The sequence below is a fragment of the Schistocerca nitens genome, chromosome 1, assembly GCF_023898315.1.
Source record: "Schistocerca nitens isolate TAMUIC-IGC-003100 chromosome 1, iqSchNite1.1, whole genome shotgun sequence".
Classification (NCBI taxonomy): Eukaryota; Metazoa; Arthropoda; class Insecta; order Orthoptera; family Acrididae; genus Schistocerca; species Schistocerca nitens.
Genome location: NC_064614.1, coordinates 35,825,754 through 35,969,932, shown reverse-complemented (window position 1 = coordinate 35,969,932; position 144,179 = coordinate 35,825,754). Strand labels below are relative to the sequence as shown.

Sequence of the window (144,179 nt, the reverse complement as noted above, 5' to 3'; positions counted from 1 at the left end):
GTCAGAAGATTAAAAGAATTGCAAAACGATTTAGAAAAGATTCCAGAAAGGTGCGAAAATAGGCAGTTGACCCTAAATAACGAAAAGTGTGAGGTCACCCACGCTAAAAGGAATTCGTTAAACTTCGGTTACACAATAAATCAGTCTAATGTAAAAACTGTAAATTCAACTAAATACCTAGGTATTACAATTACGAAATATTTAAAGTGGATGGAACACATAGAAAATGTTGTGAGGAAGGCTAACCAAAGACTGCGTTTTATTGGCAGGACATTTAGAAAATGTAACAGACCAACTAAGGAGACTGCCTACACTAAGCTTGTCCGTCCTCTTTTGGAATACTGCTGGGCCGTGTGGGATCCTTACCAGATAGGACTGACGCACTACATCGAAAAAGTTCAAAGAACGGCAGCCCGTTTGTATTATCGCGAAATATGGGAGAGAGTGTCACAGAAATGATACAGGATTTGGGCTGGACATCATTAAAAGAAAGGCTTTTTCGTTGCGACGGAATCTTCTCAAGAAATTCCAGTCACCAACTTTCTCCTTCGAATGCGAAACTATTTTGTTGACACCGACCTACATAGGGAGAAACGATCACCACGATAAAATAAGGGAAATCAGAGCCCGTACGGAAAAATATAGTTGTTCGTTCTTTCCGCGCGCTATCCGAGATTGGAGTAATAGGGAATTGTGAAGGCACTTAAATGTGATTTGCAAAGTATCCATGTAGATGTAGCTGTAGATGTAGATGTAATAGCTCCAGAGCTACAGAGACGTTCTATACCATAAAAGCGTACGTTAAAAGAATGTTAATTTTTGAACGGAAAATTTCGCAGAAGATTTCTTCTTTTTTTTATGGTCGAGTTCGAGATACGGAGGGCTGGAGAAATAGAGAAACATATGAAACGATGCAGCGGACAACCATTGTGCAGAAAATGAAGCCTAGAAGTTTCCGTGGGCTGGACATTGGGCCTGTGTGCCAGAAAACCGTTGAGGAAAAGCAGTATTGTTGCGAAGACTCGTAGGAAAACACCCGCCTGCAGTCTCAGGGAGCGATGCAAGCGCGGAGACATGAAAGATCTGCGACAGCCGGGCTGTGATTCAAACTTCATGGAAAGAGCTCAAGAGCGCAGGCACTGGAGGCAGATAGTGAGGTTGGCATATGATCTTCAAGGTCGAGAAACTTCCGGCAAGCAAGTTACAATTCGTGTAAGCGCAACCCTCGTCGACGGTTACGAATTACAAGGCAAATGCGAGCGCCCAACCACCGTTTCGCAGCTGAAAGGGTGCAGTCTGTGTTACGCCGTCTATTGTTTTAACGTGTATTATAGTTCCAGTATACTCGTAAGTTAATTGATGCCACTCAACTGCACATGGATTTCGATTCGTCGTGAATAACACACCTCAAATCATAACCTTTCGGGGCAATGAGTTACCTAAAGCATCATCCCGCTTCTCATACTGCGTAAATTTCTCTTTCAACTGAATTGCCTTTTGAACCAGTCATTATTGCAGAAACTTCAAGAATTTCGCAATTCCATAGCACTTCTGTATTCCACTTTCTTGAGCACTGATTCTTCTTCATCCTACTTTTCCTCACTACTCTTCAACACTACACTTCAAAACACCGCTCCTGCGTAATCCTTACAATCAGTTATATGATTACGGAATCTCTGCATGACCAAGATGCGATCTATCTGGAATCTTCACGTATCTCCCACCTTTCCGAGGTGTATCTCCTACTTTTATGATTTTTGAGCATCCGCTATTACAGACTGATATTTGTTGCGGAGCTCAATTCGTCTTTCTCCTCTCTCATTTCTGCCACCAAGCCCGTGTTCTTTCATGACCCTTTCTTCCTTTCCCTACACTACAACGGTATACCAGTTCCCCATGACTATTAGGTTTTCAGCACCCTTTACGAACTGAATCACCAGTTTAGTATCGTCATATACTTCTCTATCTTTTCATCTCTGCTTGCAGTGTCGCCATCTATATCAATTGTTTAAACGTTGGATTGCTGTCCATTGTGATGGGAAAAACCCTATCACCAGAACAGTTCACAGGACGTTATTCTAAGTCCTACCTTCCTAGTCATAGCGAATCATATTCCCGCTATATCAGTTTCGTCTGCGGCTGCTATTACCCTATACTCGTCTGACCATAAATCATTGTCTTCTAAGCAAAGAGTGGAAGGAATATACAGAGAGCCTTTGCGAGGGAAACGAACGTAATGACAAAGAAGAGAAGGAGAAGAGGAAGTAGATGAAGATGAGACAGGATATTTGATACTGCGAGGAGAATATCGCAGAGCACTGAAAGACCTAAGTCGATCAAGGCGCCTGGAGTAGAAATGTACTTCAGGGACCTATTTGTTCAGAGACCCACCGACGACAAAACGTTTCGACCTGCTATGCAAGATAATTAAGACAAACGTAATATTTCAACTTCCAAAGAACATAGGTGGTAACTGATCAGGGTAATTAGCCATGGCTTCGAATTCTTTATATCAGAGTGAGAAAAATAGTAGATATTATGATATTATGAAAAAGTTTCTCAGCAGCTAGAGAAATAAGAATACAACGGTTAGATAAACAATACTCTGAAATTGCGACTTAGACACAAGATTGATAACAAACGTAACAGATTTGAAAATTCGGGCTTTCAAAATACATTGCGATGGAAGTGATAAACTTTATATTTTATTTATTTATTTATTTATTTATTTACACGTCCAGTTTCTTAAGACCAAATTGAGGAGCAAATCTATAATGTCATGGAACGTGTCAGTACATGGAATTACAATATTGGACAGATAGATAGAAATTTTAATATTACGTTCATACGCATCCGCAGGACAAAACAGCTTTTGGACTGCAACACATTAATCACAAGGATATTGTAAGCACCATAAATAACAACATACAAGTTGTACACAATGAGCCGAAATGCCATCTATTGGACCTTCTACATGAAACATAGATCTACAGGTACAAGAAACGCCACCACACTGAATTTCTAAATGAACAGAACGATATGAAACCGACCGCATATATCGCGCTGTATGAGACTGCTGTTTTTCTCGTCCTGTTTTAATATTCTTGGCCCTAACCCATACCGCAAATATCCCACTCATAAGTGTGCACTTCCTTCCTCTTTCAGATTTTTCGCGTCTTCTTGGCTCTGTTTTCGCGAATTCGTTGTGCTTGTTGCTTCTTTCGGGTCTCTGTACTCTGCTTTCAATTAAGTACTTGATATAATATGTACGTCGTGAAACCTTACTTGAGAACTGGCATTTGTTACTGTGGACCGAATTTTATGCTTCAAATCTTTTTTAATTAGGTTTTTAACTCATCCCATTTTGGCTTATGTAGAATATTGTATGTCCTATTTCTGGCTTTGTAACACATGAAACTTCCTGGCAGATTAAAACTGTGTGCCGGACCGAGACTCGAACTCCGGACCTTTGCCTTTCGCGGGCAAGTGCTCTACCAACTGAGCTACCCAAGCTCAAATCTTTTTTAATTAGGTTTTTAACTCATCCCATTTTGGCTTATGTAGAATATTGTATGTCCTATTTCTGGCTTTGTAACACATGAAACTTCCTGGCAGATAAAAACTGTGTGCCGGACCGAGACTCGAACTCCGGACCTTTGCCTTTCGCGGGCAAGTGCTCTACCAACTGAGCTACCCAAGCACGACTCACGCCCCGTCCTGATAGCTTTACTTCCGCCAGTATCTCGTCTCCTAACTTCCAAACTTTACAGAAGCTCTTCTGCGAACCATGCAGTTTTGTAACACATTATTGTAAACCGTCATTGCAGCCGTAAGGGCTGAGTGCTAATGGCGGCCCTACGTCCTGAGAGTGCCCTGAGTGTTCATCACAGTATTACTATGGTTTTTAATCTCATCGTCATGAGATTAAAAACCATGGAAATATTGTAACGAACACCTATGGTAGTCTCAGGATGTAAATTATAACAATTTTATTTGCTTCTTTTACTAGAAGGGGACCACATATCGATTGGATTTCTGTATTGATGGTAGTGAAGATCACAATTAAAATATCAGTCACCAAAAGCAGTTTCATGAAACTCTCAAAAATTGTGGGGAAAATAGGCTTGGAAGTTTTCCGACCGTCTTTAATATACAAAAGCATAGTCGTGATTTCTCGGCAGGGCGTTTGGTTGCGTTGTAGAATACTCGCCCACTGCGTATGTGGTGAGGGTTCAGTTACCAGTGGCGGCAAAATTGTAAATGAACATTTCCCTGAGGCGATAGATAAAAAAATATAATTTGTAATTTTTTTACATTTGAATAAAAAATAAATAATTCAGAATTTATATTCGCAATAAAATCTGAACTTTTGTGCAATATGTAATTGGAAGGAATAAGACGTGTATTTTTCATGAAAATAGCTTTTAGACGACTGCTCTAATTATCTTATATACGAATGCGTGGTGGCTGGTCTTTCAAACTTGTCAGAAAGAACAGATACCACGTGAAATCGCCAATTGTGATACACACTGTGTGTAGAGAAAGTGGAGGGGGGAGAGTGAGAAAAGAGAGAAAATGGAAGGAACTATGATGTCAAATGCATCTGGACGTATACGGAATCAGCGGCGACGAGTGAAAATTTGTGCCGGTCCGGGAATCGAACCCGAGATGTCCTTCTTAATTGCTTAGTAGGCAGTTGTGTTAACTATTTTTCTTTTCGCTGTTGTTCTCTGCAGTTAGCCGGGCGGACGTCATATGATACCTGTTATAGCTGATGGTTGAATATTTCTCTCAGTTTTTTTTATTTATTTTAATTTCTGAGGGCATTCAGCCATCTGACTGAACACTCCGAGCTCTCGACCCTGATCCACTGACGGATCCGGACACAGGGTTTATCGCAATTGCGTGGGTTGTTTCGCCGCGCCTTCCGACCTACGCGCATTCTCACCTAGCGCCACATGTCCCCAGTCCCCGTCTATGTTCTCCATCCTCTCTACTTTGAGATTTCCGCAGGAATTCGAACGTAATTGTGCATCCACAGTGAATGCGATGGATTAATTACCCACCGAGGAGAGTCAATTATGTGAATGCGTGGTGTCTGCGCTATTCGGACATTGGGTTGTGCCAACTCATTTGAGGCTTATACTGGGATAGTTCTCACTAATAACCAATGAACAGATGTCCCTCTTCGCTTGCATGCTACTAGCATTTTTAAAATATTTCTCCTGTACATACTCATTGTGCGGCGACGCGGTTCTTTCCGTCCCTTTACGACAAACCGGCACCTACCTGTGAACATTGTCTCAGCAGATCACCAGTAGGAAAGCCGAGTGAAACCTACTGTACTTCGACGTGAACCAGTCTGCAATTAAAGTCGCTAATCTACGTTTCGGGGGAAACAAGAAATGAAATGTTGGAAATTTTGTCCTCAATTAATATATTCTGAAACTTAGGTGAACAAGTATCACTGCCATGGCCATGCTAGTCTTAACACAGTCACTCACAATCCCTTTCACTCACGTTAGCAAGTTTACGGTGTTGCATTTCCCGAAAACGTAATAGCTACAAAAATACTGATTGTTTTTCATTGACAATGCTCGCCAAATATTAAGTCTGTCAATACCAAATGCAGTCACAGTTTTTAGCCACCGATCTGCTCAATACGCCACGCGGAATATATGTCTTTTCTCGTCACAAAATTTACTTAAAAATTCCAAAATTTCTACACACACGTCGGAATAATTATGCCGTCAATTTTCAACACTTTTTATGTATGAAACACTGCTAGATCCGGCAACTTATCATTTCCATCGGAACTACTACTGCACACGTCCGATCTCTTTCATGGCTAGGCTTCGACTCGTCTCTAGAATACTCTAAGTCTTCTCTACCAGCAGAGAAAGGCGCACGTAGAATATTGCTTTACTATTGGTCAGTTTACTCAACAGCCAATAGCAAAACAACAATCACCCGCGTCAGTCCGCGCTTTTCATCCATAACCAATCGCAAAATAGTGAACGTCACGATTGCACTTTTTACCGACGTAATTATCTAATATGCTGAAGTTTTGTTTATGCATAAAGTTATTTACTATTGTTATTTATACCTGAATTAACTTTCCTTTTACCATAAACTTACTTTACAAATCTTTTCTACAAAAATCCCCTTTGTCCAGATCCATACTTCTTCGAAATATTCCCACACTAAATCCTACTACATAACTCGTTAAACAATTATCTTCATATTAACATTAAGCCACACTCACGCATCATTCATTCTGCTAAAACACATTTATAACATTTTACATACATAAAAAGACGTAATAACACTTTATGAAAATACTAGAACAATTTATGAAAAACATTCTATTACTTTAGTACACTCTAGTGGGCAGAATAGAAACTAAAATGACAGTCCCCCTATCCAATATTGTCCTCCATCGGCTGATACATAAACTACGTGCGCGTCCAGTCTCGCGTCACCATCTGTCACTATCCAGCTCTGAGACACATCTACCACATAACCGCCTCCAAGGCAGGATCGTTAGACGGCGCTACGCTTCGATTGTTACTAATATTATTACTGTTATCACTCTTATTTTAATCTGTGTATCCTTGTTGAATGTCTTACTCGTAAGATTTCCTTAAACGTCTTAGGAAGTTATCACGTTTCCCACCAGCTTGTGATTGTCAAAGAAAATAATTGAGTGATAACTAATAATTAAAAAAAAACAGTTAAATGAAGTAACCCAAGTGGAAGTTGCATCGGAGTAAACGGTCGTAAAACAATGATTAATGCGACGTCGCGACGTGTCTTTTTGAGAAAATGGGAGCTATTCCACCGTCTCGAAATCCCCAGTCTCGTAACGGTATTCCCTCAAGTCTAAAGCAGCTGAGGTACTGGTGGCGTGTAGGAGCCGAGAAGCCACCGTCATTTCTGGTGGTGTTTGTTCTGCCGGCGCCGCTGGCGGGATTTAATCAGGAGAGAGAGCGAGCAGGTCGCGCTCGGAGGGTTACTCCGGCGGCGGACGTTTCTCATCTGCGGCGGAGCTGCGGCGGCGGCCATCAGCAAATGAGCGCCTCCTACCTACTCGGCGTGGCCCGCCTTGCTTTTCGGTGGCTCTGCGACTTTTGAAGTCGCGCCGAAATAAGGGGCAGGTGTCGGTGTCTCCCGGGACGCACGGGCTGTGATTACAGGCGGGCGTCTGTCGTAAGGGAAGGAGGCGAGCGAAAAACAGCCAGAGACGAACGCTCGATTCTGGACTGGACTCGACAGCAAGTTCTTAAGGAGCGTGTGCCTGGTCTGAAATGTAAACCGAGAGTAGGCTGACACAACTGAAAATAGGTAAAGTTACGGTGCAACTGATAACGACTTTAACAACCTGATCCTTTGTGTTAGTGCTATATTGAGCTGTGCTATTATATTCGAATACAGTATAACTATTGTGACGTTTGACGAAGTCACGTTGATTAAATATCTAGGGCTAACGTTGCAAAGTGACAAGAAATACTACTGGCACTTAAGGTCTGTAGTAGGAAAGACGAATGATCCACAAAGGTTTGTTGGGATAATTCTAGTAAAAAGGAGCTAATCGTTAACTGAGACAGCTTACAGAACATTTTTAGCACCCATTCTTTTGCACTGCTAGAGTATTTGAGATCACTAACAGGTCAGATTAAAGGAAAAATTTCAGAAGCGTGCTGCTAGATTTGCTACTGGTAGGTTCGATCAACAAGCGAGTGTTAGGGAAACGCTCGGCGAACTCAAATGGGAAGCCACGTACGTACACAGCGTTCTTTTCGCGAAACGCTGTTGTGAAAGTTTAGAGGACTGCTACTGGCCACAGACTGCAGTACTATCCCAATACACCAATATACATTTTGCACAATACCTCGAACGCACAATAACAGAAATCAAGGCTCGTACTGAAGCATATAAACTTTGTGTTCTGCCTTGCGGCAGGTCGTATCATGGGGGAAACCTCGTCAGAGAGGTCAACCGCATGATAGTCTAGCGAAGTGATTCCAGTGGTGGTTTCCCGTTGTCTTCGATTGGTGATGATGAAATGAGAATGAGGAGAACACAACACCCAGTCCCTGACCGGAGAAAATCTCCGGTCTCCGACCCAGACGGGAATCGAACCCTTGGCGTGACATTCCGCCGTGCTGACCACTCAGCTATCGGGCAGACGGAGGCATATAGAAACTCGTTTTTCCGTCGGGCATTACAAGTTGTACAGGAAAGGGCACCATTAGTGGTACAAATGACCCTTCATTACGTACAGTATGGTGGCTCTTGCAGTATATACATAGATGTAGACGTTTCAGCCTACTTCACGTGATTTCACCATATATGACAATTGCCGTTGGTGGGGAGGCTTGCGTGCCTCAGCGATACAGATGGCCGTACCGTAGGTGCAACCAAAACGGAGGGGTATCTGTTGAGAGGCCAGACAAACGTGTGGTTCCTGAAGAGGGGCAGCAGCCTTTTCAGTAGTTGCAGGGGCAACAGTCTGGATGATTGACTGATCTGGCCTTGCAACACTGACCAAAACGGCCTTGCTGTGCTGGTACTGCGAACGGCTGAAAGCAAGGGCAAACTACAGCTGCAATTTTTGCCGAGGGCATGCAGATTTACTGTATGGTTAAATGATGATGGCGTCCTCTTGGGTAAAATATTCTGGAGGTAAAATAGTCCCCCATTCGGATCTCCGGGCGGGGACTATTCAAGAGGACGTCGTTATCAGGAGAAAAAAAACTGGCCTTCTACGGATCGGAGCGAGGAGTGTCAGATCCCTTAATCGGGCAGGTAGGTTAGAAAATTTAAAAAGGGAAATGGATAGGTTGAAGTTAGATATAGTGGGAATTAGCTAAGTTCGATAGCAGGAGGAACAAGACTTTTGGTCATGTGAATACATGTTTATAAATACAAAATCAAATAGGGGTAATGCAGGAGTAGGTTTAATAACGAATTAAAAAATAGGAGTGTGGGTAAGCTACTACCAACAGCATAGTGAAAGCATTATTGTGGCCAAGATAGACACGAAGCCCATGCCTACTACAGTAGTACAAGTTTATATGCCAACTAACTCTGCAGATGATGAAGAAATTGATGAAATGTATGATGAGATAAAAAAAATTATTCAGGTAGTGCAGGGAGACGAAAATTTAATAGTCATGGGTGACTGGAATTCGAGAGTAGGAAAAGGGAGAGAAGTAAACATAGTGGGTGAATATGGATTGGGGGAGAGAAATAAAAGAGGAAACCGTCTGGCAGAATTTTGCACAGAGCATAAGTTAATCATAGCTAACACTTGGTTCAATAATCATAAAAGAAGGTTGTATATATGGAAGAATCCTGGAGATACTAGAAGATATCAGATAGATTATATAATGGTAAGACAGAGATTTAGGAATCAGGTTTTAAATTGTAAGACATTTCCAGGGGCAGATGTGGACTCTGACCACAATCTATTGGTTATGAACTGTAAATTAAAACTGAAGAAGCTCCAAAAAGGTGGGAATTGAAGGAGATGGGACCTGGATAAACTGACTAAACCAGAGCTTGTACAGAGTTTCAGGGAGAGCGTAAGGGAACAAATGGCAGGAATGGGGGAAAGAAATACAGTAGAAAAAGAATGGGTAGCTCTGAGGGATGAAGTAGTGAAGGCAGCAGAGGATCAAGTAGGTAAGAAGACGAGGGCTAATAGAAATCCTTGGGTAACAGCAGAAATATTGTATTTAATTGATGAAAGGAGAAAATATAAAAACGCAGTAAATGAATCAGGCAAAAGGGAATACAATCGTCTCAAAAATGAGATCGACAGGAAGTGCAAAATGGCTAAGCAGGGATGGCTAGAGGATAAATGTAAGGATGTCGAGGCTTATCTCACTAAGGGTAAGGTAGATACTGCCTACAGGAAAATTAAAGAGACCTTTGGAGAGGAGAGAGCCACTTGTGTGAATATCAAGAGCTCAGATGGAAACCCAGTTCTAAGCAAAGAAGGGAAAGCAAAAAGGTGGAAGGAGTATATAGAGGGTCTATACAAATGCGATGTACTTGAGGACAACATTATGGAAATGGAAGAGGATGTAGATTAAGATGAAATGGGAGATATGATACTGCGTGAAGAGTTTGACAGGGCACTGAAAAACCTGAATCGAAACAAGGCCCCGGGAATAGACAACATTCCATTAGAACTGCTGACGGCCTTGGGAGAGCCAGTCCTGATAAAACTCTATCATCTGGTGAGCACGATGTATGAGACAGGCGAAATACCCTCAGACTTCAAGAAGAATATAATAATTCCAATCCCAAAGAAAGCAGATGTTGACAGAGGTGAAAATTACCGAACTATCAGTTTAATAAGTCACAGCTGCAAAATACTAACGCGAATTCTTTACAGACGAATGGAAAAACTGGTAGAAGCTGACCTCAGCGAAGATCAGTTTGGGTCCGCAGAAATATTGGAACACGTGAGGCAATACTGACCCTACGACTTATCTTAGAAAATAGATTAAGGAATGGCAAACCTACATTTCTATCATTTGTAGACTTAGAGAAAGCGTTTGACAATGTTGACTGGAATACTCTCTTTCAAATTCTAAAGGTGGCAGGGGTAAAATACATGGAGCGAAAGGCTATTTTTAATTTGTACAGAAAGCAGATGGCAGTTATAAGAGTCGAGGGGCATGAAAGGGAAGCAGCGGTTGAGACGGGGTTGTTACAGGGTTGTAACCTGTCCCGTAGTTATTCAATCTGTATATTGAGCAAGCAGTAAAGGAAACAAAAGAAACATTTGTAGTAGGTATTAAAGTCCATGGAGAAGAAATAAAAACTTTGAGGTTCGCCGATGACACAGTAATTCTGTCAGAGACGGCAAAGGACTTGGAAGAGCATTTAAACGGAATGGACAGTGTCTTGAAAGGAGGATGTAAGATGAACATCAACAAAAGCAAAACGAGGATAATGGTATGTAGTCGTATTAAGTCGGGTGATGCTGAGGGAATTAGATTAGGAAATGAGACACTTAAAGTAGTAAAGGAGTTTTGCTATTTGGGGAGCTAAATAACTGATGATGGTCTGAGTAGAGAGGATATAAAATGTACCTGTAGACTGGCAATGGCAAGGATAGCGTTTCTGAAGAAGAGAAATTTGTTAACATCGAGTATAGATTTAAGTGTCAGGAAGTCGTTTCTGAAAGTATTTGTATGCAGTGTAGCCGTGTATGGAAGTGAAACATGGACGATAAATAGTGGTGGTACAGAAGAATGCTGAAGATTAGATGGGTAGATCACATAACTAATGATGAAGTATTGAATAGAATTGGGGAGAAGAGGAGTATGTGGCACAACTTGACAAAAAGAAGGGACCGGTTAGTAGGACATGTTCTGAGGCATCAAGGGATCACAAATTTAGCATTGGAGGGCAGCGTGGAGGGAAAAAAATCGTAGAGTGAGACCAAGAGATGAATACACTAAGCAGATTCAGAAGGATGTGGGTTGCAGTAAGTACTGGGAGATGAAGAAGCTTGCACAAGATAGAGTAGCATGGAGAGCTGCATCAAACCAGTCTCAGGACTAAAGACAACAACAACAAACAATGACAATTGAAACTTGGATTTTTTTATATTTTAAACATGATACATAGTTTTTATTTTGAATAGAATCATTCGGGTTTAAGAGAATATGTGTTTTAAATGATCACACATATGATATACTTTTTATAGTTACGTTTAAGATTGAAGTTTTCAACTATCTTTCACAAAAGTTCAGTGGTCCCTGCACTACATGCTTGAGAAACATCAACTTGACTTTCAAATCCATCCCACAACTGAGGGAGCAGGTTTGGAGTTACTGCATTCAGTTCAGTATGTGCAGCACCGAAATTATTAGGAAAAATACACAATCTTTCACAAACCCTACGAAAGTATCAAATTGCATGAGAAAAAGCCATCATTAAGGTCAATTGTGCAACACGAAATATGATCCTTTCTTACGCCAGACGCATCACGGCAAGACAAAATTTTCGAGCTTTTTTTTTGTTATTCTGGAAGAAGATAAATGAACATATCCTGCTTTGTGATTGCAGTGACACTGTTTTGCAGAAAAGTGTAGATCAGTAGAACAATCTCTATCTGTCAACTTGTCACGTGCCCGCCGAACTCTTCGTGCCACTAAAGAAGAGTGCTACTGTCCTAAACATTACAGCAATAAGGAAACCTCTTCTCCGGATCGGGTTGTGGTTGCTGTCTTCTCTGACCACTGGGTAAGGACGCGTCTGCCCTCTGCCCTACAGGTAGTCGAGCGTCACATTAACTTGGCCACACCATGTACAGGCCCTCTCATCGGCACACCACATTCCAGTTGACCTTCCATCTTAATGGCTGGTCACGAATCAACCCTTCTGCTCCAACTGCGGCGCGCGCTGAAAACTTGGGACCACTGTGCCGCAAGCAAAAAAAGTCCAGACAGTACCTTTTAGCAAGACCAACGCACCACTTGAATCGACCGCCCCTAGCCACTGTGGCTTCCGGCACTGGCTGAAGTGCTAGTCACGACAGCTCCTCATGACGCTGACTGACACATTCACGCCCGGCCCGACGTTACGGACAACGTCGACCTCCACACCCATCCTCGGCCACCACGACACGCCGCATCTTTGTTCGCTGCTTTCACCGCAGCAGCGGCGCTGCCTTCCAGAAGGTATTGTCATCACTAGACCACGGATTTTTAGGTCGTAAGAAGTGTGTTTTAGGCACCTAAAATAGGTTCCTTCAGTAGTTCATTTCGGCTATATAAAACCTAAAATATGTTCTAACAAAAATGCAGAGAAAATAAAAATAAATTAAAATACACAGTGTTGACAGCATGAACATCTTATTAGTCATTAAAACAGGGAGAATGCATATTTACACAGTTACAGAGCACAGCAATCTACAACATTAATGTTGAACATAGCTCCAAATATTTTTGAGTTCCTGCAAAATAAATACCTCCGTAAAAAAGATGCGGCAATGGTTTAATTAATACATTCGTAGTTTCACATATTCTGACCATAGTTGGCTTCACAATACATAACCAAAATCTTTTTTAGGTTTTCTAGTGAAAAAGTCTGGCGCTTGTCAGTCAGAATCAATTTATACGCTGAAAAAGAACGTTCTACATCAACAGATGTGACAGGGACGTATTTCATTTTCGGCACATGTTGGACAGGAATGCTGCAGTCAGGAGTGCTGGATTTTCCACTAAGTATGTCGGCAGCTGCACACAACTCCTTCAGGCCAATGTTCTTCTCCAAAACCGTTTGCATTTTTGCCCGTACTTTTTCCCCTACTTCACCTGGCGCTTCATTAATTTTCATTTTGACTTCTTCAAGCAAAGAAATATTGTCGTAGATAGGTCTCCCTGAGCCTTCTAATTGTGAAATTATTCTTGCCATAAATGTGTAGTGGCCCCTAACGTAAGATAAGTCCCTTTTTAAAGAAGAATCTTTGAGTAACTCCATTGCTGCAGTTACGGATGCAGCATCCTCCGGTATAATTTCAACCACCTTCTGGACAGCTGAGAGATGTGTACTATAGTATTCTGCTGCTATCAGCCACGTGCTCCAGCGGGTGACAACAGGCTCTGGCGGCAGTGGGACATCTGGAAGCTGTTCTTTGAATACCTGTATTCTTGATGGCGCCTTAACAAAAATTTTCTTCACCATAGATATTACTTTATTTACTTTAGGAAATTGTAGCCTTACTTGCTCTGTTATGCGGTTGATCCCATGCACTACACAAGTTACGTGCAGCATCAGTGGGTAGAATACTTTTAATAGTTGAAACGCTGATATCAATATGCAGCAACATCAGTGACGGCCAGAAGCACCAGTAATTTAGCTATAGAGGGCGTCTACGATTAACATTGTGATTTTTTAATCCGTGCTCAGCTTAAGGCCTATGAAACCGTTTCTTTGCGAAAATACACGGCTGGTCAGAATCCTACAAACGAAATATTTTCAAATATAAGGTTTAGTACTCCCACGTTCGATTCTAACGAGTAACTCAAATCTTTGACCGGTTCCCATTCGCTCACCAAAGTTAAGCACTGTCGCGCTCGGCGCGTACTTGAATGGATGACCATTCAACCGTGCCGAGTGCTGTTGCTAGTAAGGCAAGCAAAGGAATTATAAACAGTCTCTAACGACCTTCTCTTTCGACGAGACGTAAAGCCCTAAGTTTACTTCCTGTTTCTAATCTATGAAAACACAAGAACTCTATGCCAGATAAACGAAATATGCACTTTTTAGGATTTTGATACCGAAATAGGCAACATTAGGCGTCAACGTCGAAATACGCAATTTTAGGACCTATAGAACTAATGGTATTCAGTTTAGTTGGTCATGAAACGCATAAGTACCAACTTATAAGCAAACTGGAGCTTAGGAAAAAAATAGGTTTTAACCTAAAGATCCGTGATCTATTTTTTACATATGAATAATAAAACACCTATAAAGAGTATTTGGTATTAATAGGGCTAGCGATATAAAAAAATAAAAAAAGACCGAAGTGTTAGGCAAATACGAAGCATGAGCGCATATCAACTAGCCACCTTGCTGCACACTGGTCAGAAAATATTTTTTTCCATCTGTCGTATAGTGCGGAACAACTTGGAGCCACTGTCTTATATGACGAAATAGGCACTTCTTAGGATATTAAAGCCGAAATAGGCAAAAATAGGCACTAACGTTGAAATAGGCTTTTTTAGGTCCTATAGAATTAACACTATGAAGTGTAAATAGTCATGAAACGCATAAGTAGAAATTTTTATGCAAATAGGAACTCAGGAACAAAATAGGTTTTTACCTAAAATCCGCGGTCTAGTCATCACCATTCAGTGCAAATGACTCCTCACTCCAACGCCTTCAGGCCCAGTCCGACGTTGAAGAGACCTTGGTCGCCACGCCAATCCTTTCCCGGGCAACGTCATATGCTGGTCCGCCTCTTACGCCACGGCGACGGCACTGGCCTTCAGAAGATGTTAGTTTCAGTTGTTGCAGCTGACCCACCTCTTCCGTGTCACACTGGGCCAGCTAGACCCGGAGTAACGCTGCTGCGGTTTAAAAATGTTTCTGGGAGACGCTGCAAAACATCTGAAACTTTGGACAGTGTCTCTCACTATGCCACTTAAATGTAAATTATCCTCATCAATATATTTTCCCTTTCCATACCCAGGTATATTCTCAAAACACCTTACACGGTTGTTAATCGCCTTCATGGCTGGCTTGCAGCAACTGCATATGGCTTTAAACAGAAATGTCGGTGCAAAACACACCAGGCTAACACGTGAGAACGAGATAACTCTCGGACAGCACATTTAGTACTGTGGAGTACGTGAAAAAGTCAGTTCAATACGTTCTGAGCCTGCATAAGCTCACGGCGGCGACCTGTGTGTTTCGCCGTATATTAGATTAGATTAGATTACATCAGTTTTTCGTTCCATAGATCCGTGATGAGGAGATCCTCGTAGATGTGGAACATGTCAAATTATTTATTTATTTTTTTAAGCTCAAATAACAATACTAATAGTATGTGTATATACAATACATCATTTTTAAGCTGAAATAACAATACTAATAGTATGAGTATTTACAATACATCATTTGTTTCTATTAAAAAATTCGTCAGTGGAGTAGAAGGAGTTGGCCACTAGTAAGTCTTTCAGGCTCCGTTTTAACTGATCTTTATTTGCAACTAAATTTTTTATGTTTGCTGGCAAATTATTGAAGATGAGTGTTCCTGAGTAGTGGACCCCGTTTTGAACTAAAGTAAGTGCTTTTAAGTCCTTGTGCAGATCATTTTTGTTCCTGGTATTGTATATATGAACTGAGCTGTTTGTTGAAAAAAGAGATATATTATTTAGGACAAATTTCATTAAGGAGTAAATATGCTGAGAGGCAGTAGTTAGTATACCCAGTTCTTTGAAGAGGTTTCTACAGGACGTCCGTGAATTTACTTCACAAATAATACGTATTACACGGTTTTGAACTCTGAAAACTTTTGTTTGACTTGAAGAGTTGCCCCAAAATATTATACCATATTACATTGTGGAATGAAAGTAGGCAAAGTCTGCAAGCTTATTCATTTTTATGACGCCTATGTCTGCTAACACTCGAATTGCAAATACACATTTGTTAAGGCGTATCAGACACAGCAAAGAACCTGGAAGAACAGTTGAACGGAATGGACAATGTCTTGAAAGGAGGATATAACATGAACATAAACAAAAGCAAAACGAGGGTAATGGAATGTAGTCGAATTAAATCGGGTGACGCTGACGGAATTAGATTAGGAAATGAGACACTTAGAGTAGTAAAGGAGTTTTGCTATTTGGGGAGAAAAATAACTGATGATGGTCGAAGTAGAGAGGATATAAAATGTAGACTGGCAATGGCAAGGAAAACGTTTCTGAAGAAGAGAAATTTGTTAACATCTAGTTTAGATTTAAACGTCAGGAAGTCGTTTCTGAACGTATTTGTATGGAGTGTGGCCATGTATGGGAGTGAAACGTGGACGATAACTGGTTGGTAGACAAGAAGTGAATAGAAGTCTTCGAAATCTGGTGCTACAGAAGAATGCTGAAGATTAGATGGGTAGATCACATAACTAATGAGGAGGTATTGAATAGAATTGGAGAGAAGAGAAATTTGTGGCACAACTTGACAAGAAGAAGCGATCGGTTGGTATGGCATATTCTGAGGCATCAAGGGATCACCAATTTTGTATTGGAGGGCAGCGTGGAGGGTAAATATCGTAGATGGAGACCAAGAGATGAATAGATTGAAAAGGAGTACACTAAACAGATTCAGAAGGATGTAGGTTGCAGTAGGTACTGGGAGATGAAGAAGCTTGCACAGGATAGAGTAGCATGGAGAGCTGCATCAAACCAGACTCTGGACTGAAGACCACGACAACAACAACAAGGCGTATTGCATAAACTACTGGTTCCATCGTCGAATGCTTTGAGTTCTAACTGGGACAATGCCGTACTATGAACGAAAATCACGGTACGTAGTTGTGACTGAATTACATTCGGTGAAACGGAGAACACGAAACGCCGTTTGTTCATGTTGCTGCGCTGTGCCATCTCGACTTGACACGCACTGGGTAATCAACACGGCAGCGAATTGCCTGCAGCAGAAAGACGCTTGCCGGCTGCCACATCTTCTACTCTACAAGTCACGTTGCGGTGTGCAGCGGAGGGTACTTCGTGTATCACTGTCACCGGCCCTCCCTTCTATTCTAGTCACGAATAGTTCGGGGGAATAGCGATTGTCGGTAAGCATCTATGTGAGCTCGAATTTCACTTATTTTCTTCGTGGTCTTTTCGCGAGATGTACATAGGAGGTAGTAATTAGTTTGTTGAGTCTTCCAGGGACGTACGCTCTCGGAACTTTAACAGTAAACCACACCGTATTGCAGAACGCCTCTCCTGCAGCGCCCTGCAATGGAGTTGGTTAACCACTTCCGTGACGCTTTCGTGTCTGCTGAATGCTCTTGTAACGGAAAGCGCTGCCCTTCTTTGGATCTTCTGTGTTTTCTCTATCAGTCGTATCTCTTACGGATGCCGTACCGACGAGCAATAACCAGGTATTGGCAGAACAAGGTATTGTGAACTGCGTCCTTTGTTGACGGACTACATTTCCTGCGAATTCTTCCAATGAACTTCAGTCTGGCAGCTGCCTCTTCTGCCGTTAGTTTCATATAGTCGTCAACTTCAAACTGCTCAGTACGCATATCCCTGCACATTTTCTGGAAGTAACCTTTTCCAGTGATTATTCTGCAGTCGGGTAATCATAAAACAACGGGTCTTTCTGGCTATATTTACGCAATACGTTACATTTCTTTACGCTGAGGGTCAGTTATCACTCCTTGCTCCAAGCGTCAATTCTCTGCAGGGCTCGCTGCATTTCGCGACAATTTGCTAGCGTTAGTATTCTGTGTTCAACATCATTATTGTATTTTACGACTTTGTCTACATATATTATGAAATGTAATGGATCTGTACCACTTCCGTATGAAGACCTCTCCACTGAGAACGGCAAGCTGTGTGCTGTTTTCTGCTTGCTAGGACCACTTCAGTTAAATGACACGGGTAGTCTGATATTCCGTAAACTCTGGTTTAGTTCATTAGGTAGCGGTGCCTTACGGAAGTCAAGGAACAAGGTATCTTCCTGGGTGCCGGTACTACAGCCATCTGGGTCTGGTGTACGAAGAGCGCCACCTGGGTGTCACACGATCATTGTTTACGGAACCCATGTTGATTTCTACAGAGATTTTAGGTCCACAAAAATGTCATAGTACGCGAGCATAAAATTTTCCAAAATACTACAGCTGAACGACGTCAGAGATGAAGTCCATAATTTTGTATGTTTGCGATTGTTCTTGAAAACGGGAATGACATGTGGTTTTTTAAAATCATCACGAATATTTCGTTTCTCAAGAGGCCCGCGATACATTGTTGGTAGAACACGGAAAAGTTCTTTCGCACAACCACATGATTCGCAAACTTGCAACTGCCGCAAAGACAAACTTTAATTTTGGATGCCTACCTTAAAATTCAGCCCATTTCTTTGTTTTGCAGTGAACACATGGTGTGTCGTTGGGCGATCACTCTGTTTTTAAAATAATTGAAAACCCACGATCGCTTCAATATCGTTTATTAGATGACCGTTTTCGGCACATTGAAGGTTCCATCATCAGATCTGAAACGTGGATTAACATTTATAAAACCATATGGACATCAAGGCATATTTTTTTATTATTTTTTACTGGTTATGACAATGATTTTAACAGATGGTCTGCCTCATATGCCATGGTGTCCATACGGTTTATAGATGTTAATCCGCGTTTCAGATCTGATGAAGGCACCTTCAGAGTGCTGAAACCGGTCATCTAGTAAACGATATTGAAACGATCGTGGCTTTTCAACCATTTTTCTGTGTTGATTCATGCAGGAGATACTGTCTTCTGTGACAGCATGGTTGTTTTTATTCCCTGATATCGGATAAATCTTTCTCAATTGCCGTTTAACAATAAACGTGAAACCTACGTTTATTTTTTTGACTTTAAATCGTTTTAAAGCATTTGAATGATGAAACCAGCTTTATAGTTGAGGACAGCTTTTACCATCCATTTAACCTTGTGTAATAATTCTGTTTTTCAGAAGATCTCCGCCAGATGTCTAACGCTAGCTGCAAGTTACCGTGTGCCACGTTCGTGAACATGTGGAACCTGGCACCAGTTCATCGAAATAGGGAGAACGTGGCCACACCACGCTCGTTTATTTATTTTTAAAGCGAAATATTTGGACAACAAATATACTTACATTACACCTTTTTTTGCTGCTCACTTGTTTGTTGCCGTTCATTCACATAAATGTACCCTATTTAATATCGGAGCTGTGTTTGTATGTAAGCTAGATCTATTTTTCAGAACGTGTATTACGGCACCGCACCCTCATAATAACACTGACTTGGTTCATTAACTGCAAACGGTACGTTAGCGTAATGAACTAATAATGACGGCGCAACGATGTAGCCGTTAATTATGTATCCATATTAAATTAATTATCGCTAGCATTTGTTTATATTTGTATTCGGAGTCTCACATACGAATTTCTCCGCTCTCCTCATTACTTCCACATTTACCCCGAAAGCGTTTGCGTTTCGCTGTCCACTATCAATTATCGTTTGCCAAATGCGTGCATTTCGTTGACTTAGATAACGTAGAGTTTTTGCGTTTTTGTGTAGCGTCGTGGATAATTATATACGTAAAGAAGTTTTCTTAATATCTGACGGTCTCACGACCTTCCAAACGACTGAAAGCGTGTGGTCGACTGACAGTCCAGCCATTACTTCATGATAACTCAATGTGCGGCTGGAAGCTCCGTGCTGCGGGAGCTTAGGACTCTCCAACCTCCAGACAATCCCTTCTGCACTACCAAGTATTTATTTTATTAATTTAACCTTATATAATTAGGGCCATTAGGCTTTCTCGTACATGAGCCCAGGGTTTCGCATATACATTATGATATTTAAATGACAGTTATCGAATAAATAGCAATTTTAATATGTGAAATAGTACTAAAATATCACTATCTAATGTAAGTAATGTAAGTAAATAATACCGGCAGTGAACTAGTAAAGTTAATACTGGCAGTGAACTAATAAAGTTAATACTGGCAGTACTTTTACTATTGATTTTGCAGCCTCTGACAGCAGTAATAGCAATAATAACAATTTTTTATTTTTTTTTTTTATTTATGAATTTGGCTAGCACTTCTTCATTTTCTCGCCAACTGCTCGTCTCTTCTCATCTGTCCACACTCTCTTGGATCGAGGTTTTGGCCCATCTTCTTCATAGTTTGCGTTTTCTATCAGTAGCCTGAAGTGATTCCTGTCACGTATTAGTTGTTCTGTAACATCTATTTTGTTGGCGTCTTTCTTTACTGCTTCTATCCATCCCACAGTTTTTTTCAGCTTACTAACATAATTAAAAATGTTCTTTGTAATCTGTGTTTATTCCATTCTTTTTAAATGTCCATAAAATTTTAGTCGTCTCTTCCTCATTGTATCAGTGAAAGTTTCTGTATATTTATATAAGTCTTCATTTCTCCTTTTAATCCACCTATTTTCCTTGTTTTTCTCAGGACCTAGATTTTTCTTAGTATTTTTCTCTCTATTTCTTCTAGTTCTCTTAATTCGCCTTTCTTATTCAATGTTAGGCACTGTGATCCGTACGTTGCTTGTGTCCTAATAACTGAATTATAATGTTTAATCTTCGCTTGTATGGATATTGATTCTTTATTGTAGTAGTTTTGTGTTAATTTACATGCAAATTCTAACTTTTTTACTCTTTTTTTATTTGTTGTGCTATCCAGTCCATTGGCTTGGATCAACTCCCCCAGATATTTGAATCTATCAACTCTTTTAATTTTTCCATACTTTGTTTTCGTAAACTTTTCTGTATTATGTTTGTTTTCTGTATACTCGGTTTTTTCATAGGATATTTTTAGCCCAGTCTTTTCAGCAATCTCATGTAACGGATCAAGCATAACTGTTGCGTCTGTTCGGTTTTCAGTTATCAATGCCATATCATACGCAAAGGCTAAACATTTCACTTCAGATTTGTTCTTTCCTTGGCCCGTTCTTATATCCTCTGTTTTTTAATGTGCTTTCCCATGTTTTTACTATTTTATCTAAAACCAAGTTAAAGAGAATTTGGGACAGTCCGTCTCCTTGTCGAACTCCTGTTTTGATTTTGAATGGGTCAGAAATTTCGCCTTGAAATTTAATTCTTGATGTTGTATCTGTGAGCGTTTGTTCAACATGTCTTCTGGTGATTTCATCTATCCCTGATTCATAAAGTATCTTGAATAGTGTTTGTCTGTCAACTGAGTCGTAGGCCTTCTTGAAGTCTACGAAAGTAACTGCTGTATTCTTATTTTGTGTAGCTCTCACTCTCAAAATTGTTCTTAAATTAAGAATCTGTTCTGCACATGATCTACCTTTTGTAAATCCTGCTTGGTAATATCCTATATTAGATCTTACTTGTTCCCCTATTGTATTTAAAAGTGCCTTAGAAAGTATTTTGTACGTCACTGGTAACAAGGGTATGCCCCTGTAGTTGTTGGTGTCTGTTTTATTTCCTTTTTTATGGAGAGGATGGATCAATGCTTGTTTCCAGTCACTGTGTATGATTCCTTTTGTCCAAATGTCTTTAATTACTTTGTGAATTTGCTGCCAGGAGGATAAGCCCCCTAGTTTCCACATTTCTGCTACTATCCCATCCTCACCTGGTGCTTTGTTATTCTTCAATGGTTTGATAATCTTTTCTATTGCTTCTACTGTAGGTGCTTCCGATGGTGAATTTTCATGTTGTGGTTTCTAAAATTGTAATCTGTCATTAGGCTCTTCACAATTTAATAGATTTTCAAATTATTCGGCTAAAATTTGGCAGTTCTCTTTAATGCTTAAAACCATTTTTTCGGTTTTTATCTTTAAAATGGAAACTTGGTGACTGGAATCCTGTTAAAACTTCTCTGAAAGTCGTAGAAGTCTCTAGTGTTGTTCCTTTTACAGTCGGAATCCATTTCTTCCACTCTGTCTTTGTTATATTTTATTTTCACTGATCTGATGATTTTTGTTTTCTTTTTCCTTTCTTCTTTAAACTCTTCCCAGTATTCATGTTTCTTATTACTGTTCCATTTTTTCCATGCCTTTAGTCGATTGTCAATTGCTTCATCACACAGCTCGTTCCACCATCTGTGTTTGGTATTCCTCGTGGTTGTCCCATTTCTTTAACTGATTCTAGCGTTGTTTCTTTAATTTCTTCCCAATCATCCATTTTTCTTGTGTTTAGTATATCACAGAATTTGTCCTGATTTTGCATGAGAAATTTAGTGTTTACTCTTGGAAATCTTCTTGGTTTTGGTTTAGGTTTGTTTGGTTGGAACATGGTCTATATTTCAGTCATATAATGGTCTGAGTCTATGTTTAGGCCCTTTCTCACTCTGACATCCAAGATTTCCTTGTAGTGGTGAGTCGTTACTGCCACACCTTCCAACTGATATTCACCTTGATTTGGATTGGGTGATACCCGAGTTTTCTCTTTCTTTCTTGCAAGTTTCCTGAAATATGTTGACATTAGTTTTAGATTAAATTGTTTACAACAATGTATGAGTCTTTCCCCATTTCTGTTGGTTCTTGCATGTGTTACATAATCTCCAACTACTGAATTAAATTTTAGTTCTTTGCCAACTTGTGCATTAAAGTCACCCCCTAAAATTTGTATATGTTCTTTTGGTAATATGGATGCTTCGTGTTCTAGCATTTCCCAAAAATCTTCGACTTTGTCAACATTTGTTCTGTTATGTTGCTTGATGGGTGCATGTGAACTTATAGTGTAACGTTTATTGCCTGGCTTGAACGTCAGAAATGAAATTCGTTTTGATGGGAAGATTAAATTGGTTATTGATTCCGTAAGTTGCTGTTTGACCATAAATGCGGTCCCTAATACAGTATTATTGGAATTTTTAATGGGTGGATTTCCTTTGTAGATCCTGTATTCACCTGACTCAAATGCATCTTCATCCAGATACCTTGTTTCTTGAAGTGCTAATACAAGTATGTTGCGTTGATTGAGATAATAACAGCAATAATAATAATAATAATAATAATCTATATAAATAAAAATTTGAATGTTCGTTTGTTCAAAATTGTTAATTTACGAAAGTTCTTCATCAACTGCTTTGAAATTTTGACACAACGTTCTCTTCTAATACTGGTGTGTTTTTAAGTACTTATTTCGCTAATATATATAGGCTTAAACTTTTCTGATTTACTTCAAATTTTTCTCCGCTACTGTAATAAGTGTTTACATACATATCGACCATTACTTTTGCACAGGGTGAACATTAATAAAACCGAAAAACTGCAGGCACGGATTCCTGACTGTTAAATGAGGAAAATAGTCCTGTGGACATGTATCAGGAAATGTATATTTGTCACGGTAGATGGCGCTGGCGAATGAAAGTTCCTGTGACCACGTGCCGTGTGTCCTTGTGTGCCGGCCAGACTGGCCGAGCGGTTCTAGGCGCTACAGTCTGGAACCGCGCGACCGCTAGGGGACAGATGACCACAGAAATTAAGTCCCATAGTGCTCAGAGCCATTTGAACCATTTGTCCTTGTGTGTTACAGGCTGTGTGATTATCGCAGCATTCTGTAAGCAGCACAATGGTCCGGTGTTCATGTCAGGAAAAATACGAGATGGTGTTTGTATACGACTGACCAGGTGGGAACGCTCGAGAGGCAGCATGACCATACCAAAACAAGTACCCACACAGACACCAGCCACATCACACAACAAGCGGTCATCCACTGCAGTAGCAGCCCTTGGGCGGCCTGAGCGAGGCATGCCATCGACACTTCCTGTCTCTGTATCTCCTCCATGTCCGAACAACATCGCTTTGGTTCTCTCCGAGACGCCTTGACACTTCCCTTGTTGAGAGCTCTTCCTGGCACAAAGTAACAATGCGGACACCATCGAACCGCGCTGTTGGCCGTTTAGGCATGGTTGAACTACAGACAACACGAGACGTGTACCTCCTTCCTGGTGGAATGACTGGAACTGATCGGCTGTCTGACCCCTCTCCGTCTAATAGGCGCTGCTCATGCATGGTTGTTTGCATCTTTGGGCGGAGTTAGTGACATCTCTGACCACTAAAAGGGACTGTATCTGTGATACAATACCCACAGTTAACGTCTGTCTTCAGGATTTCTGGGAGACTGGGTGATGAAACACTTTTTTTGATGTGTGTATATTACGGTCGCCGACGCTAGGGTAGCGCGAGTCTTGTTCTTGGCGTGATATTGCAGTCTCTTTTCATTTCTAATCTCTGCGAGGAGTCACTGCGACGTCATATGGGTGCAAGAAAATGGTTAATGTGAGTGGTCCTTGTACAATCACGTGAAAGCAGAGGGTACATGCTTTCTTCTGTTCTGAGTTGCCTAGAAAAACTGCACGGACCGTTTGCACAATGGTCTGTTTACTGTAGGCTGCATTGGTTTCGGCGTGTTTCTCAACAAATACGCATGAGCAGTGCGAAGTCGTGAGACTTCAGTTGCGTGTAACAAACTAAAGGTTGCCTAGGTTCTTGATAAAACAGAATACCCGCAAGTGCAGTGACAGGTTTAACATGATATTGTGCAACGCAAAGTGTATTCACGTCTGGATATTCCTAACTTTTGAAGTATTTTTGTACAAACAGGTATTTAACCGCGTGAACTGTGTACCACAAACATATCTTTGCCCCTTACAATTTCAATCTTCATTTCTGAACTTACTTAATTTTAAAATGTATGTATTCACATTGCAATATAGTGCACCTTCCGTGTACATTTTATTTGTGACCTGGTTACTCTTGCTATTTAAGTATGCAATCAGTTGATGTTTGCTTACCATGATAATTCTAGTTAGAGAATAACTTTCCCTACAGACGTACTATTCAGGACATAATGAAATTTGTTAATGAGAACGACTAAAGTTTTCTGGTCTAAAGTTTATTAATTTATTTTTAAACAAAAACCTGTATAAAGCAAGTTAGAAACGTATTATACGCTCCATTCTAATTAGTAGATAATTGAATAATTTCATATAAATATTTTACTTTTGTGTTTATTACATGAAGCAAATAACAATATTTGTTACAGATCTACACCGTGAGGTGACGCAGTGCTTAGTACACTGGACTCGCACTCGTGAGGACGACGGTTCAAACCCGCTTCCGGGCATCCTGATTCAGGTTTTCCGTGATATGCCTAAATCGCTTCACATAAATGCTGGGGTGTTTCCTTTGAAAGGGCCCCCTTCCCTAATCCGATAGGACTGATGACCTCTCTGTTTGGTCCTAACCCCCAACCATTCAACCAACCAACCAAACAACCTGATACGTCTAGTTATCCATTTTTTTATGAACAGGCAGTTAATGGTTTCCACACCAAAACGTGCGTATTTTTAATACTTTCACATTAATTTCTACACATCAATATGGCAGATAAATTCTGCACTGGTGTTTGAAATTGTATTCTCACGTAGCTGCACTTGTGTGTACATAATTTATGTGTATATCAACTTATCAGTGGGTTAACTCATTTTGTCTTTCCTATCTGCTGGGGCCCTTCGTTCTTGGTTAATTTCACACTGAAACATTATATCGCCATACAAGTGAATGTGAATTTTAATTTTGAAAGTCCAGGAATGCATGGGGATCCTATATGTTCCCATGTCTAAATATGGCTTCTACGGATGAAACTATAGCTGGTTTACCCATGCCTAGTATTTTAGAGTGATGTCTGCTAACTGATAATGACTTTGCAATTTCAACTGTTGTCGTTTTGTGCACGTGCTTGGCGTAGCACAACAGTACTTTGTGTCATCATTTGTCTTTTTTCAGCCACGCTCGCTTGAGAAGTGCGTGTGCGGAAGTAATGGATGCAGCCGAACTATCCGTGCCGTCTTTTTGTGGTCTCAAAGTTTCAGTGTGAAGTGGTTAATGTGGTATTGTGGAGTCGTTGAACTGGTTTGAAACGAGCAATAATTGCAGTACTAAATCGTAGAATTTGTCATCCGCCATTAATTGTCGTCAATAGAACCTTTCACTCTCCGCTTCCTCAAAGTTAGCAACAGAAAGCATATACCGAGACATTTGGAGGTGAAGAGGAGTAAATAAGCATTGGCAATTATCCACACCACTGATCCCGTCACGTTGTAAGATCATTACTGATCAAAGCAGCGACCTGAAGGCAGTCTCAAGAATATGGAGCCTGTAAAAGGCTAGACGAAAAATATAATAATATTACTCCACATAAAAGCCTTAACATTATCCAAAGCATTTTCTTTTACAGTGAGTTAACGTTTCAGTGCGACAAAGAGTCAGAGAAAATTGGTTATGTCGTGGCATTCCTTTTATATGGCATATACATAGGGGCACAGGAAAACCAAATTGACACAAGAGTCTTCGTCTCTTTTGAAGGACACGTTTCGCTGGGAAAAGTAAAAGTTGTAGTATATAAATGGGACATTAAGCCTTACTTCCCACCACCCATCAGATGGTTCCGATACTTCCATTTTCGTGACATATCATCTCTCTACATATCAGAACCATCTGCGCAAATTTCTCATAACAATAGCCCCTATGAATAACCACCTGTGTGACCAAACTGTCCGAACACACAAATCCCCAACCACACGTTTTCACACTTTTAAATAAACAGCATGACAGAAGAGTATCAAAAATTCATCACCTGTCACTCTTCAAAGACCAAATAATTTACGAATGGCTTCAAAGAGTTGATATGATCACAGATTTGCCAAAGGTTCCTGGTAGCACCTTCTCTGTTTAAAGCTCCGAGCTCCTTACTAAATCCCTAATCTGTTCGAGGGAGACCTTGCCACTCACCTTGAACAGCACATACACCCTGTCAATTGTACCCTCTGCCGATGCAGCCAAAGAACCTTCTTCCTTCTTTGTCATCACTGGAAACATGGACACCCCTAGGATTTCACCCTTCCTTATATAAAGTGATAAACAAAGAACAATCATCCAGAAAAAGTTGTAAGTGCATCAGTCAATAAAAAATGGTCCAGTTGTCCTCTTTCCCAGATCTGCAAGCTCGAAACATCTCGCAAGAACTGAAATCTAAAAAAATAGAAGAAGACAAAGAGAAAGCTATAACCAAAGACCATGGAAGCATCAACTTAACCCAGTGAGAATCAGCACTTGAGATTAGAAGCTCCTATCTCCAATGTGAGCAGATATATGTGTTAGAAAGTGGTTTCAATTGCTGACATATTACAGTGAAATGAACACCCTTAGCTGCTTACTACGAATGTAGTGCGGGACAATACGTTGAGAATGTGGGTTTTGCGGGAGGCGTGCCAGAGATCAATCCCTGCAGTCGCGCTACCCTCTGTATCCTCGCTGACTCGGATAGAGCATCTGCCATGTAAGCAGGAGATCCCGGGTTCGAGTCCCGGTCGTGGCACACATTTTCATCTGTCCCCGTTGACGTATGTCAACGCCTGTAAGCAGCTAAGGGTGTTCATTTCATTGTAATTTAATTCTAACGAGCTGCATGGTCACGGATGGTATCTGTTCTTTCGAACATGTCCGAAAGAACAGATACCATCTCAATATATATATATATGCTGACATATTGGCTGCCCTGCGTGACAGGCCAGTTGTGTGGGTAGTTGGCATGCCTTGCCAGGTCTACACTTACAGATGGGCACAGATGACCAGAGAGAGAGAGCTAGAGGGAGAGTGAAGAGGATGGCGGACAGGGAGAGGCTCAGGTAGAGATGGACAGAGAGAGGACGAGTAGTGGTTGGATAGATACAGATGGACAAAGAGAGGGGAGGAGGATGAGGATAGAGGGAAGGAGGTGATAGGTATTTCCAGAAAGGGGGTAGAGGAGATGGGCAGAGAGCGGGGGGATGCGGAGCTGGAGAACTGGAGAAAGTGTGGAAGTGGAGATTGGCAGATGGAGATAGGAGGATGAGGTGGACAGAGTCGATGGAAAGGAAGAGGTCGACATACTGAGGGGGTGGGGGGGCAGAAATGTGTGCAGTATAGCAGTATAGGTGGTAAATGCATATAAGAGTGAAGCCACAGGATAAAGGCTAGTACCCATATAAATGTAGCTACTTTAGAATGTTTGTACTATGAAGGCAACTTGTGAAGTAGCATTCTCGTGCTGTGCAAGAGTGGGCGACATGCGGTTGACCAAAACATCAATGTAATCACAAAGTTCAGCCATCTGTAGATGGACACAATAGCCTGAAAAAGTTGTGGCCTTTAGAAATATGTGTGGCTGGTTGAGGTATTCACCAACATAACCTCACGCTTTGTTTCCATTGTACCATTATCATGTGTTCTAATATCCAATAACCAAAACGCACTTTAGCCAATCTCCAAATTATTCTTCTTGGAATATCTGGTTACCTTCTTGCGAGTTATTGAACTTGCATCCTTAAGACCGTGGGAAAGTTGTCGAACAGTTTATCAGACTGTACTCCATGACTGGCCTGCAGGCTATTTCAGTTTTCTAAGTGATAGCATAAAATCGTATCCGCGGTATCACAGAGTTGAAGACTTATAATACTAAAAAATGGTGGAAAATAGAAAAGAAAATACACTGAAGTATTCGTACAAACGAACAACAAAAAAGCAGTAAACATGAAAATGAAGTAATTGGTCTAAGTATCTTAGAAACCGCGGTACATATACAGAGTCGCGAATGATGTACTACATAAAAACACATATTAACGCAACTGCAACTACAGTACATGTTCAACACAACTCGAAGTATACGTCTGTCTGCAGACTGTCAAATGCTCAGATTAACGTGCATCCACAGTATTGTATTCCACAAAGAAGGATTATCACTTTTTGTCCAGTGGACGAAACGCCAATGCAAGAACGGCTGTGCTCATAGCCACAAGCAAACGTTTTTCAGTTGTTCGTATGTGTTTTCAGAAACTTAATTTAGTGTACTTGTTGTTCTTGTTTCGGTGAGTACTACTACCACTCAAAATATTCACCTCCCTTCTTTTAACACCCTCTTGTTGTTGTTGTTGTGGTCTTCAGTTCTGAGACTGGTGATGCAGCTCTCCATGCTACTCTATCCTGCGATAGCTTCTTCATCTCCCAGTACCTGCTGCAACCTACATCCTTCTGAATCTGCTTGGTGTATTCATCTCTTGGTCTCCCTCTACGATTTTTACCCTCTACGCTGCCCTCCAATACTAAATTGGTGATCCCCTGATGCCTCAGAACATGTCCTACTAACCGATCCCTTCTTCTTGTCTAGTTGTGCCACAAACTTCTCTTCTCCCCAATCCTAATCAACACCTCCTAATTCATTATGTGATCTACCCATCTAATCTTCAGCATTCTTCTGTAGCACCACATTTCGAAAGCTTCTATTCTCTTCTTGTCTAAACTATTTATCGTCCATGTTTCACTTCCATACATGGCTACACTCCATACAAATACTTTCAGAAATGACCTCCTGACGCTTAAATCTATACTCGATGTTAACAAATTTCTCTTCTTCAGAAACGCTTTCCTTGCCATTGCCAGTCTACATTTTATATCCTCTCTACTTCGACCGTCATCAGTTATTTTGCTCCCCAAATAGCAAAACTCCTTTACTACTTTAAGTGTCTCATTTCCTAATCTAATTCCATCAGCATCACCCGACTTAATTCGACTACATTCCATTATCCACGTTTTGCTTTTATTAATGTTCATCTTATACCCTCCTTTCAAAACACAGTCCATTCCGTTTGACTGCTCTTCCAAGTCCTTTGCTGTCTCTGACAGAATTACAATGCCATCGGCGAACCTCAAAGTTTTTATTTCTTCTTCATGGATTTTAATACCTACTCGGAATTTTTCTTTTGTTTCATTCACTGCTTGCTCAATATACAGATTGAATAACATCGGGGAGAGGCTACAACTCTGTCTCACTCCCTTCCCAACCACTGCTTCCCTTTCATGGCCCTCAACTCTTATAACTACCATTTGGTTTCTATACAAATTGCAAATAGCCTTTCGCTATTTTACCCGTGCCACCTTCAGAATTTGAAAGAGAGTATTCCAGTAAACATTGTCAAAAGCTTTCTGTAAGTCTACAAATGCTAGAAACGTCGGTTTGCCTTCCCTTAATCTAGCTTCCAAGATAAGCCTAGGGTCAGTATTGCCTCACGTGTTCCAATATTTCTACGGAATCCAAACTGATCTTTCCCAAGGTCGGCTTCTACTAGTTTTTCCATTCGTCTGTAAAGAATTCGCGTTAGTATTTTGCGGCTGTGACTTATTAAACTAATAGTTCGGTAATTTTCACATCTGTCAACACCTGCTTTCTTTGGGATTGGAATTATTATATTCTTCTTGAAGTCTTAGGGTACTTCACCTGTCTCATACATCTTGGTCACCAGATGGTAGAGTTTTGTCAGGACTGGCTCTCCCAAGGCCGTCAGTAGTTCTAATGGAATGTTGTCTACTCCCGGGGCCTTGTTTGGACACAGGTCTTTCAGTGCTCTATCAAACTCTTCACGCAGTATCACATCTCCCATTTCATCTTCATCTACATCGTCTTCCATTTCCATAATATTGTCCTCACGTACATCGCCCTTGTATAGACCCTCTATATACTCCTTCCACCTTTCTGCTTTCCCTTCTTTGCTTAGAAGTGGGTTTCCATCTGAGCTCTTGATATTCATACAAGTGGTTCTCTTTTCTTCAAAGGTCTCTTTTATTTTCCTGTAGGCAGTATCTATCTTACCCCTAGTGAGATAAACCTCTACATCCTTACATTTATCCTCTAGCCATCCCTGGTTAGCCATTTTGCACTTCCAGTCGATCTCATTTTTGAGACGTTTGTATTCCTTTTTGCCTGCTTCATTTACTGCATTTTTATCTTTTCTCCTTTCATCAATTAAATACAATATTTCTGCTGTTACCCAAGGTAATCTACTAGCCCTCGTATTTTTAACTACTTGATCTACTGCTACCTTCACTACTTCATCCCTCAGAGCTACCCATTCTTCTTCTACTGTATTTCTTTCCCCCATTCCTGCCATTTGTTCCCTTACGCTCTCCCTGAAACTCTGTACAACCTCTGGTTTAGTCAGTTTATCCAGGTCCCATCTCCTTAAATTCCCACCTTTTTAGAGCTTCTTCAGTTTTAATTTACAGTTCATAGCCAATAGATTGTGGTCAGAGTCCACATCTGCCCCTGGAAATGTCTTACAATTTAAAACCTGGTTCCTAAATCTCTGTCTTACCATTATATAATCTATCTGAAATCTGTCAGTATCTCCAGACTTCTTCCATGTATACAACCTTCTTTTGTGATTCTTGAACCAAGTGTAAGCTATGATTAAGTTGTGCTCTGTGCAAAATTCTACCAGGCGGCTTCCTCTTTCATTTCTTAGCCCCAATCCATATTCACCTACTACGTTTCCTTCTCTCCCTTTTCCTACTACCGAATTCCAGTCACCCACGACTATTAAATTTTCGTCTCCCTTCACTATCTGAATAATTTCTTTTATTTCATCATACATTTCTTCAATTTCTTCTTCATCTGCAGAGCTAGTTGGCATATAAACGTGTACTACTGTAGTAGGCGTGGGTCGTGTGTCTATCTTGGCCACAATAATGCGTTCCTATTTTTTATTCATTATTAAACCTACTCCTGCATTACCCCTATTTGACTTTGTATTTATAACCCTGTATTCCCCTGACCAAAAGTCTTGTTCCTCCTGCCACCGAACGTCACTAATTCCCACTATATCTAACTTTAATCTATCCAATTCCCTTTTTAAGTTTTCTAACCTACCTGCTCGATTAAGGGATCTGACATTCCACGCTCCGATCCGTAGAACGCCAGTTTTCTTTCTCCTGATAACGACGTCCTCTTTAGTAGTCCCCGCCCGGAGATCCGAATGGGGGACTATTTTACCTCCGGAATATTTTACCCAAGAGGACGCCATCATCATTAACCATACAGTAAAGCTGCATGCCCTCGGGAAAAATTACGGCTTTAGTTTCCCCTTGCTTTCAACCGTACGCAGTACCAGCAAGGCCGTTTTGGTTAGTATTACAAGGCCAACAGATACCTCTCCGTTGTGGTTGTACCTACGGTACGTCTACTGTATCGCTGAAGCACGCAAGCCTGCCCTCCAACGGCAAGGTCCATGGTTCATGGGGGGGGGGGAGAGGGGGGGGGAGATTTAACACCCTATGTATTTGATATTTTTACACAATATCTCCTATTCTATTCTGTAAGATTCGCGTAGGACTCATATTTACGCTGTTGTTTAAGAGAATTTCAGTCCCTGCCCCAGACATGATGTTAAATACTGCATTTTCGAACTTGCTGTATCATCCTCATCTTTGTATGTACCGTATGAAAATGCTGGAGAAATTATTGCCTCACTAACGGATTTAACAAACTTCACTGTTTTCCTGTTTCTTAGGATTACCTGGAGAAATATTACATACTCCAGTTTGTCTCCCATGTAGCTGTTCATACACTTGTTGCAGCCAATAGTCTTGCTACTGGGTCCCCAACACTCACGTTCTATTATCTGGGCTATTAATTTACGTGTGTTCAATTTTCTACAGCTCTTGGTATTCCAATGCATATTTGCTTTTCTCTGTTTCATCAGATAAAGTTTACTTGAAATCGCTTGTGCTTTTGCCATCAAATTTGGTGCCCTTTACTCACAAATACTGTCTACCTATTTAATTTGCAATAACCTTCTCGTGGCGTGTATTCCCTCATAAGTAAAACGTTATTCTTTGGACGAGGACGTCGTCCTCTGCACCTTGCCTCTGAAGGCTGTCTGTGTGTCATAAGATGATGTGTTAGACAAAGAATGTAGCCAAGTTTATGGCAAAGATTTAATATTCCAAGAGGTTTCATAACGGCGCACGCTACTCTGCCATGTGGAGCTTCATTTTAAGCCCTCTAGCAGTTTGTGTGAAAATATGTTCGATGTCTCAACGTTTCTTAAAATTCTACCAAGTCATACACGCAGAACTATTAAGGGACTAAATAATTGTTGCAAATAATATTAATCTTCTTAAAATTTTTGTTCTAATTTATGTTTTTATTCGTGTTCTTAGCGTGTAACAAGCGATCGTTAAATTACTTTCTTTGCTGTTGTAGAGTTGCGAGGCTACTTTAGTGACTTGAAACGACGGACTCACCATTGCCGATTTTTGATTCATATTCAAGGTAACGTGAAGAACTTGTAGAACTTCATATAATTAATACGGATTGAAGAGAAGAGTCTGATAATTTTGCATGAAATATGAGCTTCCTGGTACGATTTTTGGTCCGTAAGAAGTTTTAATTTGTCAGGAGGCATTATATCAGTTAACATTCAGTTGCACAATGAGAGATAGTTCTGGAATATTGAAACTGATGTAATTAAAATTAATATAAATGTCGAATAAAGAGAAATCCCATCCTTCACCAATAAAGAAATAAGTATTCCAGAATTCGAATCAAGAACAGCTGCCTGCATTACTAAAATGGCAGTAGATATCATAGGAGTAGTGAAGCAACTTAAATCATTAACAACAGCAAGTCTTCCAGTTCAGACTGTATACCAGTTATGTTGCTTTCAGAGTATGCTGATGCATTAGCTCCATACTCAACAATTACATAAGACCGTTCGTTCGAAGAAAGATCCGTACCCAAAGACTGGAAACTTGCAGAGGTCACACGAATGTTCAAGAAAGGTAGTAGGAGTAATCCACTAAAATTGCAGGCCCATATTATTAACGTCGATATGCAGCAGGATTTTGGAGCATATATTGTGTTCGAACATAACGAATTACCTCGAAGAAGACTGTCTATTAACACCCAGAAACAGAATTAGCTCATTACAGACAAGAAGTGTTGAGAGCAATTGACAAGGGATTTTGCATTGATTCTCTATTCATAGATTTCCATAAAGCTTTTGACACTATACCAACAAGCGAATGGTAGTGAAATCGCGTGCTTATAGAATATCGTCTCAGTATGTGACTGGATTCGTGATGTGTCTGAGAGGTCACAGTTCGTAGTAACTGACGGAAAGTCTTCGAGTAAAATAGAAGCGATTTTTAGCGGTCTTAAGGTGATGTTATAGGCCATCTGGTGTTCTTTATCTGTATAAACGATTTAGCAGACAATCCGAGCAGCCGTCTTAGGTTGTTTGCAGATGATGCTGTCGATTACCAACTAGTAAAGCCATCAGAAGATCAAAAGAAATTGCAAAACGATTTAGAAAAGATATCTGTATGGTGCAAAAATCGGCAATTGACTCTAAGTAACGTAAATTGTGACGTCATCCACATGAGTGCTAAAAGGAATCCCTTAAACTTCGTTTATACGATAAATCAGTCAAATCAAAATGCCGTAAATTCAGCCAAATGTCCAAGAGTTAAAATTACGAACAACTTAAATTGGAAAGAATAAATAGAAAGTATTGTGGGAAAGGCAAACCAGAGACTGCGTTTCAGTGGCAGGACACTTAGAAAATGTAAAAGATCTACAGAGACGGCCTACACTACGCTTATCCGTCCTCTTTTAGAATACTGCTGCGCTGTGTTGGATTCTTACCAGATAGAATTGACGGAGTACATCGAGAAAGTTCAAAGAAGGGCAGCACGTTTTGTGTTATCGCAAAATATGGGAAAGAGTGTCACTGAAATGAAGGATATGGGGTGGACATTATTAAAACGAAGACGGTTTTCGTTGCGGCGGAATCTTCTCACGAAATTCCGATCACCAACTTTCTCCTCCGAATGCGAAAATATTTTTTTGAAGCCGACCTACATAGGGAGAAAAGGTCATCATAATAAAATAAGGGAAATCAGAGCTCGCACGGAAAGATACAGGTGTTAGTTTTCTACCCCGCTGTTCCAGATTGGAATAATAGAGAATTACTGCGAAGGTGATTCCATGAACCCACTGCCAGGCTCTGAAATGTAATTTGTAGAATATCCATGTAGATGTAAATATAGGTGTATATTAGGTTTAACCCTTTCAGAACCTCTGACTACAATTGTGTACATTAACTTTTACTCTGTGCTAGGTGCAACAGAAGTACTTTTCCCTAACGCAACCCTGAGGTACACATTTGTGAAAGTTCAACCTTATTATTATGCGCAATTGCTGCCTGCTGATGTACATCAGTACGAAAACATCAACAAGCCTATGTCGCCGTGCGCAGCACCTCGTGACCTCCAGAATGCACCGATGTTGTTCAAGTGGTTCAAATGGCTCTGAGCACTATGGACTTAACTTCTTAGGTCATCAGTCCCCTAGAACTTAGAACTAATTAAACCCAACTAACCCAAGGACATCACACACATCCATGCCCGAGGCAGGAATCGAACCTGCGACCGTAACGGTCGCGTGGTTCCAGACCGTAGCTCCTAGAACCGCTCGTCCACACCGGCCGGCCACCGATGTGGTTCGTCCGCTGTATTCTGTTGTATAATTCCCTAGTGTTATTGTTATTTTGCATGGTAATTATTGAATGATTATTTTATTTCCTACAATAGAGAATTTTCCGATATTAGTTATCGTAGCCTATAAAAGGAAGCCAAGTGCCCAAAGTACATTTTGGAAACAGGTACATATTTTTGTATAGACCTTGCATCTTAATTGTTTAAAATTCACCTAATAGCCTTAGCGCATAAAGAAAAATGTTCCTTCATCGAGAAAATAGTTCAGGTCTGAAAGGGTTATACAAAATCAGTACCCATTACCCTCTCACATTTAATTCTGTTTCTCAAGACTTCTGCATTGCAGAACTGACAATTGTAACTATATAGGTAATTGGGTGTTTCATTGTCCAATTTGCTTTATACTCAGCCATCTAACTTCCACCGCAGGATATAAGTCGCCTCCATGTTTCTCCATGCATTTGATTCTCTGCTGTATGTATCCAAGACTCGCCTATGTGTTCCTTAATAGCATGTACCAACACTGCGTTACGTTTTCGTTCGTTCTTTTATTATGTCGTGAAATATTTTTTCATATGCTGTCTATTTGCCTCTTATACACTCCTGGAAATTTAAATAAGAACACCGTGAATTCATTGTCCCAGGAAGGGGAAACTTTATTGACACATTCCTGGGGTCAGATACATCACATGATCACACTGACAGAACCACAGGCACATAGACACAGGCAACAGAGCATGCACAATGTCGGCACTAGTACAGTGTATATCCACCTTTCGCAGCAATGCAGGCTGCTATTCTCCCATGGAGACGATCGTAGAGATGCTGGATGTAGTCCTGTGGAACGGCTTGCCATGCCATTTCCACCTGGCACCTCAGTTGGACCAGCGTTCGTGCTGGACGTGCAGACCGCGTGAGACAACGCTTCATCCAGTCCCAAACATGCTCAATGGGGGACAGATCCGGAGATCTTGCTGGCCAGGGTAGTTGACTTACACCTTCTACAGCACGTTGGGTGGCACGGGATACATGCGGACGTGTATTGTCCTGTTGGAACAGCAAGTTCCCTTGCCGGTCTAGGAATGGTAGAACGATGGGTTCGATGACGGTTTGGATGTACCGTGCACTATTCAGTGTCCCCTCGACGATCACCAGTGGTGTACGGCCAGTGTAGGAGATCGCTCCCCACACCTTGATGCCGGGTGTTGGCCCTGTGTGCCTCGGTCGTATGCAGTCCTGATTGTGGCGCTCACCTGCACGGCGCCAAACACGCATACGACCATCATTGGCACCAAGGCAGAAGCGACTCTCATCGCTGAAGACGACACGTCTCCATTCGTCCCTCCATTCACGCCTGTCGCGACACCACTGGAGGCGGGCTGCACGATGTTGGGGCGTGAGCGGAAGACGGCCTAACGGTGTGCGGGACCGTAGCCCAGCTTCATGGAGACGGTTGCGAATGGTCCTCGCCGATACCCCAGGAGCAACAGTGTCCCTAATTTGCTGGGAAGTGGCGGTGCGGTCCCCTACGGCACTGCGTAGGATCCTACGGTCTTGGCGTGCATCCGTGCGTCGCTGCGGTCCGGTCCCAGGTCGACGGGCACGTGCACCTTCCGCCGACCACTGGCGACAACATCGATGTACTGTGGAGACCTCACGCCCCACGTGTTGAGCAATTCGGTGGTACGTCCACCCGGCCTCCCGCATGCCCACTATACGCCCTCGCTCAAAGTCCGTCAACTGCACATACGGTTCACGTCCACGCTGTCGCGGCATGCTACCAGTGTTAAAGACTGCGCCGGCCGAAGTGGCCGTGCGGTTAAAGGCGCTGCAGTCTGGAACCGCAAGACCGCTACGGTCGCAGGTTCGAATCCTGCCTCGGGCATGGATGTTTGTGATGTCTTTAGGTTAGTTAGGTTTAACTAGTTCTAAGTTCTAGGGGACTAATGACCTCAGCAGTTGAGTCCCATAGTGCTCAGAGCCATTTGAACCATTTGTTAAAGACTGCGATGGAGCTCCGTATGCCACGGCAAACTGGCTGACACTGACGGCGGCGGTGCACAAATGCTGCGCAGCTAGCGCCATTCGACGGCCAACACCGCGGTTCCTGGTGTGTCCGCTGTGCCGTGCGTGTGATCATTGCTTGTACAGCCCTCTCGCAGTGTCCGGAGCAAGTATGGTGGGTCTGACACACCGGTGTCAATGTGTTCTTTTTTCCATTTCCAGGAGTGTATGTCCTGTCCTTCTCCGTTTCGTGGTAATTGTTGGAAAGAATACTACGTCTAGCACTCCAGTTCGATAACTGATACATTTATTCGCTTTGCAGTACCCTCCAATAAATGTCAACAAGCATCCCTCGCTGATTAGCTCTTTGTTTTTTGCATAATGTTCGTATTTAACGTCCAGTTTTCAGTACAATAAGCCTAAACTGCTATTAACACCGATGTCAAACTTCATTGTTCATACGTACTGCGAGGTTTGCTTTTAAAACTATATTTAGTTCACTTAAATTGCCCTAGGCAATCCTTTCGCTGTCCATGTAGTCTGTATTTTCTACTGCGATTAATACAAACACTCATTAACAGGTTTAATGGCCTCAATATTTGTGTATAGGTTGATTAAACTTTGTTTTGGTTTTCCTATAACTGAGTTGCACATCTGCTTTCAAACTTTTTCTATAATGTTATTCTGCTCAGTGTTTGGAATCAGTCTGCGCTAACTGCAAACGGTATAGTGACGTAGGAAGACCGAAGGGAGTTCCAATACATTATTGTACTGACACAAATTTTCAGGGACGTCAAAAATTTTTCTAGGGCTTCTGAGAATAGTTTTCATGATGAGAAATCTGTTGTCCTACTCTCCTTTTCGTTCCGAATTCTCCTCTTTATTGATTAACTCAGGGTAGCTGCAACTTAGACGTAAAACTTACTCAGTATAACAACATAGATTGTAGAAATGCATTCTTAGTACAGAATTAATTTAAAATGTGCAGAAATTTTTCGTCAGAATCTATGAATTACAGTCAAAGTGGAATTCCATACCCATAGCTCCATTGTATCATTGCAGTTACTATTCACACCTCGGCTATTATGCTGTGTCCGTTACTACAACCAGCTGGTGCTTTTGCCTGATTAAAATTTAATGGCTGATGTGCTCGCTGGATGATAATTGTAGTGAACATCTGCACTGCAGAGATGTCTATATATTCTTTCCTTGGGAAGTTGTACACTATTGATATTTACACAACTTTGAAGATTCGTGGGCATTCTGAAAGTAGTATATCGTACAGTATTCCCACTTTAATCTTTTTTGAGTTTTTTGCTCCAGTACTTTTTCTCTGTGTTTCTTCTCAGTATTCTCAAGACTTCGTCTTCTAATTGACAGCGTCATTTCTTTAGTTCCAAAAAGTTTCCCGCAGGTGACTGACGTAACTGAATTAACGATCGTAGTGTAAGTGGTATGAGGGGGACAGTATCTACCTGCCCAAAGCAGGCATCAAACTGATTTAGTAGCTCTCCGAGTTTGGGAGCTTTGCCTTGCTCGCCTTCGTCCACTCCTGTTTATCCCGGCATGTCGCTGAGGTCTGATTGTGAAGCACGACAGCAAATCACGTTAAGGACTTCCCTCTAAAGCAAACAGCGGTTCATTACGGAGGACCCAGATCCAGACGAGTGGCTGGCCTCGTAATGACAGCCGCCACCCAAGTGGCCGTCTTAGCTCGGGGCCGGCGGAATTAATCAATACAGCGGAATACAATGGGCGTCAAACAAAGCCTGCTCTTGGATGATCCAGGCCGCCACACTGCTGGAAACTGAAAACGATGGTAACCCTTGCATAAAACGGTGATGTACTCTTACGAGTAGAATGTCCACAAAATTATTTCATATTTAATTTATTTCGGCTACAGTGTTTGATGTCCTTGTCCTAAAGTACAATATGTGGTATAATAAAAGTACAGGCGTGACACGAAAGTTTTCGTATACTGTCATAATAAACGCACTCCTGGTACGCAAGCAAGTTATGTATTTTATTTCAAGACGCATATGGACCTAGCTTTATAGGATGATGTAATTCCAAACCTTAGCTATGCTAACTTTGCACTAAAACATCATACTCGTAGAGCACAGGCTTCGATTGAAGTGTTTCTAGTTAGAGCTACAAGGATGACCAAAGTCCTCACTCGGTTGTTGGATATACTTCAATCTCTTTTTTGCCCTATGGTTTTACTCTCTAGAACACCCTCAACTACAATTGAAGTTGTTTTCTGATGTCGTACAAGATGTCCTATCAGCCTGTGCCTTATTCTTGTCAGTATTCTCCTCTACAAAAGAAATCTCCTAGTATAAAATATTCTCGTTGATCTCAGGAAGAAGTATCTCCCAATATACCTCTGAAGCGTGGTATTTAATGGAATTGAATTCTGGACGGTGGGGAAAATGGAAAAGAAGAAAATATAAGAGTTTGAAATGTAGTGCTATAGAAGGCTGAAAATTAGGTAGGCTGAAAAGACAAGATATCTGAAGGTTCTACGCAGAATCGCTATTTCCCTGCCCTCAGGGATTACCTCCTATACCATTACGTATTCTAGCTCAGTTCCGTTTTAACTGGGCCTAATACATGCTGAGGTCGATAGAATTACCACTGGTTCCCCAACACTTATAATGCTAACGTTTATGCTATTAATCTTCCTTTCTGTTTCCCAAAATACACCAACTGACCAATATTAAGCACCTTGAACAACTGGTCTCATGCCTGCTCTAGTCTGATTCTTATATCCTATTTGCCTTGTCCGCCAGGCGTACTTTAGCTTCCGAGGTAGCTGAATTCCTTCACTTCATTTTCAGTTTCAACGCTAAATATTCGTTATTGTCAATTTCCGTATTCGTTATTACTTACTTATCACTGATATCACAATCTTAAAAACTTAATATAGTTAATAGTTTGTTGAATGTTTTTCAGTTTAGGTGACACAGGGAATTTCAGGACTGCTCAGATTCTCGCGATACCTGCTCTCGCGCACTACTGCTTCTGTATTAGCTTTACGGTTGGAAGAAGTGCGGTGTCACCGCCAGACACCACACTTGCTGGGTGGTAGCCTTTAAATCGGCCGCGGTCCGTTAGTATACGTCGGACCCGCGTGTCGCCACTATCAGTGATTGCAGACCGAGCGCCGCCACAAGGCAGGTCTACTTTAGAGAGACTCCCTAGCACTCGTCCAGTTGTACAGCCGACTTTGCTAGCGATGGTTCACTGTCTACACACGCTCTCATTTGCACAGACGACAGTTTAGCATCGTCTTCAGCTACGTCATTTGCTACGACCTAGCAAGGCGCCATATTCAGTAATTAGAATGAATTCTGAACAGGCAATATTGTGAATCATGTACCGTCAAGAGCGACGTTCATCATTAATGGATTAAAGTTAAGTATCAAACTAATTACGTCCGCTTTCTGAATTCTAATTCCTTGTCATGTTCCAGACCTCACGTCAGTATAGTCCTTCCCTCCTCACACCAGCCTGCGTGAGCTAAAACATGTGCATTTCGGCCTCCTCTAGTAGCACGGTGTTGGCTCTTCTGCCAACACAACAAGAAGCACTGGTTATTTCTTGATCGATGACATGTTCAGATCACTGCCGGCTCATGTATGTTTGTATATTCTGTGATTTTCTCAAAGCAGTTTAATTAAATGCTGAGATGGTTGCTTGTTCAAGTTCGAGAAGGCTGATTTCTTCGTTCATTCTAAAGATGAATTTTGCTTAATCTTTTGTAATGTCAAACTCGTCGAGACGCTAAAATATAATTTTTCTTCCTTCCTTTCTGTCTTCTTGCTAAAACGAAAGTGGTTGGGGGTCTTAGCTGTGGTGACGTACTGTTGAGATAAAGCCTTTTTCTTTTCTTTTGTTGAATCGCGAATTGCGTTCTCTCTATTTATCGTGTGGTTGCCGATGCATATCACACTGTCAGTAACAAAAAATACCTGTTAATGGAATTTAATACGAAGCAAGCAATACACTAGTGCGTGAAGCTTAAGGACGAAAGTAACTTTCCGATGATGCGTCACTGCCAAGTGATCTTGATGAAACTTAGACCATACATAGGAATAACATAGGAATAACTTGGCTCAAATGGCTCTAAGCACTATGGGACTCAACATCTTAGGTCATAAGTCCCCTAGAACTTAGAACTACTTAAACCTAACCAACCTAAGGACATCACACACACCCATGCCCGAGGCAGGATTCGAACCTGCGACCGTAGCAGTCCTGCGGTTCCGGACTGCAGCGCCAGAACCGCACGGCCACCGCGGCCGGCATAGGAATAACTACTAGTGAAGAGTTATGAAGGTGGGAAATACGCAATGAGATTGGTGGAAATGATACTTCTATTCAATACAATGACGCTGAAGTCACTGTGACTGATGATGTCCCTCTGCTCGTTACAAAAGGCGAGAATGTGATCACCACGGACGGGAGTGCAGTCCACCGCTGGCCACGTTCCATTCCTCCACGTACACGGTTGACAACGGCTGGCTAGTCTTCAGTGCATGTGTACCTGTGCTGTAATGCATCTTCCTAGCGCATCCCACACGTGCTCGGTAGGATTTACACTGAGGTGAAAAAAGTCTCCGGATACCTTCTAAAATTGAGTCGGACCTCCATTTGCCTCGCGTATTGCAGCAACTCGACGTGGCGTGGATGCAACAAGTCGTTGGAATTCCCCTAAAGAAATACTGAGCCAGACCACCTCTACAGCTGCCCACAATTGCGCGAGTGTTGCCACTGCAGAACTTTGTTCAGGGACTGGCCTTTTGAGTATGTCCCAAAAATGTTAGATGTGATTCGTTTCGGGACATTTGGGTGGCCCAATCATTCGGTCGAATTGTCCAGAAAGTTGTAAAAACCAATCGCGAACAGTTTTACTGGAGATAGTCTCGACGTAGCCGAACATAACCATTTCCAGTGAATGTTAGGTTCAGTTGATCCAGAGGACCCAAACCATTCCATGTGAACATAGACCACACCGTTATGGGGCCATCAGCCCCTTCTAACAGCCGTGTACCGCAAGTCTCTAGAGGAACGGAAGGTTCCAAATGATTGGAAAAGACCACAGGTAGTCGCAGTCTTCAAGAAGGGTCGTCGAGCAGATGCGCAAAACTATAGACCTATATCTCTGACGTCGATCTGTTGTAGAATTTTAGAACATGTTTTTTTGCTCGAGTATCATGTCGTTTTTGGAAACCCAGAATCTACTATGTAGGAATCAACATGGATTCCGGAAACAGCGATCGTGTGAGACCCAACTCGCTTTATTTGTTCATGAGACCCAGAAAATATTAGATACAGGCTCCCAGGTAGATGCTATTTTTCTTGACTTCCGGAAGGCGTTCGATACAGTTCCGCACTGTCGCCTGATAAACAAAGTAAGAGCCTACGGAATATCAGACCAGCTGTGTGGCTGGATTGAAGAGTTTTTAGCAAACAGAACACAGCATGTTGTTATCAATGGAGAGACGTCTACAGACGTTAAAGTAACCTCTGGCGTGCCACAGGGGAGTGTTATGGGACCATTGCTTTTCCCAATATATATAAATGACCTAGTAGATAGTGTCGGAAGTTCCATGCGTCTTTTCGCGGATGATGCTGTAGTATAGAGAGAAGTTGCAGCATTAGAAAATTGTAGCGAAATGCAGGAAGATCTGCAGCGGATAGGCACTTGGTGCAGGGAGTGGCAACTGTCCCTTAACATAGACAAATGTAATGTATTGCGAATACATAGAAAGAAGGATCCTTTATTGTATGATTATATGATAGCGGAACAAACACTGGTAGCAGTTACTTCTGTAAAATATCTGGGAGTATGCGTGCGGAACGATTTGAAGTGGAATGATCATATAAAATTAATTGTTGGTAAGGCGGGTACCAGATTGAGATTCATTGGGAGAGTGCTTAGAAAATGTAGTCCATCAACAAAGGAGGTGGCTTACAAAACACACGTTCGACCTATACTTGAGTATTGCTCATCAGTGTGGGATCCGTACCAGATCGGGTTGACGGAGGAGATAGAGAAGATCCAAAGAAGAGCGGCGCGTTTCGTCACAGGGTTATTTGGTAACCGTGATAGCGTTACGGAGATGTTTAATAAACTCAAGTGGCAGACTCTGCAAGAGAGGCGCTCTGCATCGCGGTGTAGCTTGCTCGCCAGGTTTCGAGAGGGTGCGTTTCTGGATGAGGTATCGAATATATTGCTTCCCCCCTACTTATACCTCCCGAGGAGATGACGAATGTAAAATTAGAGAGATTAGAGCGCGCACGGAGGCTTTCAGACAGTCGTTCTTCCCGCGAACCATACGCGATTGGAACAGGAAAGGGAGGTAATGACAGTGGCACGTAAAGTGCCCTCCGCCACACACCGTTGGGTGGCTTGCGGAGTATAAATGTAGGTGTAGAATGTAGATGTAGATGTAGCTTGCACAGTGCCTTGTTGACAACTTGGATCCGTGACTTCGTGGGGTCCGCGCCACACTCGGACCGTAAATCAGCTCTCACCAACTGAAATCGGGACTCGTCTGATCATCCTACTATTTTCCAGGCGTCTAGTCTAGGGTCCTACAGACACGGCCCCGAGCCCATGAGAGGCACTGCAGGCGATGTCGTGGTGTTGGCAAAAGCAGTCGTGCTGGTCGTCTACTTCCATGTCTCACTAACGTCAAATTACACCACACTGTCCAAAGGCATACGTTCGACGTTCATTGATATTTCTGCTGTTATTTCACGCAGTGTTGCTTGCTTGTTAGCACTGACAGTTTGAAGATTCTTAATTAAAAAATTTTACGTAAACTGGTGAATGCTTACTCAATGTTCTTAAACTCCTGAGTGAAACTGAACGTACTGAACCTATTGTCTCTTTGCTTATTCTTTATCATTTCAACACTGACCTACAGAATTTGCCCTGACAAGCAGAACTCAAACTTTTCCTATTCACTGATTACAGACAATATTCAAGGACAACGCAATCTGACTGCTCAAAAATGATAACCTGACTTTAAATAACTAAGACAAAAGAATGGCCAAGAATAAGAAGATATCCTGACAATAACCTATACATTTAATATGTCACTTACTGTTGTGGCGTAACAAGCTAGTCACGCCACACTGAGGAGGAAGCCGAAAGGCACGCGTACACACACGCCGACTGGCGTCAAGTCTGAAACAGGATAAGTTATGACTGCTATAAAGAAAATACGTAGCTTTGGAATATACTTAACTTTTAATCAATCCTTGTGATACATCTCTCTTGACTATACAAATGAGACATCTGGAGATTGTGGCGATACAAGTGAGACTCGTAAGATACATGCACTGTGACAATTGGCGCCTTGCTAAGTCGTAGCCATTAACTTAGCTGAAGGCTATTCTAACTGTCTCTCGGCAAATGAGAGCAAAGGCTTCGTCTGTATAGTCGCTAGCAACGTCATCGTACAACTGGGCCGAGTTCTCGTACGTCTCTCGAGACCTGCCGTGTGGTGGCGCTCGGTCTGCGATCACACAGTGGCGACACGCGGGTCCGACATGTACTAATGGACCGCGGCCGATTTAAGCTACCACCTAGCAAGTGTGGTGTCTGGCAGTGACACCACACTTACCTCACAAAAATCTTCATTACCCGAAGTACAGCAATGCCGCAAGCACCAATACTGCCAGCTAAATAAAAGATTCTAACTACTGTAGGCTCTAACTACTAATAGGTATGTGGTTAGCAAAGGAAAGATTTTGTTGCAGAGCAATGTATTTACCTTAATAATGTGACAACCAGTTCCAAAAATATATATTCGTCCACGACATCCTGTTCCAAAATTGTATAATCATCAACAATATTACATTTCCATGACAGATACACGTCCAGATCCTCAGCTTGCTCTGACACTTTAGACCTCCAACCTCCATCAGTGCTAACTACTCACTTGCAACCTCCATCAGTGCTGGCTGGTCGCCTCCAACAGCTAGTCCGACCAGCCACAGAGTCTCTAACAGACTGCGCACAGCGCAGTCAGAGATTTAATACAGAGCGCTACATATCGCTACCAACATAGAAACACGGAAGTAGCCTACTTACAAGTCCTACGTAACCAAAGATGCTGTTACATGAAGGCCGTCATCCACTGCGTTGTCGGTGGTGAGAAATGCCTGAAATATGATATTCTCGGCACACTCTTGACGCTGTGCATCTCAGAACACTGAATTCGCTCACGGTTTCCGAAATGGAGCGTCCCATGCATCTAGCTCCAACTACCATCCAGGTGTGTTCATTCCAGTCGTGCAACCATGATCACGTCGAAAACCCTTTAATATGAATCACCTGAGTACAAATGAGAACTCCGTCTCCCCACTGCCATTTTATATCTCGTTAACGCGAAGCTACCGCCATCTGTTATCGCTATCCACTGACTTTTGCCATGTCAGTCTAAGTCTGCGAAACGGGCACGCCAGGCTATTCGCCAAGCATCCTCTCATTCCCAGAGCTTCCCCAACCACCCTGCTCAGTCCTGACGCGCAGTGACACGCAGGAAAATGACGCCAGTTCCAAATTCAAGCCGGAAAAGGAGCACAATGGGAAGGTGTGCAGTTTCACAACAACACTGACCAGTGTTCAGAGATCTGGAAGTAAGTACGCCCTTGCAACATTATCCCTCCCGCACACCTGGATAACCAAACCGATCATGTTCCAAAATGTTGCACTCACGCTCATTTGGCGACAGGTGGGAAAATATAATGCACCCAAGAACATTCTCGAATCCAGTCTGCAAATAATTTCGCAAATTTCCTTTCTATAACTTTTCCTTCAGCTTTACTAGTTCCTATTGAATCAGTATAACTGGCTGGCGCATCCCTTTGCTTCATACCTCGAGTGGATGTATGTATCTAATGCCTCTCAGAGAAAGTAATTCTTTTCAGTATTATATCTCGATGCCTCATTCACGTAGTCAGTTATATAAACGTTCACAAAAGTCGAGGCACTTTCTTTTAATTTCCTATGCATAGTTAATTATCGCTTCAGCAACCATTTTAACGTCAAAACAATATATTTTCGAGACTTTTCGGGTGTCCAACCAGGTCACCTAACAAGTGCTCCACGATATATCGGTAAACACTCTCGTTACCATCTTTAGGTGGTTTCTTATCATTGTCGTCAAAGATGGCAACGTTTCAAATTGGTTCAAATGGCTCTGAGCACTATGGGACTTAACTGCTGAGGTCATCAGTCCCCTAGAACTTAGAACTACTTAAACCTAACTAACCTAAGGACATCACACACATCCATGCCCGAGGTACGATTAGAACCTGCGAACGTAGCAGTGGCGCGGTTCCAGACTGTAGCGCCTAGAACCGCTCGGCCACTTCGGCGGCGACAACGTTTCTTCTTACTGAAATCTCGAGGAGAACTTACGACACGACCCAGGAAGATAACCGAGAATTTTACAAGTCAGACATACATGGAGAGAGAATCATTTCGTTTATTAAAGCGATATAGTTTCTGTAAATACAAGGTTCAGTCAGTTTAATGTGACCACCATCTCTGTTCGAAGTCAAAGTCGACGTACAATAGCCACTCACAGACTGTAGGTGGAAGCACTAGCAGGGTATAGGAGGGTATATAAAGCATGTCGGGGGGACGTGCAAAAGAGTACCGTCATTTTTGTAATGTAGAAATGGAGCGATTTATCTGACGTCTGGAAGGACATGATCATTGCCGTTTGCGAGCAAGGGTGGAAGCATTACTGAAACCCGTAAGTCTGTAAACTGTTCACATGCCCCTGTGGTTGAAGCATATCGTACATGACAAAATGGTGCAATGCAAAACTGGCTCCGAGGCAACTGCGGTTCACCGCGGGCCGTAGATCAAAGGGGTGAAAGACGGCTGGGCGAATTGACGTGATACTGTCTAACCGTCACAGTTCTCGTCAGGCGATGTCCCTAACAGTGTCGCAGTCAGAAAATGATACCTAGCCCGTGCTTGGAGCAAGACGGTAAAGATCACAGTTGCACCAATACGATCGCAGTCTATATTGTCATCCGCATAACATCCCCATCTCTGTTCGGCATAAAAATGCACGTAGACCAGTATTTCAAAATGTTCCACCGAGTTTGTAAAAACTGGTTTTAGCTCTGAATATATTGTACTGTATACAATGATTTTAATTTTGACAGGCCAATGCATCTTGCTTCAAGAGCTAATTAAGATATGCAGTGCACTTATAGCTCAAATTCGACAAATGTAATAACTTGCGCTGAGATCAAATGATGGTAACTCCGTTTACCGAAGCCGGCCATCGAAAATGAAGTTTTACAAATGCGATCTTGGCCGAGATGCTTTCTCTGTTCTAGCTGAATGTTTACAGATCACTCATTATCATTCTGCATGAGCAAGTTGACTAATACGATACGACTTGAAGACACATCTGGCAATGATTCAAGGAACTCAATCGACACAGTGTCATGCCACGCAAATCCTATGTCTTCATGCTTTATCCCTCATCAGAAAATATGCTAGTATCACCTCTCAACAGAACAAACCTCGTCAGTACACTGACTGTGTTCTGACTACAAGATGTTGAGTTATTTCAATAGACAAAAATACGCTCCCATACGTTCTCGATACAATACTTTTGGGACCAGTTCGACATAAACTCCGCCATCTCAGTGTCTATACACTTTAAATCGCCAGCCAGTTGCAGCAATTAAGGGTCAAGTTGCCAATGAAGTGGAAGTAGCTACTCGTGTGACTCGCTTTGCAACTGAATCGTTGCCTTCATCTAGGCTGAAAAGGGCAACGTTCAATTGACTAGGGATCAGTAATGTTTTTATACAGCCGCCTATACTGTTGTTCCGCGTAAACTTGCAACTACTAAAATAATAGCAAGGAATGTCTCAACACGTGAAGTTACATTTTATTACGTCTTCTTCTTTTAGGTACTAATGTTTTCTGTCACTCTGTTTCTGTATGTCCTGATACATACATTTTCTACTATTCTCGACTGATCAGCTGCCGTATTACTATAAAACTTCATTCTGAGAACAGCATTGTAGAGCATTCCAAATAATAAGTATTTCTTTACAAAGTTCACAAAACCGAGAAACGCAAAAATACAAATGAATTTTTGACTTCAGTGACTTTGTTCACTGCAAGAGACGGAAAAATACTTTTATTATATATTAACAGCTTCAAAGAAATGAAAAATAATGGTGTCGGTGACAGAGTTGTACGCTTGCGCCAAAAGGACTGGAGTGTTTCAGTATTAACAATGTTAGATTTTTTGCGATAATTCGTAATGTTTACTGTACTTTAAGGACAGTTTAATAATAAATGATAAACTATTAGTTTCTTACAAAAAATAACGTTAACCGTAACCGGTTAAGGAACAGAAGTGCAGTACGATTGAAGAGGAAGAAACGAAACTGAAATCATGTAATTGATTATGGATTACAGCATGTTTTAATAATTGTGTTTTAAAAATTAATCCTAACCTGAAAGTACCGTGTTTTAAAATAACACATTTCGCATTAACATTTGGAATACATACTGTATCCATAAACTTTTACTCCGTTAAAATTGTTAAAATGAATAATCCGTCATTACCGTCTAATGACACGTATGATTGTAATTACTCGCTCGAACAGTTTGACTAGTAAACCGTTCAGTTTTGCTGCAGCGTGAATTTGAATTCAACTCAACCAATAATTTATGCAACATCGCAGTTCGAAACTAATTTGCGCAAATGTAATTCTTAGCAAGAAATTAAAATAACAAAATGACATAGGACAATATGATTCCTGTAAGAAACTGTATATCTTACAATATGTAATAACTTTTACGTTGAGAATGGAAATGGAAAACTATAACAAGGATTTAGAACAAAGGGAACATTGACAGCCTGGAACTGGAATACGGCTGGCTGGCTGCGATGTAATTTCTGCACTAATATTTCGGCCGTGATTCTAATTAACAGCCGAGTACTTTATAACAGTCCCACGTTTTTACTGCTACTACGTTAGTAACATAAAAATATTGGTTTGAAGTGTAATACTATGATAATCTATTTTAATCTTATTTGCGTATATGTATCTGACATTTAGCAAATGTAGATAAGCATCTTTTATGTGTAAGAGCCTGAATGAAATTTAAAATTTTGGAAAATGTAATTATGCTTTAGTAAAAATGTGACAGAATTACCCTAATCTGTGTTTATACTACACTAGTGAAACCGGTAATGCTTCGCAATTGCGTAATATGTATTTGCATTGTATATACGTCCTGATCTTAATCTCCCTTCCTCTGTCTACTCTTGACCCTCACTTTGTTCATCTCCTCCTCTTCTTCCATCTCTTTTTCCACCTCTTTCTATTCCCTCGTCTCACTGTTTATCTTCTCCTCTTCCTCCATCTCTTTTCCATCTCCTTCTCCTCTCCATCTCCTTCTACACCCTCCAATCTCTCTTCATTTTCTGCTTCATTCCTCTCTCTATCCGTCATCTCCTTCCGTCTCTCTCTGTCCATTTTCTTCCTATTCCTCTCTCTCTGTCCATCTCCTCCACCTCTCTCTAACTGACCTAGATCCTTGTTTATTGTTACTGCAAACGAAAACTCGACTAGGTTGTGGTTTTGAAATTCGAACTTCTTAAAAATTATTTTAACACTTTTCTGAGCATTTTGAAAGTGTGAATACAACATTCCCAACTGAACTTACAATCAGTTATTACATGTTTCATAAATTAAGTGAAACATTGCTTCTCAGTTTATAATTTGTTTCAAAATGAAACTACAGTAAGGTGAACAAACATAAATTTGAACTAAAACATACTGACTGACGAAAACATCCCAAATGTTCATCGCACTGGTGCCTACAGTGGAGTACCATCCACGAAGCAGCCATGATTCCACGTACTCTGAAGGGTCAAAACGACTCAATGGTAGACCACTCACCTCCGGAAAAAAATACTGAAAAAACAGTTATTGTTAACAGAGAGGCACAGCCATCAGTGATGATCAGATTAATTTGGGGAAACTCTCTCTTTCACATTCTGTGCATGACACTGGAATTCTCTTGCTGGTAATTGTCAAGGGAAGCAAATTTGTGGAATATTTCTTTTCTTTCCACAATTTACACCAAAGTTCTCACACTTGGCCAAAACATTCACCCGAAGTCCTTTAATCGTATCTTACCTGTCCTACTGACAGTGAACTGCAGGGGGCTCAATCTCTTTGGCCCCAGAAGTATTGTCTTTAATATCTTTGGGCCAAGTGCTTGTTTCAACTATATGGGCTGAATTAGCTATAGCTGCAACTTCCACACTCAGCATTCACTTTTCAAAATCTTGTGAAAGATGGTCATGAAAGTCAACAGGATTAATTGGCAGTTCTTCAGGTTTTCGTACAGTCTGATTCCCATAAATCTTTTGTTGTTGGCAGATGTCTCAGCCTGTTCATAAAAATTCCTATACTACCTTTCCGAGCAATAAGTGTGCTAACCAACATCTGATTTTTTTATTAGCCAGATATAAGTCTACATCTCGGTATTGCAATTCCTCACTAACTTCAGAATGTTCTTTAAGTTCATCAGACATCAACGCCAAATCTGAAACAAAGCACGTCACGTTAGTTTCCTGAGTAGGCCCTCATACTTGCGTCTGTCCGAAACATCATATTTTGCATCTCGTTTAGCTGCTACAAAATGGTTTAAAAGATCCTCGCATTTCTCCCAAACTGCTGAAACTTTACGAAAACTGGGTGAAAACCATATTTTGTGTAAAACGCTTGCAGTTGTCACCAGTTGAACACACGTTAGTATGCAAACAAAGGCAACCCTCTGCTGTTCTTTGGTAAGGCATGGTATTTAACATAAATTATTTTAATGAAGCCTTTGAATCGACTTGTCATTTTCTTTACTACATTAGTTACACAAAGTTCAGGTCTACGAGGTGTGGCTAGAAAAAAACCGGACTAGTACTGGTGAAACAATAAAACGAATGCAATAAGGCTGAAAGTCGCGTGGCCTGTCACGTGATTCTCGCTCCGCCTACTGCTCGAGTTTCATCTGCCTCCTGCACTCAGTCTGCCCGTGGCGTCTGTTTTAAGTAGTTGACGTTTTGTCTGTGCGTCGGAAAATGTTGAGTGTACAGAAAGAACAGCGTGTTAACATCAAATTTTGTTACAAACTAGGAAAATCTGCAAGTGAAACGTTTGTAATGTTACAACAAGTGTACGGCGATGATTGTTTATCGCGAACACAAGTGTTTGAGTGGTTTAAACGATTTAAAGATGGCCGCGAAGACACCAGTGATGACACTCGCACTGGCAGACCATTGTCAGCAAAAACTGATGCAAACATTGAAAAAATCGGTAAACTTGTTCGACACTTTCCTTGTCAACTCCTGTTAACTCAGACACTGCTCTGATTGTTAAACGGCGATCTTGTCGAACAAGTTTACCGATTTTTTCAATGTTTGCATCAGTTTTTGGCTGACAATGGTCTGCCAGTGCGAGTGTCATCACTGGTGTCTTCGCGGCCATCTTTAAATCGTTTAAACCACTCAAACACTTGTGTTCGCGATAAACAATCATCACCGTACACTTGTTGTAACATTACAAACGTTTCACTTGCAGATTTTCCTAGTTTGAAACAAAATTTGATGTTAACACGCTGTTCTTTCTGTACACTCAACATTTTCCGACGCACAGACAAAACGTCAACTACTTAAAACAGACGCCACGGGCAGACTGAGTGCAGGAGGCAGATGAAACTCGAGCAGTAGGCGGAGCGAGAGTCACGTGACAGGCCACGCGCCTTTCAACCTTATTGCATTCGTTTTATTGTTTCACCAGTACTAGTCCGGTTTTTTTCTAGCCACACCTCGTATGAATACAACAATGCCATACAATGATAGACGGAAAATGGCCTTTGCAAAGAGCCTCAACTCCAGATTTTCGTCCAATCATCAATGCAGGTACCACATACGACAGGAATTAGTCTACTCTTCAAAGTTTCTTCATCTTAGTTTTAGCTTCAAGATATTGCAACACAGAAGGAAACTACCAAGAGGCATCAAACTTTCAATTACACCAAAAAATAAATTTACAGAGAACTTCATATTCAGTTCTGTTACGCAAAATCTAAAGTACAAAATTTATTTTTTGCTTAAAGTGGCTAATTCATCAATGATTATTGCAAATTTATCGTCCTATTTCCTCTACAATATGTTTTCTCATTTCTCCTCTATCGCCGGCCGAAGTGGCCGTGCGGTTAAAGGCGCTGCAGTCTGGAACCGCAAGACCGCTACGGTCGCAGGTTCGAATCCTGCCTCGGGCATGGATGTTTGTGATGTCCTTAGGTTAGTTAGGTTTAACTAGTTCTAAGTTCTAGGGGACTAATGACCTCAGCAGTTGAGTCCCATAGTGCTCAGAGCCATTTGAACCATTTTTTTCTCCTCTATCATGGTTGATATTGACATACGGCTAATTCGACTGTAGAATTCGGCCCATATTTGATCCACTGAGCACTTGAACATCGATTTCTGGTTCATAGTTGTTGGAAGTTTTGTTTTCTTTTGCAACCTTATAGGCAACGTTAAATATTCTTGCTGTGAATCCCTTATTTTTCGGTACGGTTGCCAGTCAAACGTTTTCCGGTGGTTCTTTCTGGCCGGCCGCGGTGGTCTCGCGGTTCTAGGCGCGCAGTCTGGAACCGTGCGACTGCTACGGTCACAGGTTCGAATCCTGCCTCGGGCATGGATGTGTGTGATGTCCTTAGGTTGGTTAGGTTTAAGTAGTTCTAAGTTCTAGGGGACTAATGACCACAGCAGTTGAGTCCCATAGTGCTCAGAGCCATTTGAACCATTTGGTTCTTTCTGTGATTCTCCTGGAAAAGTTACAGCTGCTCCGTGAGCAGCACTGTCTTTGTGATCAAATATCTTTTTTATCAACGTTGGTTTTTCCAGAATTACTAGTAACCTCACATCCAGTCCATTGCTTAGATATTTTCATAACAGCGATTTTTCTTCCTTTTTTTCCTTCCCTTTTGTTTTATTTTATTTCTGTTTTTCAACGACGAGAGACAAATTTTCGGCAAACATAACTGTTCAATATTTGGTTACGTATTTCTACAAAAGTCACTAATCTGTTCGTAAGTCCAACAGTCTGGTCATTGTTTATCACGCTATCTGACGTCCTCAATAGAAGACCGTGAAGTGACACTGGATGCATCAGCCAACTGATACTCCGTTTGAACTGTTTCGTTTGGTGGGAATTTTTCAGCTTCTTCGTCTAGTTTTTGGGTTTTAGATTTTTTACTGAAATAACTATTAATTTTATTCGTTGTACACGACGAACAAAAACGTAATACAGTTTGATTTTAGGACATTACCCGAGAAAGCTGAGCAAACACAGCAGAACAGTGATAGATAGAGAGGGCACACGCCACACCAAACCGAGTCGAATCGAATAAACTAACAGAATCGATATTAGTGCAGTACAGGGGAGCTCTTGTGGAGTGGTGGACCAGACAGGGAGGGCGTCGAAGGGTCAGCTGACCATGACCATCTCCCACTGCCTCAACTGCGTACGTCTGGATAAACTACAGTATAGTCTCGCACAAAGTAGGTGTAGTTCTACACAGCTTCAATCGCTGGAAAAGTTCTGTCATACAACGTCTCAAAATCTCAGGTTCCGATTTCTTTTTCCCGCCAGAAGTGCCGATACGGCGTATCAGAGCGCTGTACCGTCACAAGTGAAGCACTGGATGCTTGAATGTTTATTAGAGTATTGTGTAAAAATTTGAAGTAAATCAGTAAAGAAATTTTGACTAATTTTACGGGGAAGATTGTCAATATACAACTGTTCCAAGTGTCATCATCGTCGACTGGATGGAGCACTATCTGCTTACGTCTACTACGTGCTAAAGGCCGAAACCAGTAATGAACGACTACTGTACAATCAAGACTGTTTTTACTAGTTTTACTTGACTGATAGAACGCTGTTAGGTCCCAATAATGTTACCTAACTTTATGGATTATTGTATGGTGCCGAAGGGCACCGGGCGCAACAAACATGGCGGCCATAAAGCGCGAATCATGTGATGCAAAACTCTCGCGTTCCATAGCAGCCACAGAGGGTTTTCAAGTATGCCCTCAGACCGCCAGGAAGCACACCGAAAGCTACAGATCACCATGTGCCCCACCAAACAACAGGAAGGGGTCGCTGGCAGCATTGCAAGACCACATCTACATCCGGTCACGAGTTACTAGTGGGAATAATATCTCTTTCTGGACGACAGCTATTTAAGGAAACCCAGAGATCAGGACGGACCCACCCCTTCCTTCCACCTCCATGATTTTCATGTCACCGTTTATGGCTGTCCTATTCACCTCATCCCCCACCCTCAAGTACCTTGATGTCACCCTTGACCGTCGCCTTTCGTGGATCCCCCATCTCCGGACGATCCAAGCCAAGGCACATTCCCGACTCCGCCTCCTCAAACTCCTCTCTGGCCGCACGTGGGGTCTGGACCCCTCCACCATCCTCCACACTTATAAATCCCTCATCTGCCTCATCCTCTGCTATGCCCATCCTGCCTGGATCTCCGCCCCTCCCACCTACTATAATTCCCTCCAAATCCTTGAACTCCATGGGCCTCGCCTTTCCTATCACATCCGTCTCCCATCCCCCACGCACATCCTATACAACTTGATTTCCATCGCACAGCTTCCGTTTTCCTCAAACGGATATGGATCTTTTACACCTCTTGCAAGCTCGATCCCCCACACCCACTTGTCTCTCCCATCCTCGCCCATGTCAGCCCACTACTGTGCCTGTATTCTTGCATCCCACCTGCTCTCCATCTTCACACCCTCCATACCATTTCCGAAGGTGGATTCCGCCAACTCCCTCTCCCTGATGATGTCCTTTCCCATCCATCTACCCCTCCTACCAGCTCTGACTCTGCCCCCCCCCCTTTCCTCCAGGGCTCCCTCCCTCCTTGCTCCCCTCTCTCCTTCTCACTGCTCTCCCTTCTTTCTCCCACTGGCTCCACCCCCTCCTTCCCACCCTCCTACCTCTCCCTTTGCCCTGGAGGCACCCCCCCCCCCCCGACTCTATCGTGCATCAGTGTCTCTTCTCCGTTTGTGTACAGTCTTTTCATCAGTGTTTTCTACTACATTAGCATCTCCACCTGGATGTCTTCATCTGTTCAAGTGGTGCCACCCTTCATGTACAGTGCCTTCCGTCGAACGACTTCTAATTTATAGTACAGTGTTCATAATATGTTTACCATGCTTTTTATGTTTTCTCTGTCTTCCGTGTCTATATGTTGTATCTCTTGGCCGAAGAGCGGCGTATGTAGGCCGCTGCCGGCCCGCCTCAGCTGAGGCATGAAATAACAATAAAGGAAAAAAAAACTGACAGTTCCCTCTGAAGAGAGCTGGCCGACTCATGAGCCTACTGCTAGCAGTCCCTCAGTTAAGCTCTCATGGACGTCACATCTGTGACGACAGCGGAACGCCGAAAAATAGACTTTGTGTTGGAAAAGAGCTTTCTTCGGTTGTTTGTCATTTCAGTGTTTTGTTCCAACTCCAGGGAGTTACGTGAAGCTAAATTCACAGAACTGTATTTTGTTTGGAACCACAGAAGCGGCGGAGTTAATTTGTAATTATAATTTTTTACGAACAGATATTTGGTTTTTAGAATGAGAGTGAAGAAGCTACTGCATTTTTACTGGGACTCTCTTTCAATGTCTCAAGTATTGATTGTTTCTTTGCTTTATAATATGTAGTGCGACTTTTTCCTTATTCATTTGATGAAGGACCTCATCATTTGATGTAATCAGTAACCTGATTATATGCATGATGCGTCGGTACATTTCTCAGGGACCTCAATTCGTTTTTGAGAACTTGTATGCAATGTCCCTACATTCATGAAGGAGAATAGTAACGTTCTCGTGTCCAGTTGCTGACTGACCTGTTGAACAAGTTCCTCGTGTTCAATAAATGGTTCAAATGGCTCTAAGCACCATGGGAATATACGTACATCTGTCATCAGTCCCCTAGACTCTGAAGTACTTAAACCTAACTAACCTAAGGACATCACACACGTCAATGTCCTAGGCAGGATACTAACCTGCGATCGTGGCAGTCGAGCGGTTCCGGACTGAAGCGCCTAGAATCGCTCGACCACAGCGGCCGTCTCATCGTGTTGATGAATGTTTCCTCGCACACAACTTCGGAGTTTATCTCACGCTTGGGGTAATATTGGTAGCCCATAACGTCCCCCAACTATTTGAGGGAGGACATTTAGTCAACAGTTTTACTATGAAACTTGATTTCCATTTAGAGAATATCTGTCTTTGAATGATTCATAGCTCGACCTAACTCTTCACTGTGATAAACAGGTGGTTTATCATGCATTGAAGAAAAGGTAGTTCGTTTCCTATGATGATGGTGTGTTCTGCATAGTGGACATTATTAATGACTTTCTCTTTTGTTGTGAACGTTCCACTGTCTTCTTCCGTGAACGTTTTCCTACTTCTGAGAATTTCACACATTTAATTAGAAGCGGCATTAATTGGTACCCCAACTCGTAACGTAGATGTAGGTTCAGAAATCGATTACTTTTGTAGATACACGTAGTTTTTTGCCGTTAGCTGTTTAGGGTTGCAAATCTACTGTTGAATTTTTATATTTAAGATAACCTTTGAACTTTACACTTAAGAAACCAGAATTGGGTGTGACGTTTGTTTATTTGGCTTCCAAAACAAAAACAACAGTAGTTTGATGAACTAAACTATCTCGCGCCATCAGTTCTGCCTGGTTTATGCTGGGCCCGGAATTTTACAGCTCCTTCTTGAAAACTTACGCACGTCCATAGCTGTGGGTAATGTTTCAAGGCTCTCAACACAAAAACCGCACACCCATCACTGCCCAATTGCTACATTCCCCTTTCAGCTCAGGCTGCTGCTTTCATTTCATTCCATTGGCGTCACGCAAGCACCTCATCAGAATTGCGATACATGTTTTGATTCGAGTTTTATATAATTTTTATCAGTTCTGGAGGCTAATTATGTAAATACGTGAGTGCATTTAAATAACATTGCAAGTCTCTCACAAATCTGATTACACGTAAATCATATTTACAACTTACTGATTTAACTGGGTTGTAAGAGGTTGGACGGCCTAAAACCATACAAATACTACGTCACTAGAAATATATAAAAAAAAACAGACAGGATGCTTTTGTGATGTGTAGTAATCAACACTGTTCTTGAGAATGTTGCAAAACTAAAATTTAATTCTATCTGGATAAACTATAACGAAAATTGTGATACGTTATTATCGATGTTTTAATCAATGAACAGTAACTAAAACTTTGTATTTTAAGTGAAAGTAGTCGTCAGCATCGAGGTGTTTTGACTTCCTGCTTCGACTGAGGTACATCAATTGCTTCAAACTGGTATTCTAAAATAAGTCGGAAATTAAGATGAGCAGAGTTCTCATATCAAAATTTACTGGATTAGTAGACGAAAGCTATCGCACACAGGAACAAATCACGTCGTTTCAAAAAAGAGGTGGTTCTGATTTCCAGTTCATGATAGTAAAGTTGTGGATAATTTCTACAAGAGAAACCAATCGCGAAACCTTAAACCAAAAAGAGAAAGCTGATAAAGTAATTACAAGTAAAAGGATTGATATGAAAATTTGAGGCATTATCATGTAGTAGCGGAAGTGTATGTTATGTTATACCAGAACGAAATTTTCCTGTATTTGCATGGAGTGGTAGCCCAAAACTCGTAGAAATTTGAAAAATGTCGTGAAGAATTTCAGCTCCTGGTATAATCTTTATTTAAACAATAACTTTCTACAGAGATTAATTCATGTTTTTACCGTATGACGTCAATGCTATTATATTGCCTAATATGATTCTCTAAATGCCTATAAGAATTTCATGATGGTCAGTCGACCGAAACTGGTTGGATAAAGATTTTATCAGCAGTTCAAGGCGGTTATCATGATCTAATCAAGTGTTACAAAATCCAATTTAGATTATAGAAAACAAAACAGTTTCCACGGGAGACAATCGATTTGTAATACATTGGTTGTCCATAGTCGATTTCGCTTGATTTATGAAAAGCACAGTGAGTTGCAAAGTATTATACCACACGCTGACGTACATACTACAGGTGTCGAGTCTCAAGACTCCTACAGTCGGCAGGAGAGAGCTGAGTGGGATGCAGTGGTTAGGTCTTAGTTACATTCGAAATGCCAAACATTATCAGTAACAGATTTATTAGGCAGAAATACACGATTGTCTTCCAAAACACTGCGCCACAATCGGTCCAGCAGAACTGTGCCTCGTCAGCACGGGAAAGCCAATGTGTGCTCAACTCACAGCAATATGACCAGTGAGTGAAGCGTCAGGTAGGGACTGCTTCGTCTCGGGAAGGCCCTCACCCCACAGGATCCAGCTCTATAAAGGGATCACCCACATCCCCTCACCCCACAGGATCCAGCTGTATAAAGGGATCACTTACATGCCCTCACCCCTCAGGATCCAGCTCTATACAGGGACCACCTACATGCCCTCACCCCACAGGATCCAGCTCTATAAAGGGATCACTTACATGCCCTAACCCCACAGGATCCAGCTCTATGCAGGGATCACCTACATGCCCTCGGCCCACAGGATCCAGCTCTATAAAGGGATTACTTACATGCCCTCACCCCACAGGATCCAGTTCTATGCAGGGATAACCTACATGCCCTCAACCCACAGGATCCAGCTCTATAAAGGGATCACTTACATGCCCTCACCCCACAGGATCCAGCTCTATGCGGGGATCACCTACATGCCCTCAACCCACAGGGTCCAGCTCTATAAAGGGATCACTTACATGCCCTCACCCCACAGGATCCAGCTCTATACAGATTTCACCTACATGCCCTCACCCCACAGGATCCAGCTCTATAAAGGGTTCACTTACATGCCCTCACCCCACAGGATCAGCGCTATGCAGGGATCACCTACATGCCCTCACCCCACAGGATCAAGCACTATAAAGGGCTCTCTTACATGCCCTCACCCCACAGGATCCAGCTCTATACAGGGATCACCTACATGCCCTCACCCCACAGGATCCAGTTCTATAAAGAGATCACTTACGTGCCCTCGCCCCACAGAATCCAGCTCTATGCAGGGATCACCTACATGCCCTCACCCCACAGGATCCAGCTCTATGCAGGGATCACCTACATGCCCTCACCCCACAGGATCCAGCTCTATAAAGGGATCACGTACATGCCCTCACCCCACAGGATCCAGCTCTATGCAGGGATCACCTACATGCCCTAACCCCACAGGATCCAGCTCTATGCAGGGATCACCTATATGCCCTCACCCCACAGGCTCCAGCTCTATAAAGGGATAACTTACATTCCCTCACCCCACAGGATCCAGCTCTATGCAGGGATCACCTAAGTGCCCTCACCCCACAGGATCCAGCTCTATGCAGGGATCACTTACATGCCCTCACCCCAGAGGATCCAGCTCTATGCAGGGATAACTTACATGCCCTCACCCCACAGGATCCAGCTCTATACAGGGATCACATACATGCACTCACATCACAGGATCTAGCTCTATAAAGGGATCACTTACATGCCCTCACCCCGCAGGATCCAGCTCTATACAGGGATCACCTACATGCCCTCACCCCACAGGATCCAGCTCTATGCAGGGATCACCTACATGCCCTCACCCCACAGGATCCAGCTCTATGCAGTGATCACCTACATGCCCTCTCCCCACAGGATCCAGCTCTATAAAGGGATCACTTACATGCCCTCACCCCACAGGATCCAGTTCTATGCAGGGATCACCTACATGCCCTCACCCCACAGGATCCAGCTCTATGCAGGGATCACCTACATGCCCTCAACCCACAGGATCCAGCTCTATAAAGGGATCACTTACATGCTCTCACCCCACAGGATCCAGCTCTATAAACGAATCACTTACATGCCCTCTCCCCACAGGATCCAGCTCTATGCAGGGATCACCTACATGCCCTCACCCCACAGGATCCAGCTCTATAAAGGGATCACTTACATGCCCTCACCCCACATGATACAGCTCTATGCAATGATCACCTACATGCCCTCACCCCACAGGATACAGCTCTACAAAGGGATCACTTACATGCCCTCACCCCACAGGATACAGCTCTATAAAGGGAAAACTTACATGCCCTCACCCCACAGGATCCAGCTCTATGCAGGGATCACCTACATGCCCTCACTCCACAGGATCAAGCTCTATAAAGGGATCACTTACATGCCCTCACCCTACAGGATCCAGCTCTATGCAGGGATCACCTACAAGCCCTCACCCCACAGGATCCAGCTCTAAAAAGGGGTCACTTACATGCCCTCACCCCACACGATCCAGCTCTATGCAGGGATCACCCACATGCCCTCACCCCACAGGATCCAGCTCTATAAAGGGATCACTTACATGCCCTCACCCCACAGGATCCAGCTCTATGCAGGGTCCACCTACATGCCCTCACCCCACAGGATCCAGCTCTATGCAGGGATCACCTACATGCCCTCACCCCACAGGATCCAGCTCTTTAAAGGGATCACCTACATGCCCTCACCCCACAGGATCCAGCTCTATAAAGGGATCACTTACATGCCCTCACCCCACAGGATCCAGCTCTATGCGGGGATCACCTACATGCCCTCACCCCACAGGATCCAGCTCTATAAAGGGAACACTTACATGCCCTCACCCCACAGGATCCAATTCTATAAAGGAATCACTTACATGCCCTCACCCCACAGGATCCAGCTCTATGCAGGGATCACCTACATGCCCTCACCCCACAGGATCCAGCTCTATGCAGGGATCACCTACATGCCCTCTCCCCACAGGATCCAGCTCTATAAAGGGATCACTTACATGCCCTCACCCTGCAGGATCCAGCACTATGCAGGGATAACCTACATGCCCTCACCCCACAGGATCCAGCTCTATACAGAGATCACCTACATGCCCTCACCCCACAGGATCCAGCTCTATATAGGGATCACTTACATGCCCTCACCCCGCAGGATCCAGCTCTATGCAGGGATCACCTACATGCCCTCACCCCACAGGAACCAGCTCTATAAAGGGATCACCTACATGCCCTCACCCCACAGGATCCAGCTCTATGCAGGGATCACTTACATGCCCTCACCTCACAGGATTCAGCTCTTTGCAGGGATCACCTACATGCCCTCACCCCACAGGATCCAGCTCTATAAAGGCATCACTTACATGCCCTCTCCCCACAGTGTCCAGCTCTATGCAGGGATCACCTACATGCCCTCACCCCACAGGATCCAGCTCTATGCAGGGATCACCTACATGCCCTCACCCCACAGCATCCAGCTCTATAAAGGGATCACTTACATGCCCTCACCCCACAGGATCCAGCTATATACAGGGATCACCTACATGCCCTCACCCCACAGGATCCAGCTCTAAAAAGGGGTCACTTACATGCCCTCACCCCACACGATCCAGCTCTATGCAGGGATCACCCACATGCCCTCACCCCACAGGATCCAGCTCTATAAAGGGATCACTTACATGCCCTCACCCCACAGGATCCAGCTCTATGCAGGGTCCACCTACATGCCCTCACCCCACAGGATCCAGCTCTATGCAGGGATCACCTACATGCCCTCACCCCACAGGATCCAGCTCTTTAAAGGGATCACCTACATGCCCTCACCCCACAGGATCCAGCTCTATAAAGGGATCACTTACATGCCCTCACCCCACAGGATCCAGCTCTATGCGGGGATCACCTACATGCCCTCACCCCACAGGATCCAGCTCTATAAAGGGAACACTTACATGCCCTCGACCCACAGGATCCAATTCTATAAAGGAATCACTTACATGCCCTCACCCCACAGGATCCAGCTCTATGCAGGGATCACCTACATGCCCTCACCCCACAGGATCCAGCTCTATGCAGGGATCACCTACATGCCCTCTCCCCACAGGATCCAGCTCTATAAAGGGATCACTTACATGCCCTCACCCTGCAGGATCCAGCACTATGCAGGGATAACCTACATGCCCTCACCCCACAGGATCCAGCTCTATACAGAGATCACCTACATGCCCTCACCCCACAGGATCCAGCTCTATATAGGGATCACTTACATGCCCTCACCCCGCAGGATCCAGCTCTATGCAGGGATCACCTACATGCCCTCACCCCACAGGAACCAGCTCTATAAAGGGATCACCTACATGCCCTCACCCCACAGGATCCAGCTCTATGCAGGGATCACTTACATGCCCTCACCTCACAGGATTCAGCTCTTTGCAGGGATCACCTACATGCCCTCACCCCACAGGATCCAGCTCTATAAAGGCATCACTTACATGCCCTCTCCCCACAGTGTCCAGCTCTATGCAGGGATCACCTACATGCCCTCACCCCACAGGATCCAGCTCTATGCAGGGATCACCTACATGCCCTCACCCCACAGCATCCAGCTCTATAAAGGGATCACTTACATGCCCTCACCCCACAGGATCCAGCTATATACAGGGATCACCTACATGCCCTCACCCTACAGGATACAGCTCTATAAAGGGATCACTTGCATGCCCTCACCCCACAGGATCCAGCTCTATGCAGGGATCACCTACATGCCCTCACCCCACAGGATCCAGCTCTATGCAGGGATCACCTGCATGCCCTCTCCCCACAGGATCCAGCTCTATAAAGGGATCACTTACATGCCCACACCCCACAGGATGCAGCTCTATACAGGGATCACCTACATGTCCTCACCCCACAGGATCCAGCTCTATAAAGGGACCACCTACATGCCCTCACCCCACAGGATCCAGCTCTATAAAGGGATCACTTACATGCCCTCACCCCACACGATCCAGCTCAATGCAGGGATCACCCACATGCCCTCACCCCACAGGATCCAGCTCTATAAAGGGATCACTTACATGCCCTCACCCCACAGGATCCAGCTATATGCAGGGATCACCTACATGCCCTCACCCCACAGGATCCAGCTCTATAAAGGGATCACTTACATGCCCTCACCCCACAGGATCCAGCTCTATGGAGGGATCACCTACATGCCCTCACCCCACAGGATCCAGCTCTATAAAGGGATCACTTACATGCCCTCACCCCACAGGATTCAGCTCTATGCAGGGATCACCTATATTCCCTCACGCCACATGATCCAGCTCTATAAAGGGATCACCTACACGCCCTCACCCCACAGGAACCAGCTCTATGGAGGGATCATCTACATGCCCTCACCCCACAGGATCCAGCTCTATAAAGGGATCACCTACATGCCCTCACCCCACAGGATCCAGCTCTTTGCAGGGATCACCTACATGCCCTCACCCCACAGGATCCAGCTCTAGAAAGGCATCACTTACATGCCCTCACCCCACAGGATCCAGCTCTATAAAGGGATCACTTACATGCCCTCACCCCACAGGATCCAGCTCTATGGAGGGATCACATACATACCATCACCCCACAGGATCCAGCTCTATAAAGGGATCACTTACACGCCCTCACCCCACAGGATCCAGCTCTATACAGGGATCAACTACATGCCCTCACCCCACAGGATCCAGCTCTATAAAGGGATCACTTACATGCCCTCATCCCACAGGATCCAGCTCTATGCAGGGATCACCTACATGCCCTCACCCCACAGGATCCAGCTCTATAAAGGGATCACTTACATGCCCTCACCCCACAGGATCCAGCTCTATGCAGGGATCACCTACATGCCCTCACCCCACAGGATCCAGCTCTATAAAGGGATCACTTACATGCCCTCACCCCGCAGGATCCAGCTCTATGCAGGGATCACCTACATGCCCTCACCCCACAGGAACCAGCTCTATAAAGGGATTACCTACATGCCCTCACCCCACAGGATCCAGCTCTATGCAGGGATCACTTACATGCCCTCACCCCACAGGATCCAGCTCTTTGCAGGGATCACCTACATGCGCTCACCCCACAGGATCCAGATCTATAAAGGCATCACTTATATGCCCTCACCCCACAGGATCCAGCTCTATGCAGGGATCACCTACATGCCCTCACCCCACAGGATCCAGCTCTATGCAGGGATCACCTACATGCCCTCACCCCACAGGATGCAGCTCTATAAAGGGATCACTTACATGTCCTCACCCCACAGGATCCAGCTCTATACAGGGATCACCTACATGTCCTCACCCCACAGGATCCAGCTCTATAAAGGGAGCACCTACATGCCCTCACCCCACAGGATCAAGCTCTATAAAGGGATCACTTACATGCCCTCACCCCACACGATCCAGCTCTATGCAGGGATCACCCACATGCCCTCACCCCACAGGAACCAGCTCTATAAAGGGATCACTTACATGCCCTCACCCCACAGGATCCAGATCTATGCAGGGATCACCTACATGCCCTCATCCCACAGGATCCAGCTCTATAAAGGGATCACTTACATGCCCTCACCCCACAGGATCTCTATGCAGGGATCATCTACATGCCATCACCCCACAGGATCCAGCTCTATAAAGGGATCACTTACATGCCCTCACCCCACAGGATCCAGCTCTATGCAGGGATCACCTATATTCCCTCACGCCACATGATCCAGCTCTAAAAAGGGATCACCTACACGCCCTCACCCCACAGGATCCAGCTCTATACAGGGATCATCTACATGCCCTCACCCCACAGGATCCAGCTCTATAAAGGGATCACTTACATGCCCTCACCCCACAGGATCCAGCTCTATGCAGTGATCACCTACATGCCCCCACCCAACAGGAACCAGCTCTATAAAGGGATCACTTACATGCCCTCACCCCACAGGATCCAGCTCTATGCAGGGATCACCTACATGCCCTCAGCCCACAGGAACCAGCCTTATTAAGGGATCACTTACATGCACTCACCCCACAGGATCCAGCTGTATGCAGGTATCACCTACATGCCCTCACCCCCCAGGATCCAGCTCTATGCAGGGATCACCTAGATACCCTCACCCCACAGGATCCAGCTCTATAAAGGGATCACTTACACGCCCTCACCCCACACGATCCAGCTCTATACAGGGACCACCTACATGCCCTCACCCCACAGGATCCAGCTCTATGCAGGGATCACGTACATGCCCTCACCCCACAGGATCCAGCTCTATGCAGGGATCACCTACATGCCCTCACCCCACAGGATCCTGATCTATAAAGGGATCACTTACATGCCCTCACCCCACAGGATCCAGCTCTATGCAAGGATCACCTACATGCCCTCACCCGACAGGATACAGCTCTGTGCAGGGATCACCTGCATGCCCTCACCCCACAGGATCCAGCTCTATGCAGGAATCTCACCTACATGCCCTCACCCCACAGGATCCAGCTCTATAAGGGGATCACTTACATTCCCTCACCCCACAGGATCCAGCTCTATACAGGGATTACCTACATGCCCTCACCCCACAGGATCCAGCTCTATAAAGGGATCACTTACATGCCCTCACCCCACAGGATCCAGCTCTATGCAGGGATCACCTACATGCCCTCACCCCACAGGATCCAGCTCTATGCAGGGATCACCTACATGCCCTCACCCCACAGGATCCAGCTCTATGCAGGGATCACGTACATGCCCTCACCGCACAGGATCCAGCTCTATAAAGGGATCACTTACATGCCCTCACCCCACAGGATCCAGCTCTATGCAGGGATCACGTACATGCCCTCATCCCACAGGATCCAGCTGTATAAAGGGATCACTTACATGCCCTCACCCCTCAGGATCCAGCTCTATACAGGGATCACCTACATGCCCCCACCCCACAGGATCCAGCTCTATAAAGGGATCACTTACATGCCCTCACCCCACAGGATCCAGCTCTATACAGGGATCACCTACATGCCCTCACCCCACAGGATCCAGCTCTATAAAGGGATCACTTACATGCCCTCACCCCCCAGGATCCAGCTCTATACAGGGATCACCTACATGCCCTCACCCCACAGGATCCAGCTCTATGCAGGGATCACCTACATGCCCTCACCCCACAGGATCCAGCTCTATGCAGTGATCACCTACATGCCCTCTCCCCACAGGATCCAGCTCTATAAAGGGATCACTTACATGCCCTCACCCCACAGGATCCAGCTCTATGCAGGGATCACCTACATGCCCTCACCCCACAGGATCCAGCTCTATGCAGGGATCACCTACATGCCCTCAACCCACAGGATCCAGCTCTATAAAGGGATCACTTACATGCTCTCACCCCACAGGATCCAGCTCTATAAAGGGATCACTTACATGCCCTCTCCCCACAGGATCCAGCTCTATGCAGGGATCACCTACATGCCCTCACCCCACAGGATCCAGCTCTATAAAGGGATCACTGACATGCACTCACCCCACAGGATCCAGCTCTATGCAATGATCACCTACATGCCTTCACCCCACAGGATACAGGTCTATAAAGGGATCACTTACATGCCCTCACCCCACAGGATACAGCTCTATAAAGGGATCACTTACATGCCCTCACCCCACAGGATCCAGCTCTATGCAGGGATCACCTACATGCCCTCACTCCACAGGATCCAGCTCTATAAAGGGATCACTTACATGCCCTCACCCTACAGGATCCAGCTCTTTGCAGGGATCACCTACAAACCCTCACCCCACAGGATCCAGCTCTATAAAGGGATCACTTACATGCCCTCACCCCACACGATCCACCTCTATGCAGGGATCACCCACATGCCCTCACCCCACAGGATCCAGCTCTATAAAGGGATCACTTACATGCCCTCACCCCACAGGATCCAGCTCTATAAAGGAATCACTTACATGCCCTCACCCCACAGGATCCAGCTCTATGCAGGGATCACCTACATGCCCTCACCCCACAGGATCCAGCTCTATGCAGGGATCACCTACATGCCCTCTCACCACAGGATCCAGCTCCATAAAGGGATCACTTACATGCCCTCACCCCGCAGTATCCAGCTCTATGCAGGGATCACCCACATGCCCTCACCCCACAGGATCCAGCTCTATACAGGGATCACCTACATGCCCTCACCCCACAGGATCCAGCTCTATAAAGGGATCGCTTACATGCCCTCACCCCGCAGGATCCAGCTCTATGCAGGGATCACCTACATGCCCTCACCCCACAGGAACCAGCTCTATAAAGGGATCACCTACATGCCCTCACCCCACAGGATCCAGCTCTATGCAGGGATCACTTACATGCCCTCACCTCACAGGATCCAGCTCTTTGCAGGGATCACCTACATGCCCTCACCCCACAGGATCCAGCTCTATAAAGGCATCACTTACATGACCTCACCCCACAGTGTCCAGCTCTATGCAGGGATCACCTACATGCCCTCACCCCACAGGATCCAGCTCTATGCAGGGATCACCTACATGCCCTCACCCCACAGGATCCAGCTCTAAAAAGGGATCACTTACATGCCCTCACCCCACAGGATCCAGCTATATACAGGGATCACCTACATGCCCTCACCCCACAGGATCCAGCTCTATAAAGGGATCACTTGCATGCCCTCACCCCACAGGATCCAGCTCTATGCACGGATCACCTACTTGCCCTCACCCCACAGGATCCAGCTCTATGCAGGGATCACCTACATGCTCTCTCCCCACAGGATCCAGCTCTATAAAGGGGTCACTTACATGCCCTCACCCCACAGGATGCAGCTCTATACAGGGATCACCTACATGTCCTCACCCCACAGGATCCAGCTCTATAAAGGGACCACCTACATGCCCTCACCCCACAGGATCCAGCTCTATAAATGGATCACTTACATGCCATCACCCCACACGATCCAGCTCCATGCAGGGATCACCCACATGCCCTCACCCCACAGGATCCAGCTCTATAAAGGGATCACTTACATGCCCTCACCCCACAGGATCTAGCTCTATGCAGGGATCACCTACATGCCCTCACCCCACAGGATCCAACTCTATAAAGGGATCACTTACATGCCCTCACCCCACAGGATCCAGCTCTATGCAGGGATCACCTACATGCCCTCACCCCACAGGATCCAGCTCTATAAAGGGATCACTTACATGCCCTCACCCCACAGGATACAGCTCTATGCAATGATCACCTACATGCCCTCACCCCACAGGATACAGCTCTACAAAGGGATCACTTACATGCCCTCACCCCACAGGATACAGCTCTATAAAGGGATAACTTACATGCCCTCACCCCACAGGATCCAGCTCTATGCAGGGATCACCTACATGCCCTCACTCCAGAGGATCCAGCACTATAAAGGGATCACTTACATGCCCTCACCCTACAGGATCCAGCTCTATGCAGGGATCACCTACAAGCCCTCACCCCACAGGATCCAGCTCTATAAAGGGGTCACTTACATGCCCTCACCCCACACGATCCAGCTCTATGCAGGGATCACCCACATGCCCTCACCCCACAGGATCCAGCTCTATAAAGGGATCACTTACATGCCCTCACCCCACAGGATCCAGCTCTATGCAGGGTTCACCTACATGCCCTCACCCCACAGGATCCAGCTCTATGCAGGGATCACCTACATGCCCTCACCCCACAGGATCCAGCTCTTTAAAGGGATCACCTACATGCCCTCACCCCACAGGATCCAGCTCTATAAAGGGATCACTTACATGCCCTCACCCCACAGGATCCAGCTCTATGCGGGGATCACCTACATGCCCTCACCCCACAGGATCCAATTCCATAAAGGGATCACTTACATGCCCTCACCCCACAGGATCCAGCTCTATAAAGGAATCACTTACATGCCCTCACCCCACAGGATCCAGCTCTATGCAGGGATCACCTACATGCCCTCACCCCACAGGATCCAGCTCTATGCAGGGATCACCTACATGCCCTCTCCCCACAGGATCCAGCTCTATAAAGGGATCACTTACATGCCCTCACCCCGCAGGATCCAGCTCTATGCAGGGATAACCTACATGCCCTCACCCCACAGGATCCAGCTCTATACAGAGATCACCTACATGCCCTCACCCAACAGGATCCAGCTCTATATAGGAATCACTTACATGCCCTCACCCCGCAGGATCCAGCTCTATGCAGGGATCACCTACATGCCCTCACCCCACAGGAACCAGCTCTATAAAGGGATCACCTACATGCCCTCACCCCACAGGATCCAGCTCTATGCAGGGATCACTTACATGCCCTCACCTCACAGGTTCCAGCTCTTTGCAGCGATCACCTACATGCCCTCACCCCACAGGATCCAGCTCTATAAAGGCATCACTTACATGCCCTCACCCCACAGTGTCCAGCTCTATGCAGGGATCACCTACATGCCCTCACCCCACAGGATCCAACTCCATGCAGGGATCACCTACATGCCCTCACCCCACAGGATCCAGCTCTATAAAGGGATCACTTACATGCCCTCACCCCACAGGATCCAGCTATATACAGGGATCACCTACATGCCCTCACCCTACAGGATCCAGCTCTATAAAGGGATCACTTGCATGCCCTCACCCCACAGGATCCAGCTCTATGCAGGGATCACCTACATGCCCTCACCCCACAGGATCCAGCTCTATGCAGGGATCACCTGCATGCCCTCTCCCCACAGGATCCAGCTCTATAAAGGGATCACTTACATGCCCACACCCCACAGGATGCAGCTCTATACAGGGATCACCTACATGTCCTCACCCCACAGGATCCAGCTCTATAAAGGGACCACCTACATGCCCTCACCCCACAGGATCCAGCTCTATAAAGGGATCACTTACATGCCCTCACCCCACACGATCCAGCTCAATGCAGGGATCACCCACATGCCCTCACCCCACAGGATCCAGCTCTATAAAGGGATCACTTACATGCCCTCACACCACAGGATCCAGCTATATGCAGGGATCACCTACATGCCCTCACCCCACAGGATCCAGCTCTATAAAGGGACCACCTACATGCCCTCACCCCACAGGATCCAGCTCTATAAAGGGATCACTTACATGCCCTCACCCCACAGGATACAGCTCTATGCAATGATCACCTACATGCCCTCACCCCACAGGATACAGCTCTACAAAGGGATCACTTACATGCCCTCACCCCACAGGATACAGCTCTATAAAGGGATAACTTACATGCCCTCACCCCACAGGATCCAGCTCTATGCAGGGATCACCTACATGCCCTCACTCCACAGGATCCAGCTCTATAAAGGGATCACTTACATGCCCTCACCCTACAGGATCCAGCTCTATGCAGGGATCACCTACAAGCCCTCACCCCACAGGATCCAGCTCTATAAAGGGGTCACTTACATGCCCTCACCCCACACGATCCAGCTCTATGCAGGGATCACCCACATGCCCTCACCCCACAGGATCCAGCTCTATAAAGGGATCACTTACATGCACTCACCCCACAGGATCCAGCTCTATGCAGGGTTCACCTACATGCCCTCACCCCACAGGATCCAGCTCTATGCAGGGATCACCTACATGCCCTCACCCCACAGGATCCAGCTCTTTAAAGGGATCACCTACATGCCCTCACCCCACAGGATCCAGCTCTATAAAGGGATCACTTACATGCCCTCACCCCACAGGATCCAGCTCTATGCGGGGATCACCTACATGCCCTCACCCCACAGGATCCAATTCCATAAAGGGATCACTTACATGCCCTCACCCCACAGGATCCAGCTCTATAAAGGAATCACTTACATGCCCTCACCCCACAGGATCCAGCTCTATGCAGGGATCACCTACATGCCCTCACCCCACAGGATCCAGCTCTAAGCAGGGATCACCTACATGCCCTCTCCCCACAGGATCCAGCTCTATAAAGGGATCACTTACATGCCCTCACCCCGCAGGATCCAGCTCTATGCAGGGATAACCTACATGCCCTCACCCCACAGGATCCAGCTCTATACAGAGATCACCTACATGCCCTCACCCCACAGGATCCAGCTCTATATAGGAATCACTTACATGCCCTCACCCCGCAGGATCCAGCTCTATGCAGGGATCACCTACATGCCCTCACCCCACAGGAACCAGCTCTATAAAGGGATCACCTACATGCCCTCACCCCACAGGATCCAGCTCTATGCAGGGATCACTTACATGCCCTCACCTCACAGGTTCCAGCTCTTTGCAGCGATCACCTACATGCCCTCACCCCACAGGATCCAGCTCTATAAAGGCATCACTTACATGCCCTCACCCCACAGTGTCCAGCTCTATGCAGGGATCACCTACATGCCCTCACCCCACAGGATCCAGCTCTATGCAGGGATCACCTACATGCCCTGACCCCACAGGATCCAGCTCTATAAAGGGATCACTTACATGCCCTCACCCCACAGGATCCAGCTATATACAGGGATCACCTACATGCCCTCACCCTACAGGATCCAGCTCTATAAAGGGATCACTTGCATGCCCTCACCCCACAGGATCCAGCTCTATGCAGGGATCACCTACATGCCCTCACCCCACAGGATCCAGCTCTATGCAGGGATCACCTGCATGCCCTCTCCCCACAGGATCCAGCTCTATAAAGGGATCACTTACATGCCCACACCCCACAGGATGCAGCTCTATACAGGGTTCACCTACATGTCCTCACCCCACAGGATCCAGCTCTATAAAGGGACCACCTACATGCCCTCACCCCACAGGATCCAGCTCCATAAAGGGATCACTTACATGCCCTCACCCCACACGATCCAGCTCAATGCAGGGATCACCCACATGCCCTCACCCCACAGGATCCAGCTCTATAAAGGGATCACTTACATGCCCTCACCCCACAGGATCCAGCTATATGCAGGGATCACCTACATGCCCTCACCCCACAGGATCCAGCTCTATAAAGGGATCACTTACATGCCGTCACCCCACAGGATCCAGCTCTATGGAGGGATCACCTACATGCCCTCACCCCACAGGATCCAGCTCTATAAAGGGATCACTTACATGCCCTCACCCCACAGGATCCAGCTCTATGCAGGGATCACCTATATTCCCTCACGCCACATGATCCAGCTCTATAAAGGGATCACCTACACGCCCTCACCCCACAGGATCCAGCTCTATGGAGGGATCACCTACATGCCCTCACCCCACAGGATCCAGCTCTATAAACGGATCACCTACATGCCCTCACCCCACAGGATCCAGCTCTTTGCAGGGATCACCTACATGCCCTCACCCCACAGGATCCAGCTCTAGAAAGGCATCACTTACATGCCCTCACCCCACAGGATCCAGCTCTATAAAGGGATCACTTACATGCCCTCTTCCCACAGGATCCAGCTCTATGCAGGGATCACCTACATGCCCTCACCCCACAGGATCCAGCTCTATAAAGGGATCACTTACATGCCCTCACCCCACAGGATCCAGCTCTATGCAGGGATCACCTACATGCCCTCACCCCACAGGATCCAGCTCTATAAAGGGATCACTTACATGCCCTCACCCCGCAGGATCCAGCTCTATGCAGGGATCACCTACATGCCCTCACCCCACAGGAACCAGCTCTATAAAGGGATTACCTACATGCCCTCACCCCACAGGATCCAGCTCTATGCAGGGATCACTTACATGCCCTCACCCCACAGGATCCAGCTCTTTGCAGGGATCACCTACATGCGCTCACCCCACAGGATCCAGATCTATAAAGGCATCACTTAAATGCCCTCACCCCACAGGATCCAGCTCTATGCAGGGATCACCTACATGCCCTCACCCCACAGGATCCAGCTCTATGCAGGGATCACCTACATGCCCTCACCCCACAGGATGCAGCTCTATAAAGGGATCACTTACATGCCCTCACCCCACAGGATCCAGCTATATACAGGGATCACCTACATGCCCACACCCCACAGGATGCAGCTCTATAAATGGATCACTTGCATGCCCTCACCCCACAGGATACAGCTCTATGCAGGGATCACCTACATGCCCTCACCCCACAGGATCCAGCTCTTTAGAGGGATCACCTACATGCCCACACCCCACAGGATCCAGCTCTATAAAGGGATCACTTACATGTCCTCACCCCACAGGATCCAGCTCTATACAGGGATCACCTACATGTCCTCACCCCACAGGATCCAGCTCTATAAAGGGAGCACCTACATGCCCTCACCCCACAGGATCAAGCTCTATAAAGGGATCACTTACATGCCCTCACCCCACACGATCCAGCTCTATGCAGGGATTACCCACATGCCCTCACCCCACAGGAACCAGCTCTATAAAGGGATCACTTACATGCCCTCACCCCACAGGATCCAGCTCTATGCAGGGATCACCTACATGCCCTCACCCCACAGGATCCAGCTCTGTAAAGGGATCACTTACATGCCCTCACCCCACAGGATCTCTATGCAGGGATCACCTACATGCCATCACCCCACAGGATCCAGCTCTATAAAGGGATCACTTACATGCCCTCACCCCACAGGATCCAGCTCTATGCAGGGATCACCTATATTCCCTCACGCCACATGATCCAGCTCTAAAAAGGGATCACCTACACGCCCTCACCCCACAGGATCCAGCTCTATACAGGGATCATCTACATGCCCTCACCCCACAGGATCCAGCTCTATAAAGGGATCACTTACATGCCCTCACCCCACAGGATCCAGCTCTATGCAGTGATCACCTACATGCCCCCACCCAACAGGAACTAGCTCTATAAAGGGATCACTTACATGCCATCACCCCACAGGATACTGCTCTATACAGGGATCACCTACATGCCCTCACCCCACAGGATCCAGCTCTATAAAGGGATCACTTACATGCCCTCACCCCACAGGATCCAGCTCTATGCAGGGATCACCTACATGCCCTCAGCCCACATGATCCAGCTTTATTAAGGGATCACTTAAATGCACTCACCCCACAGTATCCAGCTGTATGCAGGGATCACCTACATGCCCTAACCCCCCAGGATCCAGCTCTATGCAGGGATCACCTACATGCCCTCACCCCACAGTTTCCAGCTCTATGCAGGGATCACCTACATACCCTCACCCCACAGGATCCAGCTCTATAAAGGGATCACTTACACGCCCTCACCCCACACGATCCAGCTCTATACAGGGACCACCTACATGCCCTCACCCCACAGGATCCAGCTCTATGCTGGGATCACGTACATGCCCTCACCCCACAGGATCCAGCTCTATGCAGGGATCACCTCCATGCCCTCACCCCACAGGATCCTGATCTATAAAGGGATCACTTACATGCCCTCACCCCAAAGGATCCAGCTCTATGCAAGGATCACCTACATGCCCTCACCCGACAGGATACAGCTCTGTGCAGGGATCACCTGCATGCCCTCACCCCACAGGATCCAGCTCTATGCAGGAATCACCTACATGCCCTCACCCCACAGGATCCAGCTCTATAAGGGGATCACTTACATTCCCTCACCCCACAGGATCCAGCTCTATACAGGGATTACCTACATGCCCTCACCCCACAGGATCCAGCTCTATAAAGGGATCACTTACATGCCCTCACCCCACAGGATCCAGCTCTATGCAGGGACCACCTACAAGCCCTCACCCCACAGGATCCAGCTCTATGCAGGGATCACCTACATGCCCTCACCCCACAGGATCCAGCTCTATGCAGGGATCACGTACATGCCCTCACCCAACAGGATCCAGCTCTATAAAGGGATCACTTACATGCCCTCACCCCACAGGATCCAGCTCTATGCAGGGATCACGTACATGCCCTCATCCCACAGGATCCAGCTGTATAAAGGGATCACTTACATGCCCTCACCCCTCAGGATCCAGCTCTATACAGGGATCACCTACATGCCCCCACCCCACAGGATCCAGCTCTATAAAGGGATCACTTACATGCCCTCACCCCACAGGATCCAGCTCTATACAGGGATCACCTACATGCCCTAACCCCACAGGATCCAGCTCTATAAAGGGATCACTTACATGCCCTCACCCCCCAGGATCCAGCTCTATACAGGGATCACCTACATGCCCTCACCCCACAGGATCCAGCTCTATGCAGGGATCACCTACATGCCCTCACCCCACAGGATCCAGCTCTATGCAGTGATCACCTACTTGCCCTCTTCCCACAGGATCCAGCTCTATAAAGGGATCACTTACATGCCCTCACCCCACAGGATCCAGCTCTATGCAGGGATCACCTACATGCCCTCACCCCACAGGATCCAGCTCTATGCAGGGATCACCTACATGCCCTCAACCCACAGGATCCAGCTCTATAAAGGGATCACTTACATGCTCTCACCCCACAGGATCCAGCTCTATAAAGGGATCACTTACATGCCCTCTCCCCACAGGATCCAGCTCTATGCAGGGATCACCTACATGCCCTCACCCCACAGGATCCAGCTCTATAAAGGGATCACTTACATGCACTCACCCCACAGGATCCAGCTCTATGCAATGATCACCTACATGCCCTCACCCCACAGGATACAGGTCTATAAAGGGATCACTTACATGCCCTCACCCCACAGGATACAGCTCTATAAAGGGATCACTTACATGCCCTCACCCCACAGGATCCAGCTCTATGCAGGGATCACCTACATGCCCTCACTCCACAGGATCCAGCTCTATAAAGGGATCACTTACATGCCCTCACCCTACAGGATCCAGCTCTATGCAGGGATCACCTACAAGCCCTCACCCCACAGGATCCAGCTCTATAAAGGGATCACTTACATGCCCTCACCCCACACGATCCAGCTCTATGCAGGGATCACCCACATGCCCTCACCCCACAGGATCCAGCTCTATAAAGGGATCACTTACATGCCCTCACCCCACAGGATCCAGCTCTATGCAGGGATCACCTACATGCCCTCACCCCACAGGATCCAGCTCTATGCAGGGATCACCTACATGCCCTCACCCCACAGGATCCAGCTCTTTAAAGGGATCACCTACATGCCCTCACCCCACACGATCCAGCTCTAAAAAGGGATCACTTACATGCCCTCACCCCACAGGATCCAGCTATATACACGGATCACCTACATGCCCTCACCCCACAGGATCCAGCTCTATAAAGGGATCACTTGCATGCCCTCACCCCACAGGATCCAGCTCTATGCACGGATCACCTACTTGCCCTCACCCCACAGGATCCAGCTCTATGCAGGGATCACCTACATGCCCTCTCCCCACAGGATCCAGCTCTATAAAGGGATCACTTACATGCCCTCACCCCACAGGATGCAGCTCTATACAGGGATCACCTACATGTCCTCACCCCACAGGATCCAGCTCTATAAAGGGACCACCTACATGCCCTCACCCCACAGGATCCAGCTCTATAAAGGGATCACTTACATGCCCTCACCCCTCAGGATCCAGCTCTATGCAGGGATCACCTACATGCCCTCACCCCACAGGATCCAGCTCTATAAAGGGATCACTTACATCCCCTCACCCCACAGGATCCAGCTCTATGCAGGGATCACTTATATTCCCTCACGCCACACGATCCAGCTCTATAAAGGGATCACCTACACACCCTCACCCCACAGGATCCAGCTCTATAGAGGGATCATCTACATGCCCTCACCCCACAGGATCCACTCTATAAAGGGATCACCTACATGCCCTCACCCCACAGGATCCAGCTCTTTGCAGGGATCACCTACATGCCCTCACCCCACAGGATCCAGCTCTATAAACGCATCACTTACATGCCCTCCCCCATAGGATCCAGCTCTATGCAGGGATCACCTACATGTCCTCACCCCACAGGATCCAGCTCTATGCAGGGATCACCTACATACCATCACCCCACAGGATCCAGCTCTATAAAGGGATCACTTACACGCCCTCACCCCACACGATCCAGCTCTATACAGGGATCACCTACATGCCCTCACCCCACAGGATCCAGCTCTATAAAGGGATCACTTACATGCCCTCATCCCACAGGATCCAGATCTATGCAGGGATCACCTACATGCCCTCACCCCACAGGATCCAGCTCTATAAAGGGATCACTTACATGCCCTCACCCCACAGGATCCAGTTCTATGCAGGGATCACCTACATGCCCTCACCCCACAGGATCCAGCTCTATAACGGGATCACTTACATGCCCTCACCCCGCAGGATCCAGCTCTATGCAGGGATCACCTACATGCCCTCACCCCACAGGAACCAGCTCTATAAAGGGATTACCTACATGCCCTCACCCCACAGGATCCAGCTCTATGCAGGGATCACTTACATGCCCTCTCCCCACAGTATCCAGCTCTTTGCAGGGATCACCTACATGCGCTCATCCCACAGGATCCAGATCTATAAAGGCATCACTTAAATGCCCTCACCCCACAGGATCCAGCTCTATGCAGGGATCACCTACATGCCCTCACCCCACAGGATCCGGCTCTATGCAGGGATCACCTACATGCCCTCACCCCACAGGATGCAGCTCTATAAAGGGATCACTTACATGCCCTCACCCCACAGGATCCAGCTATATACAGGGATCACCTACATGCCCACACCCCACAGGATCCAGCTCTATAAATGGATCACTTGCATGCCATCACCCCACAGGATACAGCTCTATGCAGGGATCACCTACATGCCCTCACCCCACAGGATCCAGCTCTATGCAGGGATCACCTACATGCCCTCACCCCACAGGATCCAGCTCTATAAAGGGATCACTTACATGTCCTCACCCCACAGGATCCAGCTCTATACAGGGATCACCTACATGTCCTCACCCCACAGGATCCAGCTCTATAAAGGGAGCACCTACATGCCCTCACCCCACAGGATCGAGCTCTATAAAGGGATCACTTACATGCCCTCACTCCACACGATCCAGCTCTATGCAGGGATCACCCACATGCCCTCACCCCACAGGAACCAGCTCTATAAAGGGTTCACTTACATGCCCTCACCCCACAGGATCCAGCTCTATGCAGGGATCACCTACATGCCCTCACCCCACAGGATCCAGCTCTATAAAGGGATCACTTACATGCCCTCACCCCACAGGATCTCTATGCAGGGATCACCTACATGCCATCACCCCACAGGATCCAGCTCTATAAAGGGATCACTTACATGCCCTCACCCCACAGGATCCAGCTCTATGCAGGGATCACCTATATTCCCTCACGCCACATGATCCAGCTCTAAAAAGGGATCACCTACACGCCCTCACCCCACAGGATCCAGCTCTATAAAGGGATCACGTACATGCCCTCACCCCACAGGATCCAGCTCTATGCAGTGATCACCTACATGCCCCCACTCAACAGGAACCAGCTCTATAAAGGGATCACTTACATGCCATCACCCCACAGGATACTGCTCTATACAGGGATCAACTACATGCCCTCACCCCACAGGATCCAGCTCTATAAAGGGATCACTTACATGCCCTCACCCCACAGGATCCAGCTCTATGCAGGGATCACCTACATGCCCTCAGCCCACAGGATCCAGCTTTATTAAGGGATCACTTACATGCACTCACCTCACAGGATCCAGCTGTATGCAGGGATCACCTACATGCCCTCACCCCCCAGGATCCAGCTCTATGCAGGGATCACCTACATGCCCTCACCCCACAGTTTCCAGCTCTATGCAGGGATCACCTACATACCCTCACCCCACAGGATCCAGCTCTATAAAGGGATCACTTACACGCCCTCACCCCACACGATCCAGCTCTATACAGGGACCACCTACATGCCCTCACCCCACAGGATCCAGCTCTATGCAGGGATCAAGTACATGCCCTCACCCCACAGGATCCAGCTCTATGCAGGGATCACCTACATGCCCTCACCCCACAGGATCCTGATCTATAAAGGGATCACTTACATGCCCTCACCCCACAGGATCCAGCTCTATGCATGGATCACCTACATGCCCTCACCCGACAGGATACAGCTCTGTGCAGGGATCACCTGCATGCCCTCACCCCACAGGATCCAGCTCTATGCAGGAATCACCTACATGCCCTCACCCCACAGGATCCAGCTCTATAAGGGGATCACTTACATTCCCTCACCCCACAGGATCCAGCTCTATACAGGGATTACCTACATGCCCTCACCCCACAGGATCCAGCTCTATAAAGGGATCACTTACATGCCCTCACCCCACAGGATCCAGCTCTATGCAGGGATCACCTACATGCCCTCACCCCACAGGATCCAGCTCTATGCAGGGATCACCTACATGCCCTCACCCCACAGGATCCAGCTCTATGCAGGGATCACGTACATGCCCTGACCCCACAGGATCCAGCTCTATAAAGGGATCACTTACATGCCCTCACCCCACAGGATCCAGCTCTATGCAGGGATCACGTACATGCCCTCATCCAACAGGATCCAGCTGTATAAGGGGATCACTTACATGCCCTCACCCCTCAGGATCCAGCTCTATACAGGGATCACCTACATGCCCCCACCCCACAGGATCCAGCTCTATAAAGGGATCACTTACATGCCCTCACCCCACAGGATCCAGCTCTATACAGGAATCACCTACATGCCCTCACCCCACAGGATCCAGCTCTATAAAGGGATCACTTACATGCCCTCACCCCCCAGGATCCAGCTCTATACAGGGATCACCTACATGCCCTCACCCCACACGATCCAGCTCTATGCAGGGATCACCTACATGCCCTCACCCAACAGGATCCAGCTCTATGCAGTGATCACCTACATGCCCTCTCCCCACAGGATCCAGCTCTATAAAGGGATCACTTACATGCCCTCACCCCACAGGATCCAGCTCTATGCAGGGATCACCTACATGCCCTCACCCCACAGGATCCAGCTCTATGCAGTGATCACCTACATGCCCTCAACCCACAGAATCCAGCTCTATAAAGGGATCACTTACATGCTCTCACCCCACAGGATCCAGCTCTATAAAGGGATCACTTACATGCCCTCTCCCCACAGGATCCAGCTCTACAAAGGGATCACCTACATGCCCTCACCCCACAGGATCCAGCTCTATAAAGGGATCACTTACATGCACTCACCCCACAGGATCCAGCTCTATGCATAGATCACCTACATGACCTCACCCCACAGGATACAGGTCTATAAAGGGATCACTTACATGCCCTCACCCCACAGGATACAGATCTATAAAGGGATCACTTACATGCCCTCACCCCACAGGATCCAGCTCTATGCAGGGATCACCTACATGCCCTCACTCCACAGGATCCAGCTCTATAAAGGGATCACTTACATGCCCTCACCCTACAGGATCCAGCTCTATGCAGGGATCACCTACAAGCCCTCACCCCACAGGATCCAGCTCTATAAAGGGATCACTTACATGCCCTCACCCCACACGATCCAGCTCTATGCAGGGATCACCCACATGCCCTCACCCCACAGGATCCAGCTCTATAAAGGGATCACTTACATGCCCTCACCCCACAGGATCCAGCTCTATGCAGGGATCACCTACATGCCCTCACCCCACAGGATCCAGCTCTATGCAGGGATCACCTACATGCCCTCACCCCACAGGATCCAGCTCTTTAAAGGGATCACCTACATGCCCTCACCCCACAGGATCCAGCTCTATAAAGGGATCACTTACATGCCCTCACCCTACAGGATCCAGCTCTATACGGGGATCACCTACATGCCCTCACCCCACAGGATCCAGCTCTATAAAGGGATCACTTACATGCCCTCACCCCACAGGATCCAGCTCTATAAAGGAATCACTTACATGCCCTCACCCCACAGGAACCAGCTCTATGCAGGGATCACCTACATGCCCTCACCCCACAGGATCCAGCTCTATGCAGGGATCACCTACATGCCCTCTCCCCACAGGATCCAGCTCCATAAAGGGATCACTTACATGCCCTCACCCCGCAGGATCCAGCTCTATGCGGGGATCACCTACATGCCCTCACCCCACAGGATCCAGCTCTATACAGGGATCACCTACATGCCCTCACCCCACAGGATCCAGCTCTATAAAGGGATCACTTACATGCCCTCACCCCGCAGGATCCAGCTCTATGCAGGGATCACGTACATGCCCTCACCCCACAGGAACCAGCTCTATAAAGGGATCACCTACATGCCCTCACCCAACAGGATCCAGCTCTATGCAGGGATCACTTACATGCCCTCACCTCACAGGATCCAGCTCTTTGCAGGGATCACCTACATGCCCTCACCCCACAGGATCCAGCTCTATAAAGGCATCACTTACATGCCCTCACCCTACAGTGTCCAGCTCTATGCAGGGATCACCTACATGCCCTCACCCTACAGGATACAGCTCTATGCAGGGATCACCTACATGCCCTCACCCCACAGGATTCAGCTCTATGCAGGGATCACTTACATGCCCTCACCCCACAGGATCCAGCTATATACAGGGATCACCTACATGCCCTCACCCCACAGGATCCAGCTCTATAAAGGGATCACTTGCATGCCCTCACCCCACAGGATCCAGCTCTATGCACGGATCACCTACTTGCCCTCACCCCACAGGATCCAGCTCTATGCAGGGATCACCTACATGCCCTCTCCCCACAGGATCCAGCTCTATAATGGGATCACTTACATGCCCTCACCCCACAGGATGCAGCTCTATACAGGGATCACCTACATGTCCTCACCCCACAGGATCCAGCTCTATAAAGGGACCACCTACATGCCTTACCCCACAGGATCCAGCTCTATAAAGGGATCACTTACATGCCCTCACCCCACACGATCCAGCTCCATGCAGGGATCACCCACATGCCCTCACCCCACAGGATCCAGCTCTATAAAGGGATCACTTACATGCCCTCACCCCACAGGATCTAGCTCTATGCAGGGATCACCTACATGCCCTCACCCCACAGGATCCAGCTCTATAAAGGGATCACTTACATGCCCTCACCCCACAGGATCCAGCTCTATGCAGGGATCACCTACATGCCCTCACCCCACAGGATCCAGCTCTATAAAGGGATCACTTACATGCCCTCACCCCACATGATCCAGCTCTATGCAGGGATCACCTATATTCCCTCACGCCACATGATCCAGCTCTATAAAGGGATCACCTACACGCCCTCACCCCACAGGATCCAGCTCTATAGAGGGATCATCTACATGCCCTCACCCCACAGGATCCAGCTCTATAAAGGGATCACCTACATGCCCTCACCCCACAGGATCCAGCTCTTTGCAGGGATCACCTACATGCCCTCACCCCACAGGATCCAGCTCTATAAAGGCATCACTTACATGCCCTCTCCCCACAGGATCCAGCTCTATGCAGGGATCACCTACATGCCCTAACCCCACAGGATCCAGCTCTATGCAGGGATCACCTACATACCATCACCCCACAGGATCCAGCTCTATAAAGGGATCACTTACACGCCCTCACCCCACAGGATCCAGCTATATACAGGGATCACCTACATGCCCTCACCCCACAGGATCCAGCTCTATAAAGGGATCACTTACATGCCCTCATCCCACAGGATCCAGCTCTATGCAGGGATCACCTACATGCCCTCACCCCACAGGATCCAGCTCTATAAAGGGATCACGTACATGCCCTCACCCCACAGGATCCAGCTATATGCAGGGTCACCTACATGCCCTCACCCCACAGGATCGAGCTCTATAAAGGGATCACTTACATGCCCTCACCCCGCAGGATCCAGCTCTATGCAGGGATCACCTACATGCCCTCACCCCACAGGAACCAGCTCTATAAAGGGATTACCTACATGCCCTCACCCCACAGGATCCAGCTCTATGCAGGGATCACTTACATGCCCTCACCCCACAGGATCCAGCTCTTTGCAGGGATCACCTACATGCCCTCACCCCACAGGATCCAGATCTATAAAGGCATCACTTACATGCCCTCACCCCACAGGATCCAGCTCTATGCAGGGATCACCTACATGCCCTCACCCCACAGGATCCAGCTCCATAAAGGGATCACTTACATGCCCTCACCCCACAGGATCCAGCTATATACAGGGATCACCTACACGCCCACACCCCACAGGATCCAGCTCTATAAATGGATCACTTGCATGCCCTCACCCCACAGGATCCAGCTCTATGCAGGGATCACCTACATGCCCTCACCCCACAGGATCCAGCCTTATGCAGGGATCACCTACATGCCCTCACCCCACAGGATCTAGCTCTATAAAGGGATCACTTACATGTCCTCACCCCACAGGATCCAGCTCTATACAGGGATCACCTACATGTCCTCACCCCACAGGATCCAGCTCTATAAAGGGGGCACCTACATGCCCTCACCCCACAGGATCCAGCTCTATAAAGGGATCACTTACATGCCCTCACCCCACACGATCCAGCTCTATGCAGGGATCACCCACATGCCCTCACCCCACAGGAACCAGCTCTATAAAGGGATCACTTACAAGCCCTCACCCCACAGGATCCAGCTCTATGCAGGGATCACCTACATGCCATCACCCCACAGGATCCAGCTCTATAAAGGGATCACTTACATGCCCTCACCCCACAGGATCCAGCTCAATGCAGGGATCACCTATATTCCCTCACGCCACATGATCGAGCTCTAAAAAGGGATCACCTACACGCCCTCACCCCACAGGATCCAGCTCTATACAGGGATCATCTACATGCCCTCACCCCACGGGATCCAGCTCTATAAAGGGATCACTTACATGCCCTCACCCCACAGGATCCAGCTCTATGCAGTGATCACCTACATGCCCTCACCCAACAGGAACCAGCTCTATAAAGGGAACACTTACATGCCATCACCCCACAGGATACTGCTCTATACAGGGATCACCTACATGCCCTCACCCCACAGGATCCAGCTCTATAAAGGGATCACTTACATGCCCTCACCCCACAGGATCCAGCTCTATGCAGGGATCACCTACATGCCCTCACCCCACAGGATCCAGCTCTATGCAATGATCACCTACATGCCCTCACCCCACAGGATACAGCTCTATAAGGGATCACTTACATGCCCTCACCCCACAGGATACAGCTCTATAAAGAGATCACTTACATGCCCTCACCCCACAGGATCCAGCTCTATGCAGGGATCACCTACATGCCCTCACTCCACAGGATCCAGCTCTATAAAGGGATCACTTACATGCCATCACCCTACAGGATCCAGCTCTATGCAGGGATCACCTACAAGCCCTCACCCCACAGGATCCAGCTCTATAAAGGGATCACTTACATGCCCTCACCCCACACGATCCAGCTCTATGCAGGGATCACCCACATGCCCTCACCCCACAGGATCCAGCTCTATAAAGGGATCACTTACATGCCCTCACCCCACAGGATCCAGCTCTATGCAGGGATCACCTACATGCCCTCACCCCACAGGATCCAGCTCTATGCAGGGATCACCTACATGCCCTCACCCCACAATATCCAGCTCTTTAAAGGGATCACCTACATGCCCTCACCCCACAGGATCCAGCTCTATAAAGGGATCACTTACATGCCCTCACACCACAGGATCCAGCTCTATGCGGGGATCACCTAAATGCGCTCACCCCACAGGATCCAGCTCTATAAAGGGATCACTTACATGCCCTCACCCCACAGGATCCAGCTCTATAAAGGAATCACTTACATGCCCTCAATCCACAGGATCCAGCTCTATGCAGGGATCACCTACATGCCCTCACCCCACAGGATCCAGCTCTATGCAGGGATCACCTACATGCCCTCTCCCCACAGGATCCAGCTCTATAAAGGGATCACTTACATGCCCTCACCCCGCAGGATCCAGCTCTATGCAATGATCACCTACATGCACTCACCCCACAGGATCCAGCTCTATACAGGGATCACCTACATGCATTCACCCCACAGGATCCAGCTCTATATAGGGATCACTTACATGCCCTCACCCCACAGGATCCTACTCTATGCAGGGATCACCTACATGCCCTCACCCCACAGGAACCAGCTCTATAAAGGGATCACCTACATGCCCTCACCCCACAGGATCCAGCTCTATGCAGGGATCACTTACATGCCCTCACCTCACAGGATCCAGCTCTTTGCAGGGATCACCTATATGCCCTCACCCCACAGGATCCAGCTCTATAATGGCATCACTTACATGCCCTCACCCTACAGTGTCCAGCTCTATGCCGGGATCACCTACATGCCCTCACCCCACAGGATCCAGCTCTATGCAGGGATCACCTACATGCCCTCACCCCACAGGATCCAGCACTAAAAAGGGATCACTTACATGCCCTCACCCCACAGGATCCAGCTATATACAGGGATCACCTACATGCCCTCACCCCACAGGATCCAGCTCTATAAAGGGATCACTTGCATGCCCTCACCCCACAGGATCAAGCTCTATGCAGGGATCACCTACTTGCCCTCACCCCACAGGATCCAGCTCTATGCAGGGATCACCTACATGCCCTCTCCCCACAGGATCATGCTCTATAAAGGGACCACTTACATGCCCCCACCCCACAGGATGCAGCTGTATACAGGGATCACCTACATGTCCTCACCCCACAGGATCCAGCTCTATAAAGGGACAACCTACATGCCCTCACCCCACAGGATCCAGCTCTATAAAGATATCACTTACATGCCCTCACCCCACACGATCCAGCTCCATGCAGGGATCACCCACATGCCCTCACCCCACAGGATCCAGCTCTACAAAGGGATCACTTATATGCCCTCACCCCACAGGATCCAGCTCTATACAGGGATCACCTATATTCCCTCACGCCACATGATCCAGCTCTATAAAGGGATCACCTACACGCCCTCACCCCACAGGATCCAGCTCTATAGAGGGATCATCTACATGCCCTCACCCCACAGGATCCAGCTCTATAAAGGGATCACCTACATGCCCTCACCCCACAGGATCCAGCTCTTTGCAGGGATCACCTACATGCCCTCACCCCACAGGATCCAGCTCTATAAAGGCATCACTTACATGCCCTCACCCCACAGGATCCAGCTCTATGCAGGGATCACCTACATGCCCTCACCCCACAGGATCCAGCTCTATGCAGGGATCACCTACATACCATCACCCCACAGGATCCAGCTCTATAAAGGGGTCACTTACACGCCCTCACCCCACAGGATCCAGCTCTATACAGGGATCACCTACATGCCCTCACCCCACAGGATCCAGCTCTATAAAGGGATCACTTACATGCCCTCATCCCACAGGATCCAGCTCTATGCAGGGATCACCTACATGCCCTCACCCCACAGGATCCAGCTCTATAAAGGGATCACTTACATGCCCTCACCCCACAGGATCCAGCTCTATGCAGGGATCACCTACATGCCCTCACCCCACAGGATCCAGCTCTATAAAGGGATCACTTACATGCCCTCACCCCACAGGATCCAGCTCTATGCAGGGATCACTTACATGCCCTCACCCCACAGGATCCAGCTCTTTGCAGGGATCACCTACATTCCCTCACCCCACAGGATCCAGATCTATAAAGGCACCACTTACATGCCCTCACCCCACAGGATCCAGCTCTATGCAGGGATCACCTACATGCCCTCACCCCACAGGATCCAGCTCTATGCAGGGATCACCTACATGCCCTCACCCCACAGGATCCAGCTCTATAAAGGGATCACTTACATGCCCTCGTCCCACAGGATCCAGCTATATACAGGGATCACCTACATGCCCACACCCCACAGGATCCAGCTCTATAAATGGATCACTTGCATGCCCTCACCCCACAGGATCCAGCTCTATGCAGGGATCACCTACATGCCCTCACCCCACAGGATCCAGCTCTATGCAGGGATCACCTACATGCCCTCACCCCACAGGATCCAGATCTATAAAGGGATCACTTACATGTCCTCACCCCACAGGATCCAGCTCTATACAGGGATCACCTACATGTCCTCACCCCACAGGATCCAGCTCTATAAAGGGAGCACCTACATGCCCTCACCCCACAGGATCCAGCTCTATAAAGGGATCACTTACATGCCCTCACCCCACACGATCCAGCTCTATGCAGGGATCACCCACATGCCCTCACCCCACAGGAACCAGCTCTATAAAGGGATCACTTACATGCCCTCACCCCACAGGATCCAGCTCTATGCAGGGATCACCTACATGCCCTCACCCCACAGGATCCAGCTCTATAAAGGGATCACTTACATGCCCTCACCCCACAGGATCCAGCTCTATGCAGGGATCACCTACATGCCATCACCCCACAGGATCCAGCTCTATAAAGGGATCACTTACATGCCCTCACCCCACAGGATCCAGCTCTATGCAGGGATCACCTATATTCCCTCACGCCACATGATCCAGCTCTAAAAAGTGATCACCTACACGCCCTCACCCCACAGGATCCAGCTCTATTCAGGGATCATCTACATGCCCTCACCCCACGGGATCCAGCTCTATAAAGGGATCACTTACATGCCCTCACCCCACAGGATCCAGCTCTATGCAGTGATCACCTACATGCCCTCACCCAACAGGAACCAGCTCTATAAAAGGATCACTTACATGCCATCACCCTACAGGATACCGCTCTATACAGGGATCACCTACATGCCCTCACCCCACAGGATCCAGCTCTATAAAGGGATCACTTACATGCCCTCACCCCACAGGATCCAGCTCTATGCAGGGATCACCTACATACCCTCAGCCCGCAGGATCCAGCTTTATTAAGGGATCACTTACATGCACTCACCCCACAGGATCCAGCTGTATGCAGGGATCACCCACATGCCCTCACCCCACAGGATCCAGCTGTATGCAGGGATCACCTACATGCCCTCACCCCACAGGATCCAGCTCTATAAAGGGACCACTTACATGCCCTCACCCCGCAGGATCCTGCTCTATGCAGGGATCACCTACATGCCCTCACCCCACAGGAACCAGCTCTATAAAGGGATCACCTACATGCCCTCACCCCACAGGATCCAGCTCTATGCAGGGATCACTTACATGCCCTCACCTCACAGGATCCAGCTCTTTGCAGGGATCAGCTATATGCCCTCACCCCACAGGATCCAGCTCTATAAAGGCATCACTTACATGCCCTCACCCCACAGTGTCCAGCTCTATGCACGGATCACCTACATGCCCTCACACCACAGGATCCAGCTCTATGCAGGGATCACCTACATGCCCTCACCCCACAGGATCCAGCACTAAAAAGGGATCACTTACATGCCCTCACCCCACAGGATCCAGCTATATACAGGGATCACCTACATGCCCTCACCCCACAGGATCCAGCTCTATAAAGGGATCACTTGCATGCCCTCACCCCACAGGATCCAGCTCTATGCAGGGATCACCTACTTGCCCTCACCCCAAAGGATCCAGCTCTATGCAGGGATCACCTACATGCACTCTCCCCACAGGATCCAGCTCTATAAAGGGATCACTTACATGCCCCCACCCCACAGGAAGCAGCTCTATACAGGGATCACCTACATGTCCTTACCCCACAGGATCCAGCTCTATAAAGGGACCACCTACATGCCCTCACCCCACAGGATCCAGCTCTATAAAGGGATCACTTACATGCCCTCACCCCACACGATCCAGCTCCATGCAGGGATCACCCACATGCCCTCACCCCACAGGATCCAGCTCTATAAAGGGATCACTTACATGCCCTCACCCCACAGGATCCAGCTCTATGCAGGGATCACCTACATGCATTCACCCCACAGGATCCAGCTCTGTGCAGGGATCACCTACATGCCCTCACCCCACAGGATCCAGCATTATACAGGGATCACCTACATGCCCACACCCCACAGGATCCAGCTCTATAAATGGATCACTTGCATGCCCTCACCCCACAGGATACAGCTCTATGCAGGGATCACCTACATGCCCTCACCCCACAGGATCCAGCTCTATGCAGGGATCACCTACATGCCCTCACCCCACAGGATCCAGCTCTATAAAGGGATCACTTACATGTCCTCACCCCACAGGATCCAACTCTATACAGGGATCACCTACATGTCCTCACCCCACAGGATCCAGCTCTATAAAGGGAGCACCTACATGCCCTCACCCCACAGGATCAAGCTCTATAATGGGATCACTTACATGCCCTCACCCCACACGATCCAGCTCTATGCAGGGATCACCCACATGCCCTCACCCCACAGGAACCAGCTCTATAAAGGGATCACTTACATGCCCTCACCCCACAGGATCCAGCTCTATGCAGGGATCACCTACATGCCCTCACCCCACAGGATCCAGCTCTATAAAGGGATCACTTACATGCCCTCACCCCACAGGATCCAGCTCTATGCAGGGATCACCTACATGCCATCACCCCACAGGATCCAGCTTTATTAAGGGATCACTTACATGCACTCACCCCACAGGATCCAGCTGTATGCAGGGATCACCAACATGCCCTCACCCCCCAGGATCCAGCTCTATGCAGGGATCACCTACATGCCCTCACCCCACAGTTTCCAGCTCTATGCAGGGATCACCTACATACCCTCACCCCACAGGATCCAGCTCTATAAAGGGATCACTTACACGCCCTCACCCCACACGATCCAGCTCTATACAGGGACCACCTACATGCCCTCACCCCACAGGATCCAGCTCTATGCAGGGATCACGTACATGCCCTCACCCCACAGGATCCAGCTCTATGCAGGGATCACCTACATGCCCTCACCCCACAGGATCCTGATCTATAAAGGGATCACTTACATGCCCTCACCCCACAGGATCCAGCTCTATGCAAGGATCACCTACATGCCCTCACCCGACAGGATACAGCTCTGTGCAGGGATCACCTGCATGCCCTCACCCCACAGGATCCAGCTCTATGCAGGAATCACCTACATGCCCTCACCCCACAGGATCCAGCTCTATAAGGGGATCACTTACATTTTCTCACCCCACAGGATCCAGCTCTATACAGGGATTACCTACATGCCCTCACCCCACAGCATCCAGCTCTATAAAGGGATCACTTACATGCCCTCACCCCACAGGATCCAGCTCTATGCAGGGATCACCTACATGCCCTCACCCCACAGGATCCAGCTCTATGCAGGGATCACCTACATGCCCTCACCCCACAGGATCCAGCTCTATGCAGGGATCACGTACATGCCCTCACCCCACAGGATCCAGCTCTATAATGGTATCACTTACATGCCCTCACCCCCCAGGATCCAGCTCTATACAGTGATCACCTACATGCCCTCACCCCACAGGATCCAGCTCTATGCAGGGATCACCTACATGCCCTCACCCCACAGGATCCAGCTCTATGCAGTGATCACCTACATGCCCTCTCCCCACAGGATCCAGCTCTATAAAGGGATCACTTACATGCCCTCACCCCACAGGATCCAGGTCTATGCAGGGATCACCTACATGCCCTCACCCCACAGGATCCAGCTCTATGCAGGGATCACCTACATGCCCTCAACCCACAGGATCCAGCTCTATAAAGGGATCACTTACATGCTCTCACCCCACAGGATCCAGCTCTATAAAGGGATCACTTACATGCCCTCTCCCAACAGGATCCAGCTCTATGCAGGAATCACCTACATGCCCTCACCCCACAGGATCCAGCTCTATTAAGGGATCACTTACATGCACTCACCCCACAGGATCCAGCTCTATGCAATGATCACCTACATGCCCTCACCCCACAGGATACAGGTCTATAAAGGGATCACTTACATGCCCTCACCCCACAGGATACAGCTCTATAAAGGGATCACTTACATGCCCTCACCCCACAGGATCCAGCTCTATGCAGGGATCACCTACATGCCCTCAGTCCACAGGATCCAGCTCTATAAAGGGATCACTTACATGCCCTCACCCTACAGGATCCAGCTCTATGCAGGGATCACCTACAAGCCCTCACCCCACAGGATCCAGCTCTATAAAGGGATCACTTACATGCCCTCACCCCACACGATCCAGCTCTATGCAGGGATCACCCACATGCCCTCACCCCACAGGATCCAGCTCTATAAAGGGATCACTTACATGCCCTCACCCCACAGGATCCAGCTCTATGCAGGGATCACCTACATGCCCTCACCCTACAGGATCCAGCTCTATGCAGGGATCACCTACATGCCCTCACCCCACAGGATCCAGCTCTTTAAAGGGATCACCTACATGCCCTCACCCCACAGGATCCAGCTCTATAAAGGGATCACTTACATGCCCTCACCCTACAGGATCCAGCTCTAAGCGGGGATCACCTACATGCCCTCACCCCACAGGATCCAGCTCTATAAAGGGATCACTTACATGCCCTCACCCCACAGGATCCAGCTCTATAAAGGAATCACTTACATTCCCGTCACCCCACAGGATCCAGCTCTATGCAGGGATCACCTACATGCCCTCACCCCACAGGATCCAGCTCTATGCAGGGATCACCTACATGCCCTCTCCCCACAGGATCCAGCTCCATAAAGGGATCACTTACATGCCCTCACCCCGCAGGATCCAGCTCTATGCAGGGATCACCTACATGCCCTCACCCCACAGGATCCAGCTCTATACAGGGATCACCTACATGCCCTCACCCCACAGGATCCAGCTCTATAAAGGGATCACTTACATGCCCTCACCCCGCAGGATCCAGCTCTATGCAGGGATCACCTACATGCCCTCACCCCACAGGAACCAGCTCTATAAAGGGATCACCTACATGCCCTCACCCCACAGGATCCAGCTCTATGCAGGGATCACTTACATGCCCTCACCTCACAGGATCCAGCTCTTTGCAGGGATCACCTACATGCCCTCACCCCACAGGATCCAGCTCTATAAAGGCATCACTTACATGCCCTCACCCCACAGTGTCCAGCTCTATGCAGGGATCACCTACATTCCCTCACCCCACAGGATCCAGCTCTATGCAGGGATCACCTACATGCCCTCACCCCACAGGATCCAGCTCTAAAAAGGGATCACTTACATGCCCTCACCCCACAGGATCCAGCTATATACAGGGATCACCTACATGCCCTCACCCCACAGGATCCAGCTCTATAAAGGGATCACTTGCATGCCCTCACCCCACAGGATCCAGCTCTATGCACGGATCACCTACTTGCCCACACCCCACAGGATCCAGCTCTATGCAGGGATCACCTACATGCCCTCTCCCCACAGGATCCAGCTCTATAAAGGGATCACTTACATGCCCTCACCCCACAGGATGCAGCTCTATACAGGGATCACCTACATGTCCTCACCCCACAGGATCCAGCTCTATAAAGGGACCACCTACATGCCCTCACCCCACAGGATCCAGCTCTATAAAGGGATCACTTACATGCCATCACCCCACACGATCCAGCTCCATGCAGGGATCACCCACATGCCCTCACCCCACAGGATCCAGCTCTATAAAGGGATCACTTACATGCCCTCACCCCACAGGATCTAGCTCTATGCAGGGATCACCTACATGCCCTCACCCCCCAGGATCCAGCTCTATAATGGGATCACTTACATGCCCTCACCCCACAGGATCCAGCTCTATGCAGGGATCACCTACATGCCCTCACCCCACAGGATCCAGCTCTATAAAGGGATCACTTACATGCCCTCACCCCACAGGATCCAGCTCTATGCAGGGATCACCTATATTCCCTCACGCCACATGATCCAGCTCTATAAAGGGATCACCTACACGCCCTCACCCCACAGGATCCAGCTCTATAGAGGGATCATCTACATGCCCTCACCCCACAGGATCCAGCTCTATAAAGGGATCACCTACATGCCCTCACCCCACAGAATCCAGCTCTTTGCAGGGATCACCTACATGCCCTCACCCCACAGGATCCAGCTCTATAAAGGCATCACTTACATGCCCTCTCCCCACAGGATCCAGCTCTATGCAGGGATCACCTACATGCCCTAACCCCACAGGATCCAGCTCTATGCAGGGATCACCTACATACCATCACCCCACAGGATCCAGCTCTATAAAGAGATCACTTACACGCCCTCACCCCACAGGATCCAGCTCTATACAGGGATAACCTACATGCCCTCACCCCACAGGATCCAGCTCTATAAAGGGATCACTTACATGCCCTCATCCCACAGGATCCAGCTCTATGCAGGGATCACCTACATGCCCTCACCCCACAGGATCCAGCTCTATAAAGGGATCACTTACATGCCCTCACCCCACAGGATCCAGCTCTATGCAGGGATCACCTACATGCCCTCACCCCACAGGATCGAGCTCTATAAAGGGATCACTTACATGCCCTCACCCCGCAGGATCCAGCTCTATGCAGGGATCACCTACATGCCCTCACCCCACAGGAACCAGCTCTATAAAGGGATTACCTACATGCCCTCACCCCACAGGATCCAGCTCTATGCAGGGATCACTTACATGCCCTCACCCCACAGGATCCAGCTATTTGCAGGGATCGCCTAAATGCCCTCACCCCACAGGATCCAGATCTATAAAGGCATCACTTACATGCCCTCACCCCACAGGATCCAGCTCTATGCAGGGATCACCTACATGCCCTCACCCCACAGGATCCAGCTCTATGCAGGGATCACCTACATGCCCTCACCCCACAGGATCCAGCTCTATAAAGGGATCACTTACATGCCCTCACCCCACAGGATCCAGCTATATACAGGGATCACCTACATGCCCACACCCCACAGGATCCAGCTCTATAAATGGATCACTTGCATGCCCTCACCCCACAGGATCCAGCTCTATGCACGGATCACCTACATGCCCTCACCCCACAGGATCCAGCCCTATGCAGGGATCACCTACATGCCCTCACCCCACAGGATCCAGCTCTATAAAGGGATCACTTACATGTCCTCACCCTACAGGATCCAGCTCTATACAGGGATCACCTACATGTCCTCACCCCACAGGATCCAGCTCTATAAAGGGGGCACCTACATGCCCTCACCCCACGGGATCCAGCTCTATCAAGGGATCACTTACATGCCCTCACCCCACACGATCCAGCTCTATGCAGGGATCACCCACATGCCCTCACCCCACAGGAATCAGCTCTATAAAGGGATCACTTACATGCCCTCACCCCACAGGATTCAGCTCTATGCAGGGATCACCTACATGCCCTCACGCCACAGGATCCAGCTCTATAAAGGGATCGCTTACATGCCCTCACCCCACAGGATCCAGCTCTATGCAGGGATCACCTATATTCCCTCACGCCACATGATCGAGCTCTAAAAAGGGATCACCTACATGCCCTCACCCCACAGGATCCAGCTCTATACAGGGATCATCTACATGCCCTCACCCCACGGGATCCAGCTCTATAAAGGGATCACTTACATGCCCTCACCCCACAGGATCCAGCTCTATGCAGTGATCACCTACATGCCCTCACCCAACAGGAACCAGCTCTATAAAGGGATCACTTACATGCCATCACCCCACAGGATACTGCTCTATACAGGGATCACCTACATGCCCTCACCCCACAGGATCCAGCTCTATAAAGGGATCACTTACATGCCCTCTCCCAACAGGATCCAGCTCTATGCAGGAATCACCTACATGCCCTCACCCCACAGGATCCAGCTCTATTAAGGGATCACTTACATGCACTCACCCCACAGGATCCAGCTCTATGCAATGATCACCTACATGCCCTCACCCCACAGGATACAGGTCTATAAAGGGATCACTTACATGCCCTCACCCCACAGGATACAGCTCTATAAAGGGATCACTTACATGCCCTCACCCCACAGGATCCAGCTCTATGCAGGGATCACCTACATGCCCTCAGTCCACAGGATCCAGCTCTATAAAGGGATCACTTACATGCCCTCACCCTACAGGATCCAGCTCTATGCAGGGATCACCTACAAGCCCTCACCCCACAGGATCCAGCTCTATAAAGGGATCACTTACATGCCCTCACCCCACACGATCCAGCTCTATGCAGGGATCACCCACATGCCCTCACCCCACAGGATCCAGCTCTATAAAGGGATCACTTACATGCCCTCACCCCACAGGATCCAGCTCTATGCAGGGATCACCTACATGCCCTCACCCTACAGGATCCAGCTCTATGCAGGGATCACCTACATGCCCTCACCCCACAGGATCCAGCTCTTTAAAGGGATCACCTACATGCCCTCACCCCACAGGATCCAGCTCTATAAAGGGATCACTTACATGCCCTCACCCTACAGGATCCAGCTCTAAGCGGGGATCACCTACATGCCCTCACCCCACAGGATCCAGCTCTATAAAGGGATCACTTACATGCCCTCACCCCACAGGATCCAGCTCTATAAAGGAATCACTTACATTCCCGTCACCCCACAGGATCCAGCTCTATGCAGGGATCACCTACATGCCCTCACCCCACAGGATCCAGCTCTATGCAGGGATCACCTACATGCCCTCTCCCCACAGGATCCAGCTCCATAAAGGGATCACTTACATGCCCTCACCCCGCAGGATCCAGCTCTATGCAGGGATCACCTACATGCCCTCACCCCACAGGATCCAGCTCTATACAGGGATCACCTACATGCCCTCACCCCACAGGATCCAGCTCTATAAAGGGATCACTTACATGCCCTCACCCCGCAGGATCCAGCTCTATGCAGGGATCACCTACATGCCCTCACCCCACAGGAACCAGCTCTATAAAGGGATCACCTACATGCCCTCACCCCACAGGATCCAGCTCTATGCAGGGATCACTTACATGCCCTCACCTCACAGGATCCAGCTCTTTGCAGGGATCACCTACATGCCCTCACCCCACAGGATCCAGCTCTATAAAGGCATCACTTACATGCCCTCACCCCACAGTGTCCAGCTCTATGCAGGGATCACCTACATTCCCTCACCCCACAGGATCCAGCTCTATGCAGGGATCACCTACATGCCCTCACCCCACAGGATCCAGCTCTAAAAAGGGATCACTTACATGCCCTCACCCCACAGGATCCAGCTATATACAGGGATCACCTACATGCCCTCACCCCACAGGATCCAGCTCTATAAAGGGATCACTTGCATGCCCTCACCCCACAGGATCCAGCTCTATGCACGGATCACCTACTTGCCCACACCCCACAGGATCCAGCTCTATGCAGGGATCACCTACATGCCCTCTCCCCACAGGATCCAGCTCTATAAAGGGATCACTTACATGCCCTCACCCCACAGGATGCAGCTCTATACAGGGATCACCTACATGTCCTCACCCCACAGGATCCAGCTCTATAAAGGGACCACCTACATGCCCTCACCCCACAGGATCCAGCTCTATAAAGGGATCACTTACATGCCATCACCCCACACGATCCAGCTCCATGCAGGGATCACCCACATGCCCTCACCCCACAGGATCCAGCTCTATAAAGGGATCACTTACATGCCCTCACCCCACAGGATCTAGCTCTATGCAGGGATCACCTACATGCCCTCACCCCCCAGGATCCAGCTCTATAATGGGATCACTTACATGCCCTCACCCCACAGGATCCAGCTCTATGCAGGGATCACCTACATGCCCTCACCCCACAGGATCCAGCTCTATAAAGGGATCACTTACATGCCCTCACCCCACAGGATCCAGCTCTATGCAGGGATCACCTATATTCCCTCACGCCACATGATCCAGCTCTATAAAGGGATCACCTACACGCCCTCACCCCACAGGATCCAGCTCTATAGAGGGATCATCTACATGCCCTCACCCCACAGGATCCAGCTCTATAAAGGGATCACCTACATGCCCTCACCCCACAGAATCCAGCTCTTTGCAGGGATCACCCACATGCCCTCACCCCACAGGATCCAGCTCTATAAAGGGATCACTTACATGCCCTCACCCCACAGGATCCAGCTCTATGCAGGGATCACCTACATGCATTCACCCCACAGGATCCAGCTCTGTGCAGGGATCACCTACATGCCCTCACCCCACAGGATCCAGCATTATACAGGGATCACCTACATGCCCACACCCCACAGGATCCAGCTCTATAAATGGATCACTTGCATGCCCTCACCCCACAGGATACAGCTCTATGCAGGGATCACCTACATGCCCTCACCCCACAGGATCCAGCTCTATGCAGGGATCACCTACATGCCCTCACCCCACAGGATCCAGCTCTATAAAGGGATCACTTACATGTCCTCACCCCACAGGATCCAACTCTATACAGGGATCACCTACATGTCCTCACCCCACAGGATCCAGCTCTATAAAGGGAGCACCTACATGCCCTCACCCCACAGGATCAAGCTCTATAATGGGATCACTTACATGCCCTCACCCCACACGATCCAGCTCTATGCAGGGATCACCCACATGCCCTCACCCCACAGGAACCAGCTCTATAAAGGGATCACTTACATGCCCTCACCCCACAGGATCCAGCTCTATGCAGGGATCACCTACATGCCCTCACCCCACAGGATCCAGCTCTATAAAGGGATCACTTACATGCCCTCACCCCACAGGATCCAGCTCTATGCAGGGATCACCTACATGCCATCACCCCACAGGATCCAGCTTTATTAAGGGATCACTTACATGCACTCACCCCACAGGATCCAGCTGTATGCAGGGATCACCAACATGCCCTCACCCCCCAGGATCCAGCTCTATGCAGGGATCACCTACATGCCCTCACCCCACAGTTTCCAGCTCTATGCAGGGATCACCTACATACCCTCACCCCACAGGATCCAGCTCTATAAAGGGATCACTTACACGCCCTCACCCCACACGATCCAGCTCTATACAGGGACCACCTACATGCCCTCACCCCACAGGATCCAGCTCTATGCAGGGATCACGTACATGCCCTCACCCCACAGGATCCAGCTCTATGCAGGGATCACCTACATGCCCTCACCCCACAGGATCCTGATCTATAAAGGGATCACTTACATGCCCTCACCCCACAGGATCCAGCTCTATGCAAGGATCACCTACATGCCCTCACCCGACAGGATACAGCTCTGTGCAGGGATCACCTGCATGCCCTCACCCCACAGGATCCAGCTCTATGCAGGAATCACCTACATGCCCTCACCCCACAGGATCCAGCTCTATAAGGGGATCACTTACATTTTCTCACCCCACAGGATCCAGCTCTATACAGGGATTACCTACATGCCCTCACCCCACAGCATCCAGCTCTATAAAGGGATCACTTACATGCCCTCACCCCACAGGATCCAGCTCTATGCAGGGATCACCTACATGCCCTCACCCCACAGGATCCAGCTCTATGCAGGGATCACCTACATGCCCTCACCCCACAGGATCCAGCTCTATGCAGGGATCACGTACATGCCCTCACCCCACAGGATCCAGCTCTATAATGGTATCACTTACATGCCCTCACCCCCCAGGATCCAGCTCTATACAGTGATCACCTACATGCCCTCACCCCACAGGATCCAGCTCTATGCAGGGATCACCTACATGCCCTCACCCCACAGGATCCAGCTCTATGCAGTGATCACCTACATGCCCTCTCCCCACAGGATCCAGCTCTATAAAGGGATCACTTACATGCCCTCACCCCACAGGATCCAGGTCTATGCAGGGATCACCTACATGCCCTCACCCCACAGGATCCAGCTCTATGCAGGGATCACCTACATGCCCTCAACCCACAGGATCCAGCTCTATAAAGGGATCACTTACATGCTCTCACCCCACAGGATCCAGCTCTATAAAGGGATCACTTACATGCCCTCTCCCAACAGGATCCAGCTCTATGCAGGAATCACCTACATGCCCTCACCCCACAGGATCCAGCTCTATTAAGGGATCACTTACATGCACTCACCCCACAGGATCCAGCTCTATGCAATGATCACCTACATGCCCTCACCCCACAGGATACAGGTCTATAAAGGGATCACTTACATGCCCTCACCCCACAGGATACAGCTCTATAAAGGGATCACTTACATGCCCTCACCCCACAGGATCCAGCTCTATGCAGGGATCACCTACATGCCCTCAGTCCACAGGATCCAGCTCTATAAAGGGATCACTTACATGCCCTCACCCTACAGGATCCAGCTCTATGCAGGGATCACCTACAAGCCCTCACCCCACAGGATCCAGCTCTATAAAGGGATCACTTACATGCCCTCACCCCACACGATCCAGCTCTATGCAGGGATCACCCACATGCCCTCACCCCACAGGATCCAGCTCTATAAAGGGATCACTTACATGCCCTCACCCCACAGGATCCAGCTCTATGCAGGGATCACCTACATGCCCTCACCCTACAGGATCCAGCTCTACGCAGGGATCACCTACATGCCCTCACCCCACAGGATCCAGCTCTTTAAAGGGATCACCTACATGCCCTCACCCCACAGGATCCAGCTCTATAAAGGGATCACTTACATGCCCTCACCCTACAGGATCCAGCTCTAAGCGGGGATCACCTACATGCCCTCACCCCACAGGATCCAGCTCTATAAAGGGATCACTTACATGCCCTCACCCCACAGGATCCAGCTCTATAAAGGAATCACTTACATTCCCGTCACCCCACAGGATCCAGCTCTATGCAGGGATCACCTACATGCCCTCACCCCACAGGATCCAGCTCTATGCAGGGATCACCTACATGCCCTCTCCCCACAGGATCCAGCTCCATAAAGGGATCACTTACATGCCCTCACCCCGCAGGATCCAGCTCTATGCAGGGATCACCTACATGCCCTCACCCCACAGGATCCAGCTCTATACAGGGATCACCTACATGCCCTCACCCCACAGGATCCAGCTCTATAAAGGGATCACTTACATGCCCTCACCCCGCAGGATCCAGCTCTATGCAGGGATCACCTACATGCCCTCACCCCACAGGAACCAGCTCTATAAAGGGATCACCTACATGCCCTCACCCCACAGGATCCAGCTCTATGCAGGGATCACTTACATGCCCTCACCTCACAGGATCCAGCTCTTTGCAGGGATCACCTACATGCCCTCACCCCACAGGATCCAGCTCTATAAAGGCATCACTTACATGCCCTCACCCCACAGTGTCCAGCTCTATGCAGGGATCACCTACATTCCCTCACCCCACAGGATCCAGCTCTATGCAGGGATCACCTACATGCCCTCACCCCACAGGATCCAGCTCTAAAAAGGGATCACTTACATGCCCTCACCCCACAGGATCCAGCTATATACAGGGATCACCTACATGCCCTCACCCCACAGGATCCAGCTCTATAAAGGGATCACTTGCATGCCCTCACCCCACAGGATCCAGCTCTATGCACGGATCACCTACTTGCCCACACCCCACAGGATCCAGCTCTATGCAGGGATCACCTACATGCCCTCTCCCCACAGGATCCAGCTCTATAAAGGGATCACTTACATGCCCTCACCCCACAGGATGCAGCTCTATACAGGGATCACCTACATGTCCTCACCCCACAGGATCCAGCTCTATAAAGGGACCACCTACATGCCCTCACCCCACAGGATCCAGCTCTATAAAGGGATCACTTACATGCCATCACCCCACACGATCCAGCTCCATGCAGGGATCACCCACATGCCCTCACCCCACAGGATCCAGCTCTATAAAGGGATCACTTACATGCCCTCACCCCACAGGATCTAGCTCTATGCAGGGATCACCTACATGCCCTCACCCCCCAGGATCCAGCTCTATAATGGGATCACTTACATGCCCTCACCCCACAGGATCCAGCTCTATGCAGGGATCACCTACATGCCCTCACCCCACAGGATCCAGCTCTATAAAGGGATCACTTACATGCCCTCACCCCACAGGATCCAGCTCTATGCAGGGATCACCTATATTCCCTCACGCCACATGATCCAGCTCTATAAAGGGATCACCTACACGCCCTCACCCCACAGGATCCAGCTCTATAGAGGGATCATCTACATGCCCTCACCCCACAGGATCCAGCTCTATAAAGGGATCACCTACATGCCCTCACCCCACAGAATCCAGCTCTTTGCAGGGATCACCTACATGCCCTCACCCCACAGGATCCAGCTCTATAAAGGCATCACTTACATGCCCTCTCCCCACAGGATCCAGCTCTATGCAGGGATCACCTACATGCCCTAACCCCACAGGATCCAGCTCTATGCAGGGATCACCTACATACCATCACCCCACAGGATCCAGCTCTATAAAGAGATCACTTACACGCCCTCACCCCACAGGATCCAGCTCTATACAGGGATAACCTACATGCCCTCACCCCACAGGATCCAGCTCTATAAAGGGATCACTTACATGCCCTCATCCCACAGGATCCAGCTCTATGCAGGGATCACCTACATGCCCTCACCCCACAGGATCCAGCTCTATAAAGGGATCACTTACATGCCCTCACCCCACAGGATCCAGCTCTATGCAGGGATCACCTACATGCCCTCACCCCACAGGATCGAGCTCTATAAAGGGATCACTTACATGCCCTCACCCCGCAGGATCCAGCTCTATGCAGGGATCACCTACATGCCCTCACCCCACAGGAACCAGCTCTATAAAGGGATTACCTACATGCCCTCACCCCACAGGATCCAGCTCTATGCAGGGATCACTTACATGCCCTCACCCCACAGGATCCAGCTATTTGCAGGGATCGCCTAAATGCCCTCACCCCACAGGATCCAGATCTATAAAGGCATCACTTACATGCCCTCACCCCACAGGATCCAGCTCTATGCAGGGATCACCTACATGCCCTCACCCCACAGGATCCAGCTCTATGCAGGGATCACCTACATGCCCTCACCCCACAGGATCCAGCTCTATAAAGGGATCACTTACATGCCCTCACCCCACAGGATCCAGCTATATACAGGGATCACCTACATGCCCACACCCCACAGGATCCAGCTCTATAAATGGATCACTTGCATGCCCTCACCCCACAGGATCCAGCTCTATGCACGGATCACCTACATGCCCTCACCCCACAGGATCCAGCCCTATGCAGGGATCACCTACATGCCCTCACCCCACAGGATCCAGCTCTATAAAGGGATCACTTACATGTCCTCACCCTACAGGATCCAGCTCTATACAGGGATCACCTACATGTCCTCACCCCACAGGATCCAGCTCTATAAAGGGGGCACCTACATGCCCTCACCCCACGGGATCCAGCTCTATCAAGGGATCACTTACATGCCCTCACCCCACACGATCCAGCTCTATGCAGGGATCACCCACATGCCCTCACCCCACAGGAATCAGCTCTATAAAGGGATCACTTACATGCCCTCACCCCACAGGATTCAGCTCTATGCAGGGATCACCTACATGCCCTCACGCCACAGGATCCAGCTCTATAAAGGGATCGCTTACATGCCCTCACCCCACAGGATCCAGCTCTATGCAGGGATCACCTATATTCCCTCACGCCACATGATCGAGCTCTAAAAAGGGATCACCTACATGCCCTCACCCCACAGGATCCAGCTCTATACAGGGATCATCTACATGCCCTCACCCCACGGGATCCAGCTCTATAAAGGGATCACTTACATGCCCTCACCCCACAGGATCCAGCTCTATGCAGTGATCACCTACATGCCCTCACCCAACAGGAACCAGCTCTATAAAGGGATCACTTACATGCCATCACCCCACAGGATACTGCTCTATACAGGGATCACCTACATGCCCTCACCCCACAGGATCCAGCTCTATAAAGGGATCACTTACATGCCCTCACCCCACAGGATCCAGCTCTATGCAGGGATCACCTACATGCCCTCTGCCCACAGGATCCAGCTTTATTAAGGGATCACTTACATGCACTCACCCCACAGGATCCAGCTGTATGCAGGGATCACCTACATGCCCTCACCCCACAGGATCCAGCTCTATGCAATGATCACCTACATGCCCTCACCCCACAGGATACAGCTCTATAAAGGGATCACTTACATGCCCTCACCCCACAGGATACAGCTCTATAAAGAGATCACTTACATGCCCTCACCCCACAGGATCCAGCTCTATGCAGGGATCACCTACATGCCCTCACCCCACAGGAACCAGCTCTATAAAGGGATTACCTACATGCCCTCACCCCACAGGATCCAGCTCTATGCAGGGATCACTTACATGCCCTCACCCCACAGGATCCAGCTATTTGCAGGGATCACCTAAATGCCCTCACCCCACAGGATCCAGATCTATAAAGGCATCACTTACATGCCCTCACCCCACAGGATCCAGCTCTATGCAGGGATCACCTACATGCCCTCACCCCACAGGATCCAGCTCTATGCAGGGATCACCTACATGCCCTCACCCCACAGGATCCAGCTCTATAAAGGGATCACTTACATGCCCTCACCCCACAGGATCCAGCTATATACAGGGATCACCTACATGCCCACACCCCACAGGATCCAGCTCTATAAATGGATCACTTGCATGCCCTCACCCCACAGGATCCAGCTCTATGCAGGGATCACCTACATGCCCTCACCCCACAGGATCCAGCCCTATGCAGGGATCACCTACATGCCCTCACCCCACAGGATCCAGCTCTATAAAGGGATCACTTACATGTCCTCACCCTACAGGATCCAGCTCTATACAGGGATCACCTACATGTCCTCACCCCACAGGATCCAGCTCTATAAAGGGGGCACCTACATGCCCTCACCCCACGGGATCCAGCTCTATCAAGGGATCACTTACATGCCCTCACCCCACACGATCCAGCTCTATGCAGGGATCACCCACATGCCCTCACCCCACAGGAATCAGCTCTATAAAGGGATCACTTACATGCCCTCACCCCACAGGATTCAGCTCTATGCAGGGATCACCTACATGCCCTCACGCCACAGGATCCAGCTCTATAAAGGGATCGCTTACATGCCCTCACCCCACAGGATCCAGCTCTATGCAGGGATCACCTACATGCCATCACCCCACAAGATCCAGCTCTATAAAGGGATCACTTACATGCCCTCACCCCACAGGATCCAGCTCTATGCAGGGATCACCTATATTCCCTCACGCCACATGATCGAGCTCTAAAAAGGGATCACCTACACGCCCTCACCCCACAGGATCCACCTCTATACAGGGATCATCTACATGCCCTCACCCCACGGGATCCAGCTCTATAAAGGGATCACTTACATGCCCTCACCCCACAGGATCCAGCTCTATGCAGTGATCACCTACATGCCCTCACCCAACAGGAACCAGCTCTATAAAGGGATCACTTACATGCCATCACCCCACAGGATACTGCTCTATACAGGGATCACCTACATGCCCTCACCCCACAGGATCCAGCTCTATAAAGGGATCACTTACATGCCCTCACCCCACAGGATCCAGCTCTATGCAGGGATCACCTACATGCCCTCTGCCCACAGGATCCAGCTTTATTAAGGGATCACTTACATGCACTCACCCCACAGGATCCAGCTGTATGCAGGGATCACCTACATGCCCTCACCCCACAGGATCCAGCTCTATGCAATGATCACCTACATGCCCTCACCCCACAGGATACAGCTCTATAAAGGGATCACTTACATGCCCTCACCCCACAGGATACAGCTCTATAAAGAGATCACTTACATGCCCTCACCCCACAGGATCCAGCTCTATGCAGGGATCACCTACATGCCCTCACTCCACAGGATCCAGCTCTATAAAGGGATCACTTACATGCCCTCACCCTACAGGATCCAGCTCTATGCAGGGATCACCTACAAGCCCTCACCCCACAGGATCCAGCTCTATAAAGGGATCACTTACATGCCCTCACCCCACACGATCCAGCTCTATGCAGGGATCACCCACATGCCCTCACCCCACAGGATCCAGCTCTATAAAGGGATCACTTACATGCCCTCACCCCACAGGATCCAGCTCTATGCAGGGATCACCTACATGCCCTCACCCCACAGGATCCAGCTCTATGCAGGGATCACCTACATGCCCTCACCCCACAGGATCCAGCTCTTTAAAGGGATCACCTACATGCCCTCACCCCACAGGATCCAGCTCTATAAAGGGATCACTTACATGCCCTCACCCCACAGGATCCAGCTCTATGCGGGGATCACCTACATGCGCTCACCCCACAGGATCCAGCTCTATAAAGGGATCACTTACATGCCCTCACCCCACAGGATCCAGCTCTATAAAGGAATCACTTAAATGCCCTCACCCCACAGGATCCAGCTCTATGCAGGGATCACCTACATGCCCTCACCCCACAGGATCCAGCTCTATGCAGGGATCACCTACATGCCCTCTCCCCACAAGATCCTGCTCTATAAAGGGATCACTTACATGCCCTCACCCCGCAGGATCCAGCTCTATGCAGGGATCACCTACATGCCCTCACCCCACAGGATCCAGCTCTATACAGGGATCACCTACATGCCCTCACCCCACAGGATCCAGCTCTATAAAGGGATCACTTACATGCCCTCACCCCGCAGGATCCTGCTCTATGCAGGGATCACCTACATGCCCTCACCCCACAGGAACCAGCTCTATAAAGGGATCACCTACATGCCCTCACCCCACAGGATCCAGCTCTATGCAGGGATCACTTACATGCCCTCACCTCACAGGATCCAGCTCTTTGCAGGGATCACCTATATGCCCTCACCCCACAGGATCCAGCTCTATAAAGGCATCACTTACATGCCCTCACCCCACAGTGTCCAGCTCTATGCAGAGATCACCTACATGCCCTCACCCCACAGGCTCCAGGTCTATAAAGGGATCACTTGCATGCCCTCACCCCACAGGATCAAGCTCTATGCAGGGATCACCTACTTGCCCTCACCCCACAGGATCCAGCTCTATGCAGGGATCACCTACATGCCCTCTCCCCACAGGATCCAGCTCTATAAAGGGACCACTTACATGCCCCCACCCCACAGGATGCAGCTCTATACAGGGATCACCTACATGTCCTCACCCCACAGGATCCAGCTCTATAAAGGGACCACCTACATGCCCTCACCCCACAGGATCCAGCTCTATAAAGGGATCACTTACATGCCCTCACCCCACATGATCCAGCTCCATGCAGGGATCACCCACATGCCCTCACCCCACAGGTTCCAGCTCTATAAAGGGATCACTTACATGCCCTCACCCCACAGGATCCAGCTCTATGCAGGGATCACCTACATGCCCTCACCCCACAGGATCCAGCTCTATACAGGGATCACCTACATGTCCTCACCCCACAGGATCCAGCTCTATAAAGGGGGCACCTACATGCCCTCACCCCACGGGATCCAGCTCCATAAAGGGATCACTTACATGCCCTCACCCCACACGATCCAGCTCTATGCAGGAATCACCTACATGCCCTCACCCCACAGGAACCAGCTCTATAAAGGGATCACTTACATGCCCTCACCCCACAGGATTCAGCTCTATGCAGGGATCACCTACATGCCCTCACCCCACAGGATCCAGCTCTATAAAGGGATCACTTACATGCCCTCACCCCACAGGATCCAGCTCTATGCAGGGATCACCTACATGCCATCACCCCACAGGATCCAGCTCTATAAAGGGATAACTTACATGCCCTCACCCCACAGGATCCAGCTCTATGCAGGGATCACCTATATTCCCTCACGCCACATGATCGAGCTCTAAAAAGGGATCACCTACACGCCCTCACCCCACAGGATCCAGCTCTATACAGGGATCATCTACATGCCCACACCCCACGGGATCCAGCTCTATAAAGGGATCACTTACATGCCCTCACCCCACAGGATCCAGCTATATGCAGTGATCACCTACATGCCCTCACCCAACAGGAACCAGCTCTATAAAGGGATCACTTACATGCCATCACCCCACAGGATACTGCTCTATACAGGGATCACCTACATGCCCTCACCCCACAGGATCCAGCTCTATAAAGGGATCACCTACATGCCCTCACCCCACAGGATCCAGCTCTATGCAGGGATCACCTACATGCCCTCACCCCACAGGATCCAGCTTTATTAAGGGATCACTTACATGCACTCACCCCACAGGATCCAGCTGTATGCAGGGATCACCTACATGCCCTCACCCCACAGGATCCAGCTCCATGCAATGATCACCTACATGCCCTCACCCCACAGGATACAGCTCTATAAAGGGATCACTTACATGCCCTCACCCCACAGGATACAGCTCTATAAAGAGATCACTTACATGCCCTCACCCCACAGGATCCAGCTCTATGCAGGGATCACCTACATGCCCTCACTCTACAGGATCCAGCTCTATAAAGGGATCACTTACATGCCCTCACCCTACAGGATCCAGCTCTATGCAGGGATCACCTACAAGCCCTCACCCCACAGGATCCAGCTCTATAAAGGGATCACTTACATGCCCTCACCCCACACGATCCAGCTCTATGCAGGGATCACCCACATGCCCTCACCCCACAGGATCCAGCTCTATAAAGGGATCACTTACATGCCCTCACCCCACAGGATCCAGCTCTATGCAGGGATCACCTACATGCCCTCACCCCACAGGATCCAGCTCTATGCAGAATCACCTACATGCCCTCACCCCACAGGATCCAGCTCTTTAAAGGGATCACCTACATGCCCTCACCCCACAGGATCCAGCTCTATAAAGGGATCACTTACATGCCCTCACCCCACAGGATCCAGCTCTATGCGGGGATCACCTACTTGCGCTCACCCCACAGGATCCAGCTCTATAAAGGGATCACTTACATGCCCTCACCCCACAGGATCCAGCTCTATAAAGGAATCACTTACATGCCCTCACCCCACAGGATCCAGCTCTATGCAGGGATCACCTACATGCCCTCACCCCACAGGATCCAGCTCTATGCAGGGATCACCTACATGCCCTCTCCCCACAGGATCCAGCTCTATAAAGGGATCACTTACATGCCCTCACCCCGCAGGATCCAGCTCTATGCAGGGATCACCTACATGCCCTCACCCCACAGGATCCAGCTCTATACAGGGATCACCTACATGCCCTCACCCCACAGGATCCAGCTCTATAAAGGGATCACTTACATGACCTCACCCCGCAGGATCCTGCTCTATGCAGGGATCACCTACATGCCCTCACCCCACAGGAACCAGCTCTATAAAGGGATCACCTACATGCCCTCACCCCACAGGATCCAGCTCTATGCAGGGATCACTTACATGCCCTCACCTCACAGGATCCAGCTCTTTGCAGGGATCACCTATATGCCCTCACCCCACAGGATCCAGCTCTATGCAGGGATCACCTACATGCCCTCACACCACAGGATCCAGCACTAAAAAGGGATCACTTACATGCCCTCACCCCACAGTATCCAGCTATATACAGGGATCACCTACATGCCCTCACCCCACAGGATCCAGCTCTATAAAGGGATCACTTGCATGCCCTCACCCCACAGGATCAAGCTCTATGCAGTGATCACCTACTTGCCCTCACCCCACAGGATCCAGCTCTATGCAGGGATCACCTACATGCCCTCTCCCCACAGGATCCAGCTCTATAAAGGGACCACTTACATGCCCCCACCCCACAGGATGCAGCTCTATACAGGGATCACCTACATGTCCTCACCCCACAGGAACCAGCTCTACAAAGGGATCACTTACATGCCCTCACCCCACAGGATCCAGCTCTATGCAGGGATCACCTATATTCCCTCACGCCACATGATCCAGCTCTATAAAGGGATCACCTACACGCCCTCACCCCACAGGATCCAGCTCTATAGAGGGATCATCTACATGCCCTCACCCCACAGGATCCAGCTCTATAAAGGGATCACCTACATGCCCTCACCCCACAGGATCCAGCTCTTTGCAGGGATCACCTACATGCCCTCACCCCACAGGATCCAGCTCTATAAAGGCATCACTTACATGCCCTCACCCCACAGGATCCAGCTCTATGCAGGGATCACCTACATGCCCTCACCCCACAGGATCCAGCTCTATGCAGGGATCACCTACATACCATCACCCCACAGGATCCAGCTCTATAAAGGGATCACTTACACGCCCTCACCCCACAGGATCCAGCTCTATACAGGGATCACCTACATGCCCTCACCCCACAGGATCCAGCTCTATAAAGGGATCACTTACATGCCCTCATCCCACAGGATCCAGCTCTATGCAGGGATCACCTACATGCCCTCACCCCACAGGATCCAGCTCTATAAAGGGATCACTTACATGCCCTCACCCCACAGGATCCAGCTCTATGCAGGGATCACCTACATGCCCTCACCCCACAGGATCCAGCTCTATAAAGGGATCACTTACATGCCCTCACCCCACAGGATCCAGCTCTATGCAGGGATCACTTACATGCCCTCACCCCACAGGATCCAGCTCTTTGCAGGGATCACCTACATTCCCTCACCCCACAGGATCCAGATCTATAAAGGCACCACTTACATGCCCTCACCCCACAGGATCCAGCTCTATGCAGGGATCACCTACATGCCCTCACCCCACAGGATCCAGCTCTATGCAGGGATCACCTACATGCCCTCACCCCACAGGATCCAGCTCTATAAAGGGATCACTTACATGCCCTCACCCCACAGGATCCAGCTATATACAGGGATCACCTACATGCCCACACCCCACAGGATCCAGCTCTATAAATGGATCACTTGCATGCCCTCACCCCACAGGATCCAGCTCTATGCAGGGATCACCTACATGCCCTCACCCCACAGGATCCAGCTCTATGCAGGGATCACCTACATGCCCTCACCCCACAGGATCCAGCTCTATAAAGGGATCACTTACATGTCCTCACCCCACAGGATCCAGCTCTATACAGGGATCACCGACATGTCCTCACCCCACAGGATCCAGCTCTATAAAGGGACCACCTACATGCCCTCACCCCACAGGATCCAGCTCTATAAAGGGATCACTTACATGCCCTCACCCCACACGATCCAGCTCTATGCAGGGATCACCCACATGCCCTCACCCCACAGGAACCAGCTCTATAAAGGGATCACTTACATGCCCTCACCCCACAGGATCCAGCTCTATGCAGGGATCACCTACATGCCCTCACCCCACAGGATCCAGCTCTATAAAGGGATCACTTACATGCCCTCACCCCACAGGATCCAGCTCTATGCAGGGATCACTTACATGCCCTCACCCCACAGGATCCAGCTCTATGCAGGGATCACCTACATGCCCTCACACCACAGGATCCAGCACTAAAAAGTGATCACTTACATGCCCTCACCCCACAGGATCCAGCTATATACAGGGATCACCTACATGCCCTCACCCCACAGCATCCAGCTCTATAAAGGGATCACTTGCATGCCCTCACCCCACAGGATCAAGCTCTATGCAGGGATCACCTACTTGCCCTCACCCCACAGGATCCAGCTCTATGCAGGGATCACCTACATGCCCTCTCCCCACAGGATCCAGCTCTATAAAGCGACCACTTACATGCCCCCACCCCACAGGATGCAGCTCTATACAGGGATCATCTACATGTCCTCACCCCACAGGATCCAGCTCTATAAAGGGACCACCTACATGCCCTCACCCCACAGGATCCAGCTCTATAAAGGGATCACTTACATGCCCTCACCCCACACGATCCAGCTCCATGCAGGGATCACCCACATGCCCTCACCCCACAGGATCCAGCTCTATAAAGGGATCACTTACATGCCCTCACCCCACAGGATCCAGCTCTATGCAGGGATCACCTACATGCCCTCACCCCACAGGATCCAGCTCTATAAAGGGATCACTTACATGCCCTCACCCCACAGGATCCAGCTCTATGCAGGGATCACCTACATGCCCTCACCCCACAGGATCCAGCTCTACAAAGGGATCACTTACATGCCCTCACCCCACAGGATCCAACTCTATGCAGGGATCACCTATATTCCCTCACGCCACATGATCCAGCTCTATAAAGGGATCACCTACACGCCCTCACCCCACAGGATCCAGCTCTATAGAGGGATCATCTACATGCCCTCACCCCACAGGATCCAGCTCTATAGAGGGATCACCTACATGCCCTCACCCCACAGGATCCAGCTCTTTGCAGGGATCACCTACATGCTCTCACCCAACAGGATCCAGCTCTATAAAGGCATCACTTACATGCCCTCACCCCACAGGATCCAGCTCTATGCAGGGATCACCTACATGCCCTCACCCCACAGGATCCAGCTCTATGCAGGGATCACCTACATACCATCACCCCACAGGATCCAGCTCTATAAAGGGATCACTTACACGCCCTCCACCCACAGGATCTAGCTCTATACAGGGATCACCTACATGCCCTCACCCCACAGGATCCAGCTCTATAAAGGGATCACTTACATGCCCTCATCCCACAGGATCCAGCTCTATGCAGGGATCACCTACATGCCCTCACCCCACAGGATCCAGCTCTATAAAGGGATCACTTACATGCCCTCACCCCACAGGATCCAGCTCTATGCAGGGATCACCTACATGCCCTCACCACACAGGATCCAGCTCTATAAAGGGATCACTTACATGCCCTCACCCCACAGGATCCAGCTCTATGCAGGGATCACTTACATGCCCTCACCCCACAGGATCCAGCTCTTTGCAGGGATCACCTACATTCCCTCACCCCACAGGATCCAGATCTATAAAGGCACCACTTACATGCCCTCACCCCACAGGATCCAGCTCTATGCAGGGATCACCTACATGCCCTCACCCCACAGGATCCAGCTCTATGCAGGGATCACCTACATGCCCTCACCGCTCTATAAAGGGATCACTTACATGCCCTCACCCCACAGGATCCAGCTATATACAGGGATCACCTACATGCCCACACCCCACAGGATCCAGCTCTATAAATGGATCACTTGCATGCCCTCACCCCACAGGATCCAGCTCTATGCAGGGATCACCTACATGCCCTCACCCCACAGGATCCAGCTCTATGCAGGGATCACCTACATGCCCTCACCCCACAGGATCCAGCTCTATAAAGGGAACACTTACATGTCCTCACCCCACAGGATCCAGCTCTATACAGGGATCACCTACATGTCCTCACCCCACAGGATCCAGCTCTATAAAGGGAGCACCTACATGCCCTCACCCCACAGGATCCAGCTCTATAAAGGGATCACTTACATGCCCTCACCCCACACGATCCAGCTCTATGCAGGGATCACCCACATGCCCTCACCCCACAGGAACCAGCTCTATAAAGGGATCACTTACATGCCCTCACCCCACAGGATCCAGCTCTATGCAGGGATCACCTACATGCCCTCACCCCACAGGATCCAGCTCTATAAAGGGATCACTTACATGCCCTCACCCCACAGGATCCAGCTCTATGCAGGGATCACCTACATGCCATCACCCCACAGGATCCAGCTCTATAAAGGGATCACTTACATGCCCTCACCCCACAGGATCCAGCTCTATGCAGGGATCACCTATATTCCCTCACGCCACATGATCCAGCTCTAAAAAGTGATCACCCACACGCCCTCACCCCACAGGATCCAGCTCTATACAGGGATCATCTACATGCCCTCACCCCACGGGATCCAGCTCTATAAAGGGATCACTTACATGCCCTCACCCCACAGGATCCAGCTCTATGCAGTGATCACCTACATGCCCTCACCCAACAGGATCCAGCTCTATAAAGGGACCACTTACATGCACCCACCCCACAGGATGCAGCTCTATACAGGGATCACCTACATGTCCTCACCCCACAGGATCCAGCTCTATAAAGGGACCACCTACATGCCCTCACCCCACAGGATCCAGCTCTATAAAGGGATCACTTACATGCCCTGACCCCACACGATCCAGCTCCATGCAGGGATCACCCACATGCCCTCACCCCACAGGATCCAGCTCTATAAAGGGATCACTTACATGCCCTCACCCCACAGGATCCAGCTCTATGCAGGGATCACCTACATGCCCTCAACCCACAGGATCCAGCTCTATAAAGGGATCACTTACATGCCCTCACCTTACAGGATCCAGCTCTATGCAGGGATCACCTACATGCCCTCACCCCACAGGATCCAGCTCTTTGCAGGGATCACCTACATGCCCTCACCCCACAGGATCCAGCTCTATAAAGGCATCACTTACATGCCCTCACCCCACAGTATCCAGCTCTATGCAGGGATCACCTACATGCCCTCACCCCACAGGATCCAGCTCTATGCAGGGATCACCTACATACCATCACCCCACAGGATCCAGCTCTATAAAGGGATCACTTACACGCCCTCACCCCACTGGATCCAGCTCTATACAGGGATCACCTACATGCCCTCACCCCACAGGATCCAGCTCTATAAAGGGATCACTTACATGCCCTCATCCCACAGGATCCAGCTCTATGCAGGGATCACCTACATGCCCTCACCCCACAGGATCAAGCTCTATAATGGGATCACTTACATGCCCTCACCCCACAGGATCCAGCTCTATGCAGGGATCACCTACATGCCCTCACCCCACAGGATCCAGCTCTATAAAGGGATCACTTACATGCCCTCACCCCACAGGATCCAGCTCTATGCAGGGATCACTTACATGCCCTCACCCCACAGGATCCAGCTCTTTGCAGGGATCACCTACATTTCCTCACCCCACAGGATCCAGATCTATAAAGGCACCACTTACATGCCCTCACCCCACAGGATCCAGCTCTATGCAGGGATCACCTACATGCCCTCACCCCACAGGATCCAGCTCTATGCAGGGATCACCTACATGCCCTCACCGCTCTATAAAGGGATCACTTACATGCCCTCACCCCACAGGATCCAGCTATATACAGGGATCACCTACATGCCCACACCCCACAGGATCCAGCTCTATAAATGGATCACTTGCGTGCCCTCACCCCACAGGATCCAGCTCTATGCAGGGATCACCTACATGCCCTCACCCCACAGGATGCAGCTCTATGCAGGGATCACCTACATGCCCTCACCCCACAGGATCCAGCTCTATAAAGGGATCACTTACATGTCCTCACCCCACAGGATCCAGCACTATACAGGGATCACCTACATGTCCTCACCCCACAGGATCCAGCTCTATAAAGGGAGCACCTACATGCCCTCACCCCACAGGATCCAGCTCTATAAAGGGATCACTTAAATGCCTTCACCCCACACGATCCAGCTCTATGCAGGGATCACCCACATGCCCTCACCCCACAGGAACCAGCTCTATAAAGGGATCACTTACACGCCCTCACCCCACAGGATCCAGCTCTATGCAGGGATCACCTACATGCCTTCACCCCACAGGATCCAGCTCTATAAAGGGATCACTTACATGCCCTCACCCCACAGGATCCAGCTCTATGCAGGGATCACCTACATGCCATCACCCCACAGGATCCAGCTCTATAAAGGGATCACTTACATGCCCTCACCCCACAGGATCCAGCTCTATGCAGGGATCACCTATATTCCCTCACGCCACATGATCCAGCTCTAAAAAGTGATCACTTACATGCCCTCACCCCACAGGATCCAGCTCTATGCAGGGATCACCTATATTCCCTCACGCCACATGATCCAGCTCTATAAAGGGATCACCTACACGCCCTCACCCCACAGGATCCAGCTCTATAGAGGGATCATCTACATGCCCTCACCCCACAGGATCCAGCTCTATAAAGGGATCACCTACATGCCCTCACCCCACAGGATCCAGCTCTTTGCAGGGATCACCTACATGCCCTCACCCCACAGGATCCAGCTCTATAAAGGCATCACTTACATGCCCTCACCCCACAGGATCCAGCTCTATGCAGGGATCACCTACATGCCCTCACCCCACAGGATCCAGCTCTATGCAGGGATCACCTACATACCATCACCCCACAGGATCCAGCTCTATAAAGGGATCACTTACACGCCCTCACCCCACAGGATCCAGCTCTATACAGGGATCACCTACATGCCCTCACCCCACAGGATCCAGCTCTATAAAGGGATCACTTACATGCCCTCATCCCACAGGATCCAGCTCTATGCAGGGATCACCTACATGCCCTCACCCCACAGGATCCAGCTCTATAAAGGGATCACTTACATGCCCTCACCCCACAGGATCCAGCTCTATGCAGGGATCACCTACATGCCCTCACCCCACAGGATCCAGCTCTATAAAGGGATCACTTACATGCCCTCACCCCACAGGATCCAGCTCTATGCAGGGATCACTTACATGCCCTCACCCCACAGGATCCAGCTCTTTGCAGGGATCACCTACATTCCCTCACCCCACAGGATCCAGATCTATAAAGGCACCACTTACATGCCCTCACCCCACAGGATCCAGCTCTATGCAGGGATCACCTACATGCCCTCACCCCACAGGATCCAGCTCTATGCAGGGATCACCTACATGCCCTCACCCCACAGGATCCAGCTCTATAAAGGGATCACTTACATGCCCTCACCCCACAGGATCCAGCTATATACAGGGATCACCTACATGCCCACACCCCACAGGATCCAGCTCTATAAATGGATCACTTGCATGCCCTCACCCCACAGGATCCAGCTCTGTGCAGGGATCACCTACATGCCCTCACCCCACAGGATGCAGCTCTATGCAGGGATCACCTACATGCCCTCACCCCACAGGATCCAGCTCTATAAAGGGATCACTTACATGTCCTCACCCCACAGGATCCAGCTCTATACAGGGATCACCTACATGTCCTCACCCCACAGGATCCAGCTCTATAAAGGGAGCACCTACATGCCCTCACCCCACAGGATCCAGCTCTATAAAGGGATCACTTACATGCCCTCACCCCACACGATCCAGCTCTATGCAGGGATCACCCACATGCCCTCACCCCACAGGAACCAGCTCTATAAAGGGATCACTTACATGCCCTCACCCCACAGGATCCAGCTCTATGCAGGGATCACCTACATGCCCTCACCCCACAGGATCCAGCTCTATAAAGGGATCACTTACATGCCCTCACCCCACAGGATCCAGCTCTATGCAGGGATCACCTACATGCCATCACCCCACAGGATCCAGCTCTATAAAGGGATCACTTACATGCCCTCACCCCACAGGATCCAGCTCTATGCAGGGATCACGTATATTCCCTCACGCCACATGATCCAGCTCTAAAAAGTGATCACCTACACGCCCTCACCCCACAGGATCCAGCTCTATACAGGGATCATCTACATGCCCTCACCCCACGGGATCCAGCTCTATAAAGGGATCACTTACATGCCCTCACCCCACAGGATCCAGCTCTATGCAGTGATCACCTACATGCCCTCACCCAACAGGAACCAGCTCTAAAAAGGGATCACTTACATGCCATCACCCCACAGGATACTGCTCTATACAGGGATCACCTACATGCCCTCACCCCACAGGATCCAGCTCTATAAAGGGATCACATACATGCCCTCACCCCACAGGATCCAGCTCTATGCAGGGATCACCTACATACCCTCAGCCCACAGGATCCAGCTTTATTAAGGGATCACTTACATGCACTCACCCCACAGGATCCAGCTGTTTGCAGGGATCACCTACATGCCCTCACCCCACAGGTTCCAGCTCTATGCAGGGATCACCTACATGCCCTCACCCCACAGGATCCAGCTCTATAAAGGGACCACTTACATGCCCTCACCCCGCAGGATCCTGCTCTATGCAGGGATCACCTACATGCCCTCACCCCACAGGAACCAGCTCTATAAAGGGATCACCTACATGCCCTCACCCCACAGGATCCAGCTCTATGCAGGGATCACTTACATGCCCTCACCTCACAGGATCCAGCTCTTTGCAGGGATCACCTATATGCCCTCACCCCACAGGATCCAGCTCTAAAAAGGCATCACTTACATGCCCTCACCCCACAGTGTCCAGCTCTATGCAGGGATCACCTACATGCCCTCACCCCACAGGATCCAGCTCTATGCAGGGATCACCTACATGCCCTCACCCCACAGGATCCAGCACTAAAAAGGGGTCACTTACATGCCCTCACCCCACAGGATCAAGCTATATACAGAAATCACCTACATGCCCTCACCCCACAGGATCCAGCTCTATAAAGGGATCACTTGCATGCCCTCACCCCACAGGATCAAGCTCTATGCAGGGATCACCTACATGCCCTCACCCCACAGGATCCAGCTCTATAAAGGGATCACTTACATGCCCTCACCCCACAGGATCCAGCTCTATGCAGGGATCACCTACATGCCATCACCCCACAGGATCCAGCTCTATAAAGGGATCACTTACATGCCCTCACCCCACAGGATCGAGCTCTATGCAGGGATCACCTATATTCCCTCACGCCACATGATCCAGCTCTAAAAAGGGATCACCTACACGCCCTCACCCCACAGGATCCAGCTCTATACAGGGATCATCTACATGCCCTCACCCCATGGGATCCAGCTCTACAAAGGGATCACTTACATGCCCTCACCCCACAGGATCCAGCTCTATGCAGTGATCACCTACATGCCCTCAACCAACAGGAACCAGCTCTATAAAGGGATCACTTACATGCCATCACCCCACAGGATACTGCTCTATACAGGGATCACCTACATGCCCTCACCCCACAGGATCCAGCTCTATAAAGGGATCACTTACATGCCCTCACCCCACAGGATCCAGCTCTATGCAGGGATCACCTACATACCCTCAGCCCACAGGATCCAGCTTTATTAAGGGATCACTTACATGCACTCACCCCACAGGATCCAGCTGTATGCAGGGATCACCTACATGCCCTCACCCCACAGGATCCAGCTCTATGCAGGGATCACCTACATGCCCTCACCCCACAGTCTCCAGCTCTATGCAGGGATCACCAACATACGCTAACCCCACAGGATCCAGCTCTATAAAGGGATCACTTACACGCCCTCACCCCACAGGATCCAGCTCTATACAGGGATCACCTACATGCCCTCATCCCACAGGATCCAGTTCTATAAAGGGATCACTTACATGCCCTCATCCCACAGGATCCAGCTCTATACAGGGATCACCTACATGCCCTCACCCCACAGGATCCAGCTCTATACAGGGATCACCTACATGCCCTCACCCCACAGGATCCAGCTCTATAAAGGGATCACTTACATGCCCTCACCCCACAGGATCCAGCTCTATGCAGGGATCACCTACATACCCTCAGCCCACAGGATCCAGCTTTATTAAGGGATCACTTACATGCACTCACCCCACAGGATCCAGCTGTATGCAGGGATCACCTACATGCCCTCACCCCACAGGATCCAGCTCTATAAAGGGATCACTTACATGTCCTCACCCCACAGGATCCAGCTCTATACAGGGATCACCTACATGTCCTCACCCCACAGGATCCAGCTCTATAAAGGGAGCACCTACATGCCCTCACCCCACAGGATCCAGCTCTATAAAGGGATCACTTACATGCCCTCACCCCACACGATCCAGCTCTATGCAGGGATCACCCAAATGCCCTCACCCCACAGGAACCAGCTCTATAAAGGGATCACTTACATGCCCTCACCCCACAGGATCCAGCTCTATGCAGGGATCACCTACATGCCCTCACCCCACAGGATCCAGCTCTATAAAGGGATCACTTACATGCCCTCACCCCACAGGATCCAGCTCTATGCAGGGATCACCTACATGCCATCACCCCACAGGATCCAGCTCTATAAAGGGATCACTTACATGCCCTCACCCCACAGGATCGAGCTCTATGCAGGGATCACCTATATTCCCTCACGCCACATGATCCAGCTCTAAAAAGAGATCACCTACACGCCCTCACCCCACAGGATCCAGCTCTATACAGGGATCATCTACATGCCCTCACCCCATGGGATCCAGCTCTACAAAGGGATCACTTACATGCCCTCACCCCACACGATCCAGCTCTATGCAGTGATCACCTACATGCCCTCAACCAACAGGAACCAGCTCTATAAAGGGATCACTTACATGCCATCACCCCACAGGATACTGCTCTATACAGGGATCACCTACATGCCCTCACCCCACAGGATCCATCTCTATAAAGGGATCACTTACATGCCCTCACCCCACAGGATCCAGCTCTATGCAGGGATCACCTACATACCCTCAGCCCACAGGATCCAGCTTTATTAAGGGATCACTTACATGCACTCACCCCACAGGATCCAGCTGTATGCAGGGATCACCTACATGCCCTCACCCCACAGGATCCAGCTCTATGCAGGGATCACCTACATGCCCTCACCCCACAGTCTCCAGCTCTATGCAGGGATCACCTACATACGCTAACCCCACAGGATCCAGCTCTATAAAGGGATCACTTACACGCCCTCACCCCACAGGATCCAGCTCTATACAGGGATCACCTACATGCCCTCACCCCACAGGATCCAGTTCTATAAAGGGATCACTTACATGCCCTCATCCCACAGGATCCAGCTCTATACAGGGATCACCTACATGCCCTCACCCCACAGGATCCAGCTCTATAAAGGGATAACTTACATGCCCTCACCCCACAGGATCCAGCTCTATGCAAGGATCACCTACATGCCCTCACCCCACAGGATACAGCTCTGTGCAGGGATCACCTGCATGCCCTCACCCCACAGGATCCAGCTCTATGCAGGGATCATGTACATGCCCTCACCCCACAGGATCCAACTCTATAAAGGGATCACTTACATGCCCTCACCCCACAGGATCCAGCTCTATGCAGGGATCACCTACATGCCCTCATCCCACAGGATTCAGCTGTATAAAGGGATCACTTACATGCCCTCACCCCTCAGGATCCAGCTCTATACAGGGATCACCTACATGCCCTCACCCCACAGGATCCAGCTCTATAAAGGGATCACTTACATGCCCTCACCACACAGGATCCAGCTCTATACAGGGATCACCTACATGCCCTCACCCCACAGGATCCACCTCTATTAAGGGATCACTTACATGCCCTAACCCCACAGGTTCCAGCTCTATGCAGGGATCACCTACATGCCCTCACCCCACAGGATCCAGCTCTATGCAGGGATCACCTACATGCCCTCACCCCACAGGATCCAGCTCTATGCAGGGATCACGTACATGCCCTCATCCCACAGGATTCAGCTGTATAAAGGGATCACTTACATGCCCTCACCCCTCAGGATCCAGCTCTATACAGGGATCACCTACATGCCCTCACCCCACAGGATCCAGCTCTATAAAGGCACCACTTACATGCCCTCACCCCACAGGATCCAGCTCTATGCAGGGATCACCTACATGCCCTCACCCCACAGGATCCAGCTCTATGCAGGGATAACCTACATGCCCTCACCCCACAGGATCCAGCTCTATAAAGGGATCACTTACATGCCCTCACCCCACAGGATCCAGCTATATACAGGGATCACCTACATGCCCACACCCCACAGGATCCAGCTCTGTAAATGGATCACTTGCATGCCCTCACCCCACAGGATCCAGCTCTATGCAGGGATCACCTACTTGCCCTCACCCCACAGGATCCAGCTCTATGCAGGGATCACCTACATGCCCTCACCCCACAGGATCCAGCTCTATAAAGGGATCACTTACATGTCCTCACCCCACAGGATCCAGCTCTATACAGGGATCACCTACATGTCCTCACCCCACAGGATCCAGCTCTATAAAGGGAGCACCTACATGCCCTCACCCCACAGGATCCAGCTCTATAAAGGGATCACTTACATGCCCTCACTCCACACGATCCAGCTCTATGCAGGGATCACCCACATGCCCTCACCCCACAGGAACCAGCTCTATAAAGGGATCACTTACATGCCCTCACCCCACAGGATCCAGCTCTATGCAGGGATCACCTACATGCCCTCACCCCACAGGATCCAGCTCTATAAAGGGATCACTTACATGCCCTCACCCCACAGGATCCAGCTCTATGCAGGGATCACCTACATGCCATCACCCCACAGGATCCAGCTCTATAAAGGGATCACTTACATGCCCTCACCCCACAGGATCGAGCTCTATGCAGGGATCACCTATATTCCCTCACGCCACATGACCCAGCTCTAAAAAGGGATCACCTACACGCCCTCACCCCACAGGATCCAGCTCTATACAGGGATCATCTACATGCCCTCACCCCATGGGATCCAGCTCTACAAAGGGATCACTTACATGCCCTCACCCCACAGGATCCAGCTCTATGCAGTGATCACCTGCATGCCCTCACCCAACAGGAACCAGCTCTATAAAGGGATCACTTACATGCCATCACCCCACAGGATACTGCTCTATACAGGGATCACCTACATGCCCTCACCCCACAGGATCCAGCTCTATAAAGGGATCACTTACATGCCCTCACCCCACAGGATCCAGCTCTATGCAGGGATCACCTACATACCCTCAGCCCACAGGATCCAGCTTTATTAAGGGATCACTTACATTCACTCACCCCACAGGATCCAGCTGTATGCAGGGATCACCTACATGCCCTCACCCCACAGGATCCAGCTCTATGCAGGGATCACCTACATGCCCTCACCCCACAGTCTCCAGCTCTATGCAGGGATCACCTACATACGCTAACCCCACAGGATCCAGCTCTATAAAGGGATCACTTACACGCCCTCACCCCACAGGATCCAGCTCTATACAGGGATCACCTACATGCCCTCACCCCACAGGATCCAGTTCTATAAAGGGATCACTTACATGCCCTCATCCCACAGGATCCAGCTCTATACAGGGATCACCTACATGCCCTCACCCCACAGGATCCAGCTCTATAAAGGGATAACTTACATGCCCTCACCCCACAGGATCCAGCTCTATGCAAGGATCACCTACATGCCCTCACCCCACAGGATACAGCTCTGTGCAGGGATCACCTGCATGCCCTCACCCCACAGGATCCAGCTCTATGCAGGGATCACCTACATGCCCTCACCCCACAGGATTCAGCTCTATAAGGGGATCACTTACATTCCCTCACCCCACAGGATCCAGCTCTATACAGGGATTACCTACATGCACTCACCCCAAAGGATCCAGCTCTATAAAGGGATCACTTACATGCCCTCACCCCACAGGATCCAGCTCTATGCAGGGATCACCTACATGCCCTCACCGCACAGGATCCAGCTCTATGCAGGGATCACCTACATGCCCTCACCCCACAGGATCCAGCTCTATGCAGGGATCACGTACATGCCCTCACCCCACAGGATCCAAGTCTATAAAGGGATCACTTACATGCCCTCACCCCACAGGATCCAGCTCTATGCAGGGATCACCTACATGCCCTCATCCCACAGGATTCAGCTGTATAAAGGGATCACTTACATGCCCTCACCCCTCAGGATCCAGCTCTATACAGGGATCACCTACATGCCCTCACCCCACAGGATCCAGCTCTATAAAGGGATCACTTACATGCCCTCACCCCACAGGATCCAGCTCTATACAGGGATCACCTACATGCCCTCACCCCACAGGATCCACCTCTATTAAGGGATCACTTACATGCCCTAACCCCACAGGTTCCAGCTCTATGCAGGGATCACCTACATGCCCTCATCCCACAGGATCCAGCTCTATGCAGGGATCACCAACATGCCCTCACCCCACAGGATCCAGCTCTATGCAGGGATCACCTACATGCCCTCACCCCACAGGATCCAGCTCTATAAAGGGATCACTTACATGCCCTCACCCCACAGGATCCAGCTCTATGCAGGGATCACCTACATGCCCTCACCCCACAGGATCCAGCTCTATACAGGGATCACCTACATGCCCTCACCCCACAGGATCCAGCTCTATAAAGGGATCACTTACATGCCCTCACCCCACAGGATCCAGCTCTATACAGCGATCACCTACATGCCCTCACCCCACAGGATCCAGCTCTATAAAGGGATCACTTACATGCCCTAACCCCACAGGATCCAGCTCTATGCAGGGATCACCTACATGGCCTCGGCCCACAGGATATAGCTCTATAAAGGGATTAGTTACATGCCCTCACCCCACAGGATCCAGTTCTTTGCAGGGATAACCTACATGCCCTCAACCCACAGAATCCAGCTCTATGCAGGGATAACCTACATGCCCTCAACCCACAGGATCCAGCTCTATGCAGGGATCACCTACATGCCCTCATCCCACAGGATCCAGCTCTATAAAAGGATCACTTACATGCCCTCACCCCACAGGATCCAGCTCTATACAGATTTCACCTACATGCCCTCACCCCACAGGATCCAGCTCTATAAAGGGTTCACTTACATGCCCTCACCCCACAGGATCCAGCGCTATGCAGGGATCACTTACATGCCCTCACCCCACAGGATCCAGCACTATAAAGGGCTCTCTTACATTCCCTCACCCCACAGGATCCAGCTCTATACAGGGATAACCTACGTGCCCTCACTCCACAGGATCCTGTTCTATAAAGGGATCACTTACATGCCCTCACCCCACAGGATCCAGCACTATAAAGGGATCACCTACATGCTCTCACCCCACAGGAATCAGCTCTATGCAGGGATCACTTACATGCCCTCACCCCAGAGGATCCAGCTCTATGCAGGGATAACTTACATGCCCTCACCCCACAGGATTCAGCTCTATAAGGGGATCACTTACATTCCCTCACACCACAGGATCCAGCTCTATACAGGGATTACCTACATGCCCTCACCCCACAGGATCCAGCTCTATAAAGGGATCACTTACATGCCCTCACCCCACAGGATCCAGCTCTATGCAGTGATCACCTACATGCCCTCACCCAACAGGATCCAGCTCTATGCAGGGATCACCTACATGCCCTCACCCCACAGGATCCAGCTCTATGCAGGGATCACGTACATGCCCTCACCCCACAGGATCCAGCTCTATAAAGGGATCACTTACATGCCCTCACCCCACAGGATCCAGCTCTATGCAGGGATCACCTACATGCCCTCATCCCACAGGATTCAGCTGTATAAAGGGATCACTTACATGCCCTCACCCCCCAGGATCCAGCTCTATACAGGGATCACCTACATGCCCTCACCCCACAGGATCCAGCTCTATAAAGGGATCACTTACATGCCCTCACCCCACAGGATCCAGCTCTATACAGCGATCACCTACATGCCCTCACCCCACAGGATCCAGCTCTATAAAGGGATCACTTACATGCCCTAACCCCACAGGATCCAGCTCTATGCAGGGATCACCTACATGCCCTCGGCCCACAGGATCCAGCTCTATAAAGGGATTAGTTACATGCCCTCACCCCACAGGATCCAGTTCTTTGCAGGGATAACCTACATGCCCTCAACCCACAGAATCCAGCTCTATGCAGGGATAACCTACATGCCCTCAACCCACAGGATCCAGCTCTATGCAGGGATCACCTACATGCCCTCATCCCACAGGATCCAGCTCTATAAAGGGATCACTTACATGCCCTCACCCCACAGGATCCAGCTCTATACAGATTTCACCTACATGCCCTCACCCCACAGGATCCAGCTCTATAAAGGGTTCACTTACATGCCCTCACCCCACAGGATCCAGCGCTATGCAGGGATCACTTACATGCCCTCACCCCACAGGATCCAGCACTATAAAGGGCTCTCTTACATTCCCTCACCCCACAGGGTCCAGCTCTATACAGGGATAACCTACATGCCCTCACTCCACAGGATCCAGTTCTATAAAGGGATCACTTACATGCCCTCACCCCACAGGATCCAGCACTATAAAGGGATCACCTACATGCTCTCACCCCACAGGAATCAGCTCTATGCAGGGATCACTTACATGCCCTCACCCCAGAGGATCCAGCTCTATGCAGGGATAACTTACATGCCCTCACCCTACAGGATAGAGCTCTATACAGGGATCACATACATGCCCTCACATCTCAGGATCTAGCTCTATAAAGGGATCACTTACATGCCCTCACCCCACAGGATCCAGCTCTATACAGGGATCACCTACATGCCCTCACCCCACAGGATCCAACTCTATGCAGGGATCACCTACATGCCCTCACCCCACAGGATCCAGCTCTATGCAGTGATCACCTACATGCCCTCACCCCACAGGATCCAGCTCTATAAAGGGATCACTTACATGCCCTCACCCCACAGGATCCAGCTCTATGCAGGGATCACCTACATGCCCTCACCCCACAGGATCCAGCTCTATGCACGGATCACCTACATGCCCTCAACCCACAGGGTCCAGCTCTATAAAGGGATCACTTACATGCTCTCACCCCACAGGATCCAGCTCTATAAAGGGATCACTTACATGCCCTCTCCCCACAGGATCCAGCTCTATGCAGGGATCACCTACATGCCCTCACCCCACAGGATCCAGCTCTATAAAGGGATCACTTACATGCCCTCACCCCACAGGATCCAGCTCTATGCAATGATCACCTACATGCCCTCACCCCACAGGATACAGCTCTATAAAGGGATCACTTACATGCCCTCACCCCTCAGGATACAGCTCTATAAAGGGATCACTTGCATGCCCTCACCCCACAGGATCCAGCTCTATAAAGGGATCACCTACATGCACTCACTCCTCAGGATCCAGCTCTATAAAGGTATCACTTACATGCCCTCACCCCACAGGATCCAGCTCTATGCAGGGATCACCTACAAGCCCTCACCCCACAGGATCCAGCTCTATAAAGGGATCACTTACTTGCCCTCACCCCACAGGATCCAGCTCTATGCAGGGATCACCTACATGCCCTCACCCCACAGGATCCAGCTCTATGCAGGGATCACCTACATGCCCTCACCCCACAGGATCCAGCTCATTAAAGGGATCACCTACATGCCCTCACCCCACAGGATCCAGCTCTATAAAGGGATCACTTACATGCCCTCACCCCACATTATCCAGCTCTATGCGGGGATCACCTACATGCCCTCACAACACAGGATCCAGCTCTTTTTTTTTTAAGGGATCACTTACATGCTCTCACCCCACAGTATCCAGATCTATAAAGGGATCACTTACATGCCCTCACACCAAAGGATCCAGCTCTATGCAATGATCACCTACATGCCCTCACCCCACAGGATACAGCTCTATAAAGGGATCACTTACATGCCCTCACCCCACAGGATCCAGCTCTATAAAGGGATCACTTACATGCCCTCACCCCACAGGATCCAGCTCTATGCAGGGATCACCTACATGCCCCCACCCCACAGGATCCAGCTGTATAAAGTGATCACTTACATGCCCTCACCCCTCAGGATCCAGCTCTATACAGGGTTCACCTACATGCCCTCACCCCACAGGATCCAGCTCTATAAAGGGATCACTTACATGCCCTCACCCCACAGGATCCAGCTCTATGCAAGGATCACCTACATGCCCTCACCCCACAGGATACAGCTCTGTGCAGGGATCACCTGCATGCCCTCACCCCACAGGATCCAGCTCTATGCAGGGATCACCTACATGCCCTCACCCCACAGGATTCAGCTCAATAAGGGGATCACTTACATTCCCTCACACCACAGGATCCAGCTGTATACAGGGATTACCTACATGTCCTCACCCCACAGGATCCAGCTCTATAAAGGGATCACTTACATGCCCTCACACCACAGGATCCAGCTCTATGCAGTGATCACCTACATGCCCTCACCCCACAGGATCCAGCTCTATGCAGGGATCACCTACATGCCCTCACCCCACAGGATCTAGCTCTATGCAGGGATCACGTACATGCCCTCACCCCACAGGATCCAGTTCTATAAAGGGATCACTTACATGCCCTCACCCCACAGGATCCAGCTCTATGCAGGGATCACCTACATGCCCTCATCCCACAGGATTCAGCTGTATAAAGGGATCACTTACATGCCCTCACCCCCCAGGATCCAGCTCTATACAGGGATCACCTACATGCCCTCACCCCACAGGATCCAGCTCTATAAAGGGATTAGTTACATGCCCTCACACCACAGGATCCAGTTCTTTGCAGGGATAACCTACATGCCCTCAACCCACAGGATCCAGCTCTATGCAGGGATAACCTACATGCCCTCAACCCACAGGATCCAGCTCTATGCAGGGATCACCTAAATGCCCTCGCCCCACAGGATCCAGCTCTATAAAGGGATCACTTACATGCCCTAGCCCCACAGGATCCAGCTCTATGCGGGGATCACCTACATGCCCTCATCCCACAGGATCCAGCTCTATAAAGGGATCACTTACATGCCCTCACCCCACAGGATCCAGCTCTATACAGATTTCACCTACATGCCCTCACCCCACAGGATCCAGCTCTATAAAGGGTTCACTTACATGCCCTCACCCCATAGGATCCAGCGCTATGCAGGGATCACTTACATGCCCTCACCCCACAGGATCCAGCACTATAAAGGGCTCTCCTGCATTCCCTCACCCCACAGGATCCAGCTCTATACAGGGATAACCTACATGCCCTCACTCCACAGGATCCAGTTCTATAAAGGGATCACTTACATGCCCTCACCCCACAGGATCCAGCTCTATACAGGGATCACCTACATGCCCTCACCCCACAGGATCCAGCTCTATGCAGGGATCACCTACATGCCCTCACCACACAGGATCCAGCTCTATAAAGGTATCACTTACATGCCCTCACCCCACAGGATCCAGCTCTATGCAGGGATCACTTACATGCCCTCACCCCACAGGATCCAGCTCTATGCACGGATCACCTACATGCCCTCAACCCACAGGGTCCAGCTCTATAAAGGGATAACTTACATGCTCTCACCCCACAGGATCCAGCTCTATAAAGGGATCACTTACATGCCCTCTCCCCACAGGATCCAGCTCTATGCAGGGATCACCTACATGCCCTCACCCCACAGGATCCAGCTCTATAAAGGGATCACTTACATGCCCTCACCCCACAGGATCCAGCTCTATGCAATGATCACCTACATGCCCTCACCCCACAGGATACAGCTCTATAAAGGGATCACTTACATGCCCTCACCCCACAGGATACAGCTCTATAAAGGGATCACTTGCATGCCCTCACCCCACAGGATCCAGCTCTATAAAGGGATCACCTACATGCCCTCACTCCTCAGGATCCAGCTCTATAAAGGTATCACTTACATGCCCTCACCCCACAGGATCCAGCTCTATGCAGGGATCACCTACAAGCCCTCACCCCACAGGATCCAGCTCTGTAAAGGTATCACTTACTTGCCCTCACCCCACAGGATCCAGCTCTATGCAGGGATCACCTACATGCCCTCACCCCACAGGATCCAGCTCTATGCAGGGATCACCTACATGCCCTCACCACACAGGATCCAGCTCTTTAAAGGGATCACCTACATGCCCTCACCCCACAGGATCCAGCTCTATAAAGGGATCACTTACGTGCCCTCACCCCACATTATCCAGCTCTATGCGGGGATCACCTACATGCCCTCACAACACAGGATCCAGCTCTTTTTTTTTAAGGGATCACTTACATGCTCTCACCCCACAGTATCCAGGTCTATAAAGGGATCACTTACATGCCCTCACACCAAAGGATCCAGCTCTATGCAATGATCACCTACATGCCCTCACCCCACAGGATACAGCTCTATGCAGGGATCACCTACATGCCCTCACTCCTCAGGATTCAGCTCTATAAAGGGATCACTTGCATGCCCTCACCCCACAGGATCCAGCTCTATGCAGGGACCACCTACATGCCCTCACCCCACAGGATCCAGCTCTATGCAGGGATAACCTATATTCCCTCACTCCTCAGGATTCAGCTCTATAAAGGGATCACTTGCATGCCCTCACCCCACAGGATCCAGCTCTATGCAGGGACCACCTACATGCCCTCACCCCACAGGATCCAGCTCTATGCAGGGATCACCTATATTCCCTCACGCCACATGATCCAGCTCTATAAAGGGATCACCTACACGCCCTCACCCCACAGGATCCAGCTCTATACAGGGATCATCTACATGCCCTCACCCCACAGGATCCAGCTCTATAAAGGGATCACTTACATGCCCTCACCCCACAGGATCCAGCTCTATACAGTGATCACCTACATACCCTCACCCAACAGGAACCAGCTCTATAAAGGGATCACTTACATGCCATCACCCCACAGGATACAGCGCTATACAGGGATCACCTACATGCCGTCACCCCACAGGATCCAGCTCTATAAAGGGATCACTTACATGCCCTCATCCCACAGGATCCAGCTCTATGCAGGGATCACCTACATGCCCTCACCCCACAGGATCCAGCTGTATAAAGGGATCACTTACATGCCCTCACCCCTCAGGATCCAGCTCTATACAGGGATCACCTACATGCCCTCACCCCACAGGATCCAGCTCTATAAAGGGATCACTTACATGCCCTCACCACACAGGATCCAGCTCTATACAGGGATCACCTACATGCCCTCACCCCACAGGATCCAGCTCTATAAAGGGATCACTTACATGCCCTAACCCCACAGGATCCAGCTCTATGCAGGGATCACCTACATGCCCTCGGCCCACAGGATCCAGCTCTATAAAGGGATTACTTACATGCCCTCACCCCACAGGATCCAGTTCTATGCAGGGATAACCTACATGCCCTCAACCCACAGGATCCAGCTCTATAAAGGGATCACTCACATGCCCTCACCCCACAGGATCCAGCTCTATGCGGGGATCACCTACATGCCCTCAACCCACAGGGTCCAGCTCTATAAAGGGATCACTTACATGCCCTCACCCCACAGGATCCAGCTCTATACAGATTTCACCTACATGCCCTCACCCCACAGGATCCAGCTCTATAAAGGTTTCACTTACATGCCCTCACCCCACAGGATCCAGCGCTATGCAGGGATCACCTACATGCCCTCACCCCACAGGATCCAGCACTATAAAGGGCTCTCTTACATGCCCTCACCCCACAGGATCCAGCTCCATACAGGGATCACCTACATGCCCTCTCTCCACAGGATCCAGTTCTATAAAGGGATCACTTACATGCCCTCACCCCACAGGATCCAGCTCTATGCAGGGATCACCTACATGCCCTCACCCCACAGGATCCAGCTCTATGCAGGGATCACCTACAAGCCCTCACCCCACAGGATCCAGCTCTATAAAGGGATCACTTACTTGCCCTCACCCCACAGGATCCAGCTCTATGCAGGGATCACCTACATGCCCTCACCCCACAGGATCCAGCTCTATGCAGGGATCACCTACATGCCCACACCCCACAGGATCCAGCTCTTTAAAGGGATCACCTACATGCCCTCACCCCACAGGATCCAGCTCTATAAAGGGATCACTTACATGCCCTCACCCCACATTATCCAGCTCTATGCGGGGATCACCTACATGCCCTCACAACACAGGATCCAGCTCTTTTTTTTTTAAGGGATCACTTACATGCTCTCACCCCACAGTATCCAGCTCTATAAAGGGATCACTTACATGCCCTCACACCAAAGGATCCAGCTCTATGCAATGATCACCTACATGCCCTCACCCCACAGGATACAGCTCTATAAAGGGATCACTTACATGCCCTCACCCCACAGGATCCAGCTTTATAAAGGGATCACTTACATGCCCTCACCCCACAGGATCCAGCTCTATGCAGGGATCACCTACATGCCCCCACCCCACAGGATCCAGCTGTATAAAGAGATCACTTACATGCCCTCACCCCTCAGGATCCAGCTCTATACAGGGATCACCTACATGCCCTCACCCCACAGGATCCAGCTCTATAAAGGGATCACTTACATGCCCTCACCCCACAGGATCCAGCTCTATGCAAGGATCACCTACATGCCCTCACCCCACAGGATACAGCTCTGTGCAGGGATCACCTGCATGCCCTCACACCACAGGATCCAGCTCTATGCAGGGATCACCTACATGCCCTCACCCCACAGGATTCAGCTCTATAAGGGGATCACTTACATTCCCTCACACCACAGGATCCAGCTGTATACAGGGATTACCTACATGTCCTCACCCCACAGGATCCAGCTCTATAAAGGGATCACTTACATGCCCTCACCCCACAGGATCCAGCTCTATGCAGTGATCACCTACATGCCCTCACCCCACAGGATCCAGCTCTATGCAGGGATCACCTACATGCCCTCACCCCACAGGATCTAGCTCTATGCAGGGATCACGTACATGCCCTCACCCCACAGGATCCAGTTCTATAAAGGGATCACTTACATGCCCAAACCCCACAGGATCCAGCTCTATGCAGGGATCACCTACATGCCCTCATCCCACAGGATTCAGCTGTATAAAGGGATCACTTACATGCCCTCACCCCCCAGGATCCAGCTCTATACAGGGATCACCTACATGCCCTCACCCCACAGGATCCAGCTCTATAAAGGGATTAGTTACATGCCCTCACCCCACAGGATCCAGTTCTTTGCAGGGATAACCTACATGCCCTCAACCCACAGGATCCAGCTCTATGCAGGGATAACCTACATGCCCTCAACCCACAGGATCCAGCTCTATGCAGGGATCACCTAAATGCCCTCACCCCACAGGATCCAGCTGTATAAAGGGATCACTTACATGCCCTCACCCCTCAGGATCCAGCTCTATACAGGGATCACCTACATGCCCTCACCCCACAGGATCCAGCTCTATAAAGGGATCACTTACATGCCCTCACCCCACAGGATCCAGCTCTATACAGGGATCACCTACATGCCCTCACCCCACAGGATCCAGCTGTATAAAGGGATCACTTAAATGCCCTAGCCCCACAGGATCCAGCTCTATGCGGGGATCACCTACATGCCCTCATCCCACAGGATCCAGCTCTATAAAGGGATCACTTACATGCCCTCACCCCACAGGATCCAGCTCTATACAGATTTCACCTACATGCCCTCACCCCACAGGATCCAGCTCTATAAAGGGTTCACTTACATGCCCTCACCCCACAGGATCCAGCGCTATGCAGGGATCACTTACATGCCCTCACCCCACAGGATCCAGCACTATAAAGGGCTCTCTTACATTCCCTCACCCCACAGGATCCAGCTCTATACAGGGATAACCTACATGCCCTCACTCCACAGGATCCAGTTCTATAAAGGGATCACTTACATGCCCTCACCCCACAGGATCCATCTCTACAGGGATCACCTACATGCCCTCACCCCACAGGATCCAGCTCTATGCAGGGATCACCTACATGCCCTCACCCCACAGGATCCAGCTCTATAAAGGGATCACTTACATGCCCTCACCCCACAGGATCCAGCTCTATGCAGGGATCACCTACATGCCCTCACCCCACAGGATCCAGCTCTATGCACGGATCACCTACATGCCCTCAACCCACAGGGTCCAGCTCTATAAAGGGATCACTTACATGCTCTCACCCCACAGGATCCAGCTCTATAAAGGGATCACTTACATGCCCTCGCCCCACAGGATCCAGCTCTATGCAGGGATCACCTACATGCCCTCACCCCACAGGATCCAGCTCTATAAAGGGATCACTTACATGCCCTCACCCCACAGGATCCAGCTCTATGCAATGATCACCTACATGCCCTCACCCCACAGGATACAGCTCTATAAAGGGATCACTTACATGCCCTCACCCCACAGGATACAGCTCTATAAAGGGATCACTTGCATGCCCTCACCCCACAGGATCCAGCTCTATAAAGGGATCACCTACATGCCCTCACTCCTCAGGATCCAGCTCTATAAAGGTATCACTTACATGCCCTCACCCCACAGGATCCAGCTCTATGCAGGGATCACCTACAAGCCCTCACCCCACAGGATCCAGCTCTATAAAGGGATCACTTACTTGCCCTCACCCCACAGGATCCAGCTCTATGCAGGGATCACCTACATGCCCTCACCCCACAGGATCCAGCTCTATGCAGGGATCACCTACATGCCCTACCCCACAGGATCCAGCTCTTTAAAGGGATCACCTACATGCCCTCACCCCACAGGATCCAGCTCTATAAAGGGATCACTTACATGCCCTCACCCCACATTATCCAGCTCTATGCGGGGATCACCTACATGCCCTCACAACACAGGATCCAGCTCTTTTTTTTAAGGGATCACTTACATGCTCTCACCCCACAGTATCCAGCTCTATAAAGGGATCACTTACATGCCCTCGAACCAAAGGATCCAGCTCTATGCAATGATCACCTACATGCCCTCACCCCACAGGATACAGCTCTATAAAGGGATCACTTACATGCCCTCACCCCACAGGATACAGCTCTATAAAGGGATCACTTACATGCCCTCACCCCACTGGATCCAGCTCTATGCAGGGATCACCTACATGCCCTCACTCCTCAGGATTCAGCTCTATAAAGGGATCACTTGCATGCCCTCACCCCACAGGATCCAGCTCTATGCAGGGATCACCTACATGCCCTCACCCCACAGGATCCAGCTCTATGCAGGGATCACCTATATTCCCTCACGCCACATGATCCAGCTCTATAAAGGGATCACCTACACACCCTCACCCCACAGGATCCAGCTCTATACAGGGATCATCTACATGCCCTCACCCCACAGGATCCAGCTCTATAAAGGGATCACTTACATGCCCTCACCCCACAGGATCCAGCTCTATACAGTGATCACCTACATACCCTCACCCAACAGGAACCAGCTCTATAAAGGGATCACTTACATGCCAACACCCCACAGGATACAGCTCTATACAGGGATCACCTACATGCCCTCACCCCACAGGATCCAGCTCTATAAAGGGATCACTTACATGCCCTCATCCCACAGGATCCAGCTCTATGCAGGGATCACCTACATGCCCTCACCACACAGGATCCAGCTGTATAAAGGGATCACTTACATGCCCTCACCCCTCAGGATCCAGCTCTATACAGGGATCACCTACATGCCCTCACCCCACAGGATCCAGCTCTATAAAGGGATCACTTACATGCCCTCACCACACAGGATCCAGCTCTATACAGGGATCACCTACATGCCCTCACCCCACAGGATCCAGCTCTATAAAGGGATCACTTACATGCCCTAACCCCACAGGATCCAGCTCTATGCAGGGATCACCTACATGCCCTCGGCCCACAGGATCCAGCTCTATAAAGGGATTACTTACATGCCCTCACCCCACAGGATCCAGTTCTATGCAGGGATAACCTACATGCCCTCAACCCACAGGATCCAGCTCTATAAAGGGATCACTCACATGCCCTCACCCCACAGGATCCAGCTCTATGCGGGGATCACCTACATGCCCTCAACCCACAGGGTCCAGCTCTATAAAGGGATCACTTACATGCCCTCACCCCACAGGATCCAGCTCTATACAGATTTCACCTACATGCCCTCACCCCACAGGATCCAGCTCTATAAAGGTTTCACTTACATGCCCTCACCCCACAGGATCCAGCGCTATGCAGGGATCACCTACATGCCCTCACCCCACAGGATCCAGCACTATAAAGGGCTCTCTTACATGCCCTCACCCCACAGGATCCAGCTCCATACAGGGATCACCTACATGCCCTCACTCCACAGGATCCAGTTCTATAAAGGGATCACTTACATGCCCTCACCCCACAGGATCCAGCTCTATGCAGGGATCACCTACATGCCCTCACCCCACAGGATCCAGCTCTATGCAGGGATCACCTACATGTCCTCACCCCACAGGATCCAGCTCTATAAAGGGATCACCTACATGCCCTCACCGCACAGGAATCAGCTCTATGCAGGGATCACCTACATGCCCTCACCCCACAGGATCCAGCTCTATGCAGGATCACCTATATGCCCTCACCCCACAGGATCCAGCTCTATAAAGGGATAACTTACATTCCCTCACCCCACAGGATCCAGCTCTATGCAGGGATAACTTACATGCCCTCACCCCACAGGATCCAGCTGTATAAATGGATCACTTACATGCCCTCACCCCTCAGGATCCAGCTCTATACAGGGATCACCTACATTCCCTCACCCCACAGGATCCAGCTCTATAAAAGGATCACTTACATGCCCTCACCCCACAGGATCCAGCTCTATACAGGGATCACCTACATGCCCTCACCCCACAGGATCCAGCTCTATAAAGGGATCACTTACATGCCCTAACCCCGCAGGATCCAGCTCTATGGAGGGATCACCTACATGCCCTCGGCCCACAGGATCCAGCTCTATAAAGGGTTCACTTACATGCCCTCACCCCACAGGATCCAGCTCTATGCAGGGATCACCTACATGCCCTCACCCCACAGGATCCAGCTGTATAAAGGGATCACTTACATGCCCTCACCCCTCAGGATCCAGCTCTATACAGGGATCACCTACATGCCCTCACCCCACAGGATCCAGCTCTATAAAAGGATCACTTACATGCCCTCACCCCACAGGATCCAGCTCTATACAGGGATCACCTACATGCCCTCACCCCACAGGATCCAGCTCTATAAAGGGATCACTTACATGCCCTAACCCCACAGGATCCAGCTCTATGCAGGGATCACCTACATGCCCTCGGCCCACAGGATCCAGCTCTATAAAGGGGTTACTTACATGCCCTCACCCCACAGGATCCAGTTCTATGCAGGGATAACCTACATGCACTCAACCCACAGGATCCAGCTCTATAAAGGGATCACTCACATGCCCTCACCCCACAGGATCCAGCTCTATGCGGGGATCACCTACATGCCCTCAACCCACAGGGTCCAGCTCTATAAAGGGATCACTTACATGCCCTCACCCCACAGGATCCAGCTCTATACAGATTTCACCTACATGCCCTCACCCCACAGGATCCAGCTCTATAAAGGGTTCACTTACATGCCCTCACCCCACAGGATCCAGCGCTATGCAGGGATCACCTACATGCCCTCACCCCACAGGATCCAGCACTATAAAGGGCTCTCTTACATGCCCTCACCCCACAGGATCCAGCTCTATACAGGGATCACCTACATGCCCTCACTCCACAGGATCCAGTTCTATAAAGGGATCACTTACATGCCCTCACCCCACAGGATCCAGCTCTATGCAGGGATAACCTACATGCCCTCACCCCACAGGATCCAGCTCTATGCAGGGATCACCTACATGTCCTCACCCCACAGGATCCAGCTCTATAAAGGGATCACCTACATGCCCTCACCGCACAGGAATCAGCTCTATGCAGGGATCACCTACATGCCCTCACCCCACAGGATCCAGCTCTATGCAGGGATCACCTATATGCCCTCACCCCACAGGATCCAGCTCTATAAAGGGATAACATCTACATCTACATCTACATCTATACTCCGCGAGCCACCTTACGGTGTGTGGCGGAGGGTACTTATTGTACCACTATCTGATCCCCCCTTCCCTGTTCCATTCACGAATTGTGCGTGGGAAGAACGACTGCTTGTAAGTCTCCGTATTTGCTCTAATTTCTCGGATCTTTTCGTTGTGATCATTACGCGAGATATATGTGGGCGGTAGTAATATGTTGCCCATCTCTTCCCGGAATGTGCTCTCTCGTAATTTCGATAATAAACCTCTCCGTATTGCGTAACGCCTTTCTTGAAGTGTCCGCCACTGGAGCTTGTTCAGCATCTCCGTAACGCTCTCGCGCTGACTAAATGTCCCCATGACGAATCGCGCTGCTTTTCGCTGGATCATGTCTATCTGTTCTATTAATCCAACCTGGTAAGGGTCCCATACTGATGAGCAATACTCAAGAATCGGACGAACAAGTGTTTTGTAAGCTACTTCTTTCGTCGATGAGTCACATTTTCTTAGAATTCTTCCTATGAATCTCAACCTGGCGCCTGCTTTTCCCACTATTTGTTTTATGTGATCATTCCACTTCAGATCGCTCCGGATAGTAACTCCTAAGTATTTTACGGTCGTTACCGCTTCCAATGATTTACCACCTATGGCATAATCGTACTGGAATGGATTTCTGCCCCTATGTATGCGCATTATATTACATTTATCTACGTTTAGGGAAAGCTGCCAGCTGTCGCACCATGCATTAATCCTCTGCAGGTCTTCCTGGAGTACGTACGAGTCTTCTAATGTTGCTACTTTCTTGTAGACAACCGTGTCATCTGCAAATAGCCTCACGGAGCTACCGATGTTGTCAACTAAGTCATTTATGTAAATTGTAAACAATAAAGGTCCTATCACGCTTCCCTGCGGTACTCCCGAAATTACCTCTACATCTGCAGATTTTGAACCGTTAAGAATGACATGTTGTGTTCTTTCTTCTAGAAAATCCTGAATCCAATCACAAACCTGGTCCGATATTCCGTAAGCTCGTATTTTTTTCACTAAACGTAAGTGCGGAACCGTATCAAATGCCTTCCTGAAGTCCAGGAATACGGCATCAATCTGCTCGCCAGTGTCTACGGCACTGTGAATTTCTTGGGCAAATAGGGCGAGCTGAGTTTCACATGATCTCTGTTTGCGGAATCCATGTTGGTTATGATGAAGGAGATTTGTATTATCTAAGAACGTCATAATACGAGAACACAAAACATGTTCCATTATTCTACAACAGATTGACGTAAGCGAAATAGGCCTATAATTATTCGCATCTGATTTATGACCCCTCTTGAAAATGGGAACGACCTGCGCTTTCTTCCAGTCGCTAGGTACTTTACGTTCTTCCAGCGATCTACGATAAATTGCTGATAGAAAGGGGGCAAGTTCTTTAGCATAATCACTGTAGAATCTTAAGGGTATCTCGTCTGGTCCGGATGCTTTTCCGCTACTAAGTGATAGCAGTTGTTTTTCAATTCCGATATCGTTTATTTCAATATTTTCCATTTTGGCGTCCGTGCGACGGCTGAAGTCAGGGACCGTGTTACGATTTTCCGCAGTGAAACAGTTTCGGAACACTGAATTCAGTATTTCTGCCTTTCTTCGGTCGTCCTCTGTTTCGGTGCCATCGTGGTCAACGAGTGACTGAATAGGGGATTTAGATCCGCTTACCGATTTTACATATGACCAAAACTTTTTAGGGTTCTTGTTTAGATTGTTTGCCAATGTTTTATGTTCGAATTCGTTGAATGCTTCTCTCATTGCTCTCTTTACGCTCTTTTTCGCTTCGTTCAGCTTTTCCTTATCAGCTATGATTCGACTACTCTTAAACCTATGATGAAGCTTTCTTTGTTTCCGTAGTACCTTTCGTACATGATTGTTATACCACGGTGGATCTTTCCCCTCGCTTTGGACCTTAGTCGGTACGAACTTATCTAAGGCGTACTGGACGATGTTTCTGAATTTTTTCCATTTTTGTTCCACATCCTCTTCCTCAGAAATGAACGTTTGATGGTGGTCACTCAGATATTCTGCGATTTGTGCCCTATCACTCTTGTTAAGCAAATATATTTTCCTTCCTTTCTTGGCATTTCTTATTACACTTGTAGTCATTGATGCAACCACTGACTTATGATCACTGATACCCTCTTCTCCATTCACGGAGTCGAAAAGTTCCGGTCTATTTGTTGCTATGAGGTCTAAAACGTTAGCTTCACGAGTTGGTTCTCTAACTATCTGCTCGAAGTAATTCTCGGACAAGGCAGTCAGGATAATGTCACAAGAGTCTCTGTCCCTGGCTCCAGTTCTGATTGTGTGACTATCCCATTCTATATCTGGTAGATTGAAGTCTCCCCCTATTACAATAGTATGATCACGAAACTTCTTCACGACGTTCTGCAGGTTCTCTCTGAGGCGCTCAACTACTACGGTTGCTGATGCAGGTGGTCTATAGAAGCATCCGACTATCATATCTGACCCACCTTTGATACTTAACTTAACCCAGATTATTTCACATTCGCATTCGCTAATAACTTCACTGGATATTATTGAATTCTTTACTGCTATAAATACTCCTCCACCATTGGCGTTTATCCTATCCTTGCGGTATATATTCCATTCTGTGTCTAGGATTTCGTTACTGTTCACTTCCGGTTTTAACCAACTTTCCGTTCCTAATACTATATGCGCACTATTTCCTTCAATAAGAGATACTAATTCAGGAACCTTGCCCTGGATACTCCTGCAGTTTACCAATATTACGTTGACTTTTCCTGTTTTTGGTCTCTGAGGACGGACGTTCTTTATCAACGATGATAATGTCCTCTCTGGTAAGCCGTCAGGTATTTTATCGTTTCGCCCAAGGGGGGGTCCCTCTAACCTAAAAAACCCCCGTGTGCACGCCACACGTACTCTGCTACCCTAGTAGCTGCTTCCGGTGTGTAGTGCACGCCTGACCTGTCTAGGGGGGCCCTACAGTTCTCCACCCAATAACGGAGGTCGATGAATTTGCAACCATTATAGTCGCAGAGTCGTCTGAGCCTCTGGTTTAGACCCTCCACACGGCTCCAAACCAGAGGACCGCGATCGACTCTGGGCACTATGCTGCAGATATTAAGCTCAGCTTGCACTCCGCGTGCGATGCTGGTTGTCTTCACCAAATCAGCCAGTCGCCGGAAGGAACCAAGGATGGCCTCAGAACCCAAGCGGCAGGCGTCATTCGTTCCGACATGTGCTACTATCTGCAGCCGGTCACACCCAGTGCGTTCAATAGCTGCCGGAAGGGCCTCCTCCACATTACGGACGAGACCCCACGGCAAGCACACCGAGTGCACACTGGCATTCTTCCCCGACCTACCCGCTATTTTCCTAAGGGGCTCCATAACCCGCCTAACGTTGGAGCTCCCTATAACTAATAGGCCCGCCCTCTGTGACTGTCGGGACCTTGCCGGAGAATCGGCCACTGGCCCAACAGGCGAGGCATCCTGTGGTGGCTCGGAAACGATGTCATCACCACTAGGAAGTACCCCGTACCTGTTGGAAAGGGGTAAGGCAGCTGCCACGCGGCCAGATCCCACCTTCGCCTTTCGGCCAGGCACGCGCGAGCCCACCACTGTCCGCCATTCACCCTGGAGTGATGGCTGACCGGTAAGATGCTCACTGCCGGAAGACGCAGCGACATCAGGGGTTCCATGCGATTCCAAGGCCACCGAAGTAGGCATAGGTCTCACCACAGTTGCCCCAACGCTACGAGCCGACGCCTGCGCCTCGAGCTCGATGAGCCTAACAGACAAAGCCTCCACCTGCCCCCGAAGAGTGGCCAATTCTCCTTGCGTCCGATCACAACAACCACAGTCCCTGCACATGACTATGTTTACCCTACAAGCGAACGGTGTACTCGCCTTATTAGCAGCAGGAAATCGAAGTGCTCTCTCACCGACGGTCTAACCGACACTGAGCTGTTCTAACCAAACAAACAAAAGCCTGTACGATACGAGGGTCGATAGCAACGGCGATACTGTACACTACACTGTTATTAAAATAAAAGGTTGTGTCTAGTAGGCACTCAAACACGCAAGAAATTACAAAAATAAAATAGTAACTACCCAGATAACTGAAAATAAGTTGTACCTGTTTGAAGCTCGTAAAAATGTGTAACAAGCGAACGGTGTACTCGCCTTATTAGCAGCAGGAAATCGAAGTGCTCTCTCACTGACGGTCTAACCGACACTGAGCTGTTCTAAGCAAACAAACAAAAGCCTGTACGATACGAGGGTCGATAGCAACGGCGATACTGTACACTACACTGTTATTAAAATAAAAGGTTGTGTCTAGTAGGCACTCAAACACGCAAGAAATTACAAAAATAAAATAGTAACTACCCAGATAACTGAAAATAAGTTGTACCTGTTTGAAGCTCGTAAAAATGTGTAACAAGCGAACGGTGTACTCGCCTTATTAGCAGCAGGAAATCGAAGTGCTCTCTCACTGACGGTCTAACCGACACTGAGCTGTTCTAAGCAAACAAACAAAAGCCTGTACGATACGAGGGTCGATAGCAACGGCGATACTGTACACTACACTGTTATTAAAATAAAAGGTTGTGTCTAGTAGGCACTCAAACACGCAAGAAATTACAAAAATAAAATAGTAACTACCCAGATAACTGAAAATAAGTTGTACCTGTTTGAAGCTCGTAAAAATGTGTAACAAGCGAACGGTGTACTCGCCTTATTAGCAGCAGGAAATCGAAGTGCTCTCTCACTGACGGTCTAACCGACACTCAACTTACATTCCCTCACCCCACAGGATCCAGCTCTATGCAGGGATCACCTAAGTGCCCTCACCCCACAGGATCCAGCTCTATGCAGGGATCACTTACATGCCCTCACCCCAGAGGATCCAGCTCTATGCAGGGATAACTTACATGCCCTCACCCCACAGGATCCAGCTCTATACAGGGATCACATACATGCCCCCACATCACAGAATCTAGCTCTATAAAGGGATCACTTACATGCCCTCACCCCACAGGATCCAGCTCTATACAGGGATCAATTACATGCCCTCACATCACAGGATCCAGCTCTATGCAGGGATCACCTACATGCCCTCACCCCACAGGATCCAGCTCTATACAGGGATCACATACATGCCCTCACATCACAGGATCTAGCTCTATAAAGGGATCACTTACATGCCCTCACCCCACAGGATCCAGCTCTATACAGGGATCACCTACATGCCCTCACCCCACAGGATCCAGCTCTATGCAGGGATCACCTACATGCCCTCCCCCACAGGATCCATCTCTTGCAGTGATCACCTACATGCCCTCACCCCACAGGATCCAGCTCTATAAAGGGATCACTTACATGCCCACACCCCACATGATCCAGCTCTATGCAGGGATCACCTACATGCCCTCACCCCACAGGATCCAGCTCTATGCAGGGATCACCTACATGCCCTCAACCCACAGGATCCAGCTCTATAAAGGGATCACTTACATGCTCTCACCCCACAGGATCCAGCTCTATAAAGGGATCACTTACATGCCGTCTCCCCACAGGATCCAGCTCTATGCAGGGATCACCTACATGCCCTCACCCCACAGGATCCAGCTCTATAAAGGGATCTCTTACATGCCCTCATCCCACAGGATCCAGCTCTATGCAATGATCACCTACATGCCCTTACCCCACATTATCCAGCTCTATGCGGGGATCACCTACATGCCCTCACCCCACAGGATCCAGCTCTATATAGGGATCACTTACATGCTCTCACCCCACAGTATCCAGCTCTATAAAGGGATCACTTACATGCCCTCACCCCAAAGGATCCAGCTCTATGCAGGGATCACATACATGCCCTCACCCCACAGGATCCAGCTCTATAAAGGGATCACCTACATGCCCTCACCCCACAGGATCCAGCTCTATACAGGGATCACCTACATGCCCTCACCCCACAGGATCCAGGCTGTAAAGGGATCACTTACATGCCCTCACCCCAAAGGATCCAGCTCTATGCAGGGATCACATACATGCCCTCACCCCACAGGATCCAGCTCTATAAAGGGATCACTTACATGCCCTCACCCCACAGGATACAGCTGTATGCAGGGATCACCTACATGCCCTCACCCCACAGGATCCAGCTCTATGCAGGGATCACCTACATGCCCTCACCCCACAGGATCCAGCTCTATAAATGGATCACTTACATGCCTCACCCCACAGGATCCAGCTATATACAGGGATCACCTACATGCCCTCACCCCACAGGATCCAGCTCTATAAAGGGATCACTTGCATGCCCTCACCCCACAGGATCCAGCTCTATGCAGGGATCACCTACATGCCCTCACCCCACAGGATCCAGCTCTATGCAGGGATCACCTATATTCCCTCACGCCACATGATCCAGCTCTATAAAGGGATCACCTACACGCCCTCACCCCACAGGATCCAGCTCTATACAGGGATAATCTACATGCCCTCACCCCACAGGATCCAGCTCTATAAAGGGATCACTTACATGCCCTCACCCCACAGGATCAAGCTCTATGCAGTGATCACCTACATACCCTCACCCAACAGGAACCAGCTCTATAAAGGGATCACTTACATGCCATCACCCCACAGGATATAGCTCTATACAGGGATCACCTACATGCCCTCACCCCACAGGATCCAGCTCTATAAACGGATCACTTACATGCCCTCATTCCACAGGATCCAGCTCTATACAGGGTTCACCT

At 48.5% G+C, this 144,179-nt stretch overlaps 28 protein-coding genes across 28 annotated transcripts; all 28 read left to right on the top strand.

Annotated features, from left to right (window-relative positions):
* The first annotated feature begins 62,869 nt into the window (after positions 1 to 62,869).
* LOC126202529 (uncharacterized) lies at positions 62,870 to 63,895 on the top strand. Its single transcript, XM_049936872.1, has one exon. The coding sequence runs from the start codon at positions 62,870 to 62,872 to the stop codon at positions 63,893 to 63,895; it is 1,026 nt and encodes a 341-aa protein (XP_049792829.1).
* Positions 63,896 to 63,949: 54 nt separating this feature from the next.
* Positions 63,950 to 65,254, top strand: LOC126202212 (collagen alpha-1(I) chain-like). Its single transcript, XM_049936845.1, has one exon. It carries the CDS (start codon positions 63,950 to 63,952, stop codon positions 65,252 to 65,254), a length of 1,305 nt encoding a protein of 434 aa, XP_049792802.1.
* Positions 65,255 to 67,277: 2,023 nt separating this feature from the next.
* LOC126202134 (collagen alpha-5(IV) chain-like) lies at positions 67,278 to 68,063 on the top strand. The gene has a single exon (XM_049936839.1). The coding sequence runs from the start codon at positions 67,278 to 67,280 to the stop codon at positions 68,061 to 68,063; it is 786 nt and encodes a 261-aa protein (XP_049792796.1).
* Positions 68,064 to 68,087: 24 nt separating this feature from the next.
* LOC126201981 (collagen alpha-1(III) chain-like) lies at positions 68,088 to 68,861 on the top strand. The gene has a single exon (XM_049936827.1). The coding sequence runs from the start codon at positions 68,088 to 68,090 to the stop codon at positions 68,859 to 68,861; it is 774 nt and encodes a 257-aa protein (XP_049792784.1).
* Positions 68,862 to 68,987: 126 nt separating this feature from the next.
* LOC126201906 (uncharacterized) lies at positions 68,988 to 69,719 on the top strand. The gene has a single exon (XM_049936821.1). The coding sequence runs from the start codon at positions 68,988 to 68,990 to the stop codon at positions 69,717 to 69,719; it is 732 nt and encodes a 243-aa protein (XP_049792778.1).
* Positions 69,720 to 70,922: 1,203 nt separating this feature from the next.
* On the top strand, positions 70,923 to 71,654 carry LOC126201890 (uncharacterized). The gene has a single exon (XM_049936820.1). The coding sequence runs from the start codon at positions 70,923 to 70,925 to the stop codon at positions 71,652 to 71,654; it is 732 nt and encodes a 243-aa protein (XP_049792777.1).
* Positions 71,655 to 72,857: 1,203 nt separating this feature from the next.
* Positions 72,858 to 74,207, top strand: LOC126201506 (putative keratin-associated protein 4-16). The gene has a single exon (XM_049936791.1). It carries the CDS (start codon positions 72,858 to 72,860, stop codon positions 74,205 to 74,207), a length of 1,350 nt encoding a protein of 449 aa, XP_049792748.1.
* A 2,156-nt stretch (positions 74,208 to 76,363) lies between these two features.
* On the top strand, positions 76,364 to 77,401 carry LOC126201474 (uncharacterized). The gene has a single exon (XM_049936788.1). It carries the CDS (start codon positions 76,364 to 76,366, stop codon positions 77,399 to 77,401), a length of 1,038 nt encoding a protein of 345 aa, XP_049792745.1.
* A 13-nt stretch (positions 77,402 to 77,414) lies between these two features.
* On the top strand, positions 77,415 to 78,881 carry LOC126201205 (collagen alpha-5(IV) chain-like). Its single transcript, XM_049936769.1, has one exon. The coding sequence runs from the start codon at positions 77,415 to 77,417 to the stop codon at positions 78,879 to 78,881; it is 1,467 nt and encodes a 488-aa protein (XP_049792726.1).
* Positions 78,882 to 79,237: 356 nt separating this feature from the next.
* LOC126201173 (uncharacterized) lies at positions 79,238 to 79,639 on the top strand. Its single transcript, XM_049936766.1, has one exon. The coding sequence runs from the start codon at positions 79,238 to 79,240 to the stop codon at positions 79,637 to 79,639; it is 402 nt and encodes a 133-aa protein (XP_049792723.1).
* Positions 79,640 to 80,992: 1,353 nt separating this feature from the next.
* On the top strand, positions 80,993 to 82,525 carry LOC126200921 (collagen alpha-1(I) chain-like). Its single transcript, XM_049936746.1, has one exon. The coding sequence runs from the start codon at positions 80,993 to 80,995 to the stop codon at positions 82,523 to 82,525; it is 1,533 nt and encodes a 510-aa protein (XP_049792703.1).
* Positions 82,526 to 83,393: 868 nt separating this feature from the next.
* Positions 83,394 to 84,401, top strand: LOC126200794 (collagen alpha-1(III) chain-like). Its single transcript, XM_049936736.1, has one exon. The coding sequence runs from the start codon at positions 83,394 to 83,396 to the stop codon at positions 84,399 to 84,401; it is 1,008 nt and encodes a 335-aa protein (XP_049792693.1).
* Positions 84,402 to 84,562: 161 nt separating this feature from the next.
* Positions 84,563 to 85,633, top strand: LOC126200392 (uncharacterized). The gene has a single exon (XM_049936703.1). It carries the CDS (start codon positions 84,563 to 84,565, stop codon positions 85,631 to 85,633), a length of 1,071 nt encoding a protein of 356 aa, XP_049792660.1.
* Positions 85,634 to 86,839: 1,206 nt separating this feature from the next.
* LOC126200076 (collagen alpha-1(III) chain-like) lies at positions 86,840 to 88,180 on the top strand. The gene has a single exon (XM_049936676.1). It carries the CDS (start codon positions 86,840 to 86,842, stop codon positions 88,178 to 88,180), a length of 1,341 nt encoding a protein of 446 aa, XP_049792633.1.
* Positions 88,181 to 88,504: 324 nt separating this feature from the next.
* On the top strand, positions 88,505 to 90,571 carry LOC126200060 (uncharacterized). Its single transcript, XM_049936675.1, has one exon. The coding sequence runs from the start codon at positions 88,505 to 88,507 to the stop codon at positions 90,569 to 90,571; it is 2,067 nt and encodes a 688-aa protein (XP_049792632.1).
* Positions 90,572 to 90,619: 48 nt separating this feature from the next.
* On the top strand, positions 90,620 to 93,536 carry LOC126200017 (collagen alpha-1(I) chain-like). The gene is made up of 3 exons (XM_049936672.1): positions 90,620 to 90,992; positions 91,554 to 92,144; positions 92,230 to 93,536. The coding sequence occupies exons 1-3, from the start codon at positions 90,620 to 90,622 to the stop codon at positions 93,534 to 93,536; spliced, it is 2,271 nt and encodes a 756-aa protein (XP_049792629.1).
* A 459-nt stretch (positions 93,537 to 93,995) lies between these two features.
* On the top strand, positions 93,996 to 95,111 carry LOC126199706 (collagen alpha-1(II) chain-like). Its single transcript, XM_049936636.1, has one exon. It carries the CDS (start codon positions 93,996 to 93,998, stop codon positions 95,109 to 95,111), a length of 1,116 nt encoding a protein of 371 aa, XP_049792593.1.
* Positions 95,112 to 96,246: 1,135 nt separating this feature from the next.
* LOC126199519 (uncharacterized) lies at positions 96,247 to 97,542 on the top strand. Its single transcript, XM_049936444.1, has one exon. It carries the CDS (start codon positions 96,247 to 96,249, stop codon positions 97,540 to 97,542), a length of 1,296 nt encoding a protein of 431 aa, XP_049792401.1.
* Positions 97,543 to 97,776: 234 nt separating this feature from the next.
* Positions 97,777 to 98,808, top strand: LOC126199374 (uncharacterized). The gene has a single exon (XM_049936289.1). The coding sequence runs from the start codon at positions 97,777 to 97,779 to the stop codon at positions 98,806 to 98,808; it is 1,032 nt and encodes a 343-aa protein (XP_049792246.1).
* Positions 98,809 to 98,856: 48 nt separating this feature from the next.
* On the top strand, positions 98,857 to 101,773 carry LOC126199280 (collagen alpha-1(I) chain-like). The gene is made up of 3 exons (XM_049936092.1): positions 98,857 to 99,229; positions 99,791 to 100,381; positions 100,467 to 101,773. Exons 1-3 carry the CDS (start codon positions 98,857 to 98,859, stop codon positions 101,771 to 101,773), a joined length of 2,271 nt encoding a protein of 756 aa, XP_049792049.1.
* Positions 101,774 to 102,232: 459 nt separating this feature from the next.
* On the top strand, positions 102,233 to 103,348 carry LOC126199143 (collagen alpha-1(II) chain-like). The gene has a single exon (XM_049935902.1). The coding sequence runs from the start codon at positions 102,233 to 102,235 to the stop codon at positions 103,346 to 103,348; it is 1,116 nt and encodes a 371-aa protein (XP_049791859.1).
* Positions 103,349 to 105,562: 2,214 nt separating this feature from the next.
* Positions 105,563 to 106,993, top strand: LOC126198780 (collagen alpha-1(III) chain-like). Its single transcript, XM_049935348.1, has one exon. The coding sequence runs from the start codon at positions 105,563 to 105,565 to the stop codon at positions 106,991 to 106,993; it is 1,431 nt and encodes a 476-aa protein (XP_049791305.1).
* A 1,466-nt stretch (positions 106,994 to 108,459) lies between these two features.
* On the top strand, positions 108,460 to 109,002 carry LOC126198573 (collagen alpha-1(III) chain-like). Its single transcript, XM_049935010.1, has one exon. It carries the CDS (start codon positions 108,460 to 108,462, stop codon positions 109,000 to 109,002), a length of 543 nt encoding a protein of 180 aa, XP_049790967.1.
* A 24-nt stretch (positions 109,003 to 109,026) lies between these two features.
* Positions 109,027 to 111,195, top strand: LOC126198419 (collagen alpha-1(I) chain-like). The gene is made up of 2 exons (XM_049934725.1): positions 109,027 to 109,391; positions 109,653 to 111,195. The coding sequence occupies exons 1-2, from the start codon at positions 109,027 to 109,029 to the stop codon at positions 111,193 to 111,195; spliced, it is 1,908 nt and encodes a 635-aa protein (XP_049790682.1).
* Positions 111,196 to 113,829: 2,634 nt separating this feature from the next.
* LOC126197853 (collagen alpha-1(II) chain-like) lies at positions 113,830 to 115,473 on the top strand. Its single transcript, XM_049934670.1, has one exon. The coding sequence runs from the start codon at positions 113,830 to 113,832 to the stop codon at positions 115,471 to 115,473; it is 1,644 nt and encodes a 547-aa protein (XP_049790627.1).
* Positions 115,474 to 115,797: 324 nt separating this feature from the next.
* On the top strand, positions 115,798 to 117,138 carry LOC126197309 (collagen alpha-1(III) chain-like). Its single transcript, XM_049934630.1, has one exon. It carries the CDS (start codon positions 115,798 to 115,800, stop codon positions 117,136 to 117,138), a length of 1,341 nt encoding a protein of 446 aa, XP_049790587.1.
* A 5,724-nt stretch (positions 117,139 to 122,862) lies between these two features.
* Positions 122,863 to 124,089, top strand: LOC126195484 (collagen alpha-4(IV) chain-like). The gene has a single exon (XM_049934116.1). The coding sequence runs from the start codon at positions 122,863 to 122,865 to the stop codon at positions 124,087 to 124,089; it is 1,227 nt and encodes a 408-aa protein (XP_049790073.1).
* Positions 124,090 to 132,599: 8,510 nt separating this feature from the next.
* Positions 132,600 to 133,151, top strand: LOC126195099 (uncharacterized). Its single transcript, XM_049933569.1, has one exon. It carries the CDS (start codon positions 132,600 to 132,602, stop codon positions 133,149 to 133,151), a length of 552 nt encoding a protein of 183 aa, XP_049789526.1.
* The last annotated feature ends 11,028 nt before the right edge of the window (positions 133,152 to 144,179 follow it).

What these genes read in the sequence shown, in the direction of transcription:
- LOC126202529 (XM_049936872.1), top strand. Translation starts at nt 62,870, where the DNA reads ATGCAGGGATCACCTACATGCCCTCACCCCACAGGAACCAGCTCTATA.
- LOC126202212 (XM_049936845.1), top strand. Translation starts at nt 63,950, where the DNA reads ATGGAGGGATCATCTACATGCCCTCACCCCACAGGATCCAGCTCTATA.
- LOC126202134 (XM_049936839.1), top strand. Translation starts at nt 67,278, where the DNA reads ATGCAGGGATCACCTACATGCCCTCACTCCACAGGATCCAGCTCTATA.
- LOC126201981 (XM_049936827.1), top strand. Translation starts at nt 68,088, where the DNA reads ATGCAGGGATCACCTACATGCCCTCACCCCACAGGATCCAGCTCTATG.
- LOC126201906 (XM_049936821.1), top strand. Translation starts at nt 68,988, where the DNA reads ATGCAGGGATCACCTACATGCCCTCACTCCAGAGGATCCAGCACTATA.
- LOC126201890 (XM_049936820.1), top strand. Translation starts at nt 70,923, where the DNA reads ATGCAGGGATCACCTACATGCCCTCACTCCACAGGATCCAGCTCTATA.
- LOC126201506 (XM_049936791.1), top strand. Translation starts at nt 72,858, where the DNA reads ATGGAGGGATCACCTACATGCCCTCACCCCACAGGATCCAGCTCTATA.
- LOC126201474 (XM_049936788.1), top strand. Translation starts at nt 76,364, where the DNA reads ATGCAGGGATCACCTACATGCCCTCACTCCACAGGATCCAGCTCTATA.
- LOC126201205 (XM_049936769.1), top strand. Translation starts at nt 77,415, where the DNA reads ATGCCCTCACCCCACAGGATCCAGCTCTTTGCAGGGATCACCTACATG.
- LOC126201173 (XM_049936766.1), top strand. Translation starts at nt 79,238, where the DNA reads ATGCAGGGATCACCTACATGCCCTCAGCCCACAGGATCCAGCTTTATT.
- LOC126200921 (XM_049936746.1), top strand. Translation starts at nt 80,993, where the DNA reads ATGCAGGGATCACCTACATGCCCTCACTCCACAGGATCCAGCTCTATA.
- LOC126200794 (XM_049936736.1), top strand. Translation starts at nt 83,394, where the DNA reads ATGCCCTCACCCCACAGGATCCAGCTATATGCAGGGTCACCTACATGC.
- LOC126200392 (XM_049936703.1), top strand. Translation starts at nt 84,563, where the DNA reads ATGCCCTCACCCAACAGGAACCAGCTCTATAAAGGGAACACTTACATG.
- LOC126200076 (XM_049936676.1), top strand. Translation starts at nt 86,840, where the DNA reads ATGCAGGGATCACCTACATGCCCTCACCCCACAGGATCCAGCTCTATG.
- LOC126200060 (XM_049936675.1), top strand. Translation starts at nt 88,505, where the DNA reads ATGCAGGGATCACCTACATACCCTCAGCCCGCAGGATCCAGCTTTATT.
- LOC126200017 (XM_049936672.1), top strand. Translation starts at nt 90,620, where the DNA reads ATGCAAGGATCACCTACATGCCCTCACCCGACAGGATACAGCTCTGTG. An exon ending in CAGCTCTATGCAGGGATCAC is followed by an intron (nt 90,993 to 91,553) that starts GTACATGCCCTC and finishes CTCACCCCACAG; the next exon opens with GATACAGGTCTATAAAGGGA. An exon ending in CCCTCACCCCACAGGATCCA is followed by an intron (nt 92,145 to 92,229) that starts GCTCTATAAAGG and finishes GTCACCCCACAG; the next exon opens with GATCCAGCTCTATGCAGGGA.
- LOC126199706 (XM_049936636.1), top strand. Translation starts at nt 93,996, where the DNA reads ATGCAGGGATCACCTACATGCCCTCACCCCACAGGATCCAGCTCTATA.
- LOC126199519 (XM_049936444.1), top strand. Translation starts at nt 96,247, where the DNA reads ATGCAGGGATCACCTACATGCCCTCACCCCACAGGATCCAGCTCTATG.
- LOC126199374 (XM_049936289.1), top strand. Translation starts at nt 97,777, where the DNA reads ATGCAGGGATCACCTACATGCATTCACCCCACAGGATCCAGCTCTGTG.
- LOC126199280 (XM_049936092.1), top strand. Translation starts at nt 98,857, where the DNA reads ATGCAAGGATCACCTACATGCCCTCACCCGACAGGATACAGCTCTGTG. An exon ending in CAGCTCTATGCAGGGATCAC is followed by an intron (nt 99,230 to 99,790) that starts GTACATGCCCTC and finishes CTCACCCCACAG; the next exon opens with GATACAGGTCTATAAAGGGA. An exon ending in CCCTCACCCCACAGGATCCA is followed by an intron (nt 100,382 to 100,466) that starts GCTCTATAAAGG and finishes GTCACCCCACAG; the next exon opens with GATCCAGCTCTATGCAGGGA.
- LOC126199143 (XM_049935902.1), top strand. Translation starts at nt 102,233, where the DNA reads ATGCAGGGATCACCTACATGCCCTCACCCCACAGGATCCAGCTCTATA.
- LOC126198780 (XM_049935348.1), top strand. Translation starts at nt 105,563, where the DNA reads ATGCAGGGATCACCTACATGCCCTCACTCCACAGGATCCAGCTCTATA.
- LOC126198573 (XM_049935010.1), top strand. Translation starts at nt 108,460, where the DNA reads ATGCCCTCACCCCACAGGATCCAGCTCTATGCAGAATCACCTACATGC.
- LOC126198419 (XM_049934725.1), top strand. Translation starts at nt 109,027, where the DNA reads ATGCAGGGATCACCTACATGCCCTCACCCCACAGGAACCAGCTCTATA. An exon ending in ACAGGATCAAGCTCTATGCA is followed by an intron (nt 109,392 to 109,652) that starts GTGATCACCTAC and finishes CACATGATCCAG; the next exon opens with CTCTATAAAGGGATCACCTA.
- LOC126197853 (XM_049934670.1), top strand. Translation starts at nt 113,830, where the DNA reads ATGCAGGGATCACCCACATGCCCTCACCCCACAGGATCCAGCTCTATA.
- LOC126197309 (XM_049934630.1), top strand. Translation starts at nt 115,798, where the DNA reads ATGCAGGGATCACCTACATGCCCTCACCCCACAGGATCCAGCTCTATG.
- LOC126195484 (XM_049934116.1), top strand. Translation starts at nt 122,863, where the DNA reads ATGCAAGGATCACCTACATGCCCTCACCCCACAGGATACAGCTCTGTG.
- LOC126195099 (XM_049933569.1), top strand. Translation starts at nt 132,600, where the DNA reads ATGCAGGGATCACCTAAATGCCCTCACCCCACAGGATCCAGCTGTATA.